The sequence below is a fragment of the Chenopodium quinoa genome, unplaced genomic scaffold (genome assembly GCF_001683475.1).
Source record: "Chenopodium quinoa cultivar QQ74 unplaced genomic scaffold, ASM168347v1, whole genome shotgun sequence".
Classification (NCBI taxonomy): Eukaryota; Viridiplantae; Streptophyta; class Magnoliopsida; order Caryophyllales; family Amaranthaceae; genus Chenopodium; species Chenopodium quinoa.
In genome coordinates this window covers 336,034-480,212 of record NW_018744560.1, presented here as the reverse complement: position 1 = coordinate 480,212, position 144,179 = coordinate 336,034, and the positions used below count along the sequence as shown (strand labels likewise).

The 144,179-nt window shown below is 37.5% G+C and overlaps 10 protein-coding genes, 2 long non-coding RNA genes and 1 pseudogene across 14 annotated transcripts in view; 6 read left to right on the top strand and 7 right to left on the bottom strand.

The window, feature by feature from the left end:
• Positions 1–6,453, top strand: part of LOC110699067 (germin-like protein) — an 11,711-nt gene extending 5,258 nt beyond the window's left edge. The window contains exons 2-3 of one of the 2 annotated variants that reach the window (XM_021876560.1): positions 74–183; positions 5,869–6,453. In XM_021876560.1, coding sequence (XP_021732252.1) covers positions 74–183; positions 5,869–6,416 — 658 coding nt within the window. In that variant the 3' untranslated portion in view covers positions 6,417–6,453. Of the gene's footprint in view, positions 1–59; positions 184–5,868 lie in introns of those variants that run through there. The other variant, XM_021876559.1, reaches the window with a different exon arrangement.
• Positions 6,454–7,974: 1,521 nt separating this feature from the next.
• LOC110699066 (protein MIZU-KUSSEI 1) lies at positions 7,975–9,876 on the top strand. The gene has a single exon (XM_021876558.1). The coding sequence runs from the start codon at positions 8,192–8,194 to the stop codon at positions 8,930–8,932; it is 741 nt and encodes a 246-aa protein (XP_021732250.1). The 5' UTR covers positions 7,975–8,191; the 3' UTR covers positions 8,933–9,876.
• A 1,842-nt stretch (positions 9,877–11,718) lies between these two features.
• LOC110699028 (putative germin-like protein 2-1) lies at positions 11,719–13,004 on the top strand. The gene is made up of 2 exons (XM_021876511.1): positions 11,719–12,280; positions 12,400–13,004. The coding sequence occupies exons 1-2, from the start codon at positions 12,157–12,159 to the stop codon at positions 12,945–12,947; spliced, it is 672 nt and encodes a 223-aa protein (XP_021732203.1). The 5' UTR covers positions 11,719–12,156; the 3' UTR covers positions 12,948–13,004.
• A 524-nt stretch (positions 13,005–13,528) lies between these two features.
• Positions 13,529–22,458, bottom strand: LOC110699026 (probable acyl-activating enzyme 1, peroxisomal). The gene is made up of 2 exons (XM_021876510.1): positions 22,236–22,458; positions 13,529–15,466 (listed from the first exon to the last, which is right to left on the bottom strand). Exon 2 carries the CDS (start codon positions 15,434–15,436, stop codon positions 14,003–14,005), a length of 1,434 nt encoding a protein of 477 aa, XP_021732202.1. The 5' UTR covers positions 15,437–15,466; positions 22,236–22,458; the 3' UTR covers positions 13,529–14,002.
• Positions 22,459–23,088: 630 nt separating this feature from the next.
• LOC110699025 lies at positions 23,089–25,647 on the bottom strand. 2 transcript variants are annotated; one of them, XM_021876508.1, is made up of 3 exons: positions 25,301–25,647; positions 24,561–24,676; positions 23,089–24,000 (listed from the first exon to the last, which is right to left on the bottom strand). In XM_021876508.1, the coding sequence occupies exons 1-3, from the start codon at positions 25,303–25,305 to the stop codon at positions 23,501–23,503; spliced, it is 621 nt and encodes a 206-aa protein (XP_021732200.1). In that variant the 5' UTR covers positions 25,306–25,647; the 3' UTR covers positions 23,089–23,500. The 2 variants fall into 2 exon arrangements, with proteins under 2 accessions (XP_021732200.1, XP_021732201.1); XM_021876509.1 differs by lacking the exon at positions 25,301–25,647 and adding an exon at positions 24,824–25,144.
• Positions 25,648–27,509: 1,862 nt separating this feature from the next.
• On the bottom strand, positions 27,510–35,088 carry LOC110699024 (1,4-alpha-glucan-branching enzyme 1, chloroplastic/amyloplastic-like). Its single transcript, XM_021876507.1, has 15 exons — positions 34,812–35,088; positions 34,558–34,677; positions 32,964–33,080; positions 32,469–32,679; positions 32,160–32,229; positions 31,792–32,061; positions 30,803–31,709; positions 30,420–30,536; positions 30,194–30,256; positions 29,847–29,954; positions 29,540–29,641; positions 29,326–29,393; positions 29,098–29,179; positions 28,842–28,958; positions 27,510–27,980 (listed from the first exon to the last, which is right to left on the bottom strand). The coding sequence occupies exons 2-15, from the start codon at positions 34,621–34,623 to the stop codon at positions 27,678–27,680; spliced, it is 2,601 nt and encodes an 866-aa protein (XP_021732199.1). The 5' UTR covers positions 34,624–34,677; positions 34,812–35,088; the 3' UTR covers positions 27,510–27,677.
• Positions 35,089–38,518: 3,430 nt separating this feature from the next.
• Positions 38,519–47,138, bottom strand: LOC110699023 (annotated as a pseudogene).
• Positions 47,139–67,157: 20,019 nt separating this feature from the next.
• LOC110699022 (G2/mitotic-specific cyclin-2-like) lies at positions 67,158–71,089 on the bottom strand. The gene is made up of 12 exons (XM_021876506.1): positions 70,444–71,089; positions 70,239–70,302; positions 69,978–70,113; positions 69,784–69,840; positions 69,637–69,682; positions 69,384–69,539; positions 69,138–69,284; positions 68,482–68,571; positions 68,166–68,387; positions 67,979–68,077; positions 67,690–67,868; positions 67,158–67,591 (listed from the first exon to the last, which is right to left on the bottom strand). The coding sequence occupies exons 2-12, from the start codon at positions 70,291–70,293 to the stop codon at positions 67,435–67,437; spliced, it is 1,344 nt and encodes a 447-aa protein (XP_021732198.1). The 5' UTR covers positions 70,294–70,302; positions 70,444–71,089; the 3' UTR covers positions 67,158–67,434.
• A 23,905-nt stretch (positions 71,090–94,994) lies between these two features.
• LOC110699065 (U-box domain-containing protein 15-like) lies at positions 94,995–98,963 on the top strand. Its single transcript, XM_021876557.1, has 4 exons — positions 94,995–95,867; positions 96,044–96,160; positions 96,359–96,796; positions 97,737–98,963. Exons 1-4 carry the CDS (start codon positions 95,460–95,462, stop codon positions 98,811–98,813), a joined length of 2,040 nt encoding a protein of 679 aa, XP_021732249.1. The 5' UTR covers positions 94,995–95,459; the 3' UTR covers positions 98,814–98,963.
• Positions 98,964–101,200: 2,237 nt separating this feature from the next.
• On the top strand, positions 101,201–105,967 carry LOC110699019 (protein NUCLEAR FUSION DEFECTIVE 4-like). The gene is made up of 3 exons (XM_021876504.1): positions 101,201–102,080; positions 102,668–103,452; positions 103,643–105,967. The coding sequence occupies exons 1-3, from the start codon at positions 101,745–101,747 to the stop codon at positions 104,127–104,129; spliced, it is 1,608 nt and encodes a 535-aa protein (XP_021732196.1). The 5' UTR covers positions 101,201–101,744; the 3' UTR covers positions 104,130–105,967.
• LOC110699020 lies at positions 102,971–109,019 on the bottom strand. Its single transcript, XR_002506831.1, has 3 exons — positions 108,825–109,019; positions 103,243–103,462; positions 102,971–103,163 (listed from the first exon to the last, which is right to left on the bottom strand). It is a non-coding gene; the product is annotated as an uncharacterized LOC110699020 (long non-coding RNA).
• On the top strand, positions 106,078–110,878 carry LOC110699018 (catalase). Its single transcript, XM_021876503.1, has 8 exons — positions 106,078–106,222; positions 106,427–106,523; positions 108,311–108,588; positions 109,018–109,794; positions 109,884–109,973; positions 110,124–110,191; positions 110,300–110,393; positions 110,505–110,878. The coding sequence occupies exons 1-8, from the start codon at positions 106,208–106,210 to the stop codon at positions 110,562–110,564; spliced, it is 1,479 nt and encodes a 492-aa protein (XP_021732195.1). The 5' UTR covers positions 106,078–106,207; the 3' UTR covers positions 110,565–110,878.
• Positions 109,848–113,443, bottom strand: LOC110699021. Its single transcript, XR_002506832.1, has 2 exons — positions 113,085–113,443; positions 109,848–109,941 (listed from the first exon to the last, which is right to left on the bottom strand). It is a non-coding gene; the product is annotated as an uncharacterized LOC110699021 (long non-coding RNA).
• Positions 113,444–144,179: the final 30,736 nt, after the last annotated feature.

Genomic DNA, 144,179 nt, shown 5'->3' with positions numbered 1-144,179 from the left:
ATTACAACTCACAACTCACAAATAATCTTTTCATAGCAGCAGAATTTGGAAAGGAAACCATGGCAGCTTACAGATTATTCACTTACTTAACCATTGCAGCCCTTACTTTCTCTGTTGCATATGCAACTGATCCTACACAGCTCCAGGATTTTTGCGTCGCCACTAATGACATGAATAATGCTTGTAAGATTCAGTTTTAATTCCTATCATGCAGGATTAGTACTTCTTATGTCTGTTCATATTAGCATTTGTTATTGGACATTTTGTACAACTGTTGACCGACGTTGACATTCAAGACCAAGATATACAAGACCGAGTCAAGATGGTTATGGATGCTTCCTAAAGTCACGGAGAGAATATCTACCACTAAGAAGAAGTCAATTAAAGTTGTTGCACGTATGTGTACTCCAAACCGTCTACATTTATTGAAAGACCAAGTAAAGATTGAATAACCGCTATTTCCTATTTTCATGGAGGGCATCCTCATCCTTCTCCAATCGTCTATTGTCTACATACGGAAAGCTCTATAAATAGAGAACAAGTTCCTCCCATGAGGCATCATCCATTAGCCACTGACAAAAAAAAACCATTTTGATCCACCTCCTGCCAAACCTCCGAAAATACCCATGAACTCCTAAAGTAATTTCATTTATTCTCCACATCATCATTCCACTACAAACACTCCTTCCTTGCTACTATATTTTAAGCCTTTGTATAATCTTGCAAGGATACATTTCTACCCATAATAATGCACCTAATCAATCTCCTTGTCGTACTGCGTTAGTCCTACACCTAATGTACATACATTTACTTATACACTTTTATGTTATCAAATGTAAAATACACATTGTACTTGTAATTATTGGCTTTATGCCCGCATTATAGTGGATTGGTGGCCTCATTGCCACCCGCGGTTTTTACCCACCTTCATTGGGGTTTTCCGCGTCACCATATCATGTCTCCCCTCTCTTTCTTTATTTTTCCGTCATTTACTTTCCGCATCTAATGTTCCCTTATTTTAATTTAGTTGATCTGTAGCCCGTATCCCACATCAAATCCTACTTGCATAAATTTGGCATAAACAATTTGGCGCCGTCTGTGGGGATGCAGCTAGATTGAAATATCAACCCCTACAAAAGTTCCTTTCCAAACACATTTAAACACATTCCCATCATCAAGATATATCCAATCCAGTAAAGTGATTTTATAAGAATTATTGTTCGTGATCCCGGCGATGAGAAGTGGTGATCGACGCCAACTTAACTCAATATGCTGCAACAAGGGCGATTATCTTTGACAGCCTTAAGAGTTTTGGTAATATTTCTCCTTGTGGTTTAATTTAACTAACTATTTTTGCGTCTTCTTTAAGCTATGACAAACTATATCATCACCATCGAAGTAAACGTCACACCCTAAAGGGAAGGACGTCGTGGAAACCATTACTTTAAGTCATGGGTCTCATGATGCCATAAAAATTCAGGGTTTGTCGTCATTCACAATATTATTTTTTGTTTAACTAACATTATTTTTAGGCTATGTTGTCGCCAAATAAAACAGTATTAAAGCTTCGACGGAAGTCAATTCCGACGACAACAATCAGTTCCGACGACAGCTAGTGTCGACGACGACATCAGTCAGCTCCGACGACGAAAGCCAGTTTCGACGACGACATCAGTCAGCTCCGACGACGACAGTCAGCTCCGACGACAACAATCAGTTCCGACGACGATAGTGAGCTCCGACGACGACAACCAGTGTCGACGACGACGTCAATCAGTTTCGACGACACCAGTTAGTAACGTCGTCAGCAGCCTAATATCATCAGTCAGTGACGACAACATTAAAGACAAATGTAGCTTTAAACGACAATGCAAGTAAGCTTTTGCCTAAATGCAAAATTCAGATTTATTACTAAAGACTATTCGATTCTAAAAATAATTTCACTGACTTTTATAACTCATGACATTAGCTTATGTAGCGCTTAAATTTTTATATTTTATCATAACTAATTTATGTCGTACCAAGCGTATTTTTAGATAAAGTAAGGTTACATGTGGAGATTTATAACGTTAATTGATTGTGACATCGGAGTATTGTCGTCGACAACAACAAAGTTGACGATAATTCACCAATCTAGAATGTGACATCGGGGGGCTAAACCTGATTTAATCTTCCCGAGTGATCCAACATTGGGGGCTCGATTTAAATAACATCAATTCTTATCAAGGTAACTTTCTATTATTTAAAATGTATGTCGAATTCCATCAATCTTGTCACAAACCATGGTAGTCACCGACACTATTGAGGTACACCACATTATCGTTTTTAGTTTTTACATTTATACTGTCATGATCATGCTCTTTAATTTGTTGCCTAGCTTAAAGTATTTATTTCTATTTCCATTGGTCATCTTCATAAACGTTTTATTACTTTGATTTTCTAATTAGCATTGTCATTGACATGATTCTACCGCCTTAAAGTTTTACTTGTTATGTCTATCATCTTTGTTGATGTAGTAATACACATAGTTAATGTATGTTTTCGACATTTGGCTTACTTATTTTTATTAATTGATTATCAGTAATTCTTGTGATGAAACATGTGGTTACATCTTGGTTTATGAATCAACGTGATATGCAATATCTAAATCTTTTTACGCATCGTTTACAATTCATATTTTCAATTTATTTATGACTTAATGCAAAAATCCGACATTAGTATTTAGAGTGATGATGAACAGGCTACTCGACGCCAAGATTAAGCTTAACGATTTCAATATTATGTATGAAAACATCATACACCTCGACGCCATGAAGATGATGACGTAAACAAAGATCATGACGACATGTGTGAATAGGGAACTTCAATGTTATAGCGATAACAACCAAGGGTCACACCAGCAAGTTGTAGCGACATTGACAAAGGATCGGAACATCAGATAATTATGATCAAGGGTCATGACGACACAAAAAATACAACGAACGAAGGTGTCAAAGGAAAAAAGTTCATGACCAAAGCTCCAAACAACGGTTACTCACAAAGGCGTTAGTTACACTGACATCTCCAAAAGGGATGAGGAAAACTGCCGCTCAAAAGAACATCGTAGCAAACGAATCCCGGGATAAATAGACCTTCGTGTCAGACGCCAAACGCCCGGTACCTGAACTACCAGTTTAATCCTCAGTGTTCAGCGTCAAACGCCAAGGCGCAAGGGGTATTGGCGCACAATGCAATGATGGCCATACAACGATAGTATTAACTTTTTTAAAGTTATTCTTCAAAAGTACAACGAAAGGATTGGTCGTAACGATTGATCATATTGACAAACGAAACACTGCAAAACGAGCAAGTCCTAAAGCACATACAGTGTCTTAAGTCTACAAAAGTCATAAGCATGTAGAGTATCGTTAGTGTCGATAAAAAATCGTTTTAGAAAAACATTCTTTTATTTATTTGCATGTCTTCAATATTTTGTCTATGAAACATTTATTTTTTGTTCTCTAATTTAAATTATTTTTGTCATGCATCGGTAACATAGACACATAATGTCCAATGTCAGCAGCTCTGGAACTACGTTAGAGTTTACCCTCTGATACAAAGTCATGCAATGATTATATTTGCTCACAAGTCTTTGTTCTCAACGATGTTACAAAAGTTATCACATACAATAAATTTTGTACTTTAAACTTTTAAAGTGCAAGACAAAGCAATCGAATGTTATCTCCGTACAAAGAAAATGTTTGAAATGTTAATGGCCTTGACGCCTGAATTTATTATGACGAAAGCGCCACTTGGTTGTGACACCAAGTGTGAACACTAAATACATCCAACAAACTTAATGTCGGACATCGCAACAAAGTTTTCCGATGTCTTTAACGCCATAAAATGAGTTAACACATTAAGAAATCACTTATTGATTGCATTCAAATTACATATGCGGCCTCGTCGCCAAACACCATGTTGAAAAGAGTTTTTGTCGCCTAAATGGGCCGAGTTCGACACCATAGGTCATAACAAAGAGCTAACGTATCATCGTGGTTATTTCTATAATGACAACGATTCAATTGCTCTACCCTCGGATTGAGCGACCCTAAAGCAACATCACTATCATCAACAGGTTTAGTTTAATTTAATGTCTTTCATATTAATGAATTATTATATTATCCTCTAACGACATGTTGATGCAGGATCAAAAGTAAGTATATTTATTGTCTTTCTATAATTATTATTCATATTTAAAGTAATTCTATCATCTAATTGTCCAAGTACTTAATCTATGTTACAACATTCGAGATTTGGCTTTATCGCCAGTGTACACAGACATCGTCTCTTTCTTCAACGGTTTTAGCACCCGAATCACCTATTTTGGCCTTGTAGCCAGTTCATTATTTGTTGACAATCTCCGACTAACGTCGTAACCATTATCACAACCAACGTTCAACACCGACAAAGTCCTTCCGACGTCGACGACATCAAATTTTGTCCGTCGACGATCAGCTTTCGTCTGTCGATGATATTAGCCTCCGTCCGTCGACGACATCGTCTTCCGTCCATCGACGACACCGCCTTCCGTCCGTCGACGACATCGGCTTCCGTCCGTCAACGACACCGCCTTCCATCCGTCGACGACCGCCTTCCGTCCGTTGACAACATCAACTTCCTCCCGTCGACGACCATCATTCATTCGTCGACGACATATGCTTCTGTCCGTCGACGACCATCTTTCGTCCGTCATCGACGACACTTGCTTCCAAAGTTGACACTAGCTTTCGACTCGACGAACAACGTCCAATTACATCATTGACATTGATATAGCAGCAACTTAAGCTACATATGAACAAATTATGAGCTCTAAAAAGACCCACGACGAAGGCATCAAGAGTCAAGACACAAAGGTAATGACACAAACATCAAAATGAAGACGAAGTCAAAATTAAAGTGAGCATAATTTTCCTAGTTGTTGCCGTACTCCAACTAAGAAAATGGGGGCTATTGTTATGGGACATTTTGTACAACTGTTGACCGACGTTGACATTCAAGACCAAGATATACAAGACCGAGTCAAGATGGTTATGGATGCTTCCTAAAGTCATGGAGAGAATATCTACCACTAAGAAGAAGTCAATTAAAGTTGTTGCACGTATGTGTACTCCAAACCGTCTACATTTATTGAAAGACCAAGTAAAGATTGAATAACCGCTATTTCCTATTTTCATGGAGGGCATCCTCATCCTTCTCCAACCGTCTATTGTCTACATACGGAAAGCTCTATAAATAGAGAACAAGTTCCTCCCATGAGGCATCATCCATTAGCCACTGACAAAAAAAAACCATTTTGATCCACCTCCTGCCAAACCTCCGAAAATACCCATGAACTCCTACGGTAATTTCATCTATTCTCCACATCATCATTCCACTACAAACACTCCTTCCTTGCTACTATATTTTAAGCCTTTGTATAATCTTGCAAGGATACATTTCTACCCATAATAATGCACCTAATCAATCTCCTTGTCGTACTGCGTTAGTCCTACACCTAATGTACATACATTTACTTGTACACTTTTATGTTATCAAATGTAAAATACACATTGTACTTGTAATTATTGGCTTTATGCCCGCATTATAGTGGATTGGTGGCCTCATTGCCACCCGCGGTTTTTACCCACCTTCATTGGGGTTTTCCGCGTCACCATATCATGTCTCCCCTCTCTTTCTTTATTTTTCCGTCATTTACTTTTCGCATCTAATGTTCCCTTATTTTAATTTAGTTGATCCGTAGCCCGTATCCCACATCAAATCCTACTTGACGAAATTTAGCATAAACAGCATTAACACAATCACTTATCGTTCTGTAAATATCTGCAGTGTTTGTAAATGGGCTATTCTGCAAGAATCCAATGGCAGTCACAGCAGACGATTTCTTCAAAAACGGCCTAGACAAACCTGGTAATACCGACAATATGCTTGGCTCAGCTGTCACTCCAGTGGCTGCAGCACAATTGCCAGGACTCAACACCCTTGGCATATCACTTGCTAGGCTCGACTTTGCACCATATGGCCTTGTTGCTCCCCACACACACCCCCGTGCCACTGAGGTTTTCACAGTGATGGAGGGTACCATTTATGTTGGTTTTGTTACCTCTAACCCAGCAGATAATAGTGCAAACAAGCTCTTTACCAAGGTTCTCAAAAAGGGAGACGTGTTTGTGTTCCCACAAGGTCTCGTTCACTTTCAGCTCAATGTTGGCAAAACTCCTGCGTTTTCCCTTTCTGCTTTGAGTAGCCAGAATCCAGGTGTGGTCACTGTTGGTAACGCTGTTTTTCGGTCTGAAGCACCTATCTCGGTTGATGTTCTTTCCAAGGCCTTTCAGCTTGATGCTAATGTCATCAAGCAAATCCAGAGTTTGCGATGAGCTCTTAATTTTCTTTTTTCTTTTTATAGTTGCTGATTAATAACACAGTTACACAGTTTTGATTTAATAAAAGAATCCTTTGTATTATACAAGTAAAGTAAAATATTTCTTTGTATTATCCAACATAAAAATATATAGTGAAAAATAATGTTATTAAAATGATTATTGAATTGTATCTATAATATGTCATAGGAAAGAATGAGTGATTGCCTTTTATGTTTTGGTACAACTTTCAACTTTGTGAACTTACATGTATTTTTTTCTGATAACATCCAATGTTTTCAACTCATTTCTATGAAACTTATTTAAATCAATGAAATAAGAAATCATAAGTTGTTTGTGTGATGTAAATCATGTAATAGATAAGGTTGACATCAGTGAAACAGAGGACTTTCCTGATAACAGATTATTTGAGAAACACCATTGCTTTTTGCTCCCTTAAAAAGTAGACTGAGATGGGAACTTTACCAGATCACTACTACACAAGTTGGACTAAATCATCGGCGTACACTCAATAATCTGCTGTTTCATGTACATTTTGTGTATTATACCTATACAAGACATTTTCAGTTACACTTGATGCATTCCAAAGAAGAAAATTATTCCTGTTTTAAACTAATGTTTTTGAAGCATTAGGTGCAAAAAACCAATCTCAATTAGCCTTAGTTTGAGGTCTAAGCTAAATCTTTAGATCAAATCAACTAAATTAGATCTCTCCAGCAATAATATTATTACATCCTTTCTACAGATGAATTAATATTACAGATTTTATCTTAATTAGGCCGATGTTTTCCATCAGCTCAATTAAACTATCAAAGTGATTGGCCTATTATTTTTGTCCCTGCTATGGAACCATCTGCCTGAGTAGCCTTGAGAATTCTCTGAGTATTTCCTCTAACATAATAGCCTTGCTTAATAACTTCCTATCAGAATGTGCACATTTCATCGGAATGGGACCTTTGTATGAGCACCAAATTTGTCAAGTCCAAGATGAAACACTCCTTTTTATTTGAGTCTTAGCTTTTGCCTCAACGCGAGCATCCAATCATAAACTGTGGCTGACTGACAGTTTAGTATGTTTCTGTCTTCCCAAATCCGTGTGTTTCAGCAAATTTAATTTCTTCCATTTTTATATGTATTAGTACAGGAGGTAGGGGATCACCAGTCACTACTAACACTATGATTTGAAGATGTATTTTTTATCATGAGCTGATGACAATATGACCATATAGTGTACAAAGTCATTTATGTGCTTAGCAATATTACTGAATATATCATACGGAGTATGTAACAACTAACAACATTATGCAGAGTTGAAGGCAGATAGTTCCTCAACCTTGCGTTCATGCATTGCTACATCACTACAATTTATGAGTTGGAATTTTATCAAGCCTTTGTACTTGTATACTCTCCCATTAGACCACAGTAATACGACTCGTAGCATAACATGAAATTTGTAGTACTCCGTCTGCACCAAGCTTAAGCCGTAAGAGGTAAAATTGGTCCAGTAAAATTATTAATGTATCCCCTGTTATAAATTATTGCAACGATTAGACTTTTTATGTCAAATCCGATATAGTACATGATTATTGATTACTAAACTCAAATCGCTGACTACAAAATCTACACAGTAAACTAGCAAGACCTGAGTGCAAGAATTTCCCGCCCTTTGTTCTATATATACCCAATTAAACTGAAGTCGTAATTACTATTCATTCCTCTATTTCCCAAACTCAAAATTGTACTCACCCAAATTCTCTCTCCTCAACCAAAATATGTCAAAAATAGAATTCCTCCGTCGTATGCTCCTCGGCTGCTTCACCGTGACAACCGCACCCACCACCTCCGCCACCACCGCCGCCGCCACTACCACCACCACCACCACCAAGAAACGACTGAGCACCTCTTTAAGAGACGACATTCTCTTCGACATTTACAAAACTCATGATTCTTTCGACGACGACGACGACAACGACAACAACATTGTGTTTTCCGAAATGGCAGCACCACCGCGGCCTTCGAAATCGATGGTAATCTGCACCTTCTTCGGGCAGCGAGGTGGGTCCCAGTCCCAGTCCCACGTCTGGTTTTGCGTGCAACTGAACCGTCTCTCTCCGAAACCATCTCTCCTTCTAGAACTTTCTCTCTCCACTCGAAGCCTGGTTCAAGAAATGCGAAGCGGGCTCCTTCGTATTGCTTTGGAGTGCAGCAGCTTGGAATTCAGCTCTTGCCCACTTCATCAAGTCCCTGTTTGGAGCGCTTTCTGCAACGGAAGACGGGTCGGGTTCGCGGCCCGACGAAAGCCCAATCAAGAAACCCGAGAAATGTTGAAGAAGATGGAGAGTATTACAGTGGGTGCTGGAGTAATTCAAGAATTCATGTATATGAGGGCCAATTATGAATGGGTTGTTGGAGGTGCCAATTCTCAGTCCTTTCATTTGATCAGCCCGGATGATGGCCCGGCTCAAGAGCTCAGTGTTTTCTTGCTCAGGTCTTCTTCTTCTTCTGTCTCATAATTCTATTAGGGGTATTTTCGGTACTAACTTTTTTTACTTGGCTCCGTTTTCTAGAGAGAAAGGTGCTTGAAAACTATGCGTTTTCTTGCGACTTAGACTTGTTACTTTATGGGGTCGTGAGTCGTGACTTCTTTCTTTAATTCTTTTAATTGTAACTTTTTTTTTTCTCTTATAATTCTTGTAAAAGATAGTCTAATTGATTGATGATGGGAATTAGAGTGTTTTGGTATGTTTGTATGTAAAAGATTGATTGGTAATAGGAAAAGAGATTGATGATGTATTGTAATAATTGAAAGCTCATACAATGCAGAAGATGCATGAAAGCACATTGTTGATTAAGTGAGGAAATCATTGCTTTTAGTATTCATCCAATGTTAAACTATATAGATTCCTACTTTCTTCATTTGTTTTTACTTGATATGTTTTATTTATGGTGAATTCGTGATTGTTATGGCACAATTTTTATCATCAATAACTTTAATTCTCCGTAGTTAAGACGATTTTATCAAGATTTCACGTAAATATGTTTTTATATATTATTTACAAAAGACGATTAAAGGAGGGTTAGTAAATAACGTAAAAGTAAAAATGAGTAAGTATGAATGAGCAGAGGATATATTTTAATTTTTATAGAGTACTTGTGGTGGCTTTTGATAGTGATAGGGTGATTTTACACGCGTTGGGCTGTAAGACCAGATAAGTAGGATGTAACATTAGGCCATTATGGTATAGCTATTATATACCCTTTTTTTTTCACACGCGTATGTTTCTCTAGTACGGAGTAATTTGTTTGACTTTTATAATATAAATACGTATATACTTATAAGTTTCTCTAGCATTAATTATTTTGTTTATTTTTGTATGAATTAAACTTTAATTACTTATAGTATTTATTATTGTAGAAAAATAATAGTAATAGCTCCTTTTGTACAAACAAAATTATAGAAACTATAAATTTTTTAAAGAAAACAAATTACATGTGGATCCGTGTGAAATTTTGGACTCGTGGATCCTGATGAATATCCTTAAAACAAGTATGGTCCGAATCTAGCAGGATCCGGTTTAGTTTCGTTCCGTTGCCACCCTTACTAATTCTTATCATGAGCCTAAGAAATTATGATCATGTAATGAAAAAGAACTTTGGTACATTGCTCATTAGTCATTTGATACGTGATGCTTAGAAGTATTACTGAATAAATCCAAAGCAACAGCATTGTGCAGGGTTGCATGCATATATTTCCTGCACCTTAAGTTTCTACACATTCCTCATGTAAGGCACCAACTATTGCAAAAAAACATATGAGAGTTCAATCAGTCCAAAGATATAGGTCTGACACCAGAATTTCTTGGTCTATACCTACTTGAATCTAAGTTGGACTCTACCAAGGGTTTAAAAAAAAGGATTAAAAAGGCTTGTTAAAAAACAAATTAGCTGAAAAAGTAGGGTAAAAACAAAAGAACTGGATAAGGGAATGAACCCCCTTTGTACCATGAGTTTTCATCCCCAAAATTTTTACAAAATCATGGCAGGAGATTTTTTACCCGTAGAAAATGGAGTGGGTCTTCACATTGCCGAGAAGATCAACATCACATGTGAGTGTGTGAGCTTCTCCCATGAGAATTTGAGGTACGAGCTTCAAGACATCGAAGAAAACTTCTTCACGCTCAAAAACATGATGATGGAGGCGAACGGGTTAGATGTTATGGGAAACAATTAATCAATTCTAACTAAACCCAGAAAGGCGTTTATAATCAATACCATTGAACATCAAGATGGTATTCTAAGCAATCAGGTAGATACCATCAAAACAATAGATGGTATTACAATGGTACCAATATTTGTCTAAAATTTTTAACACATAACATAAAATTACTCCAAATTAACGGAAATAACATGTTTATAATCAATACGATTGAACATCAGGATGGTATTCTAAGCAATCATGTAGATACCATCAAAACAGTTGATGGTATTGCAGTGATACCAATATTTGTCTTAATTTTTTAACAGATAACATAAAATTACTCCAATGGTACCAATACTAACTATACGCTACTTCGGAACCGCGACAATTTCACCGACCCAGAATTTCTGAACTCAAAGGCTTCGTCTCCTTGAATTCTTGGTCTCTCGTCTCTTCGCCCCTTTAATTTCTCTCTATTCAATTTCTCACTCTCCTCAGTAGAGTACTCAAATTGCTTTCTTTCTCCTCTAAAAGTGCACCTCTTTACAATTAACGCTAGCTTCTTTTTACACTTTATAATTCAAAATTTGTACTGAACACGTGGGGCCCACACCTCTGCGTTATTTTTATTAACAATAGGACAAATTTTATGTAAAATTTTAACCTTGGTAGAGTCCAACTTGGACTCAAGTAGGTAGAGACCAAGAAATTCTGGTCTGACACAAATTTCTACATTATTAAAGCACGCTGTTTAAAATGATATGAATTTGAAAGACGAATGTTAACATTAAATTACATTGTTGAAAGTATTCCCCATTTAGAGATATGACCAAAATAATTTTTATTCGGCTTAAGACCAAAATAATAACTAGGTTAACATGATAAGTCTAGTATGCATCAAGTTTATGAGGTAAAATGCGTGTAGCTAAGATACATCATCACTAAAGACAATTCGTTGACTATAAATTCTACAGTAATAATAATTTAAAATCCCTACTTTTGGCTAAGTCAGAGTTATATACCAAGTATTACTTGGTGAAAAAATATTAACATATTATCAAAAGAGGATTGAATATTAATCTGAGAAAGAGTCAATTTTTTTTTTTACCAATTCACGCCATCTTACACTGATTTCATAGCTTTATAACAGCAAATACTCCCAAGGATTGTTTGTGAGCACAGAAATTGGCAGGTTATACCAAGTCAGTACCTGCTTAAAAGAGTAATATAAGTTACTACATCAACTACCTTAAGACTTAGTTTTTTTTTTTTTTTTTTTTGAGGAAACCTCAAGGCTTAGTTAACATGACATGATAACTTTCTTGACAAATTTACGTGCTCTACAAAAATATGACCAATTCAACTCCAAAACAATCCATCAGTAAAACCTATAAAAAGGGTTACAATCCATCAGTAAAACCTATAAACAATCCCAAGCAAGAAACCATCACAACTTACAAGTGCTCAAACTCATACAAAAGAAATAAAAGTTCATTATATTACAGTAGAAACTAAACGATAAATCAGACATCAGAAACCATGGCAGCTTACAGATTCATTGCGTACTTAACACTGTTAGCTCTAACATCTAGTGTAGTCTTTGCCACCGATCCTACACAGCTCCAAGACTTTTGTGTTGCCACAAATGACCCTAAAAATGCATGTAAGGTTTAATTCTTGTTATAACTGCATGATATTTGCAATATTTGTAGACTAGTAGGAGTTTATTGTTTTTTCCTAAGCACTAACACTGGTTTATGTTCTGATATTTATTATCTGCAGTGTTTGTAAATGGGCTATTCTGCAAGAATCCAATGGCAGTTACAGCAGAAGATTTCTTCACCAATGGGCTTGACAAACCTGGTAACACTAACAATAAGCTAGGCTCAGCAGTTACTCCTGTGGCAGTAGCACAATTGCCAGGACTCAACACCCTTGGCATATCACTTGCTAGGCTCGACTTTGCTCCATATGGCCTTGTTGCTCCCCATACACACCCCCGTGCCACTGAGGTTTTCACAGTGATGGAGGGTACCATTTATGTTGGTTTTGTTACCTCTAACCCAGCGGATAATAGTGCAAACAAGCTCTTTACCAAGGTTCTCAAAAAGGGAGACGTCTTTGTTTTCCCACAAGGTCTCGTTCACTTTCAACTCAATGTTGGCAAAACTCCTGCTTTTGGCATTTCTGCCTTGAGTAGCCAGAATCCAGGTGTGGTCACTGTTGGTAACGCTGTTTTTGGGTCTGAAGCACCTATCTCGGTTGATGTTCTTTCAAAGGCCTTTCAGCTTGATGCTAATGTCATCAAGTACATTCAGTCCAAGTTCTAACTGCTTACTTCCTGACTGGGAACAGACAGAACTATTTAGTGCAGAGTGATCAATTATTGACTTCATTATGTTTGCAGATGTTTTTATTTTCTAATACCATTGTTTATTCGTTCAAATTTTACAAAAATAAATGAATAACATATTTATACAGTATTGAAAAAGTTTATTGAGCTGTTATGAATACACTATCTGTTTAATATATGCCATGGAAAAGAAAGCAATTAAATCATAAGTTTGCTCTGCCTTTCATCTTATGTTCCCTAAACTCGAGATTACCCAGGCAATTCAATTTTTACCTTAACTGCTTCTAGCATATCATAAAATATCCTGACCATCCCGAATATATTTTCAGAGACTTTCAGCTTTATAAGGATGATATATACAGCTCCCAAGTAAACTAAGGAAATGTTAAATGATAAACACAAGATGTATTTAGAGCTCTCTGACTTATATGACACATACTATTTCAAATAAGAACAATAAAACTACAGCTATAATCTTACAGACAGTTAAGTAGCACAACAAATTTCAAAAAAGTGAGGAACTTAAGGATAAATTTTTTTTTTTTTTTTTTTTTTTTTTTGTAAATATTATTTAATGGAAAAAATGGACATCAATAAAACCACAAACTTGTGGAATGCAACAAGTCATTGATAAGTACTAAAAATTGATGCACAATTTATTCACAACTTCATTGCTGAACAAACACTCTATATCATGAAATCAGAAATAATACAACAGATCACATGGTAACTTGGTGAGTGAGGTTAAATGTTCTTGAATGAACTCACAGTCACACTCACATATATTAAAACATACGAGGAACGATCACGGGAGGTTTTGTATAAATAAAGGATATGAAAGCTTCAAAGTCTTAATCCATGTTTCCAGAGAAGCATTTGAAGTTTTGAACTGTTAGAATCTGAAATGCTTCTGATAGAAAAAGGGGTGGATGAATATGAATCGACTCTGGTACTGCTAGCATAAGTTCAGTATCATTTTGCAGATAGCATGAGGAACGATATAAATATGACAAGAAATAAGGCCATCATAACTTAAAGTTTACTGGTTTTTGTTAGACTTCCCATGGCTCTTGCTTTCTCCCTGAGTATGTATTTTTGTGCCTTGCCAGTTATTGTGCGCTGCAGATCCTCAAAAACAACTGTCCGAGGAGCCATATAATGAGGCAAGCGATCTCTACAAAACTTAATTATATCTGCAGAGGTAACATCATTACACCCATCCTTCAGCTTTACAAACGCGCAGGGTGTCTCCCCCCAGTGATCATCAGGACGAGCAACAACAGCAACTTCTAGAACAGCAGGATGACTAGATATTACATCTTCTACCTCAATTGAGCTTATATTCTCTCCCCCAGATATTATTATGTCCTTTGCTCGGTCTTTAATCTGAATATAGCCATCAGGGTATTTGACAGCTAAGTCTCCGCTATGATACCATCCATTCTCAAAAGCCTCCTGAGTAGCCTTCTCATCGCTCAAGTACCCATTCATGATGGTGTTTCCTCTAAGCATAACCTCGCCCATTGTCTTTGCATCAGCAGGCACACTTTTCATAGTCATAGGATCTTTTACATCCACTTCCTCAAGCCCAAGATGGAGCACTCCTTGCCGCGCCTTAATCTTTGCCCTTTCATTCGGAGGCAAAGCATCCCACTCAGGCTTCCAAACACAAACTGTAGCAAGGCCGTAGGCTTCTGTCAACCCATATCCGTGTGTTACTGCAAACCCAATCTCCTCCATTTTGAAGAGTACTTGTGGGGCTGGTGGAGCACCACCTGTTATCGCTACCACCTTTCCTGGAAGAGGCTTCTTATCGCCATCAGGAGAATTTATGATCATGTTAAGAACTGTTGGTGCACCACCCATGTGAGTAACTTTAAACTCAACAATACTACTGAATATATCCTTTGCAACAACATTGCGCAGGCAGACGTTTACACCACCTTGAGCTGCTATACCCCATGTAAAGCACCAGCCATTGCAGTGAAACATAGGGACAGTCCACAAAAAGACAGGCCTCGTAAGCATTTCATTCACGAGAACTGTAGCCAAGGAGTTCAGATATGCACCTCTGTGGCTGTAAACAACGCCTTTAGGACTTGAAGTTGTCCCAGAAGTATAATTCAATGCAATTGGATCCCATTCATCTTTTGGCTTTCGGATCTCAAATTCAGGATCTCCAGCCTGTACAAGATTCTCGTAATCAATGGTTGTATTTTGAAGCATGTCAATTCCAACTGACATCAACTGTTCATCGAGAACTAAGACAATGTCAGGAAGGCTAGAGCCTGACTTGGACATGTTTTCCAATGCTCCGCGTACAGTATCCAAAAACTGATAATCTACAAAGATGAGTTTTGCCTTAGAATGTTTTAGCAAGACAGACAGCATTGCAGAATCATGACGGATATTCAAAGAGCAAAGGACTGCTCCGGCCATTGGAACAGCAAAGTGCAACTCATACATTGCTGGAGTGTTGGGGAGAAAAGCAGCAACCTAATGTAGAAAATGGACAGTCAGATGTACCTAAGCCGAAACAAACAAACAAAAACAAAAATAATAATAATGTATGTACAAGCACAGATTTTTTTTATTACACCATTTTCAACCTCCGTTAGTACTAAACAAAGCTAAAACATCGTGCAATGCATCATTTGCATGATAGAAAGCATGTACATCATAAACAAGAAGAAGGTTAGGCCTAACAGGACGTTTAGATGTGAAATATGTTTCACCAGCATTACCAATACACTCCCTTTAATTTGATCACCTGCTATATTTTCAACAATCAGCTAAACAACCATTTTCCTCTTCTTTAAATGGCTTCGAATTGCCTACATTACACAGGTATTGTTGATAAGTATATTAGGTGACTCGTACTTCGTAGCTTTGTCCGCCCGATCGGGCGGACATTGCCCGGTCTGACCGGGCGGAAGAAGAAGAGGTGCCTGGCAAATTCGTTGAAGAAGCTGCTCTCGCGCCCGACCGGGCGAGCCTTCGCCCGACCGGGCGAGCCTTCGCCCGACCGGGCGAGCCTTCGCCCGATCGGGCAGACCTTGCCCGGTCTGACCGGGCGGTGGGGGTTGGATACGTTGAAGCATTCGTATGGAGTTTTCTTCTCGCGCCCGATCGGGCAGACCTTGCCCGGTCTGACCGGGCGGAGAAGGAAAAATACGGAACGCGGATTTTGCGGTTTTAGGTTATCTTATTTTATTATCTTTTTGCCCAAGTATCTTTTAATTAGGGATTAATATAAAACCTCCCTAATATCAGTATTAGGGTTAAGAGAGACAGAGTGAGAGCCGTTCTTGAGAAATACAAGAATCATCTTTGTAATCTTTGCAGTTTATAGTGAAATCATTCGATCTCGGTGCCCGTGGACGTAGCTATCACATCGATAGTGAACCACGTAAATTCTTGGTGTTGTTCTTATTGTTTGCATTGAATTTCTTTATTGTTTTCTTGTTTGTTTTCGACCTTTGCTTCCGCTGTCGCACAACAATTGGTATCAAGAGCTCAGGTTCAATCCTTGGAGAGTTTCTTGAAGATAACAATGGCAGGAGATTCAACAATAAGAATTGAGAAGTTTACCGGGAAAAATAGTTTCGGGCTATGGCAAATTAAGATGAAGGCTCTGTTAAAACAACAGCAGATATGGCGTCCGTTGGCTCCAAAGAGTACTACTTCGGAGTCAGGAGACGGACCGACTGACTCGCAGTTAGAAGTTATGGAAGAGAAGGCACACTCTACCATATTACTTAGTCTTGATGATCAAATCATCACGGAGGTTGCTGATCAGGAAACGGCGGCTGGATTGTGGCTGAAGCTGGAGTCATTGTATATGACTAAGTCGTTGACCAACAAATTATTACTGAAACAGCGGTTGTTTAGCCTCCGGATGCAGTCAGGTACTTCCTTACGGGAACATCTAGAAAAACTTAACTCTATTTTGCTTGATTTACGTAATTTAGATGTTAAAATTGATGATGAGGATGCTGCGTTGATTTTACTTGTATCTCTACCGTCTAGCTTTGAGAATTTTGTAGAGTCTTTTGTTGTTGGTAAGGATTCTATAACCTTAGAAGAAGTGAAGGCAGCACTTCATACTAGGGAACTCAGAATGAAAGCTACGAGTGATAATGGGGATAATGGTAGTGGGTTATTTGTTAAGTCCGGAAAGTCTAAAAAGAATAAGGGGTTTAACAAGGGGAACAATGCTGGGTCGGGTGCTGGAAACGGCAAGGATGGATCTAGTAAAACTACTACTAAAACATGTTATTACTGTAAAGAACCGGGTCACTTTAGGAATAATTGTCCGGTGAGGAAAAACAAGTCCCAGGCTGCTGTAGTTGAAGAGAAACCGAATGAGAGCTATAATTCAGAGGAAGATTTAGCATTAGTCAGTTCTGCTAGGTCTGATGATTTATCTGATAACTGGGTTCTAGATTCGGGGTGTTCGTTCCATATGTGTCCACGTCGAGATTGGTTTGATACATATGAACCTCGCAATGGGGGTATGGTTATAGTCGGTAACAATGCTCCATGTAAGGTCACAGGTATTGGTTCCATGAGGTTGAGGACTGTTGATGGGCGGAGGTTAACTTTGACTAATGTACGGCATGTTCCTGCTTTAGGAAAGAATCTGATTTCATTGGGTACCCTGGATGAATTGGGGTACAATGGTGTGTTTTCAGATGGGGAGTTGTGTATTTTCAGAGGTTCTGAGTTGGTACTTAAGGGTATCAAAAGGAACACCCTCTATGTTTTTGAGGGTGTTACACTGCCTAGTTCTGCGGTTTGCGCATCTGTATCTCACCAGGAGATGACTAAGATTTGGCACATGAGGCTTGGTCATATGGGGGAGAAGGGGATGCAGCTATTGTCCAAGAGGGGTCTTCTATCCGGGGTCAAGGTTGCCAACCTTGAATTTTGTGAGCATTGTGTGTTTGGTAAGAAACACAGGTCAAAGTTCAGCAAGGGTGCTCACATTACTGATGCAGTGCTCGATTACATCCATTCAGATTGCTGGGGTCCATCTAGAGTTGAAGGTATGGGAGGTTACCACTATTTTGTGTCATTTGTTGATGACAAGTCCCGATACACATGGCTTAGGTTGCTTAAGTCAAAGGATGAGGCCTTCAAAGTTTTCAAGCAATGGAAAGCTTTGGTGGAAAATCGACAAGGAAGGAAGATCAAGAAGCTACGAACGGACAATGGGCTAGAGTTTTGCAAAGACGAGTTTAATCAGTTCTGTGCAGATGAGGGTATAGGTCGGCATCATACTGTCAGGAAGACACCACAGCAGAACGGTGTAGCAGAACGGGTTAATCAGACACTGCTAGAGAGAGTCCGATGCATGCTCTCTAATGCAGGGCTTGGGAGGAGGTACTGGAGTGAAGCTGTGTTAACAGCTTGTTATGTCATTAATAGGGGTCCTCATTCTGGAATTGATTCCAAGATTCCGTTTGAGATCTGGAGTGGTAAGTTGCCTAATTTTTCGAATTTGAAGATTTTTGGTTGTGTTGCTTATTATCATGTTATTGAGGGTAAGCTGGATCCACGAGCCAAGAAGGGGTGTTTTGTTGGGTACGGGGATGGTGTGAAGGGGTTTAGAATTTTTTCACCTTCGGAGGGTCGGGTCATTCTTAGTAGGGATGTTACTTTCGATGAAAACACCATGTATTCAATTAAAAATGCAGAGATTTCAGATTTGAGAAGGGAAGGAGACAATTTATTACAGACAGATGGGGTACTTGAGGTACATCAGTCTACCATTGCTGATTTACCTCGGGTACAATATATTGATGATGATGCTGATGTTCCAGTGCCGGGTACTCCTGAACCTGAGATTACTCCTACTCATTCTAACTCTGGGGATGAGGTGGAGCAATCTAATCAGGGGTCATCTAGTCAACCTGACACCATTCTTGAGATGCCTAAACGAGTTATCAAGAAGCCTGTTAGATTGATTGAAGAGATGGAGGGAAGAAATTGCTGTGTTGATGCGATGACAGGTTATGCATTGAGTGTAGCTGATGATGTAGAGTCATTTGAACCTGCCACATATAAACAAGCAATTAGTTGTAGTGAGTCTGCGCAATGGCTTGCCGCAATGGGTGAAGAGATGCAGTCCCTTTACAAGAACAGAGTGTGGGAACTGGTAAAGGTACCGGAAGGGAGGAAGCTTGTGGGTTGTAAATGGATTTACAAGAAGAAAGAAGGGTTGTCGGAAACTGAGCAAATACGTTTTAAGGCTAGGCTAGTTGCTAAGGGGTTCAGTCAGGTAGAAGGGGTTGACTTTGTTGAGATATTCTCACCTGTGGTTCGACATACTTCTATCCGTGTGTTATTGTCAATTGTAGCACATTTTGATCTTGAGCTGGAGCAGTTGGATGTTAAAACGGCCTTCCTTCATGGCGATTTGGAGGAGGAGATTCTGATGAAGCAGCCCGAAGGATTCGAAGCTCCTGGAAAGGAACACTATGCCTGCAGATTGCTAAAGTCATTGTATGGACTTAAGCAATCCCCCGACAGTGGTACAAAAGATTAAAGGAGATGCTTAACTCGGAGTTTGACATGAAAGACTTGGGTGCAGCTAGGAAGATTTTGGGTATGGAGATCTACAGGGATCGGGCTAGAGGTAAGCTTTTCTTGACTCAGAAAAGCTACATTGAAAAGATTCTGTCTCGTTTTGGGATGGAAAAATCGAAGCCTATAAGTACGCCAACTACTGTTAGTTGTAAGTTGTCTTTGTCTATGTCACCTCAATCAGAGGAGGAGTTGTCTTATATGTCTAGAGTTCCATATGCAAACGCGGTTGGTTGTTTGATGTATGCTATGGTCTGTACTAGGCCGGATATTGCGCATGCTGTTAGTGTTGTAAGCAGGTTTATGGCTCGACCTGGGAGGGAACACTGGCAAGGGGTGAAAAGGATTTTTCGCTACCTGAGAGGGACAGCTGATATTGGTCTTGTGTACGGGAATGGTAAGGAATGCTTGGTCACTGGGTACAGTGATTCTGATTATGCAGCTGATGTGGATACCAGGAGGTCTGTGACTGGTTATGTGTTCACTTTGGGTGGTTCTGTGGTTAGTTGGAAGTCTACATTGCAGTCATCAGTTACGTTGTCAACTACTGAAGCTGAGTATATGGCTCTAACTTCTGCAGCTAAGGAGTCTATTTGGCTCAAAGGCCTAGTAGGTGAACTGGGTATTGCACAGGATTTTGCTACAGTGTATTGTGATAGTCTAAGTGCGATTTGCTTAGCTAAAGATCAAGTACACCATGATCGGACGAAGCACATTGATGTCAGGTATCATTTCTTACGTACTGACAAGAGGATTAAGGTGAAGAAGATTGGGACTGCTGACAACCCGGCTGATTTCTTCACTAAGCCTGTTCCGTTTAGCAAGTTTAAACATTGCTTAGACTTGCTAAATATTGATTACTACGTGATGTAGTAGGCCCTGAGGGGCGAAGTTGGGGAGCTCCTGGTGTAGGTGTGTTGGCATTAAGGTGGAGCTTGCCCGGGGCTTGTGATGCAGGTGGAGCATTATGAGTTGTTATACTTGGAGACGAGTATGTGATGGGTCTTGGTTGAAGACTTATCGGGATGTATGGCTTATGCATGAGTCCTGCATCGGGTTTGGCTTGAGATGTTTTTTCACTATGTCTTGATGGGGTCGTTTGCTGACTACGAGTTCTCGTCAAGGTGGAGATTGTTGATAAGTATATTAGGTGACTCGTACTTCGTAGCTTTGTCCGCCCGATCGGGCGGACATTGCCCGGTCTGACCGGGCGGAAGAAGAAGAGGTGCCTGGCAAATTCGTTGAAGAAGCTGCTCTCGCGCCCGACCGGGCGAGCCTTCGCCCGACCGGGCGAGCCTTCGCCCGATCGGGCAGACCTTGCCCGGTCTGACCGGGCGGTGGGGGTTGGATACGTTGAAGCATTCGTATGGAGTTTTCTTCTCGCGCCCGATCGGGCAGACCTTGCCCGGTCTGACCGGGCGGAGAAGGAAAAATACGGAACGCGGATTTTGCGGTTTTAGGTTATCTTATTTTATTATCTTTTTGCCCAAGTATCTTTTAATTAGGGATTAATATAAAACCTCCCTAATATCAGTATTAGGGTTAAGAGAGACAGAGTGAGAGCCGTTCTTGAGAAATACAAGAATCATCTTTGTAATCTTTGCAGTTTATAGTGAAATCATTCGATCTCGGTGCCCGTGGACGTAGCTATCACATCGATAGTGAACCACGTAAATTCTTGGTGTTGTTCTTATTGTTTGCATTGAATTTCTTTATTGTTTTCTTGTTTGTTTTCGACCTTTGCTTCCGCTGTCGCACAACAGGTATGATGGTATATATCTAATGTAATGTTCGGACTTAGGGGAGTATGTCACAATTTTTGTTAAGTACCACCCAGAACTGATCCCCGAATCCAGATTAGCCCATGGGTAAATCGGGTGGAACACAAAAATAAAACAATTTTTGTCAAGTCAAAAGTCAAACTGTTTTGTAAAATTGACCACATATATACCAAAATCAATTGGAAATATGAGAATTAGTACGATGATGAAAATTCCTTCATTACTTGGAAGTATAGCCACAAAAACGGACATCATAAAACAGGATATCATTCGATACATTCCTTGTATTACCTCCATTTCATATTATTTGCAACGATTTGACATAAAGTAGAGAGAACAAATGTCTAATCGTTGCAAATAATATGAAACGGAGGTAGTATATCGAAGCAAATCGGAGGAAGTATGTACAAAGTGCACAAAATATACATGGATTTGATCAGCAAGGGTCCACACTTTAATACGAGTACTAGAAATCATGACAAAAATTGTCATATATAAACATACCATCCAATCATATTATATTTTCCGTTCCTAAATGGCTGAATACATGCAACTTATTGCAACACTTAAGTCTATACACCAATAATACATTAGTTTTGATCACAATATATGAAAATATTAAAATGTTATCATGTAATATGTTCATAAACTAGTCTTAATGTGTATATTTTCAAGTATCAATTTTCTTAAAAATTCTACTAATGCAAAAATTCCATAAGCATTAAGTGTGTCAATCAAAGTGTTACAAATATTTAAGAACATGTACAAACATAAAATTGAACGTGCGTGTTAAGTCAAATTCAATAAAAACTCATATTGAGAACCAAAGAACAACTTATCACCTAAAATTATGCGCAACGATAATTGAGCATAATCGAAAAAAATTAAGAACTTACAACATCGCCATAAGAGATAGACAATTGGGTGAGAGCAGAAGCAAGTTTAGTACACCTAATAAGAGTTTCTCTCCAAGTATACTTAACATTTCCATAAACAACAGAAGTTTGATCTCCATAAACAAGTGCTGATCTCTCCAAAAAGCTTATTGGAGAGAGTGGAACATAATTTGCTGAGCAACAATTAATCCCTCCATTAATGAGTTCTAAAGCTTTATTGTGAATTTAGTAAAGTTTTGACTTTATTTTTTTGGGTGGAAAGAAGAGACAAAAGAGATTCGTTAAATAGAGTTTAAACCGTTAATATATGGATTGTTTAATTAGAAGTCTACTTTAAGTTGTGTGTAATAATTCATGTTTTGGTCAATTTTAATTTGTAATGCAATAATTCATTTTAAAGTCAATTTTAAGTTGTAAACTTGTTATGCAATAATTCATGTTTAGTCAATTTCCTAAAAAAAAAATTCATGTCAATTTTAAGTTTGGCTAATCAATCACCGAACTATTTGTAATAAACAAGTTCGTTAAATAGTTTGGAATGACAGAGCGTACAATTGCAATGTTTGTAATGTACCCTTTTAGTTATTTGCAAATAAATCTTAATCATATCATTTATTAACTCTTCACAAATATTTCAAGGCTAACAAGTTTCAAGGTTATATCATTATATTATTTGTACATAATATCACAATACAACACAACCAGAATATATCCGAACAATCGATAAAATAACCATACTGTTAAACGACTTATTATCACATATATGTAGCCTAAGATAACCCAAACTGATTAACAAAATTTGATAGAAATGACCTATTATCACCTCACCGATTGATACAACACAAGCATAATACACCCGAACAATCAATAAAATAACCAAATTGTTAAATGAATATGATACACATGACTTATCTATATGCCTAAGATAACCCAAACGGATTAACAAAATTTGATAGAAACGACCTATTATCACCTCACCTATTGATGAATAAGGAGGGAATGATCAACATTATAGAAGATTCAATTTGAAAATCACCGAATTTAGTTGTTCCAAGACTAGATAAAAATTTTATGATGTCCACCATTGATGGACTACAACAACATACAAGCAAAACATCTACCATTATAATGTCCCATGACTCCATGAGTAGAGCTTATCCATCAACAACTTTGACATAGCAATTCTACCACCCATAGAAATGAATATGACATATCAATAAATCTTTCCTCAATTATGTCTAAAATCTATATTCCTTTCTCCTCCCTTACTTCCTCCTAGCTCTTGTACTAGGAGCCTTCCTCGCCGTCTCATCGACATTCATCGGTGCCACCGGAAGTGGAGGCTTCCTGGCGGTGCTCCTCAAAGCATACCTCGGGTGCTCGCTACGATCCACAGAAGAGTAAGTAGCCGCTGCCATCATTGTCTTTTTAAGACTATCTGTTTTCTTCCTAGTATCCTTCTTCTTAGTAGTGGAATCAAGCTTAACACCTAAATTATAAGCAGATTTAGGCTCATCATCCCCTGTTTCACTCTGTTTCTTTCTTAGCCTTTCATTCCTTCTTTCTGAATAAGCATTGTAAAATCGACCCCTCTCAAACTGATTAGTACCTCCAATTGATGAATGACTGCCAAATTCAGTATTTTTCGCGTTGATTGCGCCGAGCTCATCTTGAACCATCTTTGCTAGTGCCCTCAATTCACAAGAAACTGTGTTGTTTTCTGGCATATTTTCTGATCCTTTCATCTGGGGTTTGTTCATCATAGCTGCAATTACAGATAATTTACAAAATAAACCCATTTTAAAGCATATATAATACATGTTCTGTTCAAAACCAGAGTATATAAATATAATAATCACACACAAACAATTAGAGCCCTGAAAAACATACCTTATCATAAATTGTATCGGTTCATTTCTGATTAACAATAAATTAATCCATTTTCTTTTTAATTACAAAGTTTTTGAATATAATCAGAACCCAGAAAAACAATCAAAAAATTATGTAGGTTCATTTCTGATTAAAAATTACAGAAAAACAAAAACAATTATCAAGAACACCCAAAATTAAGAAAAAAACCATCAGAGTTTCTTGGATCCATTTCCAGTCAGTTTTAATTTTGACAAACACAACCTTATAGTCTAAGTGTCTAACTTAACGCGTTGATTGGTGTTATTATTTAATGATTAAGAATGAATAAACAAACGGGTATCATCAATTTATTTGAACTAAATTACATTTCATCAATTATACAAGTATATTTCATTAACCCACCAAAAAAAAAGAAATAAAAACAAAAAATAAAAACTTTGAATTAAAAATTACCTGGTGTTCGAAGAGGGGTGTTGGCGATGATATTGGAATTGGGTGGTTGAAGAGGACGACGGCCGCGAAGCGTCATCGGAGATCTTGCAAGCGGTGGTTTCCGATCAGATTTCATCCTGAAACAACAAAACATACAGAGAAAAACAAGAGCAAGAAAATGGGCATTAATAATAAAATATAATTCCAAGTTTTGTGATTGAGAAATAATAATGGAAAATAAAGTAATAAAAGTATGAAAGATTGAATTTTTAATTGATTTTGACCTTGAGAAATTGGAAGAACTTGGTCTAACAAGTTTTACTGATTCTGAATTAGGGTTCTAGTTTTGGGGTTTTTGGTTTGAGAATTGTGGATGTTTTGTTCGTAGAATTATTATTGTAATGGAATTACAGTGACAACGGGCGGCTGTTTGAATTTTTAAAGGTGAAGGAGCGTGTAACGGTCAAATCAATCCGACGGCCTTGGATTATTTCAAGTGTTTTTGGACGGATGGATTATCACCTTCCATGTTTAGGAAAGATATTTAAAAAGAAAAGAGAAAAATAAAATAAAATAAAATAAAAAATGCTGCTAGTCCACCAAATACTAATTAAAACAATAAAAAAAAAGAGACAAAGGCCAAATTTAAGGGGCTTGTCCCAGTTTATCTCTCAGATAAACAAGGGATGTTAATTCCATGACATAATAGTAAATAAATTGAAAGTAAACAAAAACGAAATTGTTATTTTTTTTTATTCTACCTCATCTTCTCCGTCAAACCCGAGTACCGTCATTACCCAATACCTATTACACCCGAGTACCACCACCATTTTCTCCGTCACGACTCACGAGTACCACCACAGCACTACAACTACAACCTTCAGTTCAACGCCATCCCATCGGAGCTGGTTTTGATTAACAATCCACTCCTAGCCGCCGCCGATTAAACGAAAACCCTAATTGTAAAGGGAGAAAAGAAGGGCAAGGTTAACCCTTACGGGGAAGGGTTAGGTCGTCCTCCAATGAAGCCCCTTGAAGCTCTTCCATTTTTCCATTGAAGTTCTGCCATTAATGGGGAAGGGGCAGTGAACCAGATTTTTTTTATTTTTTTTTTCAGATCTATTAATGGTGAAGGTACAATTCAATTTGACTTGTTAGCTTAAATTACAGAAATACCCATGTTTTTTTGTGGGAAATGACAATAATAGGGTTGGATAAACTTCTCAAGTTTATCTAGGAGATAAATATGAATTCTCTCAAATTTAAGGCAATATTAATACTTTGTAGTTTATTTGACTCATAGTGATCTAGTAATATGTAAATTGATCTTAGTTTATTCGTAAATTTCACCAATTGCCCCTAAGATACTTTTTTATTCACCAAATACCCATCAAAACTTTTAAATTCACCAAATATTCCTGAGTTTAAGGAAAATGTCACCAAATGCCCTTAATGACTAACGGCGGTTGACACCATTAGTCATTAATGACTAATATGCCACGTGGCAGCCTCTAATTGGTTTTTGTAATATTAGTTAATTAATTATTTAAAAAAAACTTTAAATAATTAAAAAAAAAACCCACCACCCAAGACCCACCCCGCCCCACCACTGCCACCACGCCAGATCCCACTCCTCCCCCTGAGCCGATGGTCCCAATCCGCCGGCGAGGCAAGCCGCCCCACCCTCGACACCCCTCCCCTACCCCCAGCCCCCTATCCCTCCGTTTCCCCTCCCCTTAAACCCCTCCTCATCCCTCGAAACCACCCCCCTCCTTCGCGGTCGGCGTCGAAACCCCCTCCCCGGCGCCGGCGAACCTTTTTCGCCCCACCCCCCGCCATCCCCACCCCATTTCCACCCTAAACCACCACCCAAAAAAACCGAAAAACCCCTTAATCGAAAAAACCCCAAATCGAAATCTAGGGTTTCGATTTGGGGTTTTTCGATTTTTGGGGTTTTAGGGTGTCGACGATGGTGGTTTAAGGGGGGGGGGGGGGGAAGTAGGTGGAGGTGGTAGGGGGATGGGGGGAATTAGCGTCGCAGGCGCAGGGGGATGGGGGCTGGACGCCAGTGGGAGGGGAGAGAGGTGTTTTTCGAGTGTGGAGGGAGGGGTTTAGGGTGGGGGGAACGTTATTCTGGGCAAGAGAGGGGTGGTGGCGGCATTGGATAAGGGGAGGGAGGGTGGTCGGCGGCGCAAAAGAGGACATTGGTCGCCGGTAAGGTGCAGGCAAGGGGTTGGGCTGTCGTGGGGGGTGGTGATGTGGTGGGGAGATTGGCTGGGGGTTTGGTTTAATTTTTTTTATTTTTTTTAATTTTTTTTAATTTTTTAAAGTTTATTTTAATGATTAATTAACTAATATTACAAAAACCAATTAGAGACTGCCATGTGGCATATTAGTCATTAATGACTAACGGCGGTTCCGTTAGTCATTAAGGACATATGGTGACATTTTTCTTAAACTCAAGGAGTATTTGGTGAATTTAAAAGTTTTGATGGGTATCAAATCAGTGAATAACTTGAAATCAGATCAAGTAATCATTTGTTCATATCATATATTCCATAACTCTGTTCACAATTATATAGGTCCAATAGTACATTCGTAACACTTGGATTGTTCAAATTATGAAATGCTTGATCGAAGTTCAAGGATGACCCAATTTAAAGATTATTCGATCTAAAATTAATCCTACACAAATTTGACCCAAACTTAAGTTTACTAGCTAGAAACCCATCTCAAACTTGGCTCGATACAACCCAAACTTGTAATCAAACCTAACTTTAATTTGAGTCTAATCAAAGTCAACATGCACCCACAATGATAATTTACCTAACATAACATGACCCAACTTTAACTTGACCCGTAAACCCAAGCTAGAGGCTAGATTCACTAAACAGACTTATTCAAGTTTGAATCACAACCTAATTTGATCTGTTCCCAACCTGACCTAAATATTCGAGTGAACAGCTTAAATTGGAACTTGCAAGCCTCTTGACTCTTTGGCATAACTCCTTGCTGAAATTTTACATTCACAATAACATACATTGGTAACAAAACTCTTCATTTGATTTATTCAATCTCTCCCATGATTACATGATGAAACTGCAATTACATAACCATGTAAGCAATCTAGCTACTTATTTACGCTAAGAGGTAACCACGAACAAAAGGAAAGTGCATGGATGACAGAAGAGGTACACTGATTTTGAAGTCACTTGCTGTGGAGGGATTACAATCTGAGTCACCGGGCCGTCCACTAACCATGATCTTGTCTGTTGATGGAATCTCCTCTACGCTTGGAGCAGCATTTTTTTCCATGGGAGCTGGTTTTTTTAGTACAGGGCTAACATCCTCGGCTCCATCAGCCTCTTCTTCTAGACTATCAGCAACAACGGTAGTGGTTGCGACAGTCTCATCTGGATAATCTTCTACTCTGTAATATGCCTACGGAACAAAGAGATATATAGTTAAAAAATGGTTGTACTTAAAGGAGTGAACATATTCTTTGTAACCAGGGCAAGGAAAACAACATAACCGGCTTGACAGTTGCACTTGCACCATTGACGTGGTGCATTGATTATCTTACAACCACTCAACAATTAGAAAACTAAATATCTCATTATCAATTCTCAAAATCACACCCACCCAATCATTAAGGCATCATGAGATTGTTGCACGGCTAATTAATGTAGCAAGAACTTGATTGTGCAACACAACCATTTATTTGGCAAAGATATGACTAGCTCTTGATGTGTGTAGAATTCATAGGTTAGTGGAATAACAAGGCAAGAGTCACTAGTGGCATTTGTGTCGTGTGCACAACTCTGTTCACCCCATTCTTCTCCTCCCCCAACAGGAACTTCAAAATATTGAGTGGGTTGGGGATTATCAGCTGGGAAACCAACAAGAAGCAAAAAGATCATCATTCCCATTGGCAGCCCTCAACTTCTCTCCTTTCTGTTCTATTTAACCAAAAGATACTCAAGTTTGGTTCATTAATGAATCAGTTATTATTAGGCAGATAAAACTGAGAGAGAAATGTGAAATAATCTGAATTTATGGCCAAAAAGAAAAAGAAAAAAAAAATGCATTAATCAAAACCAAGACCACCACATAATCACATCTCTTGATTCTGACCAGCTAATAAGACTAGAGGAATTACCACAGCTGCTTTGAAAACATTGCAATCAAGCAAAATCATATGAAGTAGATGTCTGATGGGATAAAGTTTATTGTAAGCTAGCAAATGAACCATGTTTCTTTTCAATACAATGAAGCGAGAGAGTAAATAATGTAGATGTATACCACACATGTACGAGCTGGTGATAGGACTTTAAAGGAATTAGGACGGTTGTTAAAATTTGTATCAGGAACTCCTGGTATTCCTTCAGGATTTGTGAAATGATCAACGTCATGACCCACCTACATATAAAAAAAAAATATTGCACACAATTGCTCAGTTATGGTCAAGCAAGGGTTGAAATTGTATAAAGTTGTATGAAATTTTGTTTGAGAAGCCAATACAATATGGTGAACAACCAGCTACATCTTTAGGCCTTACCCTTCCTCTTCCACCGAAGTCCAAAGCATCACTATCAAGTGCAACACGATACTTTCCAGGCAGATCACACCCAATTTTGTAACTGCAAATGAAAATCACACATAAAATAATTCTAGAAAGGCAAATTCGTGGGAAAATCAATCATCAGCAAAGTAATAAATAATTTATTCCTAAAATGATAAGGATTAAAATTCTCACAGCATAAAGATCACAAGAGAATTTGTTTACCCTTCGTATGTATTCTCTGGATGGAAGTTGAAGACAAAGACCAAATCGCCTCTCTCAAACACAATAACCTGTAAAATTTTGAATATATATGTCATGCGTTACAGGAATTGGGAGAGAATAACTTGTCATCGTTATTATGAGAACTGCATAAACATCAACTAAAAAGCTGCAAGTATGAGAAACAACACTTAATGTTTGCTTCAAGTACCCATACCTTGTCTTCTTCATTTGTACTGCTGACAATTTGTTTTGATGAAGAAAGAAATGAAAACTTCTCATCCAACAAATTCATGGCACGATTGAATGCATTCAGGAACTGAACAGAAGAAACCAAAAACTCTGATCAAGACCCCTTTTATAAAATTAAGATTCGATATTAGTGACAATCAGAATCTCAGAAAGTACATGACCAGCCAGCTCTCGTTTCTTATGTCTATAGCACTCAAGAACTCTGTTTGAGGCTTGACTGCTTCAAAGTGGTAAAATGTATATTTTGTTTCGGCAGGTGTGTGTTTTAATACCTTGTATCTCAGGTGATCTGTGTCAAGCAGATTCCACTGACGTTTGCACATATCATAACTCCAACCATTTCCTTCTCTGGGGAAGTCGATCCATTCAGGATGGCCAAACTGATAATCAATAGAGGATGCATTACAGCCAAAGAAGAAAAACATAAATTATACAAAAACATTATGTTCTGTTTAAGCTGTATATTGATACATTACTCTGAACTCAATCTTAAACAGGTTTTCCATGCAGTGTAAAAGGTATGAACTTTTATCGCTCTAGACACCCCAACACTGTCATTAAAAAGAATGGAATCCCCAAGAACTAACAGTCTAACAAGATCTCAACCTCAAACGCTTACCTCGTTACCCATGAAGTTAAGGTAACCTTCCCCTCCAAGGGCCATTGTAATAAAATGTATCATCTGCAGAACAGTTAAATGATTTTCAGAGAAATATCTAGAATCTTCTAGCCTTCAAGGTAAGCAATTTAAGGAAAATATACCCATAAGTAATTGAGTTTATATAGGAAAATATACCCTTAATCAATTGAGATTATATAGAAAAAAAAGTGACAAAGAACCAAACCTTATGAAGTGCAATCCCTCTCTCAACTATGGGTGAAGCTTCAGTCAAGCAGGACATTCCAGTATACATTTCTTGGTCCATTAGCAAAAATGCCATTGTTTTGTCTCCAACTATTCCCTGCAGAAAATGAAATTACAATCATGAGACATATATAAATATATAAGTAAAGGATATAAAGGAAAACAACAGAGAAATAAATAAATTGATTTTACAAGAAATACGAACATGTGCTCTATTCGTATTCAGTGGTTCAAAAGTGAAAAGAAGTGCTATATGTAACTCTTGAATTATGAAGTGAAGTAAAGATTGTTTTCAAGACAATAGTATTTGAACTGAATAAACTGCAAAGAAGCAGCCACTTCAGAGAAAGGAAGAACTTGGACCTGATCATGACTTTCAGCATAAGCTACACACTTCTCAGTGTATCTTCTATTAGTCAAGCTTAACATGATTTCATTCATGGACCATTCTTCATCCTTCTTATTTTTCAGATAGTCAATCCACTTGTCAGGGATAGCCATTGCTAGGCGATAGTTAAACCCAACTCCCCCTTCAGAAACGGGGCGGCATAATCCAGGCATACCAGAAACATCTTCTGCGATAACTGTAGCATCAGGAAAAATGTTGTAAATCAAACGATTAGCCAGCATCAGATAAACCACAGCGTCAACATCTGTTGCCTCACTGAAATACTCATTATAATTCCCAGAGAAACCCATGTTAATTCCATGATGATGATATAGCATGGAGGTTACTCCATCGAAACGAAATCCATCAAATCTATACTCTTCAAGCCACCACCTTGCGTTTGATAAAAGGAATCGAAGAACTTCCCAGTTTGCATAATTGAACAACCTGCTATCCCATAGCTTATGATAACCACGGTCTCCAGTATGAAAGTATGATTCCTGTGAGCTTTGTCCAACATCGAAACCATTCAAACCGTCGGTAACATTGTTGCTGGCATGGCTGTGAACAACATCCATCAATACTCGCAAACCTAAGCTGTGAGCCTTGTCAATCAGATACTTAAGGTCCTCAGGGTTTCCAGATCTACTGCTCACGGCAAAGAAGTTTGTCACATGATATCCAAATGAAGCATAGTACGAATGCTCCATGACGGCCATCAACTGCACTGTATTATAATTGTTTGCCTTAATGCGAGGCAAAACATCATCTGCAAATTCCCTATATGAATTTACACGTGGCTCTGAGCTACTCATTCCAACATGGGCCTCATATATTCGAGGAGCTTTTGGTTTTGGAGGACGAGGATGCTGAAATTGGTAGCTAGCATTATGAAAAGTAAACTGAGTTAGCAAAATCTCACTCCATTATATATAATGCAGTTTTATGTCGATTTAACCAGTACCTTTCTTCAGGAGGAGGCTCCCAGTATACCCCATCATATGGTGCTGCAAATCGCGAGGGATCCACCGTGGCATATTTGATCCATGCCGGAATTCGGTCAACCCAAATTCCATTTCCATGCTTAAACCGAAACTTAACCCTTGAATTGTGAGGTATAATGGATTTTCCACCTACATCTGGTATTCTAATGCTCCAAACACCAAACTGGTTCTTTTCCATCTTGTAGTTGGAACCATCCCACCCATTGAAGTCCCCGATAAGTTGAGCCTCCCTAGATCAATGAAAAAAGTTACGATATTTTAGAGATTTAGAAAACCAGAAATCTCAGCTTAAACAAATTAAAGTCCTTTAGACCTGTAACAAACTTACTGAGCAGCAGGAGCCCATTCACGATACACAATGCTCCCTTCTTCACGATTGAAACCAAATTTCAAGTATCCTATACAATACACATAAACAATATGAATGTATAACTAATATTCCTACATGCCAAGCTACATGGTGACAAATGGTGGCAGCATAGACAGGCTATAGGCATGAACCAAATATTCTTCACTTAATACAGCATAGAGACATAATTTACGGTTGATGCATTACTGGATACTTCAACCTAATTAAAAGATTAGTGTTTAATCGATAAAGATTTTAGCGGGATGTCAGTGCAGATAAGAATATCACCTTGAGAAAATTGCTCAAGACCGCCTTCGTAATTTTCAATGAGCTGATTTTGATCCACGTACCTCTTCACTCTGTATTCAAAATGATCTTTGTAGGGTTCCAAGGAAGGATCCACATCCAGGATTCCCAGATTCTCTGTCTCTACTTCAGCATTTTCCATTGCTTGACTGCTTTCAGTCGCACTGGCTGAGATTGCAGGACAACACTTCATCTATCAAAGAAAATGGGCATTTTTAAGCTACTGCATCTAGGATTCTAGACAAATTTCCAGTACTGTGAGGGTTTACAGGAAATATTGTACATCAATAAAAACAATTAAATTTTCAGCAATACTCAGTTATTGCAAGATGTTGATGAGCTCTTCAACATTGGAGATTAAAATCTGATGAAAATTATTTCATAACCTCTTCAACCACCGAATATACAGATGATTACTTTAAGCATCATAAATACTCATGGGATCCAAAAAGTTGCATTTTAGTAATGAAAACATACTCGATGCACTATGTCAACTTTTGACTTAGGATGCAAGGTATTGCGCCTGAACAGATTTTTTGAACTGCAGTTCAATGCTGATGTCTGTGCCAAAATTAATTCTTTGCTTGTTGAGCCCTGTAAAATAGCTAGCAGTTTTTAGTGAAACAACCAACAACAAGATCCTAGTATTTGCATGCAAAATATGAATTGACTTTATAAGAAAATAAGAAAGACCACATCAAAAAGAATCTCCGTTATACACCTTGACAGCATGATATCAAGTTAAAAGTAAGGCTATCAGTGCAAGAACATTAAGTACTTAGTCACCAAAATCAAAAGATACAAAATGAAAGGAGAGGCACAAAATAAAATTAGTGTAAAAAACAGATAAAATGACAGACAGAGGGATGTTAGGAAACTCAGTATACTCTTTACTTCTTGCTGCTAATTTTAAATGATAATGAGAGTGATGGGAAAGAACAATATTTAATGTTTAGCAATTTGACAAAGCCCTTCCGAAATTATCTCCCTTTCTAATTCAGTCTTATACTTCCTTACACAAAAAGCCAGATCATTATCTTTGCACGATGAGCTATAGTGCATGGCAAAATGGCAAATAGCTCAATTCAACATCTTCAAGCTGATTACTAGTTTACACATTCAGCCATACTCGTTTAATTCTTTCTTAGTTAGCTTTGTGCAACCCAGCTGCAATACAAAACTTATAAGCTTAAAAACGCCATAACTAATTTATTTATTTATTTTTAAAAAAAAAAAAAGCAAATCATGTCATGCACTAACACACAATACCATCTAAACAGCCACTCATTATGTCAATATACCGACACAATTGTGAACAAGTAATTGTTATCATCCACCAGTCTTACTTGCACCACAAAGGATAGTCAGAAAACTCAGAACACACCCATTTAAAAGGAATTATACTTGCCTTAAGCTCAAAGACAGCAATATTTGTAAAACTGCTTAAGTTGTCATTAAAATTTAGTTAACTTTTATAGCTGGTGCAAAAAACAAATGATGTTAGTAAAATTGTAAACTGTCATTTAATTCATCACATAGGCCAATCATCAACGACCGACATTCGAAGGCCTTACAAGTCTTCCAAAATCAAGTTTTGCAAGGGAAACAAGTCATTTATACAATTCCTTTTCCAATTACATACAATAATAAAACAAACAAAGAATGCAAAACAATTCATAGCCAATTTGATTAAAACCCTTTTTCAAAGAAATTTGTGAGTGCTACTCAGATTTATAGCCATAGCATTCAACATATCAGCATTTTCAAGCATTTATGCAGACCTCAAATTCATGCAATATCTAACCATCATATTCCCCCAAAATAAATGATTTCCCACTGAAATTCCTTCAATAATTCAACAAAACTTCTCAATTTTCTCCTAAAAACCAAAATAGAATGTCTAATTCAATGAAATAAACAATCTTTCAGGTATTCAAAACTCACCCATTTGAAATTGTTGGCAGAAATTAAAGAATCATTCAACAATTTGTCATTTTTCATCAAAATTCAACAATAATTGCCAATTTATAAAAATTAACAAAAAAAAAAGTTTTAAAGGGCATTAAATTACCCTATTGGCTGAAATTAGAAATGACCCAACTGAATTTGTTGCTTGAACACCCACTGCAACATTCATCTTCGTCTTCTCCACTCAAAATATATGCTATATCATTTACTTACATGCCATTTTCTGCAAAATATTTGATCATACAAAATAGTAAAATTATATAATTATGTAGAGCAATTATAAGTATTATATATATAAATCATATCAATGAGAATTAAACAACAGAGATTACTGTAATCAGTGTTTAATTAACTTACTAAGACAGTGACTGTATTTGGGTTGTAAACGTGGAAATTCTTGACAAAAAAATCGCTTTTTTTCTTAAAAAAAGTGTAAAGATTTCTTGTGACGAGGTTATAGGATCATTCCACCTGACTCACGATTCACTTCACTAGTGTGTAGTGAGTGAGTGCCGTCTACGTATTCCCGCTTTAATTGATTTGTTGATTTTGTCGATATTTTTAATATTTTTTCGAAAATTAAGGAACATACACAAGGCTAGCCTTCAATCAAGGCTAATATTAGGACTTGTTCTTATTTGTTCCTTTTATATAGTGCATATTTTCATGGTTTAATCTTAAAATGTAGGTTTGATTATCAATTTTTAATTAACTATTAATTTAAATTATATTAAAGTTACTATAGATTTTTAATGTGATATTATTAAACTCAAGAGCTATGGAGTATTATAAATGCTTTTTATGGGCCAAATTTATAAAGGGTTTGTTTATGCTTCTCTCCGTCCTATTCAATTTAGAATTTTTATTAAATGATTCAAGATTAAATAAGTTCTAATAAATTAAGTTTGAAAACTCAACTGTCAAAAAAAAAAAAAAAAAAAGTTTGAAAACAAAGTGATGCTACAGTGAAATGTTTAAACACACACCCACATTCTTTACTTTTGTTAAGTCTTTTGAGGATGCTACTTTACTTTTGTTAATTCTGTTGAGGAAATATATAAGAGGAAATATTGATGATGAGGATGCTACTTTACTTTCGTTAAGTTTGCTGAGGAGAAGGAGTACATGTCTCGGGTTCCCTACTGCTAGTGAAGTAGGGAGTGTGATGTATGATATGGTTTGGACTAAGCCGAATCTTGCATATGCAATCAGAGTTGTTAGTAGGCTCATGGTTAATCCTGGTAAGGAGCATTGACATGCACTTAAGAGGATTTTTTGTTACACAAGAGGTAGTCGGCACGTCTAATGTTGGTCTCATTTATAGTAATGGTGAAGCATGTTTAGTTACAGGTTATTCAATTCTAATTATGCTAGTGATGTTGATGGTAGAAGGTCTATGATTGGTTATGTGTTCACTCTTGGTGGTTATGTTGTTAGTTGAAAAGCTACTCTGCAACCTATGGTGAATTTTTCTACTACTAAAGCAAAGTATATGGTCTTGACAGAAGCGACCAATTAAGGAGGGAATATGGTTGAAGGGACTAATGAGTGATCTAAGTCTACATCATGATCAAGCTAGCAATAGTATATTTCGACAGTTTGACTGCAATATGTTTGGCTAAGGATCAAGTGCATCATGAGAACTAAACACATTGATGTCAGGTATCATTTTCTACGAAGTGAGACGAGAATTAAGGTGAAGAAGGTAGGTACTGCTGATAATCCTGCAGATATGTTCACCAAACCGATTCCGTAGAGTAAGTTCCAACATTGCTTGGACTTGCTCGATGTTCGAGGTTGTTAGTAGCCCTTAGGGCTAATCTAGAGCTCTACGAAGCTAATCTGGTGTCCTACGGGGCAAATCTAGTAAATTTGGTCCGGTTATCTTTCGAAACAAATCTGATTGCATGATCAATGCATTTGGTTATCTGTAATTTGTGAGAAGGATTCAAGTCAAGATGGAGATTTGTAAGAAATAGCGCCTTGAATCGGGAGCTAGGAAATTCGGAAGTTAGGAAGCTTGTGTCGCAAAGTTAGGAAGTTACACCAAGACAAGGCCATGTCTTAGGTCGACATGGGTGTGCCTCGACGGAGAAGATGAGCACTTGCTCTGACACACCCATGTCAAATTCTGACACGCCTGTGTCGTTTTGTTTTCAAGCTATTGCTTTGCTTCAGATCCAAGGCACACCCATGCCCTGTGTGACAAGCCCATGCCTGGCGGGTTTTGGCTAGGGGTGTTCATATTCGGGTACTCAGGTCTTTGGGTACCCGAATCTTCGAGTAGTTTGAACTTCGGCCCATGTCCCGACCCGAGAAGATCAGGTATCCGGGTTTCGGGTACCCAAGTTTTTCGGGTCAGGGCATCGGGTAGCTAGGTATAATAACTTACTTTTTGTTTTGTAAAGAGTATTAAAAAAAATCAAAATTATTGAATTAAATTTTCCACTACAAACAATAATTATTAAATACTCGTATCATACACTACCAAAAAAATAAATAAATAAAAACCTATCAACCTAAGCTATAATCCAAAAATCTAGAAAAAAAATAAAATTAAAATAAAGCATGTTTATAATATTTAACAATTTAAAGCAGGGAAAACGCCATTAGTTTTTATTAGCGTAGATCCGTCCGTGGAGTGTCTCCCTAAGATGGAGTCGTTAGTTTTTGTTAGTTTAGTTGTTTGTTTATGTTTAGGGTTTGTTTGTGTGTTAGGGTTTATGAAAAAGGTAATCATATTTTGCCCTATTGTCAGTTCTTTGGTAAAGATTTGTTCGGGATCGCAACGGTTGTCAAGTTTTTAAATGCGTTCAAGCGAATCAGATGAAAATCATCCTTACGACTACAACAAATCATTAGATTGTCTCTCCGAAAAGGTTGTATATTTCAGCGATGTGTGCGAGAGATGTACCACAGTGCATGATTTTTTCAACAATCGTAGCCTTGATGAAGGAAACCCTAATTTGATTCAATTTTATGTATCTGTTAATGTAGATTTCATTTGTAGGTGTCATGTGGATTTTTATTAATGAATTGATTTATTTCAAAAAATTAAAAAAATAAAATAAAAAACACCATTAGCAACTACAATTGAATAACAAATTTCAAATCTAATTTGAACTAGCACCTTATCAACGCTGCTTCCCTGTCCATCGCGTCTGCTTACCGTGGAGGACTCTCAGAGTCTCAGCCGCTGCGGTGGGAGATCTCTTGGCCGCTGTGGTTCGATTCGCTTGTTGAAGGCTTTAATTTCTCTTACAAGTTTTGCCTTATTCTCTTGATGTTGGCTGTTAATTTACTTATTTGGAATGTGTGTGAGCTAGCCATATTCTCAATGAATGAGAGAGAGGAGAAGGAAAGATAGAAAGAAGAAGGATTGACGGCGATGGAATCTAACGAAACTAAGATTGAATTGAGGAATCCATGAAAGAGAGATTGAACACAGGCTGTGCTTTTTTTTTCCGAGGAGTGAAAAAAATAAAACCCTAAGTGAGTAAGTGGGCTGGCTCAACTTAATTGAAGGAGGGATTTTACCCCCCTTGTTATTAATTTATTATCGGGTACCAAGGTACCTGCGAAAACTAAACCGCGACCCATGACTCGACCCGCGAATTGGCTATTTTGTTGGGTCGGGTAACCGTCCCGAAAAAATAAGAAAAAATGGTAAATTACCCGTCGGGTTTTTTTTGCGGGTAGTCTGGTCGGGTTTTTTTTTAACACTCCTAGTTTTGGCTGATTTTGGCAAGTTTGTTTATTTGCTTTATTCCTTAATTAAAGCCTTTCTATCCTAGTGTAGGGGTTATTATGAATTCCCTTAGGTTTTCCAAGCCAGTAGCCACTATGATATTATTATCAATCAAGATCAATAAAGTTTTTCCTCTCGCCTACCCGTGGACATAGCCAACTCATTGTTGGTGAACCACATAAATCGGTGTGTTATTTATTTATTTTGCACTCTTTATTTGTTCTTTCTCACATCCGTTACACTTACAACATACTCCATAGTCATATAAATATGCAAAAATAATGCTACTCTATTACATAATTTACATTAATTCCACTAGCAAAATGGCACGAAAATAGGTGCAGGTTGACACTGTTATTAGAAAATTTTGTCATGCTATAAGAGTCTTTAACCATGATACATAGGCCATGAGATATCTAACATCCTAAGAAAGGCAATGCCCTTGCACCTTCTCTCAAGACCCTCATTGCTTAAATAAGAGTGAAAATGGTTTATAATTATTCCATACTATAAACGGCATGTAAGCAGAAAAAATTTCAAGGTAGGCACTATCAATAATACACAAGACAACGTTGTAAAGCATAGTATACTTGGTGAGACGCACGACTATATCCTACGAATCCTAAAACGGTTAAAACTAGCGGAAGTGGCCATAAAGTTCGAGGAAGCAAATGCAAAATTTCCACGGTTCTGTGGGATCAGTGGTGGGGCCAGTCAAGAACACCCGAAAGAATCTGAAGGGAAGCAGAGCTTGGGGACCAGTCACAGGCCATGATGCAAACTGGCCAGGCTTGCAAATTTTCTGGTCATTGTTGTGTTCCCGTAGATTTGTCCAGTGCTTCCCATCCAAAGATCCTTGTAAATTTATTCAAAAGTATTATATAACTCTGTACAAATCTGCAAAGCTAATTCTCATTCGTTTCTTGAATAAACAGAAGGGAAATCTTCTTTGTACCTGAAGATTCCAGTGTCTGATAAATGTCCGTGAACCATCCTGTCTTAATGTATAGTAGTTGCACATGAGCTGCGACAATCAAATTTAGGAGGGATATTCAGATTTCAGATGATGGTTACAGATAGCATATATAGACAGTCAGTGCCAACACAGAACACCTTCGCTTGTTCTATACTTGGTATATGTTTAGACCCAAGTACAAGAAATAAAACAAGCTCAAAAAAAAAAAAAATTCGTTGGCTTTCAATTATAGTCCAACACCAAATTTTTTTCCTTCAGTGCAAAGATACACTCCTTCCATCCAGAGATATACTCCCTCCTTTCTTACAATAGTCGGGGATTGTAATTGGTTTAACCATAAAACCTTCGTTAAGATTAAGAAATGGGAAATATACTGGAATGAAGGAAAGATCAACTATTTTAAAGCCTGTCCAGTAAAATTATATATTTTATTACAAAGGGTTGAGACAATGCGGCTAAATATTTGAAGGAGAATTTCTCAACATTTTCTAATGCCACCCCTGTTTCAAGGCTCGGTTTTGTAATACAATAAAATCAAGGCTACAATTTCATGATCCTGATCTCAATAAGCTCAACAGTTGAGCAGTTGAGCTTGAGATCCCAGTTCCAAGGACCATAAGTTTGAGGCTTCTGTTATATTGTGGTTTGTCCAAACCTTGTCCTTCTGTTATATTGTGATTTGTCTTAACCTTGTCCTTCTGTTATATTGTGGTTTGTTCGAACCTTGTCCTTCTGTTATATTGTGGTTTGTCCTAATCTTATAGTTCCAACCATAAATTTGAGGCTTCTATTATACTGTGGTCCCACACCCCCCCCCCCTTCCCCCCCACCCCCTCTTTCTCCTCTCCTAAAAGCAGGAAAGCCTCCAGCTGTATCTAATCTAGGAAGGCGAATGGAAAGCCTTGCTTCGAAAATGAAAAAGGGAGGGAAACACTCCAAGCTAGTCAGTATACATTAACCAATACGCATTGAATAAAGAAGCTGAGATGAAACCTGATGATCTTCACCAACATCAACCATCCACCAAGAGCAAATCCTCCCATCATCATACCGAGGTCCAGAAAACGAGGTTCCCTAGAGGGGAAAAAAAAAATTATAACCTTAATCTGTAAGAAAAAACAAGTAGAATGAGCAGTACAAGAGTTGTTTGTCCAGTGGAATGAACCTGGTAAGTCCTTGATGCCAGAACCTTTGGGTCAGTAAGCCTTGACATAGGGCTGCTGGCAGTAACGGTAATCCTCTGCAAAAGACAATTAAGCAATTAAATACGGAGTATTATTAGACAATGACATAATAGACATTTGACAGCATCCAATGTCATCTAATGAGTGCATAAATGGAGGACTCACCTTGGAGAGCATTGGATTCACCCAGCAGTGTTCCCCATATGACGTCCCCGCATAATATAGAACCCCATTGCTATCACCATCACATAAAAATATATATTGCAGCTCTTTGTAACTAGAACGCCGGTGGTGAAATCGTGGGCTACAATTATAAATGTTTATCAATAGTGACTCCCAAATCAGCAATATTCTTCTAGTAAAAGAGAGTGGGGAAGGGGGTGGGAAGGAGGAGGGAGGGGAGGGAGGGGGGGGGCTTCTAACAATTGATTTGAACAAATATTATGGTTATGGCAATACTTTGACAAATAGGAATTACAACATATATTCAAGACCAACATATCCCAGCATCCCAAAACATTCATCAAGGGTTATGATACATTAATTTTATTAATTGGTAATCAATATCTGGTGATGAAAATACAAAACCAATTCTAGGGAATATAATGAAAAAAATAAATATATAAGAACAGAAAAGAAAAGGAAGAAAGAGAAGTGCCAATGGACTTACTTTGGTTCAATATCCGTCCAGGTGACACCAAAGTTTGCGTAATCTATAGCTTCCTTCACCTTAAATTTAATAGAAAACATTTACTTCTTTATATTTGAAACTTATTTGTTCTTGTTTAAGTTTGAAACAAATGAACATAATTTGATATCAAAACATAATCTGTTCATATTTTTTTAATCATATTTCCACTGCTCTTTTATAATCGCGTCATGGGAGATGCACAGTTTTTAAGAAGAGGAGAAAGACAGAGAGATAAAAAAAAATAAAAATAAAATAAAATAAAAGTGAACCCATGTGACGAAGAGAGAGATAGAGAACCATTGATCAAATACAGTAATGTTGCAATCAATTTGCAACTTCAGAAAAAAGATTACATTGTGATTAAAAAAGAACTGAGGAAGTATATATATTTATTATGTGGGAAGAGTGAGAGAAGGAGGGTCATTACTTACTAGATTTGCAAATGCGGGGATTGACATCATAAGATTAGAGTTCTCCAGCTGCAATATCAAATAACAATAGTGAATTAAGATAGCTTCTGCGAACCTTCACTACTTAAAATTCAAAATTTACAAGTCAACAGAAGCATTCTCACCTTCTTTAGCAGCTCAAATGGCATCAGAGGAAACCGAACAAGTAGCAATAAGTGGTTCAATGAATCAAGCCTCTGGCCAAATAGAACCTCTGGAGTTGAATGAATCAAGAACTCGTCCACAGCATCCCATCCATAATATTCCTTTGCTTTCATACTCCATAACAAGATTGCATTCAGAACCCTCTCCTCTGACGTCACTGTCAAATCTTGATTCTGCAAAAATAACATTGTCTTATTACAACTGCTAAAATACTGTGGACATAACAGCAAACTAGCCACTCTGTGATCAGCTGTAAATTGAGGAAAAGATGAAGAAATTATTCAATAAAGTCAGGGGATTCAATAGATGTGCAAGAGGTGTTCAAAATTTTGGGATTGACCGTGAGACACATTTATAGTAAGAATCAAAGCCGTACACTATGAATGACTGTTGGCAAATGCAATTCATGACTTGCTCAGGAGAAGAGCCAAGCAGGGGGGGTTTATCACCGCTCTAAATCAAAAACTTCGCATTAATCAATCTTTTCCAATTCTATCACCAAGACACCAAGTATCTCCATTTTGGCCTTTTCTCTCTATGGATCTATATCAAGCAATCATCTGTTTTATCTGGTATACAAATATACATTTAGATAACTCTAATCCACAAGCATACAGTCAGATAAGTGTCTTGCTTTAAAAACAAAAACCCACCTGTAGAATGTTCCTGAATGTGGTCTCATTTAACGAAGTAAAATCCATGCTTGCGGTGGTACAATAATCAAACTGCATTGAGAATTTCCTCTTGCAGAACTCTTCAATTACTTTACAAGACGGAACTGATGAAATGACTTGAAGTATTTGACACACGGAATCCTGCAACAAATTCAAAGGGTTAGCTTCAGAAGTATCTACTATGCCAAAAACTCTGTTTCCTCGTCCATTAAACTTGTGATAAGAAAAACGCTTGTTGTATGACCTGCTTCCATTAGAAGACGCCATCCCTGCATTCATATATAGATAGACGTATTAATATCTAATAATTCATTGTAATAGGTGTGCCTCTTCATTTGTTTTTCAGAAGTCCCAGACTTCATGTCACTTCTCCGCTCTTTTAGGACAATGTCATGAAACAAAACTTCATTGTATTGAGAAAAACAACTATATTCCAATGATGAAACCAAGGTATACACAATATAAGTAATAAAGAGCTACCTCATAGAGGCATTCTAGCAATATCTTGCAGCATTCTTGCTGGAGGTGTGTGATGCCAAATTTGTCAGCCAATAGAAGAATATGGAGTAACAAGGTGTCATTGTCTTTAATATCTTCCATATTAAGCTCCCCACTATACATGTAATCGAGCATTGCTTTCAATGCTTCTGGTGATGCCTCCCTCAGATGAACACTTGTGGAAGCACTCTCTCTCATTCCATTTGTGAACATCTACGAACAGAAGTTAGGTTCATCAATAATTTAATGAAAACACAAGAAATCAAATATTGATGAAAACAGTCAATAGACTCACTATTGAGATTTATAACGAAACAGATCAGACAGAAAGTCTACACAGGCTAGCAACCTCAGTGAGAATACTAATGATTTGTTAATGGTCGCTTCCTACACCACTGAAGATATTCAAGCATCAAGAATCATTCACAATTTCCATAAGAAATAAAGCAAAGGAGAGAAAAGAGGATGAAGGAAAAAGAATATAAAGCAATAAGCCCTTTGACCTAGACTAGATATACTGGATTGCTGTGCTATACTAAAAGTTGTTTACTTGTTCATACATAGATGATAGATCAGATTTTCCCTGATAATGGTAATCACTTGTCACTACAACAGACAAGAGAATATAGAAGTCCTTGGGTTGATAGAGATATGTATTAGGGACCTATGTACCTCTTTATGACTCAAAATAATCTCTTAAAAGTTCATATCAATAAACACAACGGAAGATCCATCTTAATTTTCCTAGGAACTTCCACTTCACTCATTAGTCACAAATAAAGTAGCAAATGTAAACCATTCTCTTTAAGCCTTCTTATCATTCTCTTTCTATTTTCATTCCTTTTCCAAATTCAGAAGGACACGGTTAGTCAGTTACTATACCAAGTCTATGTGATGCATCAGGTTCATGAGAAGGGTCATGAAAGATCTGGTTACCTTTTTTGTATACATAATGCTCATAGGCAGTTACTGCAGTTTCACTAGTATCTTGAGGAGGAAGGCTAGTGGGTGAATTAGAGAAGGAATCTTATAAATTGAGCAAATTAGGGAGATTGGAAGTATGATGAATCATGATGAGAAGTTTTATTTTGTTAGCTTTATCTTAGGAGCTAACTCCTGTTTGGTGATATAATCATATCATACAAACTACCATCAACCCTTACCTAAATTTCTTCTTCTTAACTCTATTAATTCTGTTTATCCATTCTATAACAATCTATAAACAGTATCAGTACTGCAGTGGAAAAATATGTAACCCTGAGGCCCATATATTGTAACAGGCAGAAATTTAGAACTGCAACTTCTTCTTCAAAAAAAAAAGTTATCATGCTAACTTACACCTTTCCAACCTTATCCTTTAGTACATCGGAAACGGTATATAACCATGCCACATGATCAAAACAGTAGTTTGAAATGTAAAAATTGATTAGAAATAATCCGAGAAACACAAATGAATTTTTTTTTTCTTGGGGCAGGGGGGGGGGGCACGGGGAGGTGCTCAATCTCTTCTGGTAAGAGTGTCTATTCTGGATTTAATTCAAGAGCTAACCGTTCATAAAAGCAACATAACAGACAACAAAGAGAAACTATGAAGCTTCACCAACCTTCAGAAATGGAATACTCCACAAACTGATAATTATCTTATGGGCGCCAGCAACAAATCCATAATCCTCAACATAAACCTCCAAGTCACTGTAGTTACCAGTTAAATAGAATTCCTTGATTCTACTCACATTGAGAGGCAGCCCATTGGGGAACACCGTTGGACGAAGGGATTGACAATTTTGGTAGCAAATTTCAACATTTTTTCCAGAATCAAACAATTTTTTATTTGTTTTTAAACGTTCCATACTCTGCTCACATTGCTTTACCAATGGCATGACCTCAAATTGTAAGCTGATATCCCAAGTTCCCAAGTTGTGACTCTGAAACCTACAACAATAGCAACAATCATCATGAAAAGTATAAAAATCAAGCTCCACCCAAAATGGAGAGACATAATCAACTAAGTCTTGTGACAGTTAAAAGGGATGGAGTAAGAGATGGTTATATGGATCAACAATTTCAACATTCTATACTCACAGAGGAACAGAACAACCTGCATCAATGAAAATGTTTAGCTTGTCTAATGGTTGTTGAAAGTGAAACTTCCTCTTTTCTTCTAAAATTGCACCATTTGGAGTTTCACACTTGCTTACACGCCTTATACCATTAATATCTTTAATAAAATTCTTATTAAAAATTATAAAAAGCTGATATTTTGGAAGAATATATTGAGATAAATCTAACAAGATCCCACAAGAATATATTATTCTTGCATTAAATCATAAAGTATGGTCAAAGGAAAGTGTATGAAAGTGTTAAAGTCCAAATGGTGTAATAATGAAAGAATAAAAGTTACGAAAGGAAGAGGAAATATATTGTTTCACTGGAAAATTTTCAAGTAAAGCATGATGATCAACAATTCAACATGAGTTAGCTCCTAATGAAGATTATTGAAACTAATCATTTAAAAACAATAAAGGTTCAAAGAAACTATCATAGATACTCAATTCTTCTCTAACCAGACTACAGAAATAAGAAAGGGAATTAAAACATACCCGGGTCTGGCCAGTATAGATATACTGGAGAAACGCATGCAGGATTGGATAGCCAACTTCTTGAAGCTGAATGATATCTTCATCTGGACCAAAGTGAAAGTTACCAGCTGCTGCCAAGATGACCTTGTGAGCTGGAACAGGCCTTTCATCTATTCCTGCAAGGAAAAGCACATCGGAAAGCTCCCAACTCTCGAGAAAATTTGCTAATCCCCACTTATCATCATTACACAAAGATTCCTCATAATCATCTTCATTTTCCTCTTCTTCATTATATGCTCTAGAATCCAGCTGCTTCCATAGGGATATATGGTTCTGAGTCAGAGGCAATACATTTACGTTCCTATACCCAACATGTTTATCCCAACTGCTCAACCCAACATATTGAACATTACAATTTGGGTTCGAATCAAGCCATTGAAAAACAACATTCTGAAATGGGTACCTCCCATTTCCAATGCAAATCAACCCATCATAAATACTTATCCAATAGCTCTGGAAAGCAGCTGAAGAACAAAGGCCAACACCTTCAACATCGACCACAGCTTTACCGTCCACCTCAATCTTCAATCTCCTATTCCTATGGCTTCCCAAGACAACAGTGTAGTGAGGACTACTGTCAGTTTTGTAATGATAATGTTGACTCCCTACATTCTCCCGAAACACGACCGTCACATCATTCCGAGCAAATGCTTCAAAAACCACACAACCCCGCCCCGCCTCTTTAAACTTAAAGTCCTTTTGCCAGACACACTCAAAGGGGGCAACAGTCAAGAACTTGTGCTGCCTTTTCCCAATCATCTCTTAGGATTCACTAGCTTTGTATCACTCAGACTCAACTACATTATACAAAGCAATCAATCAAATATGAGAGAAAATTAAACTAAATTGAGCTCATTACATAAGCTAGAATTAGTTCATGTTTAGGAGAGTATAAAGGCAAAGGAGAATGAAAATTTATGGGCATACATAAAACAGAAAGCTTCCAAAAGGCTTTCATAGTACAAATAAAGAGTGTTGATTTTATAGGATGTTGGATATACTTAACTTTAGGTAAAAATTAAGGGTGGATAAATTATCTACAGGTACGCGTGCATAATAAACTTCACATACAAATGCGAATAAAGAAATTATGATGCTAGGAAAAAACCCAGAAACTTCTAGCAATTTTTCCATCACAAAACCCACTACAAGACAATTTAGACAGTCAAATTACAGCTTGAATAAAAATTAAAACTTGCAATTTGCTATCAATTATACACCATATTCTTATCCAATAAAACCAAAAATATCTGAATCCAATAATTTACCATACAAATAACAAAAATACAAATACAAAATACAAGTAAAACTCAAATTAAAGTATTGTACATAAAAACAGCGACATCTCAAAATAAAAAAAATAAAAATCCTAAATCTGAAAACTTACCAAATTGACAGGAAAATACCCTTTATTTCCAAGTGATTAAATAAGTCCAAGAAAATCGGTGGGTAAAAATTAAAAATAGTGGGTGAAATGAAATTGATGAAGAAAGAAACGGGTGAATTGGGAGTTTTTCATTTTTTGAGAAAATAGCATGAAAATTGAAGTTGGAAACTTGGAAAGAAATGAGATTTTTTGTGAAGAGAAGCGAAACGTGGCGAATGAGGATGAAAGGAAAGAGGAAGTAGCTATCAAATCTGGCGTGTATCCACCTTGGAATGAATTGAATTATTTAAGGTTCTCTGTCCCATATTGGTCATATCCTCTCAAATGATTTGGGTTTTAAGGTCAACTTTGGCTTCTATCTATGTTATCTATTTCATGTGTTTGTTGGTAAGAAAATACATACAAATACTTCCTCCGCGTACAATTATGTGCAATAAAGAGGTATTGTTTGTGCAGGTTTTCTAGGTCTCTACCTACTTGAGATCACTTTGGTCTCTACCAAATGTACAATAACCGACACTTTTGTTTTTAGTGGTTTGGTACTAAGTTTAACGTGGATGGTATACAAACAACAACCAAGTTAAGCTTAGATGGTACTCTTCTTTGATACCAACGAACTCTTAGATGGTATTTCTTTTGATACTATCGAACACCTCTTTGATACCAACGAACCTATTTATATACTAATATCAATTTGTTGTTTACTTGTTTCTTGATTAATGACTTTTATTGGTACTAGTTATCACAACTCTATTACTTATACATCAAAATAAATTATTTTAGCAGTTTAACAGCCCACCATGCTTCGCAATAATAATTCTTTAACTAGAGAGTTTTGACCAATACCTGAACTTAGTCGACAATGGAACCTCCGGCGTTCTGAGCTTCCGGCTTTACCAAGGTAGCTAACCCCAACCTTGTCTTCCTTAGATCAGGCTCAGCACATATCTAATTCGTTTCCTACCTTAGATCGTAGTCTCTAATTAAACAATCCTAACTGTGTTTATGATGGAGCTTTTTAAACAGAAAGATAACTCATTTGATATATAAGGTTCAAGGGGATAACATTCCCTTCTTGAACGAAACTTTTATTTAATTTGAAAAGATTACAATACTCATATATTACGACACACACACACACAAACTGAAAGTTTAAATAGACATAAGCTGAACTAGAGTTTTCTCTACTTTAAGAGAGATGGAGAGCCAATCTTTCTCTTAAGGTGAGTATTTTTCTCTAGAGGACTCTCTAAATCTTTCAGAGTAATTCTCTAGCTAACTCTTCCAACTCTGTCTTCACTTCATTGCCTAATTCCCTTTATATAGGGGAAGGCTCATAAAAGTCACCGACACTTTCTATGGCTTACAAAAACCAAGACTTAGCAAGTGAATGTCGTTCACTGCTTTTCTAAAGATTCTTTAAAACAAATAAAACGTGCTACAACAGTAAAAGTAGAATACATAATTGCTGGTGTGGGCTCAGGACTCCATCATATCTTGTAGGTTGCCTTTGTTGTCCTTACTCTCTTCATAAGGGACGTACATTGGGTTGTCTTCTTCTATACCTAGATCCATCACACATTTAGCAGCATAGGATTCATCCCATGTGACAAAGATCTCCAATAAGTGCCCTTTTCCCTCTAAGGATAAATATCTCCCAGCTTCAACTTGTTCGAAATAATCATACACTGATTCACCATGTAATACTCCTTCTAAATAATTTCTTAACCATTCTGGTGCTACTATAGTAGTATTTCCCACATGTATTATGACTGGTGGTTCTTCTTTTAAGGCTATGAACTGGTTAAGATACTGAGCAATATAGAAAAATCCATAAGCCCTTGCTTCTGTAGGATCTTTTACTCTTCTCTGCTGGATACAGATTGGATCTTTGAGTTTGCGATGAACGTCTTCAAACATGATCAGGAAATGTGGAGAGTTAATTTTTCCTTCAACCATTTCAATGTTTGCACTTTGCACTTGGACTTGTTCAACTCTTCCTTTGTATCTTGTTGCTTCATAAATTCTTCTAAAAGCATACTTCTGGAATTTCGTGAGCTTTTCAAGGAACGTAATATTATTATCAGGAAATGTTACAATACTATGAACCATCCCATTATCCCAAGCTCTGTACCCTCCATTCCGGTGAATGTGGATGAATTGACACAGTACCCACTCTGGAATTGGTGTTGAATATTATTCTACTTCCCCATAGATCATAGACATCATACATCTTGTATGACCTTGATACAACTAGATCATACCAGAACCTAAAATTGTCTTTTATTTTATTTAGTATTATATCCTGAATATCAGGAATGAGCCTCAGGATAATGACTATCACTTCATACATTAGGAACCTTCGAACTGCTACATGACAACTTTTAATTAAACTATCTCGAGATCTTCTTTTTGATGAAACAATCATGGCCTCCATCAAGGCCCAAGTGGAGGGTGAAACCCGCTCCATTGCTTTATCAGTTTCTTCAATAAGAGTTTTTTCTCTCTGCCTCCATCTTTTCTAGTTGATGGGCAGGAGGTTTTTCTGATGTCTTTTGCTTCTTCGTCATTAGCCAATTCTCTGGTTAGACTATAGGCTAAAGAGTTCTTCGATCCCTGTATATGTTCAACAGTAAAAGAGAATTGATTAAGCCATAAGTTCCAACGCATGAGTCTCCCTTGCGCTTGCATATTAGACAAATTCTTTTTAAAAAAACCGAGTATGCCTTTGCAATCTGTTCTTATTAAGAACTGTTTAGGGTTTAAGAAGATTAAGAACTTCTCGATCCCTCTAATGACTGCAAGGATTTCCTTTTGCATTGTGGGATAATTTAATTCAGCTTTATTAAAACTTCCACTGCTATATCTGCAAAGTCTTTCTCCTTCTTTGATTTTTAACACAGTACCCCAGTGCTCATTACTAGCATATGTTTCAAGGATTAAATCATCTTCACTAGTAGGTAGTGTTAGTATAGGAAGATCTTTACACATAGCTTTTAAATCTTGAACAATTTTGGAATCACTTTCCTTCCAGTTCCAAGTTATTTCTTTCTTGAGTTTTTGTTGTAATGGCTTTCTTAATAAAGCAAGATTTTCTATAAAATCAGAAGCATAGGTTAAACATCCTAGAAACCTTTCTAGCTGTTTTCTATCTTCAATTTTATCGGGAAATTTCTCAATCTTTTCTAGAATATGTTTTTACAGTATTATTTGTCCTGCTTTAATTTCTAATCCTCTAAACTCAATTTCTTGTTTAGCATAAACACATTTATCTTTTCCAAGGATTATACCATGCTCTGCACATTTTTGAGTTACTGTTTTAAGATCATTCTTATGTTGTTCTAATTCCTTTGAGAATATTAGAATATCATCTATATAGACCAAACAACAATGGTTAAGTTCTCTAAAAATATTATCCATTCTTCTCTGAAATATTTGTAGAGCATTTTTTAATCCAAAAGGCATTACTAACCATTCATAATGCCCTTGAGGGGCACTAAATGTAGTTAATGGAATGCTTTCTTCTTCCATTTTAATTTGCTAGTAGCCACTTTTACATTCCATTTTAGAAAACCATGTGGCTCCTTGTATTCTATTGAATAACACAGTTTTATTAGGGATGTAATAGCCATCAAATACAGTATTATCATTTAGTTGTTTATAATTAATGACCATTCTAGCTTTACCTCTTTTTTCATCTGCATGATTTCTTACCATGAAGGCTGGACTATTATGAGGACTTTTGTTATTCCTAATTAGCTTTTCATTAAGAAATTCTTTTATTTGTTCATCAAACTCCTGAATATCTTGGTAGGTATAAACCATTTGTCTTACTCTAATAATCTTATTAGGATTTGTTAGAGTTATCTTAGCAAATGTTTTATCCTTTTCCAATGTTCTAAAGGATTTGTTGAATATAATTTCTCGCATAGTTTTTCTTGTTGCTTATTTATCTGATTTATTAATGATGAATCACACTCAGAAATTCTAAGTGCAACCTCTCGTTGTGTAGGAGTAACCCTATCACCACGATGGTTGCGCGTAAATTCCATTGTCTAATGAGTATAAGCCTTTGTTATTTTCTGTATAGGAACAGAATGACCATTAATAGTAAAGATTATTTGATCAATAGTTTGAGTGCATGGAGAGTATAACTGTTTCGGGGTTTTCTGATGTCCTGCGGGAGAGTTACAATCCTGAGACTGGAACCGGACGCCTGTACCTGCAAAATAACGGAGACTCCTGTGAGCTCCGCCTCCAACGGTCAAGTTAGTACCTGATTAAGGAGTAATTAATGCGGAAATTAAAGTGATTAGGTCTCTCTAGGTGAGAGCGTTTAATGTAGGTAATCTGCTTTGTTAGCGAGATCAGCCGGTTATTACTGTGTGTAATTAATGTGTTTTTTGTGTGTTTCTGTTCTCTTTTTCGTAATCCCCCTTAATGAGGATTAAGGGAGGTATTTATAACCTTGGGAAACGTGCCCATCCTAGGTTTAGGTAAACCTAGGGCCGATTGGGCTTCCCTCGGAAATTGGGCCTGGGTGGGTGGTTTCTCCATTAGGCATGGAGTATGCCACATGTCGTGACATAACAGGTCCAAGGTGGACGAATAAGCGCGTGCCACGTGGGAAGCCCTGGCTGTTCCAACTGGGGGACACTTGGCAGGACCTGATTGGTCCACGTGGCGCATTCCGATTGGTGGGAGCAAAATCCCCTAATCATTTGCCCCTCACAGGTGGCACGTGATTGGTCACGTGTTACCTGTGACAGGTGTCGCACTGTAACAGGCGACGGCCTGCTACAGCTGTCAGTCGGCGAAAGGACGAGAGATTTTCCCGCCCAAATTTTGAATTCTGAAAGTGACCCTTCGCCTTCTCACTTCGCCTATATAAGGGAGAGTTGTCTTGAGTCATTTTCACACTTTGAGAACTTTTTGAGAACATTCGGACCCCTGAACTTGCTCTGACATTTTGGACCTTTTCTGCCTACCGCCTGTTCTGACAAGCCGACTGCACCGGATTTCCAGAACTTCATCAACCGTCACTCGTTCAGGTAACTCAGTTCTCTTACTCTTAATTTTCTTTTTATTTTCTGAAATGGCACCACAGAAGCACACGACACGACCTAGGTTAGTGATCAGCCGGTCACCGGGGACGGCTGAATCTAGGACTAGGAGTGCCGCCTGCCCTTTTCCGGACCCATCTTTGCCCTTTATACAAAGTCCGACTGTATCTGTGTCTATGCAGAGCAGGATGGCCAGAACGAAAAAGACAGCTAGGATCTCAAATTCAGACGGCTCCTCCCACAGGGTGCCGATTAGTGAAACATCTGACCAGGCGCCAGATGTGGAAGTGAAACAAGGCGGCCTGGATGCCGGCAATTCTGTGGGGGGAGTCATAGTGACCCCTTCCCATTTAACAGTTAAGAAATCTGCTCCTTTTCAAAGAGAGGAGGCGGGCCCCTCCGGGAGAGGGGAAGAGTCGTCCTCTTCAGGCTCGTCGGAGGACGATTCCTCGTCAAGCTCTTCTGGCCATGCTTCTTTGGGTACAGAAGAGAAAAACAGCCGCCTGCAAGAGGCGAGACTTTCTCACGCAGTTGAGAAGGGGGACAATTGGACGGAACCATCCGCCTCTTACCGAGAGCTAAATACCCCCTACTAGTGCACGGTACCTCGGGGCCGAATCACAGCCATGCAAGAGAAAGTGGAGAGCTTTATTGCAAACCACACCATGGGCCCCGACTTTCTAGTGTTTGTGCCGGATCCATAAGACACAGTCGTCTGGCCAGCTGGTTCCAGTTATGAAAGCTCCTGCTTTGGCTGCTATGAGGCGGCCATCAAGGCAGGGCTTCGCTTCCCATTACATCCGGCTGTTCAGCGGATTTTGGATGGGTATGAGTTGGGGTTATGGCAGTTAGCCCCAAACTCCTGGGTCAACGTACTCGGCTATGTGGCCGGGTGCGAACTGCACGGGGTGGAGCCGAGCTTCGAGGCTTTCGCCCATATGAATTATCTCAGCCGGACCCCTAAGACAGGCGGTACCGGCTGGTATCAATTGACAAGCCACAGGGGCTACCTCATGACAAGAGGTAAAGCAAACAAGTGGAAGGACTGGCGGAGCACCTTCCTCATCATTGAGAGTTCTGACATTGAGCAGAACAAGCGCTTTAATAGGTGGAACAGGAATCCGCCCCTTCTTGCAGGCGGCCGTAGCATGCCGCCTGTTCCCCCCAAGGCTAAAAAAGAGATCCTTGATAAAGGACTCTTTAAAGTAGAGTCGAGGGTCGACTCTACTTCAGGGGTACGAGAGCAAGTACCCCTGCACTGCGTCCCGAGCTTCAAGTTGCTCTATGACGAGTACTTTTTGGCCGCCTGCGGCCTCAGCAGTCGGTGCTCAAGAGGTAGTCGGCCTGTCGAATACTCTGTTGTTTCATACATTTGTTGTTTATCTTTTATTAACTTTGCTGTTTGTTTTTGCAGCTGACGCCATGAGCAAAATCACCGCCTCCAAGACTGCGGCGGCCATGTTGCGGGCCTCTATTATGCAACAAGCTTCAACCGACTCCCCCAAGAAGGGGGCACCCTTGGTGAGCTCCGAACCTTTCACCCTCTTTTTGGAGTGTTTATGCATATACTGACTTTTTTCTTCTTTTTTAGACGGGTGCTCCAAGAGCTTCATCTTCTCAACAGCCGGACCCCAAGGCCCGGAAGACGACTGTTGGGAGCTCTCCTGGTTCTGCCAGGAAACAGGTGGCGGCTGAGAAACAGCCGGCCACTTCCTCTAAAACTCCAACTGGGCCGCCTAGAGGTATGAAGTTATCCTTGTAAATTTTAGACTTGCTCCCTTTGTTACTAAGTCTAATCCGTTTGTTTATGCTTGATGCAGTCGGCCCCCTGGAGCCTGACTTGGTAGAGATGGCCAAGTCTATGATCAGGGCAGTTCCTCCAGCTGAAAGGGAGGCGGTCAGGGGTGTCGGCACCCTTGACCTTGACGGGATTGCAGGGGTCCTTGCTGAGGTATACTTAGCATATTTTTGAGTATTTGAAGTTCTGGACGCCTGTTTTCTTTTTTGTTTGGAAACTGACGCCTGTTTTTTTTGTACTTAGGCCCTGCTCCGAGTTAACGGCCTTCGCAAGCCGCTTGATCGGAAGAACAAAGAGGTAAAGGCTGCAAAAGCTATGGCCGCCTCTGACTGTGATAAGGCAATGTTTCAAATTGCCCAAAATGAAGTACTGACCATTGATATTCTTTATTATCAGGCGCAGGCTACCGTCGCTGTTCGGGCTCAGTTAGAGGCGGCCCAGAAGAAGAATGACGAGCTGGAGGCGACCATCACAAATCTCAAGGCCGAGCTGAAACCTCTTCGCCTGAAAATGTACTCTTACGAAGCCATGGAGAAATCCTTGGCCAGCGTAAAGGAACGCCTGGTGACCTAGGAGAAGATTCTTACCCAAGAGCTCTCGGAAAAGGCCAAGAAAGAGAAGAAAGAGCTGGTCCGGGAGATGATGGAAGACTCCGCTCAAATCCAGCGCATGACCTGGGGGCGCCTCTTCCCCAGTGCCGACTTTGCCTCTTGGGAAAGAACGTACCGCCAGTGTTCGGATGCATATAATCAAGAGATCCTGGCGGCTGCTGAAGAAGAGGCGTTGGGGGAGGCGTCGGAGGAGGAGGAGCCGGTAGTGGCGCTTGTGCCGCTTGGGGGTAAGGCATCAAAAAAGGATGCAGCTGAAGCCGAGTCCAGCAAGAAGAGTGCTGACCAGGCGGCAACTGCTAATACTGAACTGCCCCCTTCTTAAGCTTTATGTATTCTTTCCACGGCCTGCGTGCCGTTTGCTTTGTATTTACCCGGCCAGGGGGCCGGGGCTTTGAATATTTTGCTGGTCTTTAATGACCGGCTTATTTTTAATGAATTTTTGTTTTGCTTCAAATTTGTCTAAGTATTCCATATCTAATATCCAATTGTTCAATAGACCGACTGTTTTACATGGCCGAACGTTGCAGACAGGTACGGATAGTTAGTACGCCGCCTATGCCCCTGGACGACTGGTTGTCTGTTTCCAGGATAGACGATCAGTCGGCCATTTATCCAATCGGTATTCGAACTATTTTGTCTGGATCCTTTTTAGACAGGCGGGCCTGTCATTTGTAAATTTAACCAAGTAGGAAAGTGGTCTGACCAAGTAAATAGAGTATTACCTAGTCGCCAAGGAATTGAGTAGTAGAGATAACAAGCGGCGGGTACCGGTTGTTTCCCTTTATTGCCAATGTTGTTGGCTTTTTACTCATAGTTTGTTAACCTAGCAAGAGTAGTGGTTGAGAGCCCCTGTTTGTTAAAAACAGGCGGACGACTCATACCTTTTAGGCTCCATACTAAGTTTGAGTGACTATTAAGTTAACATAGGAGTTACTTAGTCTTCGTCACAATCTAGATTGAGTAGTAGAGGTACCAGGCGGCGGACTCCGGCTGATCCCCTTGATTTGCCAATGTTTGTGGGCTATTAACTCAATAGGTTACCTAGTAGGAATAGGGGTTTGAGTGCCCCTGTTAGCCAAAAAACAGGTGGTGTACTCAAACCTTTTAGGTTCCATACCAAATTTGAGGGAGTGACTATGAGTTAACGTTGGAGTTACTCAGTCGCCGTCACTTTTGCTTGAGAAGTAGAGGTACCAGGCGGCGTAGGCCGGCTAGACCCCTTGATTCGCCAATGTTTGTTGGCTATTAACTCAATAGGTACCCCCTGCATTTATCCCAAGTAATACAGGCGGTCATCTGACTCAGATGTCAACTGCTACCACTGGTTTGGTTAGTGATAGAGTTATCCTTGTCTCAAAAACGGCTACGTGGTTGCCCTTGGGGACAGTCGTATAGGTGCCGTGTAATTAGTTTATAGAACAATGTTCCACCCAAAAGGGAGCTGCTCTCTGCGACGAATTTCATCCGGAGGGATGCCGTCGGACGCCTGCTATGATGTTAGGACAGGTCGTATTAGTTTTGTAGATTTGATCAGTTGGCTTGGCGCCTGGTCTGATCATTCGGCCTGTGGCCTTGGTAAGTTCTTGGTGAACGTAGGTGCTAAGTAAAAGGAGGGTAGCCGCCTGTCAGGCACAGGGTCGGCCAGGCCCTAATCTTTTTAGCTAAGTATTAGGGGGGTGGCTATGTGTTTGGAACCAGTCGGCCATCTTCTTATGGAGAGTAGCCGACTATATGCCCAGATGACATGCCCCTATTGTGAGTGAAATACTCAATGGAGAGTAGCCGACTGTAAAGGTACAGACGGCATGCCCCTCGTAGTTCAAAATTGAATAGTAAGTGCAAACTTTTATTAAGTAGCTCTTGACTATTTACATCATTCAAAAGAAATATTTCTTAAGATTATCTACATTCCAAGTTCGAGGCAACGGTTGTCCGTCTGGTGTTTCCAGACGGTAGGTACCGTCCCTGACTTCCTCATAGATTCGGTAGGGTCCTTTCCAGTTGGGAGTTAGTTTGCCAGACTCATTAGCCCTACCAACTGCTTCCATTTTTCTAAGTACAAAGTCCCCTACTTTGAGTGGACGCCTGTGTACTTTTTTGTTGTATGATCTAGTCATTCTCAGGCGATAGATCTCATGGCGCAAGACAACATTGCCCCTTTTTTCAGGAAGTGAGTCTAATGCCAGGCGCATGGCTTCTCAGTTTGCCTCTTCGTCATATAGCATTACTCGAAGAGTCGGCTCGTAGTGTTCTATTGGAAGAACAGCTTCCGCACCGTAAGTTAGGAGGAATGGAGTTTCTCCAGTCGCCCCTTTTTCAGTCGTCCTAATGGCCCAGAGAACATGTGGTAGTTCATCCGCCCATAGGCCGCCTGCTCGTTCAATCTTTTTCTTGAGACCGTCTGAGATGATTTTATTAAAGGCTTCTACCTGGTCGTTTGCTTGTGGACGGCCGACAGATGCAAAGTAGTTTGCAATTCCTTGGTCACCCAACCAGCTTTTGAGAACAGGCGTCTCAAATTGGGGACCATTATCAAAAACCATAGACATGGGAACCCCGAACCGAGTGATGACATTTCTCCAAATGAATGAAATTACATCTTTCGTCTTGATTCCCTTTACAGCCTCCGCCTCTACCCATTTAGTGAAGTAGTCGACGGCAACAAGTATGTACCTTCTTCCGCCTGTAGCAGGCGTATATGGACCCAGAATGTCCATGCCCCACTTAGCAAACGGTAGTAGGCTGTGAATAGTAGTGAGGTCAGTAGCCGGACGGTGAATTAGTTTGCCAAACCTTTGGCACTTGTCACATTTTTTCAACATCTCCATTGCATCTGCTTCCAAAGTAGGCCAAAAGTAGCCCTGCCGCCTTGCCCTTTGAGCAAGCATCCTACCACCTATATGAGAAGCACAGTAACCAGAGTGAAGATCATCTAGTATCTCTCGTCCCTTTTCTGGAGTAACACACTTTAAGAAGGGTTGAAGGTACCCCCTCTTGTGAAGTTCTCCCTTTATCATTTCAAAACAGGTGGCTCGTTTTTTCAGTGCTGCCGCCTGTTGAGGATCATCCGGCAGTGTACCGTTTGTTAGATATGCCCTGATTGAATCCATCCAGGTTGAGCTTCTGTCTAGGATTCCAATAGGGTTTTCCTCGATGCTTCTCTTCTCCATTACTTCCCAAAAAACAGTTCGAGGAGTATCAGAGGAGGCGGATGATGCTAATTTTGACAGTGCATCCGCCTGGTTGTTTTCTGATCTCGGCACTTGGATCAGATGGAAATCCTCAAGGGAGCCGACTGCTTGTTGGACCGCCTGTAAATACTTGATCATGGCCGGATGGGTTGCTTCGTATTCGCCATTGTACTGACTCACTATCAATTGTGAATCGGAACAGGCGTCTATTTTTCTTGCCCCTGCCGCCTTGCGCATGCGGATCCCGGCTAGTAAAGCTTCATATTCTGCCTCATTGTTTGAAGCCTGAAAACTGAAGCGTAGAGCATACTCGTACCTGTCGCCCTCTGGTGACTGACATATGACGCCTGCTCCACAACCATTTGAAGTAGAGCTTCCGTCCACATATACCTTCCATACTTGGTCTGGAACTTGAGAGTCAGGAGGACGAGTCATCTCTACAATAAAATCAGCAAAGGCTTGCCCCTTCACTGCTTTTCTAGGCTCGAATGTAACTTCGAGGCTCTGTATTTCTATGGCCCATTTGATCATTCGGCCTGACGACTCCATGATGGTCAGTGGCCGCTTGATAGGTTGGTCTGTATACACGACGACTGCATGTGCCAAAAAGTAGGGCTTCAATTTTTTAACAGCCATGAAGAGTGCAAGACCAAATTTCTCCACTAGGGGATATCTCAACTCGGCATTTTTCAGTACGTGACTGACAAAGTAGACCGGGAGCTGACAACCGTCCCTTTTAGCAAGGAGAACAGCGCTTAACGCATGATCAGAGACGGCCAGGTACATGTAGAGAACCTCTTTGGGCAAAGGGCTGACCAGCCTTGGCAAGGAATGCAAGTGAACTTTTAATTTCTGGAAGGCGGCCTCAGCATCCGGCCCCCATTCAAACCTTGCCTTTTTCTTAATTGCCTGGAAAAAGTATAGGAATTTGTCGCCTGATCGGCTTAGAAATCTTCCCAAGGCCGCCAGACAACCTGTTAACTTCTGAACCTCTCGGACGGTACGAGGCGACTGCATGTCAATGACCGCCTGTACCTTCTCAGGGTTCGCCTCTATTCCTCTCTGGTTGATAAGGAATCCGAGAAATTTCCCAGACTCAACTCCAAATACACATTTCTTGGGATTGAGCATGACATGGTGCCGCCTGAGTGTGGCGAAAGTTTCTCGGAGGTCCGACAGATGATCTTTCTGAAGTTTAGTCTTGACAATCATATCATCAATGTATGCCTCGACGTTCCTCCCAATCTGATCAAAGAACACAGTGTTTATCATTTGTTGGAAGGTAGTCGGGGCATTCTTAAGACCAAACGGCATGACCGTGTAACAGTATAACCCCTGATCAGTGACAAAGGCCGTCTTCTCCTGATCTTTCTTCCATAAAGGAATTTGATGGAAACCAGAATAGGCGTCCATAAAACTCATCAAGGCATGGCCGGCTGTTGAGTCGACCAGGTTATCAATTTTAGGCAGAGGGTAACTGTCTTTGGGGCACGCCTTGTTTAAGTCTGTGTAGTCTACACACATTCGCCAGGTGCCATTCGGCTTTTTAACAAGCACCACATTTGCAACCCAGTCTGGGAAGTAACATTGCCGAATGAACCCTGCATCAAGTAATTTTTTAACTTCGGCGGCTGCCGCTTGACTTCTTTCTTTGCCATGGTTCCGCTTCTTTTGCCGTACCGGCTTCTTTTTCGGATCCACGGCGAGTTTATGTACCGCCAGATCAGGACTAATGCCTGGCATTTCATGGACTTCGAATGCAAAGATGTCCTTGTATTCTTTCAATAGGTTGTGAAAGTCGTCACCAAGGTTTCTCAGAGCAGTCGTCCCAACTTTCACTGTTCGGTCAGGACGTGAGTCGTCTAAGATCAGGTCCGCATGCTCACCAGCCGGCTGAGGGCGGAACTCATCCGGCCGCTCCTCTGCCAATGATTGTTATTTTCTTGCTTTTCTTGCGGCCCCTGTCTGGGACGCCTTTCTCTTTTTGCCGCCTGCTTCTTGAACAGGCGCACTCTCCTTGACATTGTCAAGGTCTGTTTTTTCACCACTTGCCCCAGTGGCCATAACAGTGGGCTTGACATCCGAGAGATAGCACTCTCGGGCCATCCTCTGATCTCCCCTTAGGGAGCCGACTGTTCCATTATCCCTCTCAAACTTGAGCAACATAAGAGACGAGATTATAACAGCTTTGGAATTATTCAGGGTAGGTCGACCCAGAATCATTTTGTAGGCCGAGAGTTCCTCTACTACTAGGAACCGGACTACCATGTGTCGTCCTTCCCCTTTTTCACCCAGGCGGATGGGTAAATCTACTCGTCCCAGTGGGTGGACGACTCCTCCTCCAAACCCTACTAAAGGGTGGGAGGCCGGATGTATGCAATCAGTCTGATATTTTAGTTTCGACAGACATTTGCTACTGATGAGATCTGAGGAGCTTCCGGTATCTATGAGGATTCGACCAACTCTCTGGTTGGCCACTTTACATTCAATAACGAGAGGGTCGTCATGCGGCCCCCTTACCCCTCTTAGATCTTCTTCAGTGATGACAATCTCAGGAAATGAATATTTGGACGACCGTTCTTGGTGAACGGAATTTATATCTAACCGCCTGATATTGTCTTTGTTGCCCCTAATAGTGGGGCCGCCTCCTGAGAAGCCGCCTGCAATGGTGTAGACGACTGCATCATCTGTATCAGAGCTGTCGGCCTGCTGATTCTTTTTGGCCGACTGCTTTTTTGAGGAAGTGTTCCCCGTAGATTTCTTGACATAAGTGTCAAGATCACCTTGCTCAGCCAGGCGGTCTAGGTACCGCATGAGACTGATGCAGTCATTGGTGTGATGACCAACATCATCATGATAAGCACAAAATTTATCTTGGTTCCGGTTGTTTGCAGAACCCTTCATGGGGACCGGCTTCTCAATTGAGATCCGTCCCTTGATTTCTTTTAGGATAAACTGGTTATCCTTGTTAAACGCATACTTTGGGGAGTATGGTTTGAATTCTTTTTTCTTTTTCTGGGCCGGCTGTTTAGAGGAATCAGCCGCCCAGACCTCTTTTCTTTTCTCATCTTTGTTAGACGACTGTTTCTGTCGTCCTTCTCTTTTGTCGAACCGTTTCCCGTCCGACTGTTTTATCGTACAAAGATCAGTCGCCTGTATATAGGCTTCTGTTTCAATCAGGGCCTCTTGAAGAGTCGCCACCCTTTTTCGAACCAAATCAAATTTGAAGGTAGACCCGTCTTTGAGACCTCTGAAAAAGTCAGTATAAGCTACCTCATCCGGTAACCCTTGAATCTGTATTCTCATCAGGTTAAACCGCCTGATGTAAGAACGAAGCCCCTCCTTCTCGCCCTGCTGAATTGTTCCCAAATCAAGGGTCGTTTTCTTCGCAGGGATGTTCATGGCGAAGTTGGAGGCAAATAAGTAAGCAAGCGTCCTGAAGCTATTTACACAACCAGTCGGCAGGTTGCCGAACCATTGCTGTGCGATTCCTTTGAGATTCGTTGGGAAACACTTGCACCAAGTGGGATCATCCAACCCTTGAAGGTACATCAGGTTGGTGAATGCCATCAGATGGTCTTCTGGGTTAGTAGTGCCGTCATAGGCGCCTACTAGTACATTTTTCACTTTGGCCGGCTGAGCGGCTTCAGTAATTTCCTTGGAGAAGGCCGACGGCTGTTCACCAAGTCTAAGCAACCGTAGCTGCCAGTCCATAGGTTGGACGTTTTTTGCTGCAGGTCCACCAAATGGAGGTGGCTGCAAAAAATACTGTTGTTGCGGCACAAATGGTAAGTTTGGTACCGCCTGGGCACTATGAAAGCCGGACTGACGGGAGGTGCCGCCTGACTGACTCTCATGGTACGACTGAGTATGCCTCATCGAGGCATTTCGCAAACTGTCTTGAAAGTTTGAAGTAGAGGCCGACTCTGACAATCGGTCACTCTTCTTCTGCTCTAGCAGTAGCCGAGCATCTGTGAATGTTTGCTTCGACCCGTCCGCCTGAATATGACGAACAGGTTTCCTATTTCCTGTAGGATAACGGAATTTTGTGAAATCAAGGGCAGGTGGCTCCCGCTTCCTAGATTTAGGATGAGGAGTCGCCTCTCGCCCTTGAACTGGCTTCCTCTTCAGTGAAGTGGAGGGTTTCTTGGCCGACTACTCCTTGACTGAAGCAGGCGGCTTCTTGTTGATCAACTCTTGAATCTCTCCCTTGAAGTCCCTCATGAAGGTCATGAGTTCGTTCCTTGTGATGGGAGCAGACCCATCAGTCGGCTGTTGCCGAACAGGCGGTGCGCCTGCTGGCTCGCTTCCTGTTTGAAGATGCTCCCGTTCCCTCCTTTCGGTATGACGGGTACGTCGGGCCCTTAGGGTCCCGTCTGAAGCTGTATGAGCTTCAACTTCAAATTCACTTTCGGTATCATGGTCCGACTGAACTTGAGGGTCGTCTAGGGGACGCCTCTCTTCAGGAGTTGGTACAGACTTGGATGCCATCTCAGAAGTACTCTCCCCACAGACGGCGCCAAATGTTTCGGGGTTTTCTGATGTCCTGCGGGAGAGTTACAATCCTGAGACTGGAACCGGACGCCTGTACCTGCAAAATAACGGAGACTCCTGTGAGCTCCGCCTCCAACGGTCAAGTTAGTACCTGATTAAGGAGTAATTAATGCGGAAATTAAAGTGATTAGGTCTCTCTAGGTGAGAGCGTTTAATGTAGGTAATCTGCTTTGTTAGCGAGATCAGTCGGTTATTACTGTGTGTAATTAATGTGTTTTTTGTGTGTTTCTGTTCTCTTTTTCGTAATCCCCCTTAATGAGGATTAAGGGAGGTATTTATAACCTTGGGAAACGTGCCCATCCTAGGTTTAGGTAAACCTAGGGCCGATTGGGCTTCCCTCGGAAATTGGGCCTGGGTGGCCGGTTTCTCCATTAGGCATGGAGTATGCCACATGTCGTGACATAACAGGTCCAAGGTGGACGAATAAGCGCGTGCCACGTGGGAAGCCCTGGCTGTTCCAACTGGGGGACACTTGGCAGGACCTGATTGGTCCACGTGGCGCATTCCGATTGGTGGGAGCAAAATCCCCTAATCAACCTTTGAAAATTATTTCCTATTATCATATCATGACTAGGCTGATAAGTTGCCCATAAAATAGGAATAACACATTGAACTCCTCCAATTTCTATTTTTAAATCTTCAATTATCTCCGTATGCGTCATGACACTATTATTAGCAATTCTAACTTGCATAGGATTTTTGGCCTTTTTCCACAAGAATTTTGGAAATAATGATCTCTTTCCAAAACATGTAGAACAACCACTATCAATATATGCACATAATTTATATTTATTATAATCTTCAATGCATATATCAATTGGCATATAAATACTATTAGGATTAGTATTGGATATTTCATTATAAGCTTCCATTTGCATATTAACTTCATCCTCATAAACTGGCTCACTCACAGTTTTGGTTTTGTATCCAATTACCTTCCTTTTATCAATAGGATTATTTATATCTTCATTTAACTCTAAATTAGAACATGATCCCATATCAATGCTATGCCTTGCTGGTTGTTTCAAGGCTTTTTTACTTTCATATTTTTCATGTAGTTTCTTTAGTAGAACTAATATTTCTTCTTCATCCTCTTCTGGCTTTTCATCACCTTGTTTTTTCATTCTTGTTATTGTTGAATTTTGTCTACTTAGACTTGGTGTTCTAAGGATCAAATTTCTCTGTATTTTAGGTTTTGTATTCAAACAAATATGAAGTAATCCCGATTCATCAATTAACATCTTACTTGATCTATTACTAACTGCAGGGTTCATAAAGAATTCCTCCTAAGTTTTTTTAATTTCAATTTCATTAGGATCTTTATATGAGTAATTTTTTTCTTAGGACCTCCTCCTTACTCATACTTCTGAGCATCACCTATTTGTTTCTTAAAAGATGAGTCTATAGTTTTTACCAACTTTATAATAATATGTTTCAAATTCCATAATGTAATCATCAACATATTTCATATTACATATGGACAAATTACTTAACTTTCTTTGATATTCCATTCGTTTCTCATTAAGATCGGCTCTAGGACCAATGAACTCTAACTCAGTATATTGACATAACTGCCTAAACATTCTAGTAGGTGATTCATTAGCTCTTAATGCAGTTTTTATTCTTCATCTATTCCTTCGTACCAGTCTTCTACACAGCCGTAGAGACTATGTTCAATATAATTCAAGAAATTTTCTGAAGTCCATTCAGTATTTAAATTAAGTACACTACTCATACTCTTCTTCCATTGATCTAAAACGTCTTGTCTATCTCTTACACCGTCTAATTTAAGTTTATAACCAGTTTGACTTATAGGTTCAAGAGTCACTTATTCTTGTTTAGGTATATGAGTAGGCATAATCCTGACACTAAACCAGGTAGTCTTCCCTGGTATGTATCTTGGTCGTGTGCAACTTTCTTCTCCTTGGTACCTAGGTCTTTGGATAACATTGTTTACATTAATATTTTTATTAATAATTTCTTCTCCAACATCATTATTATCCATTACTCTTTTACCTAGTTTGTTTTCGATCTTTTGTTCAACAACTTCTATGGGTAGAAAGTCTAGATCATTTAACTTCATTAATCCCATTTGTTGATATAAATCTTCCTCTAAAGTAGCATAATTATTTTCCTCTATTTCATTATCAGAAGCAATCCCTTTTTTAGAAATTAAGTTCATGGTTTCGTTAAGCTTATCAGGGTCTTCTTCTTTGCCGAATATGACTTTTAATTCATTTAGCGTTTTCTCCTAAAGATGAGGGCTCATGTTTAGTTTCTTTATTCTTTTCTTGGTCACTAGTAGGTCTTTTAGGGAGTGTTATAGTAAACTTTTTATTTTTATCTAGATTTTGAAAAGGATATTTATATTTATATGGGACGATTTTCTCTTTATTAGGTGATACTTCCTTTCCAAATTGATGCCTAACTTCGTTTGTTAAAGCAAGTTGTACTTGTTTAACCTGTTCGTTTAGATCGCTTACCTTTTTATTAATATCGGTTGTGGTTATTGATATCTTATTTTCGATATTAATACAATGAGCATGTATGTTATCAACTTCCGATCTTAATTCGCCAATTCGATCTACTATATAATTAAGGACTGGGCCAAAATTACTAGTATTTTCAGGAATATGATAATAATGCTTAAAATCAGGCTTCTTACACTCAGTAGAGGGCCTAGTATTCTCCAATTTTACTTAATTATTAACAACTTAAGTTAACTTTTAACCGTATGGCTCTGATACCAATCGAACGCAGCTTAATACCAACAAAGCTATAGTTAGGATACCAACTAGACATGATTTGATACCAACAATATTATTTACCAATTTATGATACCAACCGCAATATTATGATGATACCAACGTGTACTAGGATGGTATTTCGATACTACTTAGGATGGTATAGGCTATATATCTCGTTGGTACTTACAGATAATGTATTTTTTTTAAATTACGAAAATGACCTTATTAGAGACCAACTTGGTCTCTACCTACTTGAGACCAAGAATTTCTGTTATTTGTGAGATATAGAGTATTTTTTTGTTGTAGATAATTGTGGGTGGAGGGAGTATATGTCATGTCACACACTAAGAATTAATGTTACAAATTTGGGTTTATGGTTTGGTTTATGTTATCAATTCGGTTGACGATTTAATTTGAATTAGGTTGAAACGAATTTGATTTGAAACCAAAAGTCCTTAAGCTAAGCAAATTTATATGAAACCAAAAGTCCTTAAGCTAAGCAAATATATAGTATTTTTTATTCTTTAAAAAATTTTACCTCTTTAAATTGTTGTTCTTGCTTCTTGAAAGGTAACATATGGATGATGTCTTATAGATTAGGAGATCCTTTGAACAAGATTTGTTAGCAAAAGTTTTTTCTTTCTATAACTTATATATCCAAATCAACAACATTCCCCCTTTTTTCTCAAATTAGATTTAATTGTTCTGATTAAAAGTCTTATCGATTCTCTAGAGATAAGTCTTACGTCTGTTTGGGTCCAATTTTGCCTAATTGGGCCAGTCCATAAATGATTCAATTAAAGCCCAAGGTCAAAGGTCCAACTCTCCAATCCACGCCAAGTCTAGTCAAGGATCCAGTCAACGTGGTCAGCCCACTTGGCTTCAAGCTCATTTCTCCTCATTGTGCTAATTAAGGTATAAAAGCCTTCACTCCTCTTACATTGTTCACAAGTAGCCTCAAGCAATTAATACTCTTGCATAACACTTTCTCTCTCTACACTGTACTGACTTCGGCATCGGAGGGGCCTTCCTCGGCACAACCCTCGAGGCCAGTTTACGTGTATTTACTGTGCAGGAAATCCTCGCCCCAAAATCACTTGGACCGGGCCCAGTCTTCGTCCACTTCGAAGGACCTTCGGCAAGGTCCCATTGTTTTCACCCGAAATAATTTGGCGCCGTCTGTGGGGAAGACTTTCAAAAATCTTTAAGCCAAGCTTAATAGTTCCACTGTAATCTTAGTATCAATGGCTAAGAACCGTAAGAAAAAGAAATCTGACGGGAGTGGCACCTCTTTGTCAAAGAGGAGCCACGGGGCGCCTGATAAGCCCTCTCCGTCTCTGCAAGCCTCGCTGAGCGGACATTCCTCGGGGGAGGCCAGCTCGGGGGGCCATCGAGAGAGAAAACTCATTCTCCCTCTCATCACTCTCAACGGACGAATTCTCAGCGTCCGAGTCACTCCAATGCTCGAAGTCCACCTTTGAGCATCCATTCTCGCTCCCATACTCAGCGAGGGACCCCTCAAACGGGACCCTCAACTGAGGAAATAACGAGAGCTCTAGCGGTCTTCATGGAGGCCATGAAGGCCAGAACCATGCCACCTCCTCGTGATCGATCACCTTCGCATACCAGGCAAATATCCTTAACAACATCTATACCAAATTGCATATGACACGTAATTGACATCGAACTAAATATGTCCTGTACCGTTAATGATCCAAATTAAATGTCCATTTTAACTCGAGGAAATCCCGTATAACCATTGAAGATATGTCCCATTTTAACATACCAAAATCATTACACCTCGTGAATCATACCAAAATCTTTACACCTCGTGAATCATTTAACCTAAATCGTTTACTCATATTATTTTATTTCTATATTCATTATCCCACATTCCCACCTAGGAAAAGTACCTTGATAACCTTCACCAATATGATCCACGCTTCAAAGACACTTCAAAGAAGATTTGAATTCAAATGTATGAATAACACGGTCAATGGATTGAGAAGAATCCTCCAATTATTTAATTTTGTATCAGATTGATACTTCAAGATTCTCATTTCAAATCCATGGTTTAAAGCGGATCACATATAGACTCACCAATGGGCCGGGTCAAGTCAAGACTAGAGTAACCCGGTCCAGCCAGGCCCATTCACAAATTAGGTGATTATGTTATTCGAATGTTGTTCTTGCAGCTTTTATCATCATCAGCCTATGTGACTCGTTTATATTGTTCTTTCACTTCTGAACCATTATGTTATTGCCTAATATGAAAGAAAGATCAAAGATGGGAAACTGAAGTCATGAAAGATTTAGCAACGGGGAAGAAAGGCAGAACTGAATTCAGAGAACTTTTGGAGCAAAGTAACAATTTTATAACATAATCACAGTGAATAACTATGACATGAACTACAAGATGATGAGTTTGTCTTAAAGATGGCTTTCAGAGGAAAGCATTTCGATTCTAATATGGAACATGGAACTTAACACAATGATCCAGCAAGAAAATATGTTCAAGCAGAAGAGGCGTAACTTCAGTGACTTTTGAAGCCCTTGCGCCAGACTCCCACATAATGTTGGATTTATTCAACTCAACCACGAGGTCCTATGTCCACCCGTTGAATCCAATCTCTAAGAGAAAATGTGCAGGTTCGCATTTTGCAGTGTACCCATATTTAGATGTGCTGTACTTCCGATGAACACCAGTAAGTTTTCCTGTTGCAGATTTCTGATGGAAAGTAACCATCAGCCTGGAGCATTCCCTGCAGTAACCCAAAAGAAAACAATAAACATGACAATTTCTCGGCTTACTCTGGTAACTTGAGAATTGAGATAACAGGAATGGAATAAAAACGCTTACATCAGTTGGTCTAGAGGATAACCAGTGTGCCACTCACAGGTCTTACTCCAATACTTAGACCCACTCAGAGTGCACATAGCACTGAATACTGCAGCTGCTGCTAGAAGAGAAGGGGGGAATCTCAGCATTTCGTGCTCCACCAAGCAAAGTTCGATCAAAAAGAACGACAGGAGTTCGATCTGGTTAAATTTCCACCAACAGGAGAAAACCCAAAAGTCAGAAATTAATCACCAATAAAAAATTGCAAGAAGCTCATTAATAACTTGAGTTCCCCCACTTGGAAAAATACCTTCTTGTCTGCTTCAGCTGCTTTAAGGTACCGTTTCATGAAGACATATGGGGTTGGAATCGACAAATTAAATTGTAAGGAGTTGATCATCAGTTTCTCCTGTTAAGGGACATGGAAAAAAACAATGATATATTTGCTTGTAATGCAGAATGTACAGCAGCAATAGCACCAATCTGCATAATCTTACCATGTCAAGTACTTCTTGCCTACTGTAAGCTTTGTCAGATATCAGTATAAGATCTTCAACAACTGGAACCGATACCTCTTCATATTTGATTGCCAGAAGCATAGCTGTTACACCTACTAGTTGGAGCTTCTTTCGCACCACCGGCTTAAGAGCTAAAAAGCGATCAATCAGGTTGACTGTCAGATATAGCGTCTCCTCCATGAGCTCAAACTTGTAATGGACCTTTAATTCAACATCAGACAGTTAGTGGGGCCAATAGATATATAGTCAACTCCCTCTGGACTATAGGGAAATAAGTAATGCTTTGCAAAATTACCTCAATCAACCAATCGATGAGAATGGCTCTCATCTTTTCGTTAATGTCAGGTTGGCTGTCCATATAGTTAGAAGGAACACAACTAGTATTCTGCATAATGAAGATAACAGTAAGCCTGATTTACAGTCATCAATAGGAAGCACAAAATTCATACTAGCTTTGTCAAACACACATTAATGCAGAATAATGCTCAACCAACACAAGATTGCTGTTCCACCAAAAATACATAATATTTCTTAATCAATCAGTAAATTGTAGAATTCAGTAGATAGTCTTTGCAAATAACAATTACAGACTGACCAAGGCTGTAACCTGAGCAAGAAACTACTAAGTCAGAAACTTGTGCAAGAGAGGATCGCTAATTATACCATTCGATTTCACAGCACTGCCTTATTTCCACTAGCAACAGTTAAACATCCCATCACTTGAAATAAATATTTCGAGTAACAGAACATACATGATAAACTATGTGCATTTCAGGGAGACATCAGAAGTAACCTTAGTGACCTTGTCCTATCAAACACAGGATGATCTATGAGCATTTAAGGAAAACTAAAGCCAACATTAGCATCCTAACAGCAAATGTTCACATCTCGATATAGTCGGAGAAGAACTGATCTAGAATGAATGAATGAATGGTAGAACAGGCTGTATACCTCCACTTTCTTGTAATAGGTATAAATATCATGAACGTATTCGGTTACTGCTAGTGGATTATTCTGATCACCACTATCAATGTCTAAAATTGACCCATCAATGTCCAGCATCGGCCCATCAATATCCTCCATTTCAACTTCTTCATCCTAATATCAATTCAAATAATAGACCAACCAATCTAAAGTCAGATCATACAGTGTATAAGTTGACTAGTATCACGTTCTAACATGAGTGTCGGATCATACCATACGATCAATTTCATCGAGCATTGCTTCAGTGTGTTGCACAAACATTGGTACAGATGTATCATTATTCACCTTATAGTCATCCACATCTATAATCTCACAATCACTTAGCTCCTCTCTTGCTCTTGTTTCACATCCAATTGGTTTTTTGATCTCCTTTATCAATACAAGTCAATTACCACAAATTCAGATTTCACTTCAAATATAATTACCATCAAAAGTAATCAATCCTATGAGATGTACAAATAGGCACCTCAATCACATAATGCTGTGTATTAGCCATCTCCGCCGCAAACTTCCTAAACATACAAAAATTGAAAACCAACACTAACATCAATATTTACACACTATGATTAATCCACATTGGCAAAACAAAAGCACTAGGAAGTCAGAAATTAACCTAGTAACAGGGCGGTGACCCGGTATTGCCCGAATCTTTCCAAAACCATCATCTTTCCTGTATTGCCCCAAATGACAAAAACCCAATTTAGTAAACAATAAATAAACACAAACCCAATTGCTAAAACCCCAAAATAAAAATAAAAAAATAAAAAAAAAAATCAAAAAACTGTTAGTGTTTAAGAAATTAATTACTCAGAAATGGTTCTTTTGTTGACTGCACAAGAATTATTAAGTGGAGCTCCAATAATGTTGCGATTAATGTCCCTCAATGCCCTCCTATTATGCCCAATTGGTGGCATTACCTTTCCACTTCTTGCTTGCAAGCCTCCTTCATTAAAACATTGAACAAGAAAAACCCAATTGCCAAATTTAGGGTTTTCAATTCCAAAATCACAAGAATTTAACAAAAATTAAAATTTTGTAAAGTTCGAAATTTTAACTTGATTTGAATACCTTGAACAATTGAATGATTGATTATTGTCGGATTGTTCTCATCTGATCCCGCCATCTTCTTCTTCTATTACATCAAAAAATCCGCCCAACAAATCAAAATGATGATCGCAAAATGGGATTAATGCAGAAAAATACAATCAAGAAAAAAAGTCAAAACAAATCCAAAAACCCCAGAAAATTCAATTTAAGAAAAATAATTACTCACCCAAAAACAACAAATTAATGATGTTCAAGAATAAATGTTCTAATCAAATAGTCCGTTTTTATTCTTCCCAGAATTGATTGAAGAAGAGAGAGAAAGAAATCAGTCAGAAAAAATCAAACCCCATTTAAAAATCAAATTAAGATTGAAGAAATTGGGAGTGTAATTCTTATTCTCTCTCTAGATTTCTCTCTCTCTCACTCTATTCTCTCTTTCAAATAAGGAAGACTCTTTCGAAATTTTAGGGTTCATACGAGAAGGAAAAAAAGAGAGAGAGAGAAGATTAAAGAAAAAAAAATAAAAAAAGGAAGAAGAAGAAAAAATTATGAAATTGAGTAACAGAAAATTGATTAAATTATGTCGGCGAATAAATTTTTGAAACTAACGGCTAGTAAATGTGAACCGTTGATCTTGGGCTTGTGCCCTTTCTCTAACGGTTATCTCTGATCTGCTTTCAAATGTCCGCCCTCAGGTTTATTTCCGTTTTCTTTCTTTCTTTATTTTCTTTTTTATTTTTATTTAATTTTTTTGTTTTCTGATTAAGTGTAATGGTAAGAAACTTCGTAATTCGTACTAATTGGATCTAATGTTATGCGCTACACCATTGTTTCCATGTGGTCCGATGTGTGTTAGGGTCTTACATGTTGCCATAATGCCATGTGTAATTGATCCGTTATCAAAATTATCAATTTTTTATTAAAAAAAAAAGGCTAGAGAATATGAATAAGCTCTTGGCCACTAAAAGTCTTAATTAAAAGTCCTTAATGAATTAATTTTTTTAGCATAATTCTTGTCTTAGTAAAGTAGAGAATTCAATGAACTTTTTGATTGTTGGTTGCCTTTTAGTACTTTGAAATTGTGAATTTTAGTTTTTGCAAATCGCATTAAGATTATTCGATTACGGAAAAGAAAAAAAAAAGTTATTCTTTAGATCGCAAATGTGAATTTTAATTTTTTTTTACCAAGTACGAAAATTTTCTTAGACCAAATTTGAAATATATTGATATTACACCTTTTCTCTATATATCCACATCAAAATATTGACCTTGAAACAATAAATTTTCTTCGAGCTTTTAGATAGGTTAGTTAAGTCTTTGTCTTGAGAGAGAAGACGAACATATTCTAGTCTGTGCAAAGTGTCTTTATGCATATACTCTTCCTCCATTCATTTTTACTCGTACTTAGCTTGAAATGTATATTATAACTTTTAACACTATTAATATATGTACTCTGTCTACCGTTTTTTTTTAATTGATAATTATGATAAAACATAGAAATGTGGGCTGGGAACATATTATAATAATTTTTATATATCATATCATCAACTTTTTATAATTTTTGTAAATTGATAAATAAAAAATATTAAGCGTTGATATTTTTTTTTTTAAACAAATGAATTCATTAATAAAAAGTCATACGACATCGATCTACTAATGAAATCTAAATTAACAAATACATAAAAAAAAAATGAATCAAATAAGGCCATATAAATCATTTATAATGCTTCGCTTTGACCGACATACATTTTTTTTATAATGATAATAGTAACCATCAATTTTTTTTTTATAAACAAGGCCATGTGAATTTCATATTTCCTTATAAGGTAGTTTTCACAAAAATCAATGCAAACTTACCACTAATTTTTTAAAAAATAAAATATTTATCAAAGATTATTCATATTAAAACTTTCTTGTGTGAAATCAAGATTTGAAATGGCACATACAAAAAGGAATGAAGGGGGTAATTCTTTATTAAAAAGGCTTAAAGGAACTAATGGTCTGTTCTTTTCAGCTTATTTTCAGTTTAACTCAGTTCAGTTCATTTCCTAATTTTCTTCTCTCATAAAATATTCAGTTCAATTCATTTCCTACTCCCTTAAAATATTCACTTCAATTCAATTCAGTTCCAATCAGTTCAGTTCAATTCAGCGTAGTTCAGTAATTTAGAAAAGACCATAAGTAGGTGACCTTTTTGGAGTTTGGTAAAGATTTACTAGTAATTTACAACAATTTTTGACACCGAACTTTAGTTCCTTTGCTAAAAAAACAATTGCAGTTTAGAAAACTAAATTTAGAAGTTGGGCTTGGAATATATTAGGGTTATACATTTCTTTTGTGTTATGTTCCTTCTTAATTAAAACTCCAATGTCAAGCTAATTGTCAAATTAGCTAGCTTGTCATGCCACATAAGCTTTTAAGCTAATTGTCATTTTAAGCTTTTAATTAAGGAGGACCATACCTCCTTAATTTAAGTTGATAAAATTCATTTTATTTATTCTAAATTGTTTTATTTTAGCAAGTTTTTTTTTTCCAAGCATATTAGTTTGACAAATCTAATTTGCCTGACCAAGCTAATTGCATTTTCTAGCTCCAATGGTTACGCTAGTATGTAGCTAGAGATTATTTAATATTGCAAGCAAGTCCCTAGCAACAACCATTGGAGTTGCTCTTAATGCTTCGCTATGACCAGCATACATGCTAAGATCTAAAAAACTCCAGTATTCGAAATAGTATTAATTAAAGCAATTTATGCACGGTAACATGTTTTGGCCTCCGGTTACCGCGGTTGCCGAAAAAAAAAAACCAGCACTTTTCCGCTGGCGAGGGAAGGTGGTGGGTCATCATTGAGGGGGATGTGGAGGGTTTATTTTCCACTAGGGTGGTGGTGGTCGTTGCCGGTCAGTAGGGTAGTGGGTCGCCAAGAGGAGGATAAGGGTGGTGAAGTAGTAAGGGCATAATTGTCCATTTACACCAAATTTTGACGGTGGTGATAATTTTTTATGGCGGTGTTTAGCAATTCACTGTCAAATCTCCATATTATATTATGCATGCATGCCATGTCATACGCTCAATTTATAGCTATACGTATTCTTTCAATGAAAAATTTAGCAACAAAATAGAAAAGCTAATCAATTAAGATCAACGTGTATGTGGACTTGAAATATTCTAAATTTAAAAAGGTTAAAAAATAGGATGGAAAGGTTTTATTTGTTTAAAGTTAATTTTTTTGGGAGGAAATAATAGTTACATATTGTGCTTAATTTCAGTTCATTTTAGTTCAGCTCCAATCAATTCAGTTCATTTCAATTAAGCTCCAATTACTTCAGTTTAGCTCCAATTAGTTCTTTTAGTTCAACTACATTTAAATTCTTATGTTCATTTTTGCTTTGCATTTCACATCCTTTTGAATTTCTCATGTTCATATTTGCATAATTCTACTTACGGTATGAAAGGTTAGTTGACAATAATATTGAGTTACCTAAGAACCATGTCTCTATTTATGTATTGGAAAAAATAATACTATTATGCGTTCAAAGGCTAAACTAATATTCGACTTCTCTCCTAGGTTCGACCCTCACCACCGCATAATGGAAGGCGCCTGAAAATCGACTACATGATAAATTTGATGATTCTTGTTGGATTATTGATACCGGAGCAACCCATCATGTTACCGGTAATAGTTCTTGGTTGTTTAACACACACATCATTGAAGGTCCGGTTGGCTTACCGAACGGTGAACGTGTATTTGCTACCTTGGAGGGTTCCATTCGTTTGTGCGTTAAAATCACAATTACCGGAGTTCTTTTTGTGCCTCATCTTCAATGAAATTTAATCTCTGTTACTTAACTTAGTGATCAATTAAATGTTGTTGTCCAATTTAACTCATATATGTGTGCTATACAGGACCGACTGAAGCAGCTGATTGGAACGGGACTTCGATGAGACGGACTATATAATTTTAACAAACTGGATGATGTGCAACGTGTGTCTATGGTTGAAGCTACATTAGGATTGGAGATCTGGCACAGAAGAATGGGACATCTATCAGAGAAAGTAGTTAAGTTGCTTCCTCATATCACTACTAGAAATAGGCCGAATTCCCGACGGACATGAAAATCCGTCGCAAAATGCAAAATTTCCAACGGTATGAAATTCTGTCGGAAATTTCTGACGGATTTTTATTTCGTCGGAACTTTCTGAGAATTTCAAACAGTTCTGACGGAAATTTCGTAGGAAAGTATATTCCAACGGAAAAATCCGTCAGATTTTTTTTATTTTTTTTTATTTTTTTTGTGGTGGCTGTTGGAGTTCGGATTTTGGGATTTAAATTTTTTTTCTTTTTTTTTGTTAATTTTTGGGTTGTGATGGTTTGTTACGGCGGTGGCGATGACGATGGTGGTTTTAGGTGGGTGGTAGGGTGGTTTGCCTTGGTGGGTTGGTAGATCTGGGCTCGTTTGTGTGGTTTATGGTTAGGTGGGTAGTGGTTGTGGGTGGTGGAATGGGTTCGGGACTGTTTAGTTAGGGGCTTATGTAGTGGCGGTGGTCTGATATGGGTGGTAGTGGTAGTGATCTGATGTTGGAGTTAAGGGTTTTTTTTGGTGGTTGGAGGTGGTGATACGCCGTGCTGGTGGTTGTGCGACGTTTTTTTTAATTTCATTAAAGCATTTTTCGATGGAATTTCCGTTGGAATTTCCGACCGAATTGTATATTCCGTCGGAAGTTTCCAACGGACTTTTACGGTGCTAAAAACCCTCTTTCGATGGAAAATTCGGAAATTCTGTCGGAAAAGTGTTTCCGACGGAATTTCCGTCAGAAGAAGTCATTTTTTCTACAAAATCCTTTCCGACATTCGGTTGCGACGGATTTTCGTCGGAAATGGATTTTTCGATGGATTTCAGGGTGTTTTCGACGAAATTTTTTCGTCGAAAATGAGCTTTTTTCTAGTAGTGTATTAAGAATAATAAAAGTTGTTTATCTAAGGGGTGTGAAGCATGTTTTCGTGCTCAACAACCTAGAGACAAATTTCCTCTAAGTGAAAATAATTCTATTAGAATTTTTGAATTAATATATACATTGTGATTTGTGGGGTCCATATCAACATGTTTTATCGTGTGGTGCTTGATATTTTTTTACTGTTGTTGATGATTATTCCCGGGCTATTTGGATTTATTTTATGCTTGATAAGACAAAAGTTTTCAAGATGTTTATGGCGTTCGTTGCTATGGTCGATAAGAAATTAATCAAACAATTAAAATTGTGCAAAGTGATAATGGAACATAATTTAATTATTTGAACGATTATTTTATTGTAACTGGTATTTTGTTTCAAACCTCGTCTGTAAGGACTCCTAAAAAAAACGGGAGAGTAGAGAGAAAACACAAACACATTCTAAATGTTGGTAGAGCCTTGAGATTTCAAGCCAAACTACCTATCTATTTTTGGGGTGAGTGCGTTTTAGCCACGACTCACTTGATTAATCGAACTCCTACTCCTCTTCTTCAAAATTAAACTCCTTTCAAAATACTCTTTAATAAACCTCCATCTTTTGGTGTTATTCGTACTTTTGGTTGTTTGTGTTTTGCACAAATCAAAAGACGAGGGGGGGGGGTAAGTTTGCTAGTAGGAGTCGTAAATGTGTTTTTATGGGGTATTCTTTCGGTAAAAAGGGGTGGAATCTATTTGATCTTAACACAAAGGAATTTTTTGTCTCTCGTGATGTGAAATTTGTGGAAGATGTGTTCCCTTTTCGTAGTCCCGAAGATGTTAATATTGATCCATCTCTTTGTGAGACGTACACGGGATGATTGGGCGTGAAATTGTTAATGGGGAAGGAAATGATGTATCTTCACCTCACGGTATTACGGAGCCATCCCACTCTGCAGGAAACTTGCGGCAAAGAGATGATGGCTGCAAGGAGGCTGCGGAGTACACTGCCTCTGCCAAGCAGACCACACAACAGCAGGTCACGGCACAACAGCATGATGAAGCTACTTCTACTGCCCAGCCGCGGCCTGCCCATCAACACAGCAGCAGGTCACTACTGATTAGCACACTAGAAGGTTGCGGGGGCTGACAGCTCTCGTGGGCCTTCTAGAAACAGTAGCACAACAACAACCTAATTTGGGGCGCGGTTTTTGAGATAAGTTCCTATCAGTTTTGCTCCGTGATTATGTGAATCACAAAGTGTTTGCTAAAAGTCCATCTCCGCCATCTAATTAGTCTTCAAGTACTCCGTTTCCCTTAGCACATTATATACACTGTGACAATTTTTTCTATGAGTTATCGAAAATTTATTTCAGCTATTGTGCAAAGCAAATATCCGAAAAGTTTCATAGAAGCTATGACATTTGATGGGTGGCGCAAGTCTATGCCAGAAGAAATTCAGGATTTGGAAGACTATGGTACTTGGACATTGGAACATCTTCCGCCAGGTAAAAGAGCTCTAGGCAGTCAATGGGTCTACAAGACCAAGTTTTTGTCAAATGGAGACGTAGAGTATCTCAAATATCGTTAATTTGGTAGTGTTTGGCAATCATCAAAAAGCAGGGGTAGATTATGAAGAAACCTTTGCTCCAGTTACAAAAATAACGACGGTGCGCACTGTCCTAGCTATTGCGGCTGCAAAAAATTGGGAGCTTGTAGGAAATATTTCAAGCATTATCCCTAGCTTGAACCCCACTGTGATCATACACTAAAGTACGGTGGCGTCCAAAGGGAAAGAAGATAGAGCAAAAGAGTCGCCAACAAACCCTAGCATGTCACTAAACAATAAAAATAATCATGATTATAATTGTTTTAGTATGATTATTTTAAGTATGATTATAATTGTTTACTAAACAAGTTTTAGGAGCATGTTACCACCAATAATAATCATGGTAAAGCATAATAATAATAGTAAGATCCTAGGCATAATATATACTAACAAGATTAATAACAAACCCTAGCATGTTACTAAACAATAAAAATCAAAGCTTTAACCTAACATGATACTAACATGATATTAGGAAAGAAAATGAAAGGCATCATAACAATCATACCTAGTATTAAAGTTACCCTAGACATGATACTAGGAATCATAATAAGCAACCTAAGCATGAACTATGTATCATAACATCAATAAAAACCATTAAAATACTTACTTTGATGCCTCGTACCTCTTTCTAATAACAAAATACACACGTTAGTAACTTCAAGGAAAATATAAAATAAACAATTAAATCAAATAATTGAAAGAGAAACTTGGGACCAAACCCTCAGAAATTAAACCTTTCATGTCTAAGGCGAAGGCAACTTCGAATATGGCTAGGTGTATCTAAGTCTAATGAATGCGGAATTTTTATATTTGAGAGAAGGCTAGTTTAGAAAAGAGAGAGAGAGAGAGAGAGTAATCAAGAAAATCTTGATGAGAGTTGGTGAGAATTGGAGAATCAAAATGGAGTTTTTAGGAGACTATTTATAGAGAAAATCAGCCAAAAAGATAAAACATCAAAAACAGAGCTATGACGCAAAAAGCCAGGTTAGCGCCAAACGCTGACCTTAGCGCCTGCGCCAGGCGCCAAGCGTAGCGTCAGATGCTACAACTGGCGTTTGGCGCTGACTCAGAAATTCACGCGTTTTCTTAAAATCAGATAGAAATTGCCGTACAGGAGGATAAAATCGTATTTTCCTCAAAAAAATGTTCTTTGATTCCGATTAAAACTCTAAAAAGTCAACAAAAAGTCAATTTATCAATGCTAATTAAATTAGTAATGAAAAGAACCTTCTAGAAGAATCTAGAAGATTAAAACCATTCCTAATTGCATTAGGAATGATAAATCCATATTAGGCCCTCCTCTAGATCATTGGGCCGCATATAAGGCTCAAACTAGGCTCAGTTCAGTAAATTGGCCATAACTTCCTCAATATTCATCGGAATTGGGCTTATAATATATCATTGGAAAGCTCTTTTCAAACCCCTTCCAACTACACTACTATTGGACCCATATCATGCACCAACCAAACTGTATTTGCTGTTTTCTTAAAATAGATTTTCAAAAACAGAGAGAGAGAAAAGAAATTAAAACTATCCGCAACACTAAACTTTCCACACTTTCACTTTATTCGAATATGATTCGACGTGAAAGGTACTCATCACTGGGTTTGGTTTTGGGGAGACACAAATGGGTGTCTACAGAGCTACATTAAATGAATGTACACAATGCCTTCTTACATGGTGATCTCGATGAGGAGGTCTTCATGAATTGCGTCCGGGTTTTGAAAGCTCGGATCCTTCCTTAGTTTGCAGACTTCGAAAATCACTCTATGGATTGAAACAGGCTCGTAGATGTTAGTTTGAAAATCTTACCACGTCCTTAAAATAGTATGGTTTCATATAATCTTATTCTGATTACTCTTTATTCACTTATATTACAGGCAAAGTTCATATTACTGTCTTAGTTTATGTTAACGACTTAATTATTTATGGGAATGATTCTGTTGTGTTAATTGCTTTCAAGGCTTATCTTAGTGATTGCTTCAAGATGAAAGACCTTGGTCCTTTGAAATATTATTTGGTTATTGAAGTAGCCCGTAGCTCTGCATGTTTGTTTTTGTGCCAACGAAAGTATACATTGGATATTATTTCTAAAGCAAGACTTTTGGGAGCAAAGCCTAGTGGCTTTCCTATAGAGCAAAACCACAAGTTGAGTCTTGCTACTGGTGATCTTCTCTTTAATCCGGAGGCATACTGACGACTAATAGGCCGTTTGATTTATCATACTGTTACTCGCTGTAGAAACCCAAATGTGTCTCCCCAAAACCAAACCCAGTGATGAGTACCTTTCACGTCGAATCATAATCGAATGAAGTGAAAGTGTGGAAAGTCTAGTGTTGCGGAAAGTTTTTAATTCCTTTCTCTTCTCTCTGTTTTTGAAAACTTATTTTAAGAAAAAAGACAATCCAGTTTGGTTGGTCCATGATATGGGTCCAATAGTAGTGTAGTTGGATGGGGCTTGCAAAGACCTTTCCAACGATATATTATAAGCCCAATTCCGATGAATATTGAGGAATCTATGACCAATTTACTAAACTGGGCCCGGTTTAAGCTTTATATACGGCCCAATGATCTAGGGGAGGGCCTAATATGATTTATCATTCCTAATGTAATTAGGAATGATTTTAGTCTTCTAGATTCTTCTAGAAGGTTCTTTTCATTCCTAATTCAATTAGCATTGATAAACTGACTTTTGACTTTTCAGAGTTTTAATCAAAATCAAATAGCATTTTCGAAAAAATTATATGATTTTATCCTCCAGTACGGCAAACTTATCTGATTTTTGAAAACGCGTTGGAAATAGGCTTGGCGCCTAACCCCAGGCTTTGGCGCCTGGCGCTAGTGTTGGTTCCTGGCGCTAGTGTTGGTGCCTGGCGCCAGTTAGCCAAGGGTGGCGCCAGCTCTGTTTTCTGTGCGTCGGACTCTGTTTTGTTTAATTTATCTTTTTGGCTGATTTTCTCTATAAATATCGTATTAAAAAACTCCGTTTTCATTCACCAATTCTCACGAATTCTCATCTACAATCAGCTTTTCATTCGCAATCATTAATTCTCTCTTAATTCATTCATCTTTCTCTTTTTTTTTAAACTTTGTTCTTTCATACAGAATTTCGCACACAAGATCTAGAAACACCTAGCCATATTCGAAGTTGCCTTCGCCCTAGACGTGAAAGGTTTTAATTTCTGAGGGTTTGGTCCCAAATCTCTATTTCAATTATTTAATTTGATTGTTTGTTTATTATTTTCCTTGAAGTTACTAACGTGTGTATTTTGTTATTAGAAAAAGGTACGAGGCATCAAAGTAAGTACTTTAATTGTTTTAATTGATATTATGATGTAGAAATCATGTTTATATTGTTATTATGATATTCCTAGTATCATGTCTAGGGTAACTTCAATATTAAATATGATTCCTGCGATGCTTCCTATGTTTTTCCTAATATTTATGATTGTTAGTATCATGTTAGGGTTAAAGATTTGATTTTTATTGCTTAGTGACATGCTAGGGTTTGTTATTAATCTTGTTAGTATCATGCCTAGGATCTTGCTATTTTTATTATGCTTTAATATTAACATGAACATGATTATGATTATAATTGTTATGACTTATGATGATTATGAATATTATTATTATTTTGACGATGATTATAATTTTATTATCATGATTATTATTTATCATTATGTTGATTTTTATTGTTATTGCTTGATCACACCTTTTATGCATTATTCTTGTAATCACGCTTAATAAGATATTTAATAATCTTGTTTAGGGTTAATTGTGATTATAATTCAAGTGATCTCCAATAATAGTTTATTTGTGTATTATATTCAACCAACATAGATAAACAGGTTTAGGGTAATCCTATTGATTGCATGTTAGTCAGAAAGCGCACATGAATACGATCAGAATAAAGTAGAGGCCTATTATTAGGGCAGGTTCAATCTCTTTTAGGTTGGATTTGTACCATCATCCCCGAACCCTTATTTGGTTATAGACCTTATGGAGTTGACAATCTCTTGGATCGTTAAGGGGTGAAACCTTCACCCTGTGAACGGTTTACAAGTTCCTAAAACTTGTTGGCGACTCTTTTGCTTTATCTTCTTCCCTTTTGGGCGCCACCGTACTTTAGTGTATGATCACAGTGGGGTTCAAGCTAGTGGGATTAAAGCTTGAAATTATTCCCTACACTCGCCCTGATTTAGCTTACTCAATTCATGTTTTGTCTCAGTTTATGCAAGAACCTTGTAGTGAGCATTAGGATGCTGCGTTGAAGGTGGTTCGTTATTTGAAAGGCCTCCGGGACAGGGTATTTTATTGAGCTCGCTCTGATTGTGATTTGAATTTGCATGGTTGGTGTGACTCAGATTGGGCTACGTGTCCTCTCACTTGTCGTTCTTTGTCTGGTTGGCTAGTGTTTCTTGTTAAGTCTCCCATCTCATGGAAAACCAAGAAGCAACCCATAGTGTCAACATCATCTACAGAAGCTGAATACAGGTCCATGCATGCCGTTACTTGTGAGCTAAATTGGCTTAAAGCATTGTTATTGAGTCTTGGTGTACAACATCTGTTGGAGTATATAGCTCAAGTCAGCAGCTAACTCAGCACACAAAGCTAAAGTCAGTAGCCAACTCAGCTCGATAATATAGCAGCAACAACAAACTTCCAGATCAGCCTCTAGTTTGTTATGACATCAGAAAAGTTGTTACAATTTGTAACTAACTGTTGTATAAATGCTAAACTTGTGCTGTATTCTCATTATTCAATCAATAATAAACTCCTTTCTTCTTCCTCAAGCTTCTTCTTCTCTCAATTTTTCTCTCTAAATTCTAAAGTATTTTCCATGGTATTAGAGCAGAATTTAGCTCGATTTTAATCCAAATTCCGCTTGATTTTTTAAAACAAAAAATTTCTATCATTTTTCTTGAGTTTGATTTGATTGATCATAAAAAAAAGGCACCTCGTAATTTTGGAAGTAGTTCTTCAAATATTGATGCAAATAAAGAAGTTGATCCTTCACAGAATCCTAATTCTGTGTATTTCTTGAGTAATTTTGATCTCACAGTTACAAGATTGGTGAACATTGTGTTTGATGGATCAAGTTTCAACGATTGGAAACTATCAATGACAATTTCTTTATCAGCAAGGAACAAGTTGTGCTTCGTTGATGGAGGATTGAATCAACCTTCAAGTAATTCACCAAATCTCAAAATCTGGATCAGGTGCAATAATCTGGTAACATATTGGATCTTGAACTCTCTTGATGATTCAATTGCTCGTAGTGTTCTATATTTGGAGACAACAAGGCTAATTTGGCTAGATTTAGATGAAAGATTCAGTCAATCTTTTGGACCTTAATTATTTTTTGTTCAACAACAGTTAGTTGATATTACTCAATCAAATTTTGATGGTATTCATGAATTTTACACTCGAATTAAGCAACTATGGGATCAATTAGATGGTTTAGAACCTCTTCCTGATTGTGTATGCACTGGTTGCAATTGTACCTTAACTCGGCAGTTATTTATATCTCAGCAAAATAAGAGGTTAATTTATTTTTTGATGATATTTAGATACTCACATACTAAGAGTACTATCTTGATGATGAATCCTTTGCCAACTTTGTTAAAGGCATACAACTTGTTGCTACAAGAGCAAACTCGCATGAATCTGAGTAATATCCAGAATCAGCATAGTCAGGAATCTGCAGCATTTTATGCTAAGAGGTTTAATGACAGTAGAAATTAGTTCACTAACACCAGATTTTCTACCTCAAATGGAGGAATTGGACAATCAGCAAAGCCTAATTCTGAAATTTCAAACACAAGAAATTTTGTGTACACAAGGAACAACTTATACTGTGATCACATACAAGGGACAAGTGTTTCAAGTTACATGGTTATCCTTTTGATTTCAAGAACAAAGGAAAGAGAGTTGCAACATCAATTCAGCTTGATAGTTCAAATGTTTTTTAGTCTGCAAATTTGATTAATATGTCAGTCACTCAAGATCAGCATCAACAGATCTTGAACTATCTCAATAAGCACCATTCTGCTGAGCAAGGTGAACTCTCAGGAGGTTTTAGTTCCCTTGGCTTAGCTGCTACTTCTCAGTTGGCAGGTACTTTCTATCTGTCTTCTTCATTAATTTCTAAGTGGATTTTAGACAATGGTGCATCTGACCATATGTGTGCTGAAATTTCTATATTCAAATCATACTCAAAATTATGTGATGAAAGATACATAACAATTCCAGATGGGAAGAAGTTAAAAGTTGAACACTTAGGAACAATTTCATTAAAATCAGGCTTTATACTTCAGAATGTTCTGCATGTTCCTGGTTTTCATTTTAATTTGGTTTCAATTTCAAAACTCTACAAAGATATGTCATGTTCAGTATCATTTACTAATGATACATGCTTGACTCAGGGCCCTTCTTTGACCAATCCAATAGTGCTTGATAAGTTGGACAATGGACTGTACAATCTATGTGATGATCATTTGTTTGCAAATAATGATGTTGCTCTTGAAAATCTTGGTCTTGCTACTATTGAAGAAGCCTAACTTTGGCACCTTAGTTTAGTACATATGTCTTTTGACAAAATAAAAACCATCAAAGGTACTGATGTACAAGGTTGCTTAGCTGAAAATTTGTGTCAAGCCTGTCCTCTAGCTAAGCAGTCTAGATTTTCTTTTCCTACTTGTTCAATTAAATCTTGTAAGCCTTTTGAGCTGGTTCACATAGATGTATGGGGTCCTTATACTCAAACTACATACACTGGTTGTAATCAGTTCTTGACAATTATAGATGATTTTTCAAGAATGACTTGGATTCATTTTATGAAGAATAAAAGTGATTCGATTTCTAAAATGACTCAATTTCTTAGCTATGTTGAAACTCAGTTTTCCTTAAAGGTTTTAGCTGTGAAATCAGATAATGCCTTAGATCTTACAGAAGGAGGAATAAAACAGTTGTTTCTACAACATGGCATATTGCAGCAGAATTCCTACAGTGACACACCCCAGCAAAATGGGGTGGTAGAGAGAAAGCACAAACATCTCTAGGAGACTAGAAGGGCATTATATATTCTGTCAAAAGTTCTAGCTCATTTTTGGAGTGAATGTGTAGACACCTATTTGTGTCTCCCCAAAACCAAACCCAGTGATGAGTTCCTTTCACATCGAATCCTAATCGAATGAAGTGAAAGTGTGGAAGTCTAGTGTTGCGGTTAGTTTTTAATTCTTTTCTTTCTCTTTGTTTTTTTGAAAACCTATTTTTAGAAAACAGCCAATCCAGTTTGGTTTGGTCCATGGCAAGGGTCCAATAATAGTGTAGTTGGGTCGGGTTCAAAAAGAGCTTTCCAACAATATATTATAAGCCCAATTCTGATGAATAATGAGGAAGTTATGGCCAAATTACTGAACTGGGCCCGGTTTGATATTTTTGTGCGGCCCCATGATCTAGAGGAGGGCCTAATATTGATTTATCATTCCTGATGCGATTAGGATTGATTATAGTCTTCTAGATTCTTCTAGAAGGTTCTTTTGAATCCTAATTTAATTAGCATTGATAAATTGACTTTAGTTGACTTTTAAGAGTTTTAATCAGAATAAAAGAAGTGTTTTTAAGGGAAATACGATTTTGCCCTCTCGTACGGTTAAATTTTATCAAAATAAGAAAACACGTGGAAATTTAATTCTAGCGCCATACGACAGCTCTGTTGCCTGACGACAGACCTGGCGTCTTGCGACGCGCGTAGCGTCTGGCGACAGACGCATGTTTGGCGCTGCGGTCGTGTTTTATTCTTTTCGAAACTCTGATTCGTTTTTTATCGTATCCGGCTGATTTTCTCTATAAATAGTCTCCTAAAACCTCTGTTTTCCATCATCAACTCTCTAGTTTTCTTTCACCAATTCTCATCAAGAATCTCTTGATTACTCTCTTTCTCTCTTTTCTAAACTAGCCTTTTGCACACAAAATTCCGCATTCACAAGATCTAGAAACACCTAGCCAAGTTCGAAGTTTCCTTCGCCCTAGACATGAAAGGTTTTAATTTCTGAGGGTTTGGTCCCAAATATCTATTTCAGTTATTTAATTTGATTGTTTATTTTCCTTGAAGTTACTAACGCGTGTATTTTGTTATTAGAAAGAGGTACGAGGCATTTAAGTAAGTGCTTTAATTGATTTATTGATATTATGATATAGAAATCATGTCTAGGTTGTTATTATGATTCCTAGTGTCATGTTAGGGTGTTTTGATCTTCCTAGTATCATGTTTAGGGTAACAACTATAATTTCTAATATTAAATATGACAATTGTGATTCTTGTGATGCTTCCTATTCTCTTCCTAATATTCATGTTAGTATCATGTTAGGGTTAAATATTTGATTTTTATTGTTTAGTGACATGCTAGGGTTTGTTATTAATCTTGTTAGTATCATGCCTAGGATCTTGCTATTATTATTATGCTTTAACATGATTATTTTAATTATTATTATAATTGTTATTGATTATTTTAATTATTATTGTTAATATGTTGCTTGATTATATTTATTGTTATTGCTTGATCATACCTTTTATGCATGTTTAAAGGGAATTTGGTACTTGTAATCACGCTTAATAAGATAATTAATAATCTTGTTTAGGGTTAATGTGATTATATTTCAACTGATCTCCAATAATAGTTTTATTTGTGCATTAATATTCAACCAACATAGGTTAAACAGGTTTAGGGTAAGCCTATTGATTGCATGCTAGTCAGAAAGCGCACATGAATATGATCAAAATAAAGTAGAGGCCTATTATTAGGGTAGGTTCAATCTCTTTTAGGTTGGATTTGTACCTTCATCCCCAAACTACCAGTCATGGTTCCAGACCTATTAGAGTTGACGATCTCCTGGATTGTTAAGGGGTGTATCCTTCACCTCGTGAACGGTTTACAAGTTCCTAAAACTTGTTGGCGACTCTTTTGATCTATCTTCCTTCCCTTTGGACGCCGCCATGCTTAAATGTATGATCACAGTGGGGTTCAAGTTTGGGGTAATGCTTGAAATATTCCCTACATAATGCAATATAGCAGCAACCTATTTGTTGATAGGATGCCTCTTAAATCCATTAATTTTACTACACCCTATGAGAAGATATATGATTCTGTTCCTGATATTTCAAACCTGAAAGTTTTTGGATGTCTATGCTATATTTCCACTTCCAAATACACAGAACTAAGCTAGATCCTAGAGTAGTTCCATGTGTCTTTCTGGGATATCCCCCAATCAGAAAGCTTACAAAGTCCTTAACCTTGCCACAAAAAAATAGTAGTTTCCAGAGATGTTGTTTTCTTTGAGAAACATTTTCCATTCCATTTTTATTCTAATCATCACCAATCCTATTCCAACAAATTTTTATTTCCTGTTATTATATCAGTTTCACAAACTGATTTTAATATTCCTAAAGTTTTCTCAAATTCTTTCTCAGACGACACAATTACAAGTTCTATTCCTGATATTTCTTCTTTACTCCCCCTGCTCAAATTCCTTAAAATTCCGATTCACCTTCCATTCCACCAAATGTAACATAAATTCCACTCAAACAATCTTCTAGACCAAATAAAGCTCCTTCTCATCTATCTGATTATCAGTGTTATGCTGCTACAGAACACTAGTGTAACCTTGTTTCTTTTGATGCTCTCCCTGCTAAGCAGCAGCTTGCAATTTGTGCACATCAATCTCTTGTTGAACCAACTAGTTATGTTGAGGTTGCTGCACATCCTTCTTGGGTTGATGCTATGGATAAAGAGATTTATGCTCTCAACAAATACAATACATGGGATATTGTTATGCTTCCTAAAGGGAAGAAAGCTATAGGATGCAAGTGGGTTTACAAAATTAAGAAGAATGCAAATGGTTCTATTGAAAAATACAAAGCTAGATTGGTTGCTAAAGGCTTCACACAAAATTATGGGGTTGATTATGAAGAAACCTTTTCTCTAGTTGTCAAGATGTCTATAGTCAAATGTTTGATTTCTCTTGCTGCACAAAACAAGTGGAAACTATTCCAGCTTGATATAAACAATGCCTTTCTTTATGGAACTTTACATGAAGTGGTCTATATGAAGATTTCAGAGGGTGTGTCTGCTCCTGCAGGTCATGTTTGTAGACTGAAAAAGTCATTATATGGTCTAAAACAAGCTTCTAGGCAATGGTTTGACAAATTAGTTGAAGAGTTACAGTTTCAAGGGTTTAATCAGTAAAAGAATGATTATTCTCTCTTTCTAACGAAAGATGCAAATATTACTATATTAGTTGTTGTTTATGTTGATGATATTATCATCACAGGTTCAAATGAGCTGTTGATTTCTGAATTGAAGACTCATTTGCACAAGACTTTTAGCATTAATTATTTAATTGGGTGAGCTAAATTATTTCCTTGGTTTTGAAGTGAGTAAGTGTGCAAATGGTTATGTTTTATCTCAGAGGAAATTCACAAAGGAACTTCTACAAGATTGTGAATTTGATGTCTCAAGGCCTGTCAACTCCCCTTTTCCTTCTACTTTGAAGCTTTACTAAGACCTAGGTGATCTTTATGATAATCCTGCCCTTTATAGATGTTATGTTGGGAAACTGAACTTTCTCACCAATACAAGGCCTGATCTTGCCTTTGCTATTCAGTCCTTGAGTCAGTTTATGCATTCTCCAAGGATTCCTCATATTGAAGCCTTGAAACATACCTTAAGATATGTTGTTAGCTGTCGCCTGGCGCTAAAGTTTAATAAGTGGCGCTAGACTTTGTTTCCTGACGCTATTCCTACATGCCTCAGCAGCTTTCTGTGCTCGATAAAATTTTCCAGTTTCGCGCAACATTATTTCGGTCCTAGTTGTGAAAGATATTCCTCAAATTTCCTACGTGTAAAAATCCTATGTTTTAACTCATTACGGATGGTCTTTCCAATGAGATCTTTTTTATGCATATGACAATAATGTTAATCAAAATTACGCACATGAAATACTTAGAACTTTTCGAGTCTCATCCACTCATTCTAAATCATTGCCGAAATAAATTTCAGGAATTAAAATAGAAATCCTCCCCAGTGGAGTCGTCAAAAACCGTAGGGAATATTTCAAGCATCATCCCAAACTTGAACCCCACTGTAATCATACACTAAAGTACGGTGGCGTCCAAAGAGAAAGAAGATAGAGCAAAAGAGTCGCCAACAAGTTTTAGGAACTTGTAAACCGTTCACGAGGTGAAGGTTACACCCCTTAACGATCCATGAGATTGTCAACTCCAATAGGTCTGGAACCATGACTGGTAGTTCGGGGATGAAGGTACAAATCCAACCTAAAAGAGATTGAACCTGCCCTAATAATAGGACTCTACTTTGTTCTGATCGTATTCATGTGCGCTTTCTGACTAACATGCAATCAATAGGTTAACCCTAAACTTGTTTGTCTATGTTGGTTGAATATTAATGCACAAACAAAACTATTATTGGCGATCACTTGAATTATAATCAAATTAACCCTAAACAAGATTATTAATTATCTTATTAAGCGTAATTACAAGTACAAATTCCCTTTAAACATGCATAAAAGGTGTGACCAAGCAATAACAATAAATATACAAAGCAACATAATAATAAATCATAAAAATAATGATAATTATGACAATTATAAAAATAATCATGATAATAAATCATAAAAATCATAATCATGTTAAAGCATAATAATGGTAAGATCCTAGGCATGATACTAACAAGATTAATAACAAACCCTAGCATGTCACTAAACAATAAAAATCAAAGTTTTAGCCCTAATATGATACTAACATGAATATTAGGAAAGAAAATAGGAAGCATAATAGAAATCATAATTGATATAAGCAAATCACCCTAAATATGATACTAGGAATCATTGTTGTCATTCAAAACATCAAATTAAGGAACGCATCCTAACATGATACTAGGAATCATAATAACAACCTAGACATGATTTCTATATCATAATATCAATGCAAACAATTAAAGCACTTACTTGGATGCCTCGTATCTCTTTCTAATAACAAAATACACACGTTAGCAACTTCAAGGAAAATATAAAACAAACAATTAAATTAAATAATTGAAAGAGAGATTTGGGACCAAACCCTCAGAAATATCAAACCTTTCACGTCTAGGGCGAAGGCAACTTCGAATTATGCTAGGTGTGTCTAGTGCTAATGTATGAGGAATTGTGTTTGTAAAAGGCTAGGCTAGAAAGAGAGAGATAATTAAGAAATTCTTGATGAGAGTTGGTGATTGAAAAGGGGGATATATGACCTCTATTTATAGGAAAAAAAAAGAGGGTCGAAGAATAAGAAAAGAATCCGAATTCGAATCGAAATAAAACTCGATGGACAACAGCTTTTGCGGATTTTGTTTTTATCATATCTTTTGATCTAGAAGTCCAAATAAGGCATATGATATGTCGTTGGAAAGACCTTGAAGTCTAATTTCCAACCCAATTAAAATAAGATTAAAATTATTTGTAAATAAAAAGATATAGCCAAAATAGTGGAACGGTGTCAGTTTTGGATAGAGTTTCATATCTCATTCATATCTTTTTCGTTATAGCTCGGATTTAATATTATAATATATCACTGGAAAGATAATTTCAAGTTCTATCCAACCATATAAATTTTGGATAAATATTATGAGGCACGAAATTAATATCTGACTATCTTTGAACATCTTTAAATTCGAATAGAATTAGGATTTAAAAAAAAGGAAAGTTTTAAAAAAGGAAAGTTTTTATTTAACTCAAATTCTTTGATTTTATCTTTTCAAAAAGGATAATTAAGATCTTTTAGAAACTTATAGAAGCTTCTAATTAATCCTAATTAGTTTAGGAATAGGATTAAACCTTTTGACCCTCCACATGATCATTGGGTCGTAGGTAAAATCCGATTTGAGCCCAGTTTTGTATTTTGGCCATAACTTCCTCATTATTCATCGAAGTTGGGATTATAATATATCGTTGGAAAGTTATTTTCAAGCCTCATCCAAGTACACCATTATTGGACCCATAACATGGACCAAACTAAACTGGAATGCACATTTTTTAAAAATAGGGTAAGAAAAGAAATATTTTCAAAAACAAAAAGGAAAGATATTTTAATAAAAACATCCTCATCACTAGACTTTTTAAACTTTTGCTTTGTTAGATAATTAAATGACATGAAAGGTATTCATCACTGGGTTTGATTTTGGGGAGACACATATGGGTGTCTACACTAGCACTACTGGTCAGGGAATTCAACTTAAAGCAACTGATTAGCTTGTTCTTCAAGCTTTTTGTGATTCTGATTGGGCTGCTTATCCATCTTCTAGAAAGTATGTCACTGGTTATGTGGTACTTCTTGGTAATTCTCCAATTTCATGGAAGTCCAAGAAACAAAGTACAACTTTTAAAAGCTCTGCAAAGAAGAATACAGGGCAATGTCCCATGCTGCTAGTGAAGTTGATGGGTTGGTCAGAATTCTTGGTGAGTTAGGCTTGGGTAATTTGCAGCCTTTCAAACTGCACTGTGATAGTCAGTTTGCTATTCATATAGCTAAAAATCCAGTTTTCCATGAACGCACTAAACACATTGAAGTGGACTGCCATTTCATCAGAGATAAGGTTCTTGCAAGCCTCATTGAGCTATGCTATATTCCTACAGGACAACAACTTGCAGATGTGTTCACTAAACAAATTCATGTTCTTCATTAACAGACTCTTTTGTCCAAACTTGGCATGGTTCCCTCACCCTTTCCAAGTTTGGGGGGGGGGGGGTGTTGGAGTATACAGCTCAAGTCAGCAGCTAACTCAGCACACAGAGCTCAAGTCAGCAGCCAACTCAGCTCGATAATATAGCAGCAGCAACAAACTTCCAGCTCAGCATCTAGTTTGTTATGACATCAGAAAAGTTGTTACAATTTGTAACTAATTAACTGTTGTATAAATGCTAAACTTGTGATGTATTCTCATTATTCAATCAATAATAAACTTCTTTCTTCTTCCTCAAGCTTCTTCTTCTCTCAATTTTTCTCTCTAAAGTGTGGAGTATTTTTCCAGAATGAAGTTCATTTCATGAACTTCAACAACATCCAAAGGCAATTAAATTGTTTTGTGACAATGATTCGACTCTACATCGTTAATAAGAATCTAGTGTTTCATAAACAAACAAAGCACATTGAGGTTGATTGTCACTTAATTTGTTCGTGATGCAGTTATAGAAGGATTGATTACTCCTTCTCATGTTTTGACGTCTTCTCAGCTTGCAGACATTTTTACAAAGGCTCTCAAAAAAGCACAGTTTGATAATCTTTGTTTCAAGTTGGGCATTCATGACCCGCATGCTCCAACTTGAGGGGGGGGGTATTGAGATATTATGTGATATTATTTGATATGGTAGAATATTATCTTGTATATTTTAGTTATCTTTCGATTTCCTAAGATTATCTTTTGATTCTAGGGTTAGAAGTTTTTTTTTTGACAACAGCAAAATCCTAAATTAAACATAAACTAAATTACAGATTAAAACATTAGGGGTAGAACCATATAACAACTTTCTATTCGGAAACCAAATGATTTCGGTGGGGTAGGACACTTTTCTTTTCGAACCACTCATTCTGCAAAACAAAGGGTTAATAAAAATAGAAGAAGGCAAGCTTCTTGGCGAATGACTCTTCCTTCTAGCTCTGAAACGACGGGAGGAAGACAATATCATCAAATTTTGAGAAGATGATACGTTGAGGCAGGCAGTAGACTTTGATGGGGCGCAGACTGGAGCAACCGGAAGGGGCACCGACGAACTTTCACATGTTGACACTTGATCAACCATACCTATGGTCAACTCTTCTTGTGCCAAATTTGGAGTTGTTTCACACCTATCATGCCCTGTCAAGGGGGTGACTAATCTCCATTGGTGTTAACACTTCTTCAGTTTTAACACATTCCATCTTCTTTGGAGTATCCAATACTCGGATGCTAATGAAATCCTTCTTGGAGGAGCAATAGTAGTGTAGTGTTCGTCCCTTAGAAATCGCTCCATACATTGTTGGAGTAAGATGCAAATAGGAATCAATACGTTTTCGGTTGCAAAACCGATAACTTGACCCTGTAAGATTTGGGTTTTTTGAATCTGAAGTTGACTTTAGACCAGAATTGTTATCAATAATGTTGGGCCTTTGATCTTGATCAATAGGGTTGACTTTACCCTCTTCCGAATTCAAAGATTTGCCAGCAACATCCTTTTTCTTTTTAGTGACATCTTGTACACCAATACACTTACGGACACAACCATCTCCACCACCATTTCCTTCCCTTATTTTCCCTTCTTTTCCCTAACTTTCTCTTTTCTTCTTCCTTCCAAAAGTAGCGTAATCTCTAAACATTTCATCCTCTCTTGTAATTGCTAGTGCCTTATTAACAAAATCCGGAGACCAACCCAATAAAGACATCACCTCCTTGAGTTTCTGTTGAAACTCTTTGCTATTGGGATCAATACTAATTGCTTGTGCAAGATCCATGAAAGCTAAGTCGGGTTTATTGAGCTCTACAACTGCCATCGCCCTTCTAAAGTAAGCTTTCACATTAGTAGTATCATAACACAAAACCGCAGAACACAACTGACCCACCTTGTCAAAGTTTTTCTCTTTGACATAACAAGCACCTAAGTTAAGATTAAGAGACACAGCAAGGCTCGAAAAAACTGACTTATCTTCATCATTATAGACCATAACAAAAGATAAGATCTTGAGTGCAAGAGAGTATTTTGCAAGTGCTAATCCCATATTACCCTCTTTGTAAAAAGTGTTACCTTCATCTTTCAACCCCTAACAAAGTTCAGAAAACCAAAAGGATTTTCCAACTTCCCAACTAGCAGCTCTAAATTATGAGAAGAGATATCATCCTCTTCAACATGAGCAATACACAAAATCCCTCTAAGTTCTTCAAAGTTATCCATAAAAAATTATGAAAAATAACAACTAAACACACCAAAAGCAATCAAAAAATAAATACCAAACTATTACACAGAGAGCAAACATGCTTCTCCATAACATAAATAAGCCATACCAAAAGAAACCATTATGACGAAGAAACTTTGGCACAAGAACGAGACCCCAACAGATGCGCCGCCGTCGCTGCACCTATACCGCTTGGAGTATCCGTAATTATATCGCCAATTCACTAGACCTTTGATGAGGGAATGGTATGAGATTGTAAGACCATAAAATCCCCAAAAGTCGAAAACCAAACCCTAACCCTAACTTTTCTAATCCACACAATTATATTTTCTCTCTAATTTGACAACGATGCATGTATTTTTTATTTTTTATTTTTAATTTTTTTTTTAAAAATTGCATTTCCCTACCTTATAAAAAGTGGAAAAATACTCTTATGAATAGTGTCAAAACTATTATACCCTTAAAAAAGTTAATTGACATATTTACCACCAATTAAAATTAATTTTGATGCATTTAAGTATTTAACCTTTCGTATTTTTGTCCTGTAGTTCTTTTGTTTATCTTCCTTCTTAACATTCCATCGAAAAGGCCAAAAATCTTCATTTCTCAATTTCCTCTTTTCTCACGAACTCCTTTTCTGGTTGCTGGAAAATGCTGCTAACATGTCAGTTTCCATTCCCCCGGTCACCACCCACCGGGGTTGGATAATAAAGCTACAAACTGACATGTAAGAGTAATACGTACATTTGGTGAGTTATAATATATATGATCATTTTCAAAATAAATAATCATAACACAAAAACATATTTCCACAATTAAATAAATTAAGATATAATCTCTTATTGATCGACCTAAGACAAGTATAATTCAACACCAACTCAAAGTACGTAAACTTTGAGGTTCGAATTTATAACTCCCCTACGGTGGCTAGCTGTATCGCGCGCATAGATCCCTAGTATATAAAATTTTTGATAGTTATCGTTATCATAATATAATTAAACTAGGTTAGTTCCCGTGATATGCACGGTGATTTTTAATAATCATTATTAAACTATCATTATAATCAGTATTTATAAAACAAAAAAAAAATCTAAAAATATTGACAAATTTTGAGCAAAATAAAGGATTTTGTAAGATAGGTTAGATATAAAACGATGTTGAAAATTAGTAAAATAAAGGAATTCACAAATTGTAAGTTAAGAAATTTTTAATAGCTAAAATATATGTCAAATATTTTTTATTTTAAGTAATTATATCGTATAAGATTAGAGAATTATTTTTGTAAATAAATTTTGTGTCTTTAATTAAATTTTATTCAAAAAAAAAAACTAAGGACACACCAGAAAATGACACGTGTCATTTCTGGTGTGTCTTTTAGTATATAGTTATTGATTGATTGATGGATGGATGACAACTTTCACATTTAATTCTCGAAATAAAAACAAAAGAAAAAAATACAAAAATTAAAGGATGCTAAGTTATACGAACGATTTCCGTAGAAATTGCTTATTTATAAATTAATTCTTATTGCGTCGGTTTATAAACTTAAGTATTGTCCACGTAGGATTGATAAATTCTGGTTCAGCAAAGAACTGCTAACGGTGGTAGCGGTTCTACTGTACAGAACCGCTAACACGATTAGCGGTTCTCTTATAATGGTGTTCGCTACTTTGGGTTTTGGGTGATCATCAATTGCATTTTTTTTTTTTCGGGTAGAAGTAAGTCAGAAGGACTTTTCGTAATACTATTTGCTGCCCTTTCCTTCCTTATAACATATCTAAGTGTGAGTGGTGGCATAATTTATTTATAAAATGAAAACCGGTAATGACGTCTATGGTTGTTGTCTAAGAACCGCTAATGGCGTTAGCGGTTTTATTGTATAGTTAGCGGTTTTTTGCTGAGCCATAATTAATATAAAAAAAAAAACTTGTACCAATCCTACGTGGACAGTACCATGGAAATAAGTTTCTAAACTGATGCAATTAGGGAATTAATTTATAAATAAGCATTTTCTACGGAAATCGCTCCTTCCGTCACTAAATTACTTCTAGCATTTATTCCTCACATAATAGAGAGCAATAGGAAAGTAATTTAGAGATGAAGGGAGTAGCAAAATGCATGTATCATATATATAAAGTGAAAGGGTTTTAGGTGATAAATTTCACTTTCCCAAAAACCCCTCTCATTTTTGTCTTATTTTTTTTAACAAAAAAACCATCCTTTAAAAAAAACTACCATTAAAAAAAAAAAAAAAACTAACATAATACCATCCTTTAATAAAAACATCCATCTAAAAAAACTAACATGTGAAAAAAAAAATCTTCCATTTGAAAAAAACAGAGAATTTTACTCGATAGATTCACACGCACGAATTTTCGTGCCTCTCTAAACTTGTATATTTATAACATCAAAAAAGAGCAAAAGCTTGTAGCATATATCCAAATCAATTTAAAGATAACGAACTTTCAATTAACATTTATTTATTTATTTATTTTTCATCCCAGCCTCACAATCTTAAGTAAAATAATAACAACCTCTAAATGAAACTAACCGAAATTACCGCGAAAATTTCCTTTTCTCAAGCAGCATCATCAAGAACTAAGCTTTATCATCGCCAAAATTTATTTGATTTTGAGTTTCTTTATCTTTCAATTTATGGTTAAAAAAAAAAAAAAAAAAAAATTGATACTAAATCTATCAAAAGGTTTTACATATCAATAACAAGATGTTTAAACCCAAATTTTGTAAGTCGTCTCCAAATTTAACATTAAATTGTCCGATCCCAACCTTAGGGATCGGAAACACGAAAAATGTAACCCCGGCGGAAATAATCATGTTCGAAGAGGATAACTTTATGATTTTTACTCCAAAAGAAGGCAAAGACATTATTCATGATTTAAAGGTTTTGATAGAATCACTTGGATTAATGGGTGATTATAGAGTTACTCAAAGGAAGGAGAGCCAAAACCTCGTTCGACGAATCAAGATTATGCACGTTCTTTTGGAGGAGATTAGGGACATTAATGAACCTCTTTCAAATTCAGCTCATGCCTCTTTTTGTAATCTGCGAAGGGCTCTTTTATCTGCTAAAAAATTGTTGAAAACTTGTTCTGAGGGTAGCAAGATTTATCTGGTTAGAACTAATTCCAATTAATTATCTTTCTACGTACGAAGTATATATAAATGCACGCGTGTGCACATACACTTTATAATATATGATTCATAATATATATAATGCATGTATATTAATTGATTGATCTTATTTAAAACTGTTCTCTTTTAATTTGAAATGTGGATCTTGTACGTTAGGCCCTTGAACGTGAGGCAATTACGGGAATATTTCATTCAGTGAATTCGAAATTAAGCCAAGCTTTGGATGACATTCCTTACCAAGATCTAAATATATCAGAAGAGGTGAAAGAACAGGTAAATGTTGTACTACCACAAAGAGTTCAATTTTCTTTTCTATACCAAAATTTGACTATAAATTATATTTGTGACAAAGAATTTTCGACCATATATATTTGTAACAAGAATTTTGTAATTGTAACTTTACATGATTTCGTACGGTAAAACATTGATAAAATAATAACAAGAAAAATAATTGAATATGTTTGTGAACAGACGGAATTAATGGGTCACCAACTTAGGAGAGCCAAAAGAAGAACAGACACACAAGATTTGGAGTTGTCCATGGATATGATGGTTGTGTTTAGCAAAGAAGATGAACGAAACGCCGACATTGCAATCTTAGAGAGGCTAGCAAAAAAGCTCGAATTAGGGACATCAGAGGAATTGAGGGCAGAAACTAAAGCTATTAGAAGACTTGCAAAAGATAAAAGAGCTGAAGAACATATGCAAATTATCTTAGATGTGCTTAATAAATTCAAACAAATTGCTGGAATTGAAGAAACCAATTTAATGCTTGAAGATCAAACTATGAATAAGCCCTTAGAACAACAGCAAATTATCAAGAGTCCTACTACAGAAATTCCCCAAGAATTTCTTTGTCCAATCACTTTAGAAATTATGACTGATCCTGTTATTGTTGTCACTGGACAGGTAATCCTATCTTTTTGTTAGTTTCATTTTGTTTGCTTTTCATCTAAAGCATAAATTTTTCTCTACCTTGTATAATATATACTTTGTATGTGATGATTTTCTTGCAAGAAAAACACCGTCATGTGTGATCTTTCTAGATTCATCTAATGTAGTATATTAAATATATAACATTGTTTAACACAATTTTACTTGTAACTAAATATATGGATGATCTTAGATATGGTTGAATTGGTACATTCTTGATTGGACTAATACAATACAGGAAAACAAGGTTTTATGTTTTAATATGAAGTCTTATTTCGACACAATATATAGTAATAATCAATCAAAACATAGTTCTTTTACATATATTTTATGAAAAAAATAGGATAATTTGCCAATTACTACCGCAATTTAATACCACTTTGTAAATTACTACCGCAAATTTAAAAAGTTGTGAATTACTACCGCAAAAAATTTTAAGATGTTGCGATTACTACCAAACCCCCATTAAACCCAACTATGACGTTATTATATCCCTTTAACCCGTGTTTGACCATGGTTAAGGGCTTTAACCAGCCCCCCCCCCCCAAAAAAAAAGAAAATGGGTTAGGGATATAATGACGTCATGGTTAAGGGCTTTAACCATAGGTTAAAGTGATATAATGACGTCATAGTTGGGTTTAATGGGGGTTTGGTAGTAATCGCAACATCTTAAAAATTTTTGCGGTAGTAATTCACAACTTTTTTAATTTGCGGTAGTAATTTACAAAGTAGTACTAACTTGCGGTAGTAATTGACAAATTTTCCAAAAAAATACTATGTTTTTGTTTGTACTATATAATTGATCAAAATGATATGTTACTGTTAAATATAAAATCTCTGAATACAATGTGTAATATTAGTTTTAGTTATTGTTATTTTTGTCTAAGCTATTTTTTTTTTCTTGTGAAAAATGTAGACATATGAAAGGGAAAGCATCCAGAAATGGCTAGACTCAAATCACAGAACATGTCCAAAATCAGGACAAGTATTACAGCACCTATCCTTAGCCCCAAACTATGCACTTAAGAATCTCATCATACAATGGTGTGACAAGAACAAGGTTCAACTACCGCGAAAAAAAGATCAATCCTCCCCTAACATAGCAACCGATGACCCTTCCTCACCCGAACACAAATCCACCATCATTCCACTCATCCAAGATCTCTCCTCGACTCACCTAGATGCTCAACGGGAGGCTGTCCACAAGCTCCGATTGCTCTCTAAGGAAAGCCCTGAAAACAGGATCCTTATTGCTGAGAGTTCAGGGATCCCTCCCTTAGTCCAACTCCTGTCAAACCCGGATTCAAAGACCAAAGAACACGCAGTTACAACGCTACTTAACTTATCAATCGATAGCACGAACAAGCAGCTTATAACTGAACACGGTGCAATCCCTACAATCATAGAAGTCCTACAAAATGGTAACGTAGGATCCAAGGAAAACGCAGCAGCTACTCTGTTTAGTCTTTCGATGTTGGATGAAAACAAGGTGACTATTGGATTGTCAGATGGGATACCTCCGTTGGTAAACCTGTTAGCTAATGGTACAATCAGAGGGAAAAGAGATGCAGCAACCGCGCTCTTTAATTTAAGCCTAAACACAATGAATAAAGCTCGAGCTGTCGAGGCAGGGATTGTTACGCCCTTATTAACTTTGCTTGAAGATAATGAGCTAGGCATGATCGATGAGGCCCTCTCGATTTTGTTGCTCCTTGTTTCGCACCCTCAAGGGAGGCAAGAAATCGGACGGCTTCCGTTTATACAGGCATTGGTTGATTTTATGGGGGGTGATGGTACACCTAAAAATAAAGAAGGGGCTGCAGCAATATTGCTCGAATTGGGGTTGAATGGTGGATCATCGTTCTTGCTCGCGGCGCTTCAATTCGGAGTTTATGAGTGTTTGGTTGATATCTCACAGAATGGGACTAATAGAGGCCAAAGGAAGGCTTGTTCCATTTTGCAGCTTATGCGCCAGTACGAACAAATTCCTTGATTATATACTTGTATATGCAGTTATGCATGTTAGGTGATTTTGAAAAAACATATATTCTAGCTATTGTAAGTAGTAGTATATCATAATGTTTGATCCTATAGTAGTTAGTCATTGTACAGTTCAATTATCTAACTATAATTTTGCCTTCTTTTTGTATAGTATATAGAATGCATTCCTTGTATATTGTAATGCTCAATGATTATTGAATAATACGGAGTACTGTACTAATTTTGGACAAATAAATTAAAGGTAATATTACTAATATTCCTTGAGATTTTTAGGTCAACTTGTGTTACGTACGTTATTAATGGGTTAAATCAAATTCATTCAAAGGTAATCAAGGGCCTATCTATTCACTTCAGTTTAATTTCACTTCAACTCAGTTTCAAGTCTTCAGTCAATTCAGTTCAGTAAATGTGAACAGATCCTATGCTAAACACCTTTTGTAAAAAAAAGAAAAAAAAAAACTAAAATCTTTGAAAATAAATTATTTCAATACGTGAGCTAATTTCTAAATCTGACGAATTTATTGTATAATAATATAGTACCTTGAATTAAAAAAATATTAAAGAGCCTTAAATGTTTTATGTCTAGTTTCATTATCAAAATATCTTAAATTGTTGAAGCAAACTTGTATGTAAACGGTGTTAGTAACAACTAACAAGCAAAACAAGGTAGAAGAGAAAATAATTAAACAAGGTCATATAATGAGGAAGACCAAGACAATCAGCTTGATTGAATCAGTTGCTTTTGTGGGCAACCTTACCAAATAAATTAATTTTATATTATTGTTTGGTTTTGAAGACGTTAGACTTACTAACGTTTGTTTTGGTTTTACAGATTTCTTTTATTTTTATTTTTAAAGCATCTTCTCCCATCTTTCACCAGCAACACCACCATAGTCACCATCACAGGGACTAGGAATGAGAAAATCGGGTACCCGGTCAAAATTTTAGGACCCGGACTTGAAATTGGTTGGAACCGAGTCCTAAAATTAGGATCCAAAATTGGAATTGGTTCAACCGGTCCTAAAATTTAGGAATTGATATTGGAACCACCGGGTACCAGTTTCGGTTCCGGGTACCCACTTATGTATGTAATTGTTAAAATATAATACAAATTATAATTCTTATTTTAGTTAGGTTCATTTTTAGCGTTTAATACTTATATTTATATATGCATTAAGCTATTTGTATTTATGTTAGGCATTAATAATACTCTTTTAATTTACAAATTAGATACATTCAACATATTTTTATTATTTAAAATTTATTTAGTTTAGCATATATTAGGTAACCGGGTACCCAACCGGTTCCGGTTCCAAAAAGTTGAGAATTGGAATTGGTTATAACCTGGTCTTTAATTTATTAACCGGAATTGGAACCACTGGGTCCAATTCCGGTTCCGGACCCACCAGTTCCAGTTCCAATTCTGGGTACCCGGAATTTTTGCTCACCCCTAATAGGGACCACCATCCGAAACACATCACAGCCACCATAGCCACCACCATCTTTACGCCTTCCGCCGAACAAACCCACAAAGCCTTCTTGTTCATCCTATTCTTCAGTTCCCGCCGTCCTCTTATTCTTCCCGTCGTCCTCTTCTTCTTCCCCAACAATGGTCGCTTCGCGGCGAAACTAAAAGACACCCTACTTGAATTGAGTGTAAATTAGGGCCATATCAACCCTTTAGGGGAAGCCTTCATTTGCAGCGACATTTTGAACCACCATAGGTGGTGGTGCCATGGAGGAAGAAGTAGTTTTTGGGTTTGGGTTTCAGATTAGGGTTTTGAATTGGGGAAAATGATGAAGTTCTGTAACTGATTCGTCATGACAGAAGGTAACGACATTGAATATCAACGTTTGCACAAGCTGACCAAATTACCCTTACTAATATAAGTGAAAAGACGAAAATGACCCCTGATTTGCACAATATGTAAATCAGCCTGATTGACTAATATTTCCTCGTCATATAATAAGGGGTAAATCCTTGTTACTCAATACTTGTGTCATGTACTGTGATATTTCCCTACATAAATTGGTACCACATTCAACAGCTTCAAGAAGACACTACTACCACTTATATTTTTGACAAGGAGTTTTATTCATGGTTAATTTTTGCTTTAATAATAGTTATATCGATTACACAATACTCATTTCTTAAACTATATCAAATTACGGTCTTACGAAGTTTCAAATTATATTATTTTCCAGATCTTTATTTGTTTATTACTTTGCACTTTGTATAATGTTATACACTTATATTGTGTATTAGGGCCTGTTTTTATTGTTTGAACTGAACTGAGCTGAAATGATCTGAACTGTGCTGAACTGAACTGAACTAAATTGAATATTTTATAAGAGAAGGAAATTAGGAGTTGAATTGAATTGAAGTGAATTAAATTTCAATGTATGAGAACAAGCCCTTAGCCTTCACCCAAAAAAAAATAATAATAAAATTGTGTATTAGATGTTTTCTAAAACTATATTACCAAAAGATGGGTCAAATTTTCTACTCAAAATCCATAAAATAATGAAAAATAAATAAATAAATAACCACAAACTCACGTTGTTCATCCCCACAGACTGATTCACCAACATCACGTTGTTCATGATGATGATCCCCTCATGAAAGAAATCCATGGAAGCTTCTGGTAGTTTTCCTCCCCAAATAGACCTCCCTCAACTTAAATGCAAATTAATGAATTTATTCATCCTTACCATCAACGTTAAATTCATCAATTATACATTCAAATCCAATCCAATCCAACCTTATTTATTGTTTTTGTTTAACATAAATTCAACTATAAATGCAGCAATAATCCAGCTCATTTCAATTCCAATTTAATCACTAATCACACATTCAAATTCATTGCATACAATAATCTAGACTACAAATAAACTTCTGTTACGTTGCTAAAGAAAATAAAAAATGGTGACACAACCAGAGAGATTGAGGACATTTTTCAACAACAGATGGCTGGTATTTGTAGCATCAATGTGGATCCAATCGTTTGCAGGAGTTGGTTATTTGTTCGGAAGCATTTCACCAATGATCAAGAGTACAATGAAGTATAACCAAAAACAACTTTCTTACTTGGGTGTTGCTAAAAACTTAGGCGACTGCGTCGGATTCTTAGCTGGTGCAGTCTGTCAGATTCTGCCGTTTTGGGGTGTTTTGACAGTTGGGGTGCTACATACTTTTCTTGGATATGGATTTCTTTGGCTAATTATCGCCAAACGATTGACTAATTTGCCTCTTTGGGTGGTAAGTTGCTGGTTTTTTCTGCATTTTAATGACTTATTTGGTTCATTTGGTACTTAGGCTCAAATGCACCTGTTTCTTTATCAATTTTGTCCTGCTATTTATTCAATTCAGTAACCTAATGATGTTTTGCTCAAATTTAATTTGACGTGATCAAATGTGACAAATCATGACAATGAAAATAAGATGTTTGCTGAAATCTAATGTTATGATCTACAAGTGCTGCATTTCCTTTTTTTCTGTCCTCTTATTCCCCTTTTGGGTTTAAGCTTTAGTTCTTGACGATAAGTCAACTTTTTAACTTATCATTACTAGTTTCGTCAAGCACTATAGGCCTTGTTTGGTAACTAACTTTAATTTTGTTACGGAGTAATATGTATGGTAATGCCCAACAAAACAAGTTGGTCAAATAAGTCAAGTGAACTAGTCAATAAAACTGATTGACAAATAACTGAATTACAAGACAATAATTACTGTTTCTGTCATAATCTAATTGATGTTCAAGATTTGATTATGACTTTATGAGCATGTCATAAGTATAGTTGATGACTATGATGTATGACATATGGTCTTCCTCCCAATTGTTGCAGCTATTCATTGCCATATTTGTGGGAACAAATGGTGAGACTTATTATAATACAGCTGCTCTAGTATCATGTCTGCTAAACTTCCCTGATAGCCGAGGCCCTGTCGTGGGGATACTAAAAGGATTTAATGGATTGAGTGGAGCAATTTTAAGCCAAATTTATCACTTCTTCAGCACTACTAATCGTGATTTCCTCATATTAACGATAGCTATTGTTCCCTCAATTGTTGTTCTTTCTCTTATGTTTGCTATAAGGTACGTGGAGGGTCATCGACAGAAAAGGCCTTCTGACAGTTTGAGCTTTTCGTTTGTCTATGGTGTTTGCCTCATCTTGGCTGCTTATTTGATGGGTTTTTTGCTCTTTGAAGAGTACTTGAACCAACCTTTGATCATAATTTGCTCTGTAATCTTGCTCATTATCTTGCTACTTCCATCAATAGTGCCCATTCTGCTGTCATTCTCTCCACAAGTGAATTATCCAGTCAAAGAGAGCCTGCTACCTGTTGAAACCATCATTAGCGAGGATGAAAATGAAGCTGAAGGTAAAAGAAGAGATCCTCGACTAGGGGAGAATTTTACCTTGCTACAAGCTTTAGGAAAGGCGGAGCTTTGGCTTACGTTTGTATCCCTAATCTTGGGTTCTGGATCTGGTATTACAATCATTGATAATATGGGTCAGATATCTGAGTCTCTTGGGTATTCCAGTCCAAGAATCTTTGTCTCAATCATCAGCGTCTGCAACTTTCTTGGCCGTGTTGGTGGTGGATACTTCTCAGAGATAGTTGTCAGGTTCAGTATTCTATCATCATAAAAATCATATTAGTCATGCACTCATGCTAATGCCACTTGATATTTATTTGATCAAGTTCATAATTACTGCTGATATAAATATAATGCTACTGATTTTGGCTTAAGCATTTAGGCTCATAATCAGAATATCCTGCTGATATAATGCTACTGATTTTGCTGCTGTTATCAGAAAATACGCGTACCCTAGGCTTTTGGCTTTGGCGATTGTTCAAGCCATCATAGCAATCGGGCTCTTATACTATGCTTTGGGATGGCCTGCAGCAATTTATACATTAACTGTGTTGACTTCATTTGGTTACGGAGCACATTGGGGGATCGCCCCTGCAGCAATTTCAGAGATGTTTGGTTTAAAATGCTTTGGTGCGTTATATAACTTTATTATACTTTCAATGCCTACTGGCTCATTTATTTTCTCTAGCATCCTTGCTAGTCGCATCTACGACTACTATGCAGAGATACAAGGTGGGCTTGTAGACCCTAAACTCGATTTGCAATTAGGAGATGAAGGTTCACATACTTGTGTAGGTAGAATATGTTATTCCATCACTTGTGCTATTTTGACAGGAGTTGTTTGCATTGGTGTTGTACTTAGTTTGATTGTTGTTCGACGGACTAGGAGTGTTTATACTCATCTTTATGCGAAGTCACAAGCTTAATTAAAGGCATGTGGTTGTAATCGAAGAAAACTTGAAAGTACAAAAATTCACTACTGGGTTCATCCTCTCTCTTTATTTTATTAGTTGAGATAATTAACTAAGGAATATTAGGGCTTGTTCTCCAAGTACTCTACTGTTGTATATACGTAGTATATTGTAATGTGGTCGAATATTATGAATGAGAAACACATCCGGAATTTCTGAGACCTAATTTAATGGGCTTGTTTGGTAAATGACTTTTCATTGGCTTCTTGATTGGCTTTTGACTTTTTCATTGGGTCAAACATTCAAAATTTGTTTGATAAATGGCTTTTTCAGCCAATTGAAAAGCTGGCTTTTAAGCCAAAATGAAAAAACTACTTACAGTGGCTTTTAACTACTTAACTTACTAATAACATCCAACAACCAATTCTACCAAACATGTTTTTAGACTAATAAAAAGTCAAACAACCAACAAAAAAGCCAATACAAACAGCCACGCAAACCAGTCAATCAAACCAACCTACAGCCAACAGCCAATTGCTAAATAAGGTCAATATATTTAAACTTATTTAAACATATTACATCTAGATTAAGTGAAAATAAAGTGAATAAAATGTACGTAGTCTAGTAACGAGTGGCGTTGAGTGTGTGGCTAAGCTCACACAAAGGAAAGGAAGGCCCATTGTGATTATAAAAAATCTCATCGAAGGGGTATATTGAAGGTTTCACACTAGTCAGCAACAACTTCCAAAAATAAGGTGTCAAATGTGCACACAATTCACACAACATTGTTTAACGTGGAGTTAGTGTAATGGTTCATTTTAGTTCTAACAATGAGTGATAAGTGGCTCTCGTTTTCTTCTCAGTTTTTTTTGGCAGAGATCTTCGCATAAACCTTCATGGCTCAATGCCTTGGGGCCCATGGGAAACATCCTTCTCGATGTTTTCATGTTATTTTTCAGTCAAAATTATTTATCGTAAAAAAAAAAAATATATTGTGCATATACGAGTATAATTTACTAAATTAATTTTTTTTATTTTTATTCCAAACAATTTATTTGGAAATCAATTTTGTGAAAACTACTATACTCATGTAGACAACATATATTCAAGCATCACTTCACTTGTATATCTTAATTATTACAAAAATCACAAGGGTAACTTGAGGTGATCAAAGTGGAGTAATATAATTTGGTGTATGTAATTAGTAAATTAAATCTCCAATAACCACCATTAGTATGTGATAAAATTCTCATAGATGAATTTGTAACTAATAATGTAATTTGATATACTGTACATTCGAAAATATAACGAATGTTTGTATATGGGTACATTATTTTTAATCTTGATCATTCTTATCAATCAATTTGTTTTCTTATTAAGGGATTATTTCAATTCTAACAATAACATGTGTAGATTGATGTATTTAATTTTTCATTATTCAGCTTATTCTCAGTTTGTCCTTTTTTAACTTCCTATATATCATTCTTAAGTTAAACATTTTTTATTATAAGAAATTTAAATTAGATCAAATTTAACAAAAATTAGATAAGATTAGAAAAATAACATTATACTATATACCAAATAAACTCAAAATAACAAAAGTTTAATACGGAGTATAAATTAAATAAAAACATGTTCATAGCTAATCAAATACTTCCTAAAACAACTAATTATACGTATTAATTTACTACATATAAGTTTAGACCAGATGAGATAATGAAGATTACGAAAACTAAAATCGTGGGGGGAAAGTAATAACAACCCCATATTAATAGGCCTCGATCTGTCTTATTATTCAAAAATGAGTAGCAGCTAACTTGTCAGATTATTATTCAGAAATTTAGTAGCGGCGACGATAATTTCGGATTTATTTCAGAAACTAAAATTATTACTCTTCCTTATCAATATTATCCACCTCTGACTCATTTTACGTCACACTTTTTTTTATTTATATATTTATACACCTCCTATTTTTATTTCCTAATTAAAATTTGTGTGTTCACCACATTCCCTTCTCCTTCATCTTTATCTCTTCAATCTCTCTCTTTCTCTCTCCTCTGCAAGATCAACTCTTCCTTTCTCTCTCTACCGCCATGGATCCTTACAAGGTTACTACTCAATCTTTGCTTTAATACTCAATTTCAGACGCTTTCTATTTCATTGATTTATTGTATTTGGAGTATTTTTTAATTTTAATTTTTGATTTGATTTTCTGGTTTGATTTTGTTTTCGAATTTGATGTTTGATTTAAAGATTGATTTTGAATTTGAATTTGTTGTTTGATTGAATTTGAATTTGAATTTGTGGTGTAGTTTCGGCCATCAAGTGCGCACAATTCATCACACTTCACCACAAATTCTGGTGCTCCTGTTTGGAACAACAACTCTTCTTTGACTGTTGGCAACAGAGGTTATTTCTTTTCTATTGATTTTAGTTTCATTATCAGTTTTAGACTGGATATTTTTTGCTTTAATTTTTCTTTAAACGTTGTAGTTGATTGCTTTAATTTTTGATGATTTTAGCATCTGAGTTTTAGTTTTAGGATTTTTTATTTTTTATTTTTATTGTGATTATTAATTATTATTCATCTTAAATTAGTTGAATCAATAGGAACGGTTCGAAATTGTTATTGGGTCGAAGTTGTTGAAACCAGTTCAAATTGGTGGGAACTTGGAACCGCCATAAAGTGTGGAAATTAATTGTTCAAAAATTTTAATTGAAATCACAGTTAGATGTATCTGATGATTTCTTCAAACAATAGATATATCTAATGATGTTTTCTGTCAAAAAAAAAAAAAAAAAAAAAAAAGATAGCAAATGATGTTTATAGGAGTATTTGTTAGAGTGACTAGATGCATCATAGTTAGAGTGACTAACTAAATGAATTCATAGTTGTATAAGTATTCACAATTACGAAGTAAAGTTAGCTTTTTTCATCATTTGGATAATTATATATTGTACTAACAACTTAGTTTTAGGGTGTAAGGATGTACAAGAAGCAATTAGTAGATATCATATTAGATTGTAAGGTTCTACAAGAAGCAATTTAGTTTTACTCAATAAAGGAGAAAAAGAAAACAAAGATGGTCTAAACAGTTGCATACTGATAATGGATGCCATTTTTTACGCATTGCTATTAACTAATATGAACTGTTGATATCTTCCTGCTTTATTACTACTTGCAAAACTTAATTAGGATTTGACCTAGATTAGAGTAGTGTACCGAGTAGTGAAAGGGTTGAAGTAGTTGGGATATATAGATTAGAGTCATGAGTTTGGTGGAGAGTATTGAGGGAAGAAATAAAGTGACAATGCTGTTACCAAGAAAAGGCTATTGGAAAGAGAGAAGGTATTATCAGTGTAAAGGGGGTTTCTTACTAACAAAGGATATATGAGTTATTGAAAGATGGATTTAGAAGTTGTCAATTTTAACTTAAAAGCAAGTCCATTGAGTTGCTTAAGGGAAGTGAGTTTAAAAACAATTCTTTGCCATATGTAATTTGTGCATCTCATGCTTAATGTTGGATTACCCTTTGTTGTACTAAATTTGTTAGGAAATGAGATGAAGTTGAGCATGTAAAAAAAAATCATATAGTGCAATTTGATTTCTTATGTATATAGATACTATTTGACCTCAGAGACTAGATCTCATTTTAGGCATGTATGTCAGAACATGCTCTGCAATTACAAAGTGGTCAACTTTTCCAAATGTTTTATTTCTATTGACCATATTACTAGATGTGAATTAGTTTTAGCCAATCGAAGTAATAACGAATTTAGTGATTGCTAAATTGCGTGGTAGAGTTGTTTATTGGATCCACAATAACATGAGAAGACATGTATACTTTACCAGTAGTAGGGCTATGTTCTGCTCAACTTAATTGGACTTTTTGAAAAACTACATATAGGGAATTCGAGATTCAATTATAAAGAAATGTGTGCCCTGTATTTAGTTTAATCTAGCTTCATTAGTTATTTAGGTACACTACCTAGACCCCAAAACCAACATAGCCAATTACTTCAATTCGGATAAGTAGCTGAGTGAGACTGCTATCAGCTTAGGCACTTCTAATTTTTCCTTTTTTTTTTTGGTCTAACCTCAGCAAATTAGTGATGTATTTGTACTGTGATGACATAGTTTACAGAGGATGTGTCTGTAATGGGTATGGGCTATGCTGATGTATCTTTCTGAACAGGCCCCATTCTTTTGGAGGACTATCATCTTGTGGAAAAGCTTGCTAACTTTGACCGAGAGCGTATACCAGAACGTGTTGTTCATGCCAGGGGAGCGAGTGCTAAGGGATTTTTTGAAGTTACTCATGATATTACACACCTCACATGTGCTGATTTCCTGCGTGCTCCTGGTGTCCAGACACCTGTGATCGTTCGGTTCTCTACTGTTATTCATGAACGTGGAAGTCCTGAAACCCTCAGGGACCCTCGTGGTTTTGCTGTGAAGTTCTACACTAGAGAGGTAAGGGCCAACTCTATACCAAAGTTATAATGGCCTATATTCTGTTACTTTTTCATTCTTAGTAGTGTTTATCCATGCTAGTGCTGGTCACATTATTACACTTACTACGCTGTTAATATCTGTTATATACTGATACTAATGGAATTATGCCATCTACCTAGTTTATTTTCTACGTTCTTGATCATTAAAAATTTACGAAGCTTTTCTAGTTTCAAATACAATACTTTAAAAAGTACCTGGAAAGATGGCCTTGTCCATAATGCTGAATATAACCTCTTTGCTGTATGTAGCTCACTGATTTAGCGTTTTGATTGTTCAGCTCTTATCATGACTAGATCATAAATCTTTTTAGTTTGATTTGATGCTGAAGCTTTAGTCTCGTTTTTTCCCAACAGCATATATTATATTCTAAAATTCTGTTTATCACAGGGTAACTTCGATCTAGTGGGGAACAATTTCCCTGTGTTTTTCATTCGTGATGGTATGAAATTCCCTGATATGGTGCATGCCCTCAAGCCCAATCCTAAAACCCACATTCAAGAGAACTGGAGGATCATGGATTTCTTCTCTCACCATCCCGAGAGTTTACACATGTTCACTTTCCTCTTTGATGATATTGGTGTTCCTGCAAACTACAGACACATGGAAGGCTCTGGAGTTAACACATATACTCTGGTCAACAAGGCTGGAAAAGCATACTATGTGAAGTTCCACTGGAAGCCAACATGTGGAGTAAAGTGCCTGTTGGAGGATGAATGCGTTAAAGTTGGAGGAGCTAACCACAGCCATGCTACTCAGGATCTTACTGACTCAATTGCAGCTGGAAACTATCCTGAATGGAAGCTGTTTGTCCAGACAATTGACCCAGCTGATGAAGATAAATTCGACTTTGACCCCCTAGATGTTACCAAAACATGGCCTGAGGACATTTTGCCTCTTCAGCCAGTGGGTCGTATGGTCTTGAACAAGAACATTGACAACTTCTTTGCAGAAAATGAGCAGCTGGCTTTTTGCCCTGCTATTGTTGTTCCTGGTGTCCACTACTCAGATGACAAGCTGCTTCAGACCCGAATTTTCTCATATGCTGATACCCAAAGGCACCGGCTTGGTCCCAACTACCTGCAACTTCCAGTCAACGCTCCCAAGTGTGCTCACCACAACAATCACTATGATGGTTTCATGAACTTTATGCACAGAGATGAGGAGGTAATTGCTGCGATTTCAGTTTTTATTTCTTGCTAGTAATATTGCTGCTTATATTTTGCTCCCATGTCTTACTTTATGCTGTTTCTCAGGTGGACTACTTTCCATCAAGATATGATCCCGTTCGTCATGCTGAGAGATACCCCATTCCTGCAAATATTTTGAATGGAAGGCGTGAAAGGGTTAGTTCTTTTAATTGTCTGCTGCGTGTTTGTTGATGCTTCATGAGTCATGACCTCTCTTCTTTAGGTTAATTTAATATTGATGATTTGGGTTTAGAAATGCATATTAACTGAATGAAAATCTGGACTACTGTTATTCTATTAATGCAGCAAATCATTACAAAGGAAAACAACTTCAAGCAGCCTGGAGAGCGATACAGATCAATGGACCCAGCCAGGTTGGACTCTTTCCTAGCTGCACTTGCAGAATTCATTCTTATTTTTGGCTTTCTTTTGATATGTGTATCGTTTGTGTGCTCATATATCTGTCTCATGGTGGCATCCAGGCAAGAGAGATTTATCTGCAGAGTGGTTGATGCTTTATCCGACCCTCGTGTCACTCATGAGATACGCAGTATCTGGGTTTCATACTGGACCCAAGTAAGTGTTCAATTATTTCAAATTATCAGTTGGCATAGTTGCAATTATTACTGCAATACTATTTATCGAATATCAATAACACTTTGTTTTGCATCTGTATTACTACTACAGGCCGACAAATCTCTGGGTATGAAAGTTGCAAGCCGACTTAATGTGAGACCAACCATGTAAAGATGGTCAACATGAATACATGATCTGATGATTGTTCCATATGGGGAGATCGAGATGAGGATTGCATTGCAAAAAATTGTAATATCTAGTTACTTTGTTAAATACTTAAACTGTCAGTAATCGGATTATAGAACATAAGTTTTTTCTATAAGTTTCTGTTGTTCGTGTTACAGACTTGCAGTACAATGAGCTTGTGGTCCTGTAATCTCATTTTGATTTCTACTATTATTGATGTGTAACCCTATTGGATTACTAAATATGGTTCCGTATCTGCTACGAAGCGAGAATATTATACATCTTATTTATGAACATAATTCACTATCTTATCTACAATAATTCTGCAGCTTAATCGGTTTTTTTAGGTCGTCGTATATGTTGGGATATTAACTTGGACCCAACTTTGTAATACAAGTGAAAATTTTCAAAAGATGGTAGATAAGTAGATTTGATAACTAGGAGGTGGTTTATTACCACTATTCTTCGGTTTTACTTGTATAAACACTTCCATTTTTTGTTATCCCGAACAATTATTTATTAGAACCATCCTTTAACCCAAGGAAATCTTTGTCTGGAATTACCATAAAGATTGGGTTATTTGAGACATTTTGTTTTCTAATTTTTAATTTGCTTAGAAATACCCGCAAGTTATGAAACGTTTGAGTAGCACTACCCACTAACATTTTTCGCAATTAAGAAGTTAATGGATAACTTTTTCACTTTTCCCACATAATTAACTTTCCAATTACCTTCTCTCCTCTTCTTTCCTTCCTAATTAATTTTCCCTCCCTTCTCACTCACAAAATCTGAGATCAAGAACATAATCAAGCAATTAAACGCAAATTATCAATAATTTAGGTAATGTTTCATACTTTAATTTTAATTCATTGTTTACTGTATTTGTTTACAAGTTTTAATTGAATGCTATTAACATAATTAGGGTTTAAATTAGTGATTCAGATTAGGGTTTATAAGTTCAAATAAATTGGGGGATTTTGATTTCTAGGGTTTGGGGGTTTAATTGAGTTTTGGTTCCAGTTATTTTAGCTTTGAGATCAATTGTATTCAATAAAATTAGTGATTCAGATTAGGGTTTATGGGTTCAAATTAATTTGGGGGTTTTGAATTCAAGGTGAAATGAGGAAGGTGAAAGAAGAGAGTGAGAATGGAGGGAAATTAATTAGGGAGGAAAGAAGATAGTTAAGGGAGTTAATCAAGTGGAAAAAGTGAAAATTAGGCCCCATTAATGTCTTAATTGGATGGGAAACGTTAATGGGTAGTGTTACCAAAACGTTTCATAAGGCAATTCTAAATAAATAATACGGAGTAATAAAAAAAGGTAATTATTCATAAATAACCCTATCTTCAAAGTAATTCTAAATAAAATTTCTTTTTACCAAAAGTCACTATATATTTTTATTTTTTACTGTTATTATCCGAAAATGTTAGGAACGAAATTTAGCACTATGTTATTGTGTCGGTTACTTTTGACAACTTATGTTCATTTGATACAAATTAGTCTCCCTCAAAGTTATTACATATCAACATGTTGAAGCAAAATGATCAGGCATTGGCCGTATTATATGAACTTAGCATTATTGCATCAGTGGATATAGTTGTTTATAAACACTCCATATCAATTTGTGACCAACACTGGGACCATCACTAGCTCCCTAAGTCATGGTCTTATGGACCCACCGATCCACCATTATGCATTTTGTTAAACTCTCGTTCTCAAGTCATTAGAAATTTAGATTTTATTTGTAGATGGTGTATGAGTTTCTATTAATAAATTAATTTTACTATTAATAAATAATAATAAAAAAAAAAACATTTTCATCATTAAAGTCATTAAAAATTTAAAACTATCTTATTTTCAAATTGATTACAAATTATACTCCATATTATGAATTCTGAGGGATGTAGTAACCATGGTAAAGCCAAAAATAACTATAATGGATAAAAGTATAGCCTTGAGTATTTGGATGGACGTGTGAAAAACATTGTCTTAGAAGCAAATGATCTCCCTTTTCTAGTATTTATACTTGTTTATTAAAAAAAAAAAGTTTTATTATTCTTATTCGTCTAAGTTAAACCAGAATCTATCCAATCTGATTATTTTCTAAATTTAAATCTTTTTAACCAAAAGGAAGCAAAGTACATACGTAGTATATTAGTTGGTCACAAGGTTGACAAATTACATACATCATTTAATTCAATTGATTTATGAGTTCCCAAACTAATGTTGGATTTGGGCTCTTTCAAAAAGCTATAGGCACCGATTTTATCAAAAGTGTACTATAACTATATTGATGAACATGAACAACTATAATAACAATAAAGTCATTAATAAAGCAATCATAAAAGTTTTAGTGTTTTACCCACTTGAAGTTTAGCTTAGATTAGAACACGTACATACTAGCTAAAATACTCCAGATTTAGTTGTCAGTTTGTCACGCTATTAGCTCATGCATTCTAGAAAGAAGAACGGAAAATATATGCATAACATGGGAAGATATTTACCTTTTGTTACTACACTTCTAGTAGCAAGTGATCTGAATTAAGGTCTTTCAGCTAGCTAGATCGATCTCCCTTTTCTATGATATCGCTTGCTGCGTGCGCTTCCTTGAAAATACAGGTAAAGTTTGCGGTGTCGTGATGGTGGTGAAGCCTTGAGGGCCGGGCTTGCGGTTGTGAAGGAAAAGAGAGACGAGCACTATAGGGACTAAGGGATCGGAGAAACGGGATCAAGAAAGCAGTCATGGCATAGTGAAATAGGGAAGATTCAAAGAAGGATCAAAGTTGGTGTAATAACTTGTCAACTTTGTCGCCCACTCAAATTATTGTCACTTGAATGAATCTATAATTCTGTAAATGTATATTTAATTTATTCAAAAAAGCCTCTATTTCTTCAAAATAAAATGAATATTAAACAAATTGGAGGAGTAAGACCTCATTCGCTTCACCTTATATTTGCAAATTAATTTTTTTTTCGTTGAACTGAAATATTTTTACTAAATTGAAATTATTTTTGCTAAACTTGAATTATTTTACTAAACTAAAATTAATTTTACTTAACTGAAATTATTTTTGTTGAACTAAAATCATTTTTACTGATTTTCTATTATATTTATTCTTTATAATTACTAAATTTTACTGAACTGAACTTATTATTAGGAAGAGTTTTATCTAATTTTTAAGGTAATTTTTTGATTAAAAATTTATGTTGAAGAATAGACTTCTCAAGAATCACCACATTAGTTGAAGAAGAGAGAGTTAATCACTTTATAAGTCTTAAGGGACTACTCCTCTTATTGTTATATGGTTTTGGGATGAAAAACCTCATTTGGATTTGTGAAGTGGACTCTCTTGGTTTGCGGGTGCAGCCCAAACCCAAATTTAACAAATTTTAAGATAACGGGATTTCACGCTTGCCAATGTAAAAAGATGATTTTGAGACGAATCTAACTAGATCCTACATAACTTATAAGGACTTTTACCTCACGTAACCGTGACAAACCTCATAAGTCTTAGACATGGTAGTGAACAACTAATTATGATGCAATAAAAGAAAAACAGAGGAAGTACATTTAGTTTTTATTTGAAAATTATAAAAAAAAATTGATATTTTAAAAAGGAAAAAAATATGTGCAGCCCTAAGGGCTGTATATAAGAAGCTAAAAGTGGAAAGAATTAACAATAAATAAACATTTATTACACCTTATTTACTCGTGAATTATCAATAAATTCTCAAATTAATACTAAAAAAGGAAAGATATTAAATGCTTATATGCATTTTAAAAATATACACTGAGACGAATATAATATGTTTTAAATTGACTATATTTTTCCATAAATGTCATTCGTTAAAGATGGTCAAACAAAAATTGAGAATTATACGTAGGGATGGCAACGGGTCGGATCTGGACTGGGTCCAGATGGACCCGGATTCAGATCCGTTTTTGTATGAAGGATCCAGATCCGACCCGGATCCGTCGGGTCTAGAAAATGAAGACCCGGATCCGGATCTGTCGGGTCCGGATCCGGGTCCAAAACGAGTCCAATATATTTTGCCTATTTTTTTACAAAAAATGTAATGTTCGGGTCAAAAAATATATTTCAAACTTACATTGTTGGTTATTAAGTTAAACCCCAAATTAACCAACTTATACACTCATATTTTGAATTAAAATTAAAAAAAAAAAATACGATGTTACATATGAGCTAGTGAAAAAACAACGATGATGTATATAATATGAGCATCCAAAATTTATCTTTTGAAAGGGTTAATCTTTATCATTACTAACATTATCAACATTTTTAATAGAAATAAACAATTTAAGTTTTTTTTAATAGGAAAAATAAAAAAAAAACGGGTCCACGGATCTGGATCCGAGTCTAGGGCCCAGACCCAGATCCAGATCCGTTTTTGTCAGTAGGACCCAGATCCGACCCGGATCCGTCGGGTCTAAAATTTGAAGACCCAGATCCGTGAAAAACGGATCTGGATCAACGGATCCGGGTCGGGTCCAGATCCATTGCCATCCCTAATTATACGAGCAGGCGGAGTAGCAAATATTAATACGGTGCACGGAACATCGGAATAACATTTTACATTGTATAATAAAACTTTAATATTTTTGCAACAAAACTTATATCTTGAGATAATTATATCTAGTGCTTTTGGCCATGTTATCAAAGCAAAAAACTTTAATTATGAGATAGAAAGAAGTCAACAATTAGTTGGTAGGCTTATCTTAATTAACCTCTCTCTTTCTTGTTGTAGTACTCTTAATTTTTAGGTTTTTGTAGTCGCAAATAGCCATTCTCTATCATTTCTCTTAATATTTAGCTATCTACACTAATGAGTTAATAAGTTTGTTTTTTTATTTGTAATGAGTTTAGTAGAGTTGATGAGAAATTCTGTCAATATATTTCACTATAGAAAACTTTCTAATTTCCATGATTGATAAATTTTGTTTGATATCTCAAGTATGATGCATATTTCAAAATTAACATCAATTGACCAAACAAGGAACTCCCCAATATGTTATATAGCTTATCATAACGCTCTTCCCCAATATGAAGATGCTTTGTATTTATTTGGAAATAAACTCTATTTGATATGAACTATGAACAATATAATTTCACTGCTATATTACTTTTTGTCTCTAAATTACAATTCTATTTCCCATAAAAATTTTATCCCTCAAAACTTTCATATATCCCTCAAAATTTTTCTCATGTACTACCTCCATTAAATGTTATGTGCAACTTTGGGATATTATTTGTGAGATATAAAATATTTTAAAGTTACACATAACATTTAGCGGAGATATTATATATTTGATGGATACAGAGGCACAACGACGGGGGTGAGGAATCAATCCAAGATATCCTAAAATCAGGAGAAATGCTCTAACCACTTGAGTTATTCCTCATTCTTTTATATTTACTTTAAGTTGATCAAAATTGCCCTATATATGTTGTATTCACTTCAAACCCTTCAAATCATATTGTTTTTATATTATTTACCACAAAAAATAGATATGATTTCTTATTTTAACCAACTTGTTCCAAAATCCAAATTCTTAAATTCTGACCTTTTTTTTTCTGACGAAGTGGAAAAAGAAGACTAGAATTAAATATGGGCACGGGCCCGGCAGGGCCCGACATGGCACGACACAGCACGGCGGCCCACTAGCTTGTGGGCCGTGCCGTGAACAAAAAATTGAAATTCGGCACGAGCATGGCGGGCGGCACGATCGTCGACCAACCGGCACGGCCCGTGGCACAGCCCATACCCAATTATAGCTTATTTAATTAAGTTTATTTATATAAACTTATTTAATTAAATAAACTTAATTAATTAATAAATAAATAAGTTTATTTATATAAACTTATTTAATTAAGTTTATTTATATTAATTTATAATTAAGTTTATATAAAATTAAACATAAATTATTTATATAAATTAATTAAATTAAATTTGTTCGAAAAAAAATACTTCCTCTGTTCTTTTTTACTTGACCTGTTTCTTTTATCAAGCTTGCTAATGCAAAACTTTAACGATTAATAACTTCAATTCTCTATAAGTAAAAAAAAGTAAACTTATATATTATGATAGTACTTATTGAGACGAATCCGAAAATATCCTACATGAATATATATTTCCTGACGGTCAAAGAAGGGGTGATGAATAGTGATTAGGGGATTTTTGCTCCCACCAATCGGAATGCGCCACGTGGGCCAATTAGGTCCTGCCAAGTGTCCTCCACTTGGAACTGTCAGGGTTTGCCACGTGGCACACGCTTATTCGTCCACCCTGGACCTATTATGTCATGACACGTGGCATCCTCCATGCCTAATGGAGAAACCAGCCACCTAGGCCCAACTTCCAAGGGAAGCCCAATCAACCCTAGGTTAACCTAAACCTAGGGTTGGCACGTTTCCCAAGGTTATAAATACCTCCCTTAATCCTCATTAAGGGGGAGTACGCACATTTAACACTCTCACCTAGAGAAACCCAAACACTTTTACTTCCGCATTAATTACTCCTTAATCAAGTACTAACTTGACCGTCGGAGGCGGATCTCCAATCATCCGGAGCATCCGTTTGTTTTGCAGGTACAGGCGTCCGGTTCCAGTCTCGGAATTGTAACTCTCCCGCAGGACATCAGAAAACCCCGAAACATTTTTGGCGCCGTCTGTGGGGAGAGTACTTCTGAGATGGCATCCACGTCTGTACCGACTCCTGAAGAGAGGCGTCCCCTTGACGACCCTCAAGTTCAGTCGGACCATGATACTGAGGAAGAATTTGAAGTTGAAGCTCACACAGCTTCAGACGGGACCCTAAGGGCCCGACGCACCCGTCATACCGAAAGGAGGGAACGGGAACATCTTCAAACTGGACTCAGTGATCCAGCCGGCGCACCGCCTGTTCAGCAGCAGCCGACTGATGGGTCTGCTCCCATTACAAGAAACGAACTCATGACCTTCATGAGGGGCTTCAAGGGAGAGATTCAAGAGTTGCTCAACAAGAAGCCTGCTCTGGCCAAGGAGCAGTCTGCTAAGAAACCTTCCACTTCAGGGAAGAGGAAACCAGTTCAAGGGCGAGAGGCGACCCCTCATCCTAACTCTAGGAAGTGGGAGCCGCCTGCCCTTGATTTCACAAAGTACCGCTTTCCTACTCCAGGAAAGAGGAAACCTGTTCGTCATATTCAGGCGGACGGGTCGAAGAAAACATACACAGATGCTCGGTTATTGCTAGAGCAGAAGAAGAATGACCGATTGTCAGAGTCGGCCTCTACTTCAGACTTCCAAGACAGACTACGCAATACCTCGATGAAGTATACTCAGTCGTATCATGAGAGTCAGTCAGGCGGCACCTCCCGTCAGTCCGGCTTTCATAGGGACCAGGCGGTACCAAACTTACCATTTGTACCGCAACAACAATATTTTTTGCAGCCACCTCTGTTTGGTGGGCATGCAGCAAAGAATGTCCAACCTATGGACTGGCAGCTACGGTTGCTTAGACTTGGGGAACAGCCGTCGGCCTTCTCCAAGGAAATTGCTGAAGCCGCTCAGCCGGCCAAAGTGAAAAATGTATTAGTAGGCGCCTATGACGGCACTACTAACCCAGAAGACCATTTGATGGCATTCACCAACCTGATGTACCTTCAAGGGTTGGATGATCCCACTTGGTGCAAGTGTTTCCCAGCGACTCTCAAAGGAATCGCACAACAATGGTTCGGCAACCTGCCGACTGGTTGTGTGAATAACTTCAGGACGCTTGCTTACTTATTCACCTCCAACTTTTCCATGAACATACCTGCGAAGAAGACGACCCTTGATTTAGGAACGATTCAGCAGGGCGAGAAGGAGGGGCTTCGTTCTTACATCAGGCGGTTTAACCTGATGAGAATACAGATTCAAGGGTTACCGGATGAGGTAGCTTATACTGACTTTTTCTGAGGCCTCAAAGACGGATCGACATTCAAATTTGATTTGGTCCGGAAGAGGGTGGCAACTCTTCAAGAGGCCTTGATTGAAGCGGAAGCCTATATACAGGCGACTGATCTTTGTAGTACAAAACAGTCGGACGGGAAAAGGTTCGACAAAAAAGAAGGACGACAGAAACAGTTGTCGAACAAAGATGAGAAGAAAAGAAAAGAGGTTTGGGCGGCTGATTCCTCTAAACAGCCGGCCCAGAAGAAGAAAAAAGAATTCAAACCATACTCCCCAAAGTATGCGTTTAACAAGGATAGCCAAGCTATCCTAAAGGAAATCAAGGGACGGATCTCAATTGAGAAGCCGGTCCCCATGAAGGGTTCTGCTAGCAACCGGAACCAAGAAAAATTATGTGATTATCATGAAGATGTTGGTCATCACACCAACGAATGCATCAGTCTCATGCGGTATCTGGACCGCCTGGCTGAGCAAGGCGATCTTGACTCTTATGTCAAGAAATCTACGGGGAACACTTCCTCGAAAAAGCAGTCGGCCAAAAAGAGTCAACAGGCCGAAAGCTCTGATACAGATGATGCAGTCGTCTACACCATTGCAGGCGGCTTCGCAGGAGGCGGTCCCACTATTAGGGGCAACAAAGACAATATCAGGCGGCTAGATGTAAATTCCGTTCACCAAGAACGGCCCCCCAAATATTCATTTCCTGAGATTGTCATCACTGAAGAAGATCTAGGAGGGGTAAGGGGGGCGCATGACGACCTTATCGTTATTGAATGTAAAGTGGCCAACCAGAGAGTTGGCCGAATCCTTATAGATTCTGGAAGCTCCTCAGATCTTATCAGTAGCAAATGTCTGTCAAATCTAAAATATCAGACTGATTGCATACATTCGGCATCCCACCCTTTAGTAGGATTTGGAGGAGGATTCGTCCACCCAGTGGGACGAGTGGATTTACCCATCCGCCTGGGTGAAAAAGGGGAAGGACGACACATGGTAGTCCGGTTCCTGGTAGTAGAAGAACTCTCGGCCTACAACATGATTCTGGGACGACCAACCCTGAATAATTCCAAGGCTGTTATAATCCCATCTCTTATGATGCTCAAGTTTGAAAGGGATAATGGAACAGTCGGGTCCCTAAGGGGAGATCAGAGGATGGCCCGAGAGTGCTATCTCTCGGATGTCAAGCCCACTGTTATGGCCGCTGGGTCAAGTGGTGGAAAAACAGACCTTGACAATGTCAAGGAGAGTGCGCCTGTTCAAGAAGCAGGCGGCAAGAAGAGAAAGGCAGCCCAGACGGGGGCCGCAAGAAAGGACAGAAAATAGCAATCATTGACAGAGGAGCAGTCGGATGAATTCCGCCCTCAGCCGGCTGGTGAGCATACGGACTTGATCTTAGACGACTCACGTCTTGAGCGAACAGTCAAAGTTGGGACGACTGCTCTGAGAGTCCTGGGTGAAGATTTTCACAAACTATTGAAAGAATATAAGGACATCTTTGCATTCGAAGTCCACGAAATGCCAGGAATTAGTCCTGACCTGGCGGTACATAAACTGGTTGTGGATCCGAAAAAGAAGCCGGTAAGGCAGAAGAAACAGAACCATGGCGAAGAAAGAAGTCAGGCGGCAGCCGCCGAAGTTAAAAAACTACTTGATGCAGGGTTCATTTGGCAATGTTACTTCCCAGACTGGGTTGCAAATGTAGTGCTTGTTAAAAAGCCGAATGGCACCTGGCGAAAGTGTGTAGATTACACAGACTTAAACAAGGCATGCCCCAAAGACAGTTACCCTCTGCCTAAAATTGATAACCAGGTCGACTCAACAGCCGGCCATGCTTTGATGAGCTTTATGGACGCCTACTCTGGTTTCCATCAAATTCCTCTATGGAAGAAGGATCAGGAGAAGACGGCCTTCGTCACTGATCAAGGGTTATACTGTTACACGGTCATGCCGTTCGGTCTTAAGAATGCCCCGGCCACCTTCCAGCGAATGATAAAGACTGTGTTCTTTGATCAGATTGGGAGAAACGTCGAGGCATACATTGATGATATGATTGTCAAGTCTAAGCTTCAGATAGATCATCTGTCAGACCTCCGAGAAACTTTCGCCACACTCAGGCGGCACCATGTCATGCTCAATCCCAAGAAATGTGTATTTGGAGTTGAGTCTGGGAAATTTCTCGGATTCCTTATCAATCAGAGAGGAATAGAGGCGAACCCTGAGAAGGTGCAGGCGGTCATCGACATGCAGTCGCCTCGTACCGTCCGAGAGGTTCAGAAGTTAACAGGTTGTCTGGCGGCCTTGGGAAGATTTCTAAGCCGATCAGGCGACAAATGCTTATACTTCTTCCTGGCCATTAAGAAGAAGGCATGGTTTGAATGGGGGCCGGATGCTGAGGCGGCCTTCCAGAAATTGAAAGTTCACTTGCATTCCTTGCCGAGGCTGGTCAGCCCTTTGCCCAAAGAAGTACTCTACATGTACCTAGCCGTCTCTGATCATGCGTTAAGCGTTGTTCTTCTTGCTGAAAGAGACGACTGTCAGTTCCCGGTCTACTTTGTCAGTCACGTACTGAAAAATGCCGAGTTGAGGTATCCCTTAGTGGAGAAATATGGTCTTGCACTCTTCATGGCTGTTAAAAAATTGAAGCCCTACTTTTTGGCCCATGCAGTCGTCGTGTATACAGATCAACCTATCAAGCGGCCACTGACCACCATGGAGTCGTCAGGCCGAATGATCAAATGGGCCATAGAAATATAGAGCCTCGAAGTTACTTTCGAGCCTAGAAAAGCAGTGAAGGGGAAAGCCTTTGCTGACTTTATTGTTGAGATGACTCATCCCCCTGATTCTCGAGATCCAGACCAAGTCAGGAAGGTATATGTGGACGGAAGCTCTACTTCAAATGGTTGTGGAGCAGGCGTCATATGTCAGTCGCCAGAGGGCGACAGGTACGAGTATGCTCTACGCTTCAGTTTTCAAGCCTCAAACAATGAGGCAGAATATGAAGCTTTACTAGCCGGAATCCGCATGTGCAAGGCGGCAGGGGCACGAAAGATAGACGCCTGTTCCGATTCACAATTGATAGTGAGTCAGTATAATGGAGAATACGAAGCAACCCATACGACCATGATCAAGTATTTACAGGCGGTACGACAGGCAGTCGGATCCCTTGAAGATTTTCATCTAACTCAAGTGCCGAGATCATAAAACAACCAGACGGATGCACTTTCAAAATTAGCATCGTCCGCCTCTTGTGATACTCCTCGAACTGTTTTTTGGGAAGTAATGGAGAAGAGAAGCATCGAGGAAGACCCTATTGGAATCCTAAACAGAAGCTCAACCTGGATGGATCCAATCAGGGCATAGCTGACAGACGGTACCCTGCCGGATGATCGTCACCAGGCGGCAGCGTTGAAAAAACGGGCAGCCAGTTTTGAAATGATAAGGGGAGAACTTCACAAAAGAGGGTACCTTCAACCCTACTTAAAGTGTGTTACTCCAGAAAAGGGACGAGAGATACTAGACGATCTTCACTCTGGTTACTGCGCTTCCCATATAGGCGGTAGGTCGCTTGCTCAACGGGCAAGGCGGCAGGGCTACTTTTGGCCTACTTTAGAAGCAGATGCGATGGAGATGGTGAAAAAATGTGACAAGTGCCAAAGGTTTGGCAAACTAATTCACCGTCCGGCTACTGACCTCACTACCATTCATAACCCACTATCGTTTGCTAAGTGGGGCATGGATATTCTGGGTCCCTATACACCTGCTACAGGCGGAAGGAGGTACATACTTGTTGCAGTCGACTACTTCACTAAATGGGTGGAGGCGGAGGCTGTAAAGGGAATCAAGACGAAGGATGTAATTTCATTCATCTGGAAAAATGTCATCACTCGGTTCGGGGTTCCCATGTCTATGGTTTTTGATAATGGTCCCCAATTTGAGACGCCTGTTCTCAAAAGCTGGTTAGGTGACCAAGGAATTGCACACCACTTTGCATCAGTCGGCCGTCCACAAGCAAACGACCAGGTAGAAGCCTTTAATAAAATCATCTCAGACGGTCTCAAGAAAAAGATTGAACGAGCAGGCGGCCTATGGGCGGATGAATTACCACATGTTCTCTGGGCCATTAGGACGACTGAAAAAGGGGCGACTGGAGAAACTCCATTCCTCCTAACCTATGGTGCGGAAGCTGTTCTTCCAATTGAACACTATGAGCCGACTCTTCGAGTAATGCTATATGACAAAGAGGCAAATTGGGAAGCCATGCGCCTGACATTAGACTTACTCCCAGAAAGGAGGGGCAATGCTGTCTTGCGCCATGAAATTTACCGCCTGAGAATGACCAGATCATACAACAAAAAAGTACACAGGCGTCCACTCAAAGTGGGGGACTTTGTACTTAGAAAAATGGAAGCAGTTGGAAGGGCTAATGAGTCTGGCAAACTAACTCCCAACTGGGAAGGACCCTACCGAATCTGTGAAGAGGTCAGGGACGGTACCTACCGTCTGGGAACACCAGACGGCCAACCGTTGCCTCGAACCTGGAATGTAGATAATCTTAAGAAATATTTCTTTTGAATGATGTAAATAGTCGAGGGCTACTTAATAAAAGTTTGTTATTTCATTCAATTTTGTACTAAGAGGGGCATGCCTACTGACAAACAGTCGGCTACTCTCCATGTTTAATTTTCATTTTTACTTAAGAGGGGCATGCCTACTGACAAACAGTCGGCTACTCTCCATGTTTAATTTTCATTTTTACTTAAGAGGGGCATGCCTACTGACAAACCGTCGGCTACTCTCCATGTTTAATTTTCATTTTTACTTAAGAGGGGCATGCCTACTGACAAACAGTCGGCTACTCTCCATGTTTAATTTTCATTTTTACTTAAGAGGGGCATGCCTACTGACAAACAGTCGGCTACTCTCCATGTTTAATTTTCATTTTTACTTAAGAGGGGCACGCCGCTTGTTCCACACAACCGGCTACTCTCCCATAACAGTTCACCAAGAACTATCAAAGGCTCATGGCTGAAATGATCAGACCAGGCGCCAAGCCAACTGATCCAAATATAAGTATAATTCGACCTGTCCCAACATTATAGCAGGCGTCTGACGGCATCCATCCGGATGAAATTCGTCGCAGAGAGAAGCTCCCTTTTGGGTGGAACATTGTTCTATAAAATCATTACACGACACCTATACGACTGTCTAACCAAGACAACCACGTAGCCGTTTCCCGGACAAGGATACCTTTCACTTAACTGACTAATCAGATCAAACAAGTGTTCGCAGTAACCATCCGTGTCAACCAAACCGACTGAACTACTTGGGACAAGAACAGTCGGTATCTTATGAGTTAATAGCTAACAAACATTGGCGAATAAAGGGGAACAACCGGTACCCACCGCTTGAAACCTCTACTACTCAGTCACTCGGCGACTAGGTAACAATTATGTTCACTTGGTCACTCCTTAAAAATTTAGTATGAAACTAAAAAGGTGTTCATAAAGCGCCTGTTCACACTAGATTAAATGTGGCGGGGAACAGTTGGCCTGGACCGACTAGAGTCTCTAGCTTAAAAAACAAAAAAAAAAAAAAAAAAAAAAAAAAAAAAAAAAAAAAAACAACAAGGCAGGTAGGAAACCACCTTCCTACTTGGTTGAAGGAGATCCATTCTTTAAAGTGGCCAACTGATCGCTTAGCCTGGAAACAGACAACCAGTCGTCTAGGGGCATAGGTGGCGTGACTAACTATCTCGTACCTGTCCGCAACTATCGACCATGCAAAACAGTCGGTATAGTATGCAATTGGATATCAGAGTTTCGATACTTAAACAAATTTGAAACAAAACAAAAACGAAATATTTTGGCATAAAAAAGAAGCCGGTCATTAAAGACCGGCCAAATATTCAGAACCCCGGCCCCCTGGCCGGGTAAATAGAAACAAACGGCACGCAGGCCGTAAAAAGAAGACATTAAGCTTAAGAAGGGGGCAGATCTTCAATAATAGCAGCTGCCGCCTGGTCAGCACTCTTTTTGCTGGACTCGGCTTCAGCTGCATCCTTCTTCGATGCATCACCCCCAAGCGGCACAAGCGCCACTACTAGCTCCTCCTCCTCCAACGCCTCGTCCTCAGCAGCCGCCAGGATCTCTTGATTATATCTATCAGAGCATTGGCGGTACGTTTTTTCCCAGGAGGAAAAGTAGGCATTGGGGAAGAGGCGGCCCCAGGTCAGGCGCTGGATCTGAGCAGAGTCTTCCGTCATCTCTCGGACCAGCTCCTTCTTCTCTTGCTCGGCCTTTGCCGAGAGCTCCTGAGTAAGACTCTTCTCCTGGGTCACCAGGCGTTCCTTAACGTGCGCCAAGGATTTCTGCAAGGTGTCGTATGAGGACATTTTTTGGCGAAGAGGTCTCAGCTCGGCCTTGAGATTGTTGATGGTCGCCTCCAGCTCACTATTTTTCTTCTGGGCCGCCTCTAACTGAGCCCGGATAGCAGAAGTAGCCTGCGCCTGATAATAAAGAATATCAATTGTCAAAACCTCATTTTGGGCAATTTGAAACATTGCCTTATCACAGTCAGAGGCGGCCATAGCTTTTTTATTGGAGTTTTAGAAGGAGTGGCCGGATGTTTCTCAGCCGCCGCATGTTTCCTGTCAGAACCAGGAGAGCTTGCAACAGTCGTCCTCCGGGTCTTGGAGTCCGGCTGTTGGGAAGAAGAAGCTCTTGGAGAGCCCGTCTAAAAAACAAACAAAAACAAAACAACACTCGGTCAGTATATGCATAAACCCAACTCCAAAAAGAGGGTGAAAGGTTCGAAGCTCACCAAGGGCGCCCCCTTGTTGGGGGAGTCGGTTGAGGATTGTTGCATGATGGAGGCTCGCAACATGGCCGCCGCAGTCTTGGAGGCGGTAATTTTGCTCATGGCGTCCGCTGCAAGAACAAATAGCAAAGTTAATAAAAAGTCATAACAGTAATGCATGGAAAAACAGAGTATTCGACAGGCCGGCTACCTCTTGAGCACCGACTGCTGAGGCCACAGGCGGCCAAAAAGTACTCGTCGTAGAGCCATTTGAAGCTCGGGACGCAGTGCAGGGGTACTTGCTCTCGTACCCCTGAAGTAGAGTCGACCCTCGACTCTACTTTAAAGAGTCCTTTATCCAGGATCTCTTTCTTAGCTTTGGGGGGAACAGGCGGCATGCTGCGGCCGCCTGAAAGAAGAGGCGGATTCCTGTTCCACCTGTTGAAGCGCTTGTTCAGATCTGTGTCTGAACTCTCAATGATAAGGAAGGTGCTTCGACAGTCCTTCCACTTGTTTGCTTTACCTCTTGTCATGAGGTAGCCTCTGTGGCTTGTCAATTGATACCAGCCGGTACCTCCTGCCTTAGGGGTCCGGCTGAGGTAGTTCATGTGGGCGAAAGCCTCGAAGTTTGGCTCCACCCCGTGCAGTTTGCACCCGGCCACATAGCCGAGTACGTTGACCCAGGAGTTCGGGGCTAACTGCCATAACCCCAACTCATACCCATCCAAGATCCGCTGAACAGCCGGATGTAGTGGGAAGCGCAGCCCAGCCTTGATGGCCGCCTCGTAGCAGCCAAAGCAGGCGCCATCATAACTAGTACCAGCCGGCCAGACGACTGTGTCTTCTGGATCCGGCACGAAAACTAAAAAGTCGGGGCCCATTGTGTGGTTCGCAATAAAACTCCCCATTTTCTCTTGCATGGCCGTGATCCGGCCCCGTGGGACAGTGCAGTAGTAGGGGGTATTCTGCTCTCGGTAAGAGGCGGATGGCTCCGCCCAATTGTCCCCCTTCTCAACTGCGTGAGAAAGTCTCGCCTCTTGTAGGCGGCTGTTTTTCTCTTCTGTGTCCAGAGAAGCATGACCAGAAGAGTTAGACTCGGATTCGTCCTCTGACGAGTCCGAAGATGACGACTCCTCCTCTCTCCCAGAGGGGCCCGCCTCCTCTCCTTCAAAAGGAGCAGGAGAGAATGTAGACTTGTCAACTGTAAAATTGGAAGGGGTCACTTTGACTCCTCCCTCAGAACTGTCGGCTTTCAAGCCCCTTTGGTTCACTTCCACATCTGGCGCCTGGTCAGATGTTTCACTAATCGGCACCCTGTGGGAGGAGCCGTCTGAGTTCAAAATCCTAGCAGTTCTTTTTGTTCTGGCCATCATGTTCTGCATAGACACGGAGACAGTCGGGCTTTGTATAAAGGGCAAAGATGGGTCCAGAAAAGGGCAGGCGGCACTCCTAGTCCTAGATTCAGCCGTCCCCGGTGACCGGCTGATCACTAACCTAGGTCGTGTCGTGTGCTTCCGTGGTGCCATTTCAAAAAAGAATAAAATAAAGAAAAAATTAAGAGTAAGAGAACCGACGGTTACATGAACGAGTGAAGTTGACGGAGTTCTGGAAATCTTGTGTAGTCGGCTTGTCAGAGCAGGCGGTAGGCAGAAAGGGTCCGAAATGTCAGAGCAAGTTCAGGGGTCCGAATGTTCTCTCTAAAAAATGTGAAAATAACTGAAGTCAACACCCCCCTTATATAGGCGAAGTGAGAAGTCGAAGGGTCACTTCCAAAATTTATAAATTGGGCGGGAGAATCTCTCAGCCTTTCGCCGAGTGACACCTGTAGCAGGCCGTCGCCTGTCATAGTGCGACACCTGTCACAGGTAACACGTGACCAGTCACGTGCCACCTGTGAGGGGCAAATGATTAGGGGATTTTTGCTCCCACCAATCGGAATGCGCCACGTGGGCCAATCAGGTCCTGCCAAGTGTCCCCCAGTTGGAACTGTCAGGGTTTTCCACGTGGCACACGCCTATTCGTCCACCCTGGACCTATTATGTCATGACACGTGGCATCCTCCATGCCTAATGGAGAAACCGGCTACCTAGGCCCCACTTCCAAGGGAAGCCCAATCAGCCCTAGGTTAACCTAAACCTAGGGTTGGCACGTTTCCCAAGGTTATAAATACCTCCCTTAATCCTCATTAAGGGGGAGTACGCACATTTAACACTCTCACCTAGAGAAACCCAAACACTTTTACTTCCGCATTAATTACTCCTTAATCAAGTACTAACTTGACCGTCGGAGGCGGATCTCCAATCATCCGGAGCATCCGTTTGTTTTGCAGGTACATGTGCCGGTTCCAGTCTCGGAATTGTAACTCTCCCGCAGGACATCAGAAAACCCCGAAACAAATAGTGTAAAAGTCAAAGCGGGTCAAGTAATAAAGAACGGAGGAAGTATATTCACATTAACATAAAGTCATAAAATATTTTCACATTACCCATCCCTAATCGCCCCAAACCGAAATTATTATTATTATTATTATTATTATTATTACTATTATTGTTATTATTATTACTAATACTACTACTACTATTTTTATTACTATTATTAATATTATCGCATTATTATTAATATAATCATTTAATATTATTATTAAATATTAACTATTATTATTATAATAATAATTACTTTTAATAAATATTATTTAATAATTATTTTTATTATCAAATATTATTTAATTATTATTTTTATTATTATTAAAAATTAATAATTAGAATTATATTTAAATATTATTTATTATCTTTAAATATTAATTTTTTTATAAAAAATCAATTATTATTAATGTTTTTATAATAAGTATTATCATTACTATTATTATCATTATTTTTTTTTGAGAAAATTTAATATAATATAATATAATATATTATTATTATTATTAATATTATGATTATAAAATATTAAATATTAAATATTATTTTTATTAATATTATAATTATTAAATATTAAATATTTATTAATATTAATATTAATATTAATATTAAATATTAATTATATATTATTATTAAATATTAATTATTAATTATTATTATTATTATTAAATATTAATTATTTATTATTGTTTGAACATTAAATAGTAATTTTTCATATTATTAATATTAAATATTAATTTATTATTATTATTATTAAATATTAATTATTATTATTATTATAATTCAACTTTAATCATTATTATTAATAAATATAAATTATTTATTGTTATCATTAAATATGAATTATTATTATTATTATTATAATTCAATATTAATTATTATTTTTAAGCAGAGCATAGCAGAGGAAGTCAGAGGAGATTTCAGTAGAGCAGAACAGAGTAGAGTTGATTTATGTAAAGCAGAGCAGCTCTAAAGAACGGGGCCTAACATAACTACTCCATATATCGGTACCAACTCTTAATACAATAATGAAATTTTATTGGTGAAATAAAAAAGAACAACGTCCACTAATTAGTTACCAAAATTGAGTGTGGGGCATGCAATTACTATAATATAGTTTACTATTTGTAGCAGCCTTAATTGAATAATCATGGTAAGAAATTACTCGTCCAATACTACCGTATGGTGTAATTGCTTGATCTTTCCACTATATATTTTCTTCGCTTTATAAAATAATTATTTTTACTGATTCACTTATATATTTGTTCTAAAATGTTACTCCCTACTAATTTTTACTGATTGAAAATTTCTTTTATATAGAGGTGCAACTGACTGAGTTGTTGGCTTAAGATATTTAGTCAATTCAGGACGAGAAATATCAGATAATTTAAGAATTGCTCGATTTGGTTTTAGGTTCAAATTTATTAGATTAGTTTAGGTCGGGTAATTTGACTCTACTGTCAAGACGCTTAAATTTTACTTATTAAAAATGGTTAAATATAAAAAACAATAGTCAAACAATATTGATATATGCGCTTAAAATTTTTACAGGAAACAATAATCAAATCTACTTGATACATCCTACGGAATATTGTTGAACAAATTAATTATACTATCAACCAATAAAATCAGTTTTCTTAACTTTACAAGTATGGTATATCCGGTCTAGTAAAAGTAAGGTATTGCAAGGCACCTGCAAGACTACGATATAATGTAGGATCGGCACACGGTGAACCTGTGGAACTGTCCTTCGGTTTTACCTCAACGGGTGTAGCCGAAGGTTTGCACGAAGCCATCCCTGCTCGGTCAATAATTTCCTCCGCATATTTGCGTTGTGACAAAAATAAGCCACCCTTATGTCTTGTCACTGCTATGCCAGGAAAATAATTAAGATGACCCAAGTCCTTCATAGCAAATTCCGAGCTAAGAAGGGACATAATAGAACGCCGTAGAGTATCAGAAGAAGCAGTAAGAATAATGTCATCAACATATAAAAGCAAATAAGCAACATTTTTCCCTTGACGATAAATAAATAGGGAATTGTCACTCTTACTATTTGTGAAACCAATAGAAGCAACAAAATCTGCAAACCTTTTATACCACGCCCGGGGTGCCTACTTAAGACCATATAAAGAGCCCCGCAATAAACACACATAATCAGGGTGAGTTTTATCACGGTACCCAAGGGGTTGATGCATATAGACTGTCTCCTGAAACTCACCATGTAGAAAAGCGTTCTTAACATCAAGTTGATGGATCGACCAAGCTTTAGACAAAGCAAGGCTAAGAACAGTACGAATAGTAGCCGGCTTCACAACCGGACTAAAAGTCTCCCCCAATCAATGCCAACCTGTTGTGTTTTGCCATCACCTACAAGACGGGATTTATGCCTCTCAAAAGAACCGTCAGATTTTACTTTGTGAGTAAAAATCCACATAGAACGAATAACATTAACATCAGGCGGACAGGGCACCAACTCCCACGTCTTATTTTTAATAAGAGCATTAAATTCATCATCCATGACCATTTTCCAATTCGGGTCACAAAGAGCAGAAATGGGGTTACGAGACAAAGTGATTTCATAACATTAGTAGCCAATGCACTAAAACTTTTATACTTTGGATTAGGCTTGACTATACCATGTCTACTACGAGTGATGATAGTAGGAATAGGAGGTTGCGGATGTGAAACTGGAGAAGGTGGAGCGGCTGTGGGCTGTGAGGAGCAAGCAGCCGGCCTTGCTGCATGGGTAGGCCTCTCTTGGGCCGTGGCTGATTGAACAGGCCCACGGTCCAATTGAGTCCCATTCTGCCCAGCAGTAGGAAGGACGCTAGAGGAAGAAGAGAAGGTGGGTGGGCTTGATAGCCGAACTGGGCTGCTGGGAGAAGAAGAATGTTGCGGCCCAGTTTGTGGGGATGAAGGAGATGTGGTGTGGTCTGGTGTGGACGGCCCAGAAGAGGAAAGGTAGTGCATCACATATGGTCTAAGTCCCTCATCCAAAAAATCATAAGCCTGGGAAGGGGGAGTATACAAATTTGCAAAAGAAAACACACTTTCATCAAACATAACATGTCGGCTAATGATGATTTTATTAGAAGATAAATCATAGCACTTGTAACCCCTATGATTCGGTGGATACCCCAAAAAAATACAAGGTGTAGATCGAGGTTGTAACTTATTTATGGTAGTGGACGAATTAAGGGGTAACATAAACATCCAAATAAAGACACGTAAGTGAGAGTAAGATGGTTCCTTTTGATAGAGAATTTGAAGAGGAGACTTGTACTCTAGTAATTTACTTGGAAGAATATTATGAAGGTAAGTTGCCATTTGCAAAGCATGATGCCAAAATGATGGTGGTAAAGATGCATGAGCAAGAAGAGTTCGAATTATATTATTTAATGATCTTACTTTTCTCTCGGCTTTTCCATTTTGAGAAGATGTATGTGGACACGATAAACGGAATGACATACCATTCGACTCACACAATGCCCAAAAAGGTCCATTATCATACTCCCTCCCATTATCAAATTGAAATGTTTTAATAGGTCGTTCAAATTGAGTTTTTATGAATGCTTGTAAAGATAAAATTTTGTCAAACACATCCGACTTTTTGGCTAAAGGAAAAGTCCACAAAAATTTAGAATAATCATCTAACACAAGCATATAATAACGATGACCCGATGAACTCAAAACTGGAGATGTCCAAAGATCACTATGAACAATATCAAAAGGCATAGAAGTGATAGAATTCGAAGACATAAAAGGCAACTTAACATGTTTTCCAAGTACACATGAACGACAAACACTAGAACTAGAAGAGTGGGCACATTCAATGTTTTTATTATTACTAAGAGTTTTTAAAATAGAAGAACCCGGATGTCCCAATCGATCATGCCAAATAGAAGATGCTAAAGCTGTAAAGGTTGATGGAGAAGACTTTGAAAAAATGCTAGTGATAGGATAAAGGTCCCCTTGGCTATCACATCTCATTATTGGGCTCCCCGTCCGATAATCCTTCACAGAAAAACCATAAGGATCAAACTCAACAGACACACAATTATCTTTCGTAAATTTCCGAACAGAATTAAATTTTTAATGAGTTTGGGTGCATGTAGGACATTAGTAAGGGACAAAGGTGGGTTCGGGGAAGGTAAAGTAGTATGACCACAACCACGAATTGGAATAGTATGACCACTACCAACAATAATACCATTATGATGATTGCTCAAATTAAAATAAGACGAGAGATTACCGTTGGAGGAGGTCATGTGAGAAGTGGCACCGGTGTCCATATACCAAGAAGGATCGGGTTGGTGCAACGTCATAGTATGAAAAGCCGAGTCAATATCTGTAGGAGCATAGGAATTGGACTGTTGAGCCGCAAAAGCTTGTTGAGGACGTGTACCAAGGATACCATGCTGCTTCTGTGGGCCTTGTGGACGGGCCCAACCTTGGGTTGGATAAGGAGAAGGTGGGACTGCCCATTGAGGAGCCCACCCCCAAGGTTGGTACCCGTAAGCAGGGAACTGCTGCCATGAAGGGGGAGCCATCCAAGGCTGCTGTTGCTGACCAAGAACACCACCAGAGGACCGGCCACCACTGCTGCCGGAAGACTGACTGCCACCGCCGGAGGGCTGTCCGCGACCACCGCCACCCGAACCGGATTGTTTCCGGTTCCCGGACTTCTTGTGAGGCTTGTTTTTGCCTCGGATTCCTCCAGAATCACCGCTAGAATTTGACGATTCTCGTGGAACACTCGCCACCATAGCTGATGCCATTGCCGCCTGTTTTGCCTTACCCGCTTCCTCCAAAGTGAGCATGGAGCGTGCTTGGTAAAAATGCGGTAGAGGGTTACTCTGCCTAATCAAAGTTGCAACACCATTATAAGGCTCCGAGAGACCCAAAACCAATTGAAGTACAAGTCGGTTGTTATCAACCGGTGCTCCAACATTCTTCAATTGATCGGAAAGACTCTTAAGGCGCTGACAGTACGCCGAAACGCTAGAGAAATCTTTCATATTGGTGTTGGAAAACTCTTGTTCAAGAGTGACGGCACGGGAGTTTTGATTGTCTTGGAAAATGTCACGCAAACGATCCCAAGCCTCCTTAGCCGTTGAATCAGGTTTCATGATAGTATTCAATAAGTCACGCTAAATGGTCGAATAAATCTAACCGAGGAAAGTAGCATCCAAAATTGACCACACTTCCTTCTCCTCGTCTGTTGAAGGTGCAGGGGCTTTCTTTTTCGGTGGGATTATATGGTGTAAAACCTTATGATATTTCGCGTGGACTTTAAATAACTCCGCCCACATAGAATATTCAACATTCTCCATCTCAAGAGTGATGGGAATATTGGTTTTGATATTACTGACAGTCATGGCAGGGTGAAACTTGGTGTCTGACATGGCTGCTATGAGAAGAGGGAAGAAGAAGAAGAAGAGGAAGGATAGAGAAGAGGATAGAGAAGGGGCGGAGAGCTAGGTTGCAGCGGAAGTTAACCTAGGAAATCTGATACCATGAAGGAAATAATCCGTGAGTATTGCATTTGCTTCATAGCCAATATATACACTTGATAGCCTTAACAGAAGGCACTAATTAAGCTAACAATAAGGAAAGAGCTAAGTATGAACAAAATACTAGGCTATAAACATGGTAACTAAATTATCTACATTGACCAAAAGATATATTAGAATAATATATCTTAACAGTATGTTCAACTAAATTTCAAAATAAAGCAAGAATAAATCTTAAGTTTGCTTTTTTTTTTTTTCTTTTTTTTTTTTTTGAAAACTTATATAAAATATTTTATTACTTGTATTATGTTGATTAGGATTGCATGACAAAATCACGAGTTGACCTAATTAATATTAATATGAGTTGATAGGTGTAATTAATATTGATTTTATTAGATTCATATTACTCTTTTAGTTCTCTTTATTAATGCCCCTGGAGCGCTCCAATATTTATATGCATACGTTGACGTACACCATTGTTCAAAAGTTATATAATGGACGGTGTTATGAAATAAGCGGTTTTAAGTTTAATGAATATAATATATGAGAAAGTGATAGAGAAGATAAACAAAAACATGCAAGGATTTAAGTAGTTCGGTCAGTTAGACCTACTCTACAGGTGGAGGATTCAAGAGATTTTTTTTTAATTTAAGGGAGGAAAGAAGAGGAATATACAAGGAGTCAATTATAGCTTAATGGGCTTATTGAAACCTAAAACTCAATGTTTTTCTTTATAACCTAAAAACCCTAATTATTATTTTTTTTACAAAAAAAGCCTTAGATTACTCCCCAAGGCAAAGCACAAGTAGCCGTCATGACAAAAAAATGAATCTTAGCTAAGCATCGAACCGCAGAGAACAAAATATGTGGCAAAAACTAGAACAAGAGAGAAAGTTTTGCACGAATGCTCCTGTTAATTTGCGTGTCCGATCCTTGGAAAATGCTATTGCCTCCTCTTTGAATTGACATGTCTAAAACCCTTTTATTTGCACGGTCGTACAAGTTCAAGCAAACTCGGACGTGCTAATAAGCTTTGAGTGGATACGAGCAGTGGCGGAGTTAGAATTTCAATAATGATAGGGTACCGTACTACTATAATTTTTTTTTTTATCAAGGTCTTAATTGATTTATTTAGGACACATCTATGTACCGTAATAGGACATTAAGCCAAAAAAAAGAAATAATGATATGGAGTAAAAAAAATAAGGACATCATTAAGCCAAAAAAAAAGGACATTAAGTGGAAAAATAGAGGAAAAAGAAAAATACATTAAGCAAAAATATAAGAGGGAAAAAAATGAATGTTGAGTAATAAGACGATAAAGATACAGAATAAAAAATAAGGACATTAAGCCCAAAAAACATGAAACAAAGAAAAAAAAATGACATTAAGGAAAAAAAAAGGAGGAAAAAAATACATTAAGTAGAAAAATAAGAGAGTAAGAGGATTAGAACCAATGACTTTATGGTAGATAAGGGTAGTGTTTTAACCACTAGGCTAGTAGGTTTTAAAAAAAAAACTACTACGCTAGTAATAAGTTTAAAGACCATGATATACTTTGTATTCTACTAAAACAAATTTTTACTACCTGTTTTTTTTTTAGGATTATTTTGAAAATAACACTATAAATTTTACAAAAAATGGATTATAACACCATAATTCTCAAACTTTAATTATAACACCACAAAAAAATCCAAGCATTGGATTTCACCACCATGTAACGGAATTGGATGTAATCCGTTAGCGGGGCCCGTACAAGACACGTGTCAAGTGTTTAGTGGTTTAAATAAATTAAAAAAAAATGAAAAAAAAAAAACCTAACCTAGCCATCCCACCACCTGCCTCAACCATCACTTCGCCTCCTCTCCCTCCCCGAAAACCACTTTAAGCTCTCCAAACCACCGCAAATACCATCCCTAACCGCCGCAAAATCCACCCCCAATTCCCGAACTACCATGAAATTTACACCCATTTCCCCTAGTTTTGCAAAATCGGCGGCCGAAATCGACCAATCAAGGGCTGTCATGGTCGATTTCGGCCGGTTTGAGGGTGAAAGATAAGGGAGGGTGGTTTTCGGGGTTGATGTTAATTGTGGTGGTTATGCGGTGATTTGTGGCGGTTAAGCAGGGTTGGGATTGTTTTCGGGGAGGGTAAAGAATGGAAAGGAGAATTTCGCCGGGTTTTAGGGGGGCAGGTGACGCCGTCGGCTTGGGCTAGGGGTTGGCGCAGCTGGAGAAGGTGGTGCTAGTGGTGGGGTTGGCTGGGTTTAGGTTAGGTTTTTTTTTTATTTTTATTTTAAAGCCAATGTCTTATTAACACGTGTCCATCGTGAGTCCTTTTAACGTATTACATTCAAAAATCCGTTAGATGGTGGTGGAATTAAATTTTTTTGATTTTTTTGTGGTGTTATAATAAAAATTTGAAATAATGTGGTGTTATAATTCATTTTTTGTAAAATTTGTGGTGTTATTTTCAAAAAAAAATTTTTTTTTTTAAAAAAAAAATCTGGTAGGACACGACTAGAGACTTATAGTGGCTTCGCCACTAGATATGAGTCACACATACCATATGTGAAAATAAAGTTAATGCTCGAATTTTTTCTTTTTTTATTAAATCAAGGTAGTAAACTATTAACTCACATTCCTAAAAAAAAAAAACTATTAACTCACAAATAAGCTCCAACAAAATATCAACTCGCAACAAACTATATTAATTTTTTAATGCATGTGAAATCTCATCCAGCATGATTTACGTGTTCAATTGGAGATTGTTGAGTCCCTTAGGTTTTGATTGATAGTTTTGAATGATGACAAACAGCTAAGGGAAACAGGTCTTTGAAAGTGTTCAATACAGTTGGGGGAACCAGCTAAAATAGAACACTGTTTCCCTAGATAAGTTATTACTTATATGAGATATTTGTTGAACTAACTTATCTTTATACAGGGAACAGTTAGATGATGAATGAGCTATGCACTGGTAGGAAACCAGTATAAACTGTTTTCTCAAACTGCTTTTATGAAAGGCAGTTACTTATTTAGTATTGTACATTAACTTTGTTGAATGTGCAGTATCTAAGTTGATTTCTAAGACTGGAAGCTTGAAAGAATTTTCGATCAACTTAAAGGAAGGTCCTTTGGTCAATAATTGAGTTCATTCATGGAAGCTTTCAAGACTTAACGAATGCATGAAGGAAGACTACACTCAAAGAGTTATTTAGGAACTTCATGTAAATGCTCCGTAGTATAACTTATATAATTGAGTATATAAAGTGCTTTTAGTATATTAAATATCGTTATGAAATTTGGTACAAGGTTTGGAACAAATTTCATAACATATTCAGTTCAGGGAACCAGGCCAGGGAACCAGGTTAACTGAACAGATTATTCAAGCTGCCGTTTTTACAAAGATTTTATAAAAAGATATTTTCCGAAAAATATTGATTTAAAATATATCCAAGCAGCTAAGAATAAAGATGATATTTTTGGTTAGCTAAAAACTAGGAAGTATTTTATCTTAAATTGATTTTATCTTGTGATCAAATCAATTAAGATAAATACTTACCATAAATCGTATATATCTTATATGCATGATTTAAGGTAACTAGGGTTTAGCTAACTAACCTATAAAATACATCTTATTCTGAATAATCAGATACGGCTCTCACGCATTTTAATAGAGTTTTATTTTTGAGAGCTAAAAGCACTAATTCAATTATTAAGTGATACACAAGAGCATAATAGTGTTTTAACGTTTTTCTCTATTTGACTTTTGAGAGTTAGATCATTAGAGAGTTCTTGATCTTGTATTAAGTCTTTGACAGAGGGGTTGAAGACTTGGTGAGTGTTTGTGAGTTCAAACACACTAGGAACTTACGAGGGTAAGTTTAGAGCACATTCGGAGTAGAGTGTGGGGTTTACTGGTTCCCGGAGTAGGGAAACAGTAGAGTGTTCTTTGTCTTTATTTTTCGGAGTAGATTAATAAAGGACTTAGGATAGGAGGACGTAGGCCAGAGTTGGCTAAACCTCGTTAAATCTGTGGTGTTCTTTATTGCTTTGTTTTATTCCGCTGCATAAGGGAACCAACACAACTGGTTCCTTACACATAATCCGAAAAGAAGCAAAAATCGCTAACGATTACTTAACACTCAATTCACCCCCCCTCTTGAGTGCCCATTGAACCTTCAGAGATGTGTTTATCAGTAGTACTTATCATATGAGCGTACATGAACAAGATAGATCAATCGCTTGAAAAAGGGAGCCGAGATTTCTATTTCTATTTCTATTTTTGTTTTTGTTTAATTTTTTCAGTTCACTTCCATATTTGATAGTAACAAAGTCCTATAAGTACAATAACATTTCTTTGCTAAAGAGATGCAAGAACGTAAGTCACAACTCTTACCATTTATTAGCACGATTATTGCTACTTATTATCTTTAGTTTAATTTCAAAATAAAGAGTATTTCATTTTGTGTCATCTTCTTTCTTTCAATTTCTCTTAGTCATGCTATAATTGAAGCCGATTATTGTATTGCTGATCGTAGTCTTCCTAGGGGACCTACGGGATATGCTTGCAAAGATCCGGCTAAAGTAACTACAGATGACTTTGTTTTCACTGGATTTCGTGGTGAAAAAGACACCACAAATTTATTTCAAAGCAACGCAACGTTTGCTTTTGTAGAGCAGTTTTCAGGTATAAATGGTTTAGGTCTTTCCATGGCAAGGTTAGACTTCGGGGTAGGTGGAGTTATCCCAATACATTCTCACCGAACATCAGAAATGCTCGTTCTTATAAATGGGACGATTATTGCAGGGATTATTGATGCAATTATGCAAACAATGTCGCATACTATAAAAGATTAGAGGCCGGAGATGTAATGATTTTTCCACAATACTTGCTTCACTTCCAAACAAATGTTGGTGAAACTCCGGCTCTAGCGTTTGTTGCCTTGAATGGGGCAAATCCTGGATTTCAAATCACTTCGACCGCCTTGTTCGGTGGTAATTTACCGGTGGAAATAGCTTCGCAAATCACCGCTATAAGTCCCGAAGAAGTGAGACGTTTGCAGAATGTATTTAGCGAAATTGACACAACTTCATATGACGCTTAATATCTTTGGGTTTTACATGCATGTCATCAACACCTTAGTCTTATAACTTTTGCCTACCACTATTCTTACTATAAAGTCTGGATTGTATGTATGTCAAATATGTTTGTAATATCTGTATAATAAAGAACAATGAGTAATGTTTATAATGTTACTTTGTACGTACTCTATGTGAAAAAAACTTGGCACAAATATCGTGCACTATGATACTACGTCTAATGTAATTTGTAAGTGGTTGATTTGTATTAATCAACAGCTTTTGTGATATTTAGGGCCTGTTCCGATTGAGTGAACTGAGTTGAATTGAAGTGAGCTGAACTAAACTTATTGGAGCTGAACTGAATTGAATTGAAAATAAGCTGAAGAGAACATGCCCTTAGAAGAGATATCCACCTAATTAAGATTCTCTACAAGACAAATATCACTCTTTCACCAGCGGCTTTCTAATTGTTCTTCACATTTGCAAATCACACCTGGTCAAAGTTTTAAAATATTGATTGCAATTGGTAGTGTAGATCGATATTATATGCTCCACCCCTTCGGTTTACTCAATATTAAGCTAGATATATCAAAACCAGTAATCCCTTGTGGCTCTCTTAACAACAACAACAAGAACAACAAAAATAAATAAATAAATAAAATAATAATAATAATAATCCATGAAAATAATATACTAGTAATAAGTTTAGAAACATAATTTACATTCAATAAAAGTAACTTAGAATAAGTAGAAATAATTTTGCTTAAAAATAAATAAAGTGTCGTCCATTTAAAATAAATCAAGAAAGAAGAATATGGGTTTTTTTTTTTTTTTTTTAATGGTAAGATACAAGGGGATCCCCTGGATGAGGAGTCGAACCCATGGCCAAATATATGGAGTTCCTTTCATGTCATTAAATTTAAAAACAAAATAAAAACAATTTAAATTCATGATTTTCATATGAAGGTAATTTTCCATAGAATTCTCAGTCAAAGGTCGATCACAACTCAAACCGATCACCGGCCTCCGAACATGATAACAACCCAGGCCAACTCATTTATTTACTAAAACCGTTTAAACTCGGCAAAAATTCGATAATACGGACAGTTCACACACACCCACATAGACACCCGCACACCCACACAAACATGCACCAGCGTGCACATGCATCTGCACACGCACACGTGCGCGCACACACACACAAAGGTTTAAGGTCCAAAACCTATTGTATATATTATGATCAGTGTCATCTAAATTATACCTTATCTATTTAATTTTTTTTTCTTAACTCCATTACTAGAGGTGATCATGAATCAAGCCAAGGTTAGCCCAAACTAGAGGCCTATATTGGGTTGGGCCAAGCCTTAAAGTCGTGAATACAAACATGTACTGTACTAAACTAAGAAAATTCAATTTAACCAAACTCGCCATAATGTTACTTACTACACTAAAAATATGTAGTTTAATTTTATCGAAACAAATTAATAGAGTAACTAGTTTAAGGGCCGGGCTATACCCAACGTTATGTGTTAAATATAAATAGAAAAAATAACCTTAAGATTTAATTATATTTTGAAAAAATAAAAACATTATCTTAAATTTAAAAAATAAAATAAAAAGTAGAAAAAAAATTCAGGGGTAAAAAAAGATATGGACTAGTAAATACTTTATAATTAATAAGTAGGGAATTGCATAATATGTTTATTACTCCCTCCATCCCCAAAACTTTGACCCTTTTGGGTTGATTTCGCGGTTATTAAGAAACTTAAATAAAAAGAAATAAAAACATATTGAAAAGATAAATTTACATGAGATTTGTAAAAAAAGTAGAGAGATAAAGTAATAAAAATACATGAAAAAATAAAAGGAAATTTTAGCAGTTACCACCTTTTTTTTCTTTTTTTTTTTTTTGAAAATTACCACCTTCTATTTTCAAAAACATCAAAAGCTACCACCTTCTTGCCTCCCAACTAGCACATGACGTCATTTTGGGCCCATTCTTTACTTTCCCTACCTATTTCCCTCCCATTTCTCATTCCTATTTGGATTCTCATCTCCCCTTTCACTTTTTCCCCCAAACCACCAATAATTGTTCGTCAATTTTGATTTGGAGGAGTGAATTGAAGTATTTCTGATTTTTTGGGGGAAAAAAAGTGAAAGGAGGGGGGGGGATGAGAATCGAGTTAGGAATAAGAAATGTGAGGGAAATAGGGAGGGAAGGGAAAGAATGGGCCCAAATTAACGTCATGTGGTAATTGGGAGGCAAGAAGGTGGTAACTTTTGATAGTTTTGGAAATAGAAGGTGGTAATTTTCAAAAAGAAAAATAGAAGGTGGTAACTGCTAAAATGGACATAATAGAAGGTGGTAATTGTCAAAATTTCCCAAATAAAATTTTATATTGGGAAGCTAATTTGCACAAATATTGTTGTAAATTGGTAGGTATTTTAATGCAAATAGGTCGATCATTTTGGGACTAAAATCAGGCCAAAAGGGGTCGAAGTTTTGGGGACGGAGGGAGTAAAAACTTTTGGAATTCAAGTTAATGAAAAGTTACAACTCATAAATGTTAATTAAATATTAATTAAGTGATGAAGTAACATTAATTGTGGAATTAAAAAATAAACTACGTACGTACAATGAGTAAAAATAAATTTATTTACGGGGAATCAATGTGGTTTTTCCACTTAAAAGAACAAAAATTGGTCATAAAAATTAAAAATTCCAAGATTTGTGAGGGATTAAATATGTTCCAATTAGGGGTGGGACTTTTCAAACCGAACCGTGAAACTGTCCGTTACCGAACCGAACCGAACCATCACGGACCGAACCGTTTATAACCTGCTAATTTTAAACCGAAAACCGAACTGAACCGTATAATGTCAAACCGAAACCGAACCGAACCAATTAATGTTAACCCGTTACGAACCGTAAACCAATAACAAACCAAACCGTTTACAAACCGAAACTATTTGAACCGATTAATGTTAACCCGCTAACTGTTTAAACCGAACCGTTTATAAACCGAAACCGTTTAAACCGTAGGAAAAAACCGTTTAAATCGAACCATTTACAACCCGCTAACCGTTTAAACCGAACTGTTATAACCCATTAAACCGTTTAAACCGAACTATTTTCAAACCGCAACCCGTTTAAACCGATCCGATTACAAACTATTTAAACCGAACCGTTTACAACCCGTTCCATTCAAATTGAACTATTTATAGCCTTTAACAATTTGTTAGAATTCCACGAAATATATTTGATGTTTAATGTAATTTAACAGTACAATTTTTTTTACATATAATTATTGATTTAAATTTGTAAATTTTTTTGCTATTATAAAATTAAAATTATCTTCTTGTATAACTAAATTAGGAGTTATAAATTAAATAAAAAAATGAAAAATTTTGGCCACCCACCCAATCCAACCACCCTCCACCCACCCACCACCGTAACCCACCCTAACACCACCCCCGCCGTCACCCCAGACCCACCCTAACACTACCCCCCAACCACCACCGTTACCGTAACCCACCCCCACCCCACCACCGTTACTGTAACCCACCCCACCCCACCAACATCAACCCAGACCCACCCTAACACCACCCTCGCACCCACCATAATTACCGTAACCCACCCCACCCCACCCCACCACCCACCGTAAATAAAAAAACCCTGACCCAAACCTTACCCCACCCCATCCACCACCGTCACCGTAAATAATAAAAACCCAGACCCATACCCCACCCCATCTACCACCATCACCGTAACGTACCCCACCCCACACCCTTAACAAACCCCACCCTACCCCACCCACCACCGTCACTGTAAAAAAAAAAAAACCAGACCCAACCCCAACCACACCCACCACCGTCACCGTAACACACCCCACCCCACCCCATACAAAAAAATCGAAAAAAAAACCCAAACCCACCGTAACCCCACCCCACCCACCCCACGAAACCCAACATCCTCGAAACCCCCCAACTCACTCTAATTGCTCACCCACCATAAAACTCCCTCCCTCCCTCGAAAAATCCTCCCTCCCCACCCACCCGAACCCAGTCTAACCGCCGCCGCACCTACCCTAACTCGACCCCCTCCGTTGCCCACAACTTGAAAAAAAATTAAAAAGAAAAACAGAAAATAAAAAAAGGAAGAACGAAAATACCTTATATATTAATCCTGAATTTGGCCTCGAATTTGGTTTTAAAAGGCCAAATTCGATCATGAAACAACTAGATCTAGAGTTTCGTGGTCGAATTTGACCATAAAAACCGTCGTGCGTGGTGCCGGTGGACGGAGACGGAGAAACGAGATGGAAGAAAGGAGAACATAGACGGAAGAAGGGAGAAAAAGGAAGAAGAAGAAAGGAAGAAGGAAGAGGAGATGAGAGAGAAAACGAGAGAGCAGTGAGCATATTATTGATAATATTACAGAAGAGGATTAAGAAAACGAGAGAGAAATCAAAAAGAGTACTAAAGAGACGATGGTAAGAGTGATCTGATTGGTGGAAAAGAAAACACACGGATCGTGAATCGGAATGTGTGCGATGATAGGCCGTTAGATGACATGCAAATCAATGGCTGATATTTAATATAAGACGGTGACACGGATCATGGGATAATGGATTTGGATAGTATGTTTTTTTTATTCATAGCTACGTACTAATAAAAACACTATTGTACTCTTAACTTTATGTAACTTATAAATTGTAAGAAACACAAATGTTTGGAAATTGGAATTGATTCAATATGACATATTTAATGTATATTAGTTATATGTATATCAGTATATGTAATAAATAATAATGTATGGTACGATTGGTATCATACTATCATTGGTATGTATAGATAATCGATAAATGTATCTGATTATTAATACTTAAAACAGTTGATGATCGATCTAATTGAATACTTCTACTTCCCCACCCGTTTTCTTTAACTTGCAAGTTGCAACATATATATGTTGCAGCCTTGTAGGCACGTAATTTTAAAAGGTGATTAGAGAGGGTAAGACAACAAAGTAATTCAGCAATATAACTTCAACACCAAAATTATGGAATAGTTACAAACAATTGTCAATTATTACTTTATTAGACTAATGGGAAATTGAATAATCGTGATTTTAATTAAACATCCAAATATAGTTCTGTAACATTAAATTATTAGTTTATTACAATATCAATTATCGATTTATCGTATTCAAAGTACCAATTCATCAAATCATGGTTATGACGCGATCTTTAAAACAATTAAAACAAGAAGCTGATAGCCTGATAATATTTGATAATGAAACAATAATACATTAATACCTTATAAATTTGTAATAAACTAATATTTAATAAACAACAACAAGGCTATAACCAAATTTGAAACATAACACATTAACATGATATAGAATGAATGAGAATTTCTGTAATTCTATATAATCTGATATCTGAATCGATTTATCGTATTCAAAGTAGCAACTCATCAAAACATGGTCATGACACGATATCTAAAACAATCCAACAAGAAGCTGATAACCTAATAATATATATTTAATAATGAAACAATAATACATTAATACATTATAAATTTGTAATAGACTAATATGATTATATCGAATAAACAACAACAAGAGTATAACCAAACTTGAAACATAACATATTAACATGATATAGAATAATTGAATAAATGAAGATTTGTGTAATTTTATATAATCCGATGTCTGAAAATAAAGTGACGAAGTCCCAACTTTATATAAAACGAAAATAGCTAACCGGTCCAAAATCTCTTAAAACCCAATTTCTACTCGATCCATTATTTTTTTCACCAACCTATGCCGACCCGCTA

What these genes read in the sequence shown, in the direction of transcription:
- LOC110699028 (XM_021876511.1), top strand. Translation starts at nt 12,157, where the DNA reads ATGGCAGCTTACAGATTCATTGCGTACTTAACACTGTTAGCTCTAACA. An exon ending in AAATGACCCTAAAAATGCAT is followed by an intron (nt 12,281 to 12,399) that starts GTAAGGTTTAAT and finishes TATTATCTGCAG; the next exon opens with TGTTTGTAAATGGGCTATTC.
- LOC110699065 (XM_021876557.1), top strand. Translation starts at nt 95,460, where the DNA reads ATGTTTAAACCCAAATTTTGTAAGTCGTCTCCAAATTTAACATTAAAT. An exon ending in AGGGTAGCAAGATTTATCTG is followed by an intron (nt 95,868 to 96,043) that starts GTTAGAACTAAT and finishes CTTGTACGTTAG; the next exon opens with GCCCTTGAACGTGAGGCAAT. An exon ending in TTATTGTTGTCACTGGACAG is followed by an intron (nt 96,797 to 97,736) that starts GTAATCCTATCT and finishes TGAAAAATGTAG; the next exon opens with ACATATGAAAGGGAAAGCAT.
- LOC110699018 (XM_021876503.1), top strand. An exon ending in TTATGCACAGAGATGAGGAG is followed by an intron (nt 109,795 to 109,883) that starts GTAATTGCTGCG and finishes GCTGTTTCTCAG; the next exon opens with GTGGACTACTTTCCATCAAG. An exon ending in GGGTTTCATACTGGACCCAA is followed by an intron (nt 110,394 to 110,504) that starts GTAAGTGTTCAA and finishes TTACTACTACAG; the next exon opens with GCCGACAAATCTCTGGGTAT.
- LOC110699025 (XM_021876508.1), bottom strand. An exon ending in CACCCCTCTTCGAACACCAG is followed by an intron (nt 24,001 to 24,560) that starts GTAATTTTTAAT and finishes CTGTAATTGCAG; the next exon opens with CTATGATGAACAAACCCCAG.
- LOC110699026 (XM_021876510.1), bottom strand. Translation starts at nt 15,436, where the DNA reads ATGTATGAGTTGCACTTTGCTGTTCCAATGGCCGGAGCAGTCCTTTGC.
- LOC110699019 (XM_021876504.1), top strand. Translation starts at nt 101,745, where the DNA reads ATGGTGACACAACCAGAGAGATTGAGGACATTTTTCAACAACAGATGG. An exon ending in CTAATTTGCCTCTTTGGGTG is followed by an intron (nt 102,081 to 102,667) that starts GTAAGTTGCTGG and finishes CAATTGTTGCAG; the next exon opens with CTATTCATTGCCATATTTGT. An exon ending in TTCTCAGAGATAGTTGTCAG is followed by an intron (nt 103,453 to 103,642) that starts GTTCAGTATTCT and finishes TGCTGTTATCAG; the next exon opens with AAAATACGCGTACCCTAGGC.
- LOC110699022 (XM_021876506.1), bottom strand. Translation starts at nt 70,293, where the DNA reads ATGGCGGGATCAGATGAGAACAATCCGACAATAATCAATCATTCAATT. An exon ending in GGTCACCGCCCTGTTACTAG is followed by an intron (nt 69,683 to 69,783) that starts GTTAATTTCTGA and finishes TTGTATGTTTAG; the next exon opens with GAAGTTTGCGGCGGAGATGG. An exon ending in CCTATTACAAGAAAGTGGAG is followed by an intron (nt 68,572 to 69,137) that starts GTATACAGCCTG and finishes TTCATTATGCAG; the next exon opens with AATACTAGTTGTGTTCCTTC.
- LOC110699066 (XM_021876558.1), top strand. Translation starts at nt 8,192, where the DNA reads ATGTCAAAAATAGAATTCCTCCGTCGTATGCTCCTCGGCTGCTTCACC.
- LOC110699024 (XM_021876507.1), bottom strand. Translation starts at nt 34,623, where the DNA reads ATGAATGTTGCAGTGGGTGTTCAAGCAACAAATTCAGTTGGGTCATTT. An exon ending in TTCTAATTTCAGCCAATAGG is followed by an intron (nt 33,081 to 34,557) that starts GTAATTTAATGC and finishes GCTATTTTACAG; the next exon opens with GGCTCAACAAGCAAAGAATT. An exon ending in ATGCTGAAAGTCATGATCAG is followed by an intron (nt 30,537 to 30,802) that starts GTCCAAGTTCTT and finishes CATTTTCTGCAG; the next exon opens with GGAATAGTTGGAGACAAAAC.